Raw genomic sequence first — 144179 nt, 5'->3', positions numbered from 1 at the left:
GAGTAGTGTAGTTTGATTATAAAGAAAAAGGGGTAACAAACCAGAATATGTTTTATATTTCTTTAAAGTAACCACCTTTTGCTTTGGCGACAGCTTGGCACACTCATGACATTCTTTCAATCAGTTTCACAAGGCAGTCAATTGGAATGGCCTATCAATAGTCTCAAATGAGTTCCTGGAGGTGTTGAGCACTTGTTAGAGGCTTTGCCTTCACTCTTTGGTCCAAAACATCCCAAACCATCTCAAGTGAGTTAAGGTCAAGCGATTGTGGAAGCCAAGTTGTCTTATGCAGCACTCCATCATTCTGTTTCTTAGTCAAACATCCCCTGCACAGTCTGGAGGTGTGTTTGGGATCATTGCCCTCTTGAAATACAAATTATGGTCCCACTTAGTGCAAACCAGATGGGATGGCATGTCGCTGAAGAATGCTGTGGTAACCATGCTGGTTCAGTGTTCTTTGGATGTTGACTAATTAATCAATTGTTTCAGTAGCAAAGAACCCCCATTCTATACCACGTCTCCTCCTGCATGCTTCACCGTGGGAACCACACATATAGGAACCATCTCCTCACCTTTTCTGGATCTCACAAAAACATGGCGAGTGGAACTAAAAATCTCAAATTGGAATTCATCAGACCAGAGCACAGATTTCCACTGATATAAGGTCATTCCTGATGTTTCTTGGCCCAAATTAGTCTCTTATTCTAATTTTTCTTTCTTAGAAGTGGCTTCTTTCCAGCAATTTGACCATGGAGGCCCAATTTAGGCAGTCTCCTCTGAACAGTTGATGTTGAAATGCATCACCATCTTGAATTCTGTGACACATTTCTGTAGGCTCTTATCTGAGGTGCTGTTTATTTGCGGTTTTAGTGATTCTGATGAACTTATCCTATGCAGCTGAGGTAACTCTTGGTCTTCCTGTCCTGAGGAGGTCTACATGAGAGCCAGTTTCAACAGTGTCTGATGCTCTTTGTAACTACACTAGAGAATGCCTTCAAACTTCTTGAAATTTTCCTTCTTGGCATAATATGGATTATAACAGAGATCAAACAGAGTGAAACCACCGTATAGACCTTTGTGGCAACCATTCCTCTGCACATCACAACCAATGGTCTCAAAAACATTAAGAAGGAAAGAAATAGCAGAAATTAACTCTTGACAAGGTAGTCCTGTTAATGACAAACCATTCCAAGTGACTGCCTTATGAAATTGATTGAGAAATGTCATGAGTGTGCCAATCTGTCACCAAAGCAAAAGGTGGTTACTTTGAAAAATCTAGAATATCGAACACATTATGGTTTATTTAACACTTTTTTGTTTACAACACAATTCCTCATGTGTTCCTTCATAGTGTGGATGTATTTAGTTGTACTCTGCAATTAAGAAAATGAAAAAAAGAAAGAAAAACTACTGAGTGTATATATATATATATATATATATATATATATATATATATATATATATATATATATATATATATATAATACACCTTTATATACAGTCTATGAAGAAAACACACAAAAAGTAAACATTTAAATGCCCTATTATGCAATAGCGTAACACAGTAATCCGACAGTAATCAAATCATAGAATATAGGTAACCGACTTTTATGTTACACCTGGACGTTGTCAACTCAAGGTATTTTTTTTAATATCTCAGGTGGTAAGATTACGCCCCCTGCTGGTCAATGAAGAGTCCATTGATAAAAAAGCCACGTAATGAGATTATATGCTGTAATAATTGTTAAGATCGGTGGTATTTGACTAATTTAAAAAACGTTTTATTGCTGTATTACACAAAAGTGTAAAATAAGACCCTAAAAAAACTGAGTTTTAAAACATATGCCAGTACCACTCCGAACCACCAGGCGACGCTGTTTAACTTTACTTTCGGATACTGTACAAGAGAAATGACGTAGCGAAAAGAAAATATAGAAATCTCAGAAAGCCAACAGCGGCTTCATTAGTTTTGTTTTAGAGATGGATAACTTAAACTGTCAAGTTCTTCCACGATTTCCACAAATCTTTTTCTTAGTATTTTCTTGTGTATTTGGGCTTTCGTTCGGAACTGAGCTTAGCATTGTCACATGCGGATCAGTCATAAAACTGCTGAATATAAAGCACAACGTGAGACTACACTCTCACGATGTACGGTATGGATCTGGTAAGTCTACTGACACTCTCTAAGACTATATAAATAATGTCACAACAACATGTTTTCCAATTGTTTTGCATTAATCTTATAAATACGAAATTAGCTATTTGTAATATCAGAGGTTCACAGTGTCAATGTGGCAAGGCAGTTGACAGCAACTCACTGACGCGTGCAGTCACTGTTGTAAACGAAAAATAAGAGAGATGGTTAGGTTCACACACTTTAAATAAATATTTTGGAGATTCAAACTTAAAGATGAAAGATGATACACAATAAATGCAAGGAGAACCGAACTAAACCAAAATTTACAATGAAATTTAATTGAGTCAAGCTATATTGGACAATGTTTCAAATGATTTAATGAGAGTTAAAGCAAAGGGCTTAGATAGTATATATAATAAAAGATAGTATATGTGTGTTCTAATAAATTGTTAAAGTTTACTATACTATGTGTGTTCTAATAAATTGTTAAAGTTTACTATACCTGCACTGCCATAGTGTAAATACAGATTTAAAAACCTTGGATTGATTTTAGCTTTTCAATAGTTAACTGTCACGTACTCTAGATCTCTTGATATCTAGTCAAATGTAACTATAGCAGCTGAGTTGTTGGAACAACATACTAACATAAGGTCTTTCAAAGTCATCTAAATGTAATGAGATTTTACTCCATGCATAAAAATCTAATCATATGGTTTAATTGATAAAATACTCCAAAGAACATCAAATGATTTAAAAACTTTTAGTGTTTACTTGAGTCAGGTTGGTCGGATGCAGGCTGTCCTTTCCAGTCTTCTTATGCAGACAGAGCAGGAGCATGTTTGGGTAAATATTATTGTGAATATTATATATATATTTTTTGTATGAAAGAAATGAATTAATTTAATGTCTTTATATTATTTTAGCATTTAAAAGCAGCATCAATGAAGGTAATATTTATTCTGTATGTTGTATGTTGTTTGTGTTATCTGCACTAGTGTGTCCAATAAAGTTTTACATATTACTTTTTGCAGTCACAGGTTTAAATTATGCCACTTAAATTCAGTTTAGGCCCTGTGATGTACTGACAAACTCTGCTTAGTGTACTCTGTCTCTCACTGGGATAAGCAGGTAGGGTTAATACAGGGATGCATGCTAGTTAATCTCATTAACAAAGTTTTAATTTCCAAGTTCTCCAAGGTTTCAGCAACATCACTAAAATATTGCCGATATAGACTGCTGTCCTTTTTATTTGCAAGAGGGTTATTCTGATAAATGGTGATTCAGATTTTAATTTTAGCCATGTTTAACTATATTTTAACATGACTCAAATTCATTCAGTCATTTATTTAATCTCATCTTGTCATCCTACATCTGGTCTTTGAATAAGTGTTTGTAAAAACTTCATGCCATAAAGAAATGAGGTCCTCAGAAGAATAGAAGAATGAAGAGATCAATCAGAGAACATCAAGTTTTCTTTGCTAAAATCCTAGCTGTGTACTTTTTGTTTTGGGTGTCTTTCTCATTCTTCTGACTGTGTGTGTGAAACAGGTAGCGGACAGCAGTCTGTAACAGGGGTGTCAGCGGTGGAGGACAGTAACAGCTACTGGACGGTCCGTGGGACAAGTGGTGCTTTGTGTCACCGTGGTACGCCAGTAAAGTGTGGCCAGACAATCCGCCTAACTCATGTCAACACGGGCCGAAACCTGCACAGCCACTACTTCTCCTCCCCACTGTCCTCTAACCAGGTTAGTTGGTGTGATGACGAAAGGGGAGGTTTGGTTTAATGTGAATTAACCATAGATCTTCCTGCAGATTTCGAAAGCATGTTAATTTTTAAAATACAGGTTTGAAATGATCTAATTCAGACAACTGGTGACTTGTTCAGGGTGTACCCTGCATCTCGCCTTATGATTGCAGGGATAGACTCCAGCTTCCCTGTCACCATTAATTGGACCAAGTGACGTAGAGAAGGAACTAAATGAATAATTCAGACGAGCTGATTATGAGAAAGCATAAAAAATGTTACTTTTTCCCCATTAACCAGACATGTTTAAGCCGACGCACAGGTTTACAGCAGTAAGTGATGCATACTATCAGTTCTAGTATAAATAAGCAGCCTTCTTCATTTAATTAACCTCTGGAAAGACATCTTGCGATGTGCCTGAGCTGACAGCAGCTGTTGCACTTGAGGAAATTTGCCAGCTCTCTGGAAAAATGGCTTCAGGGCAGCAAAAACCTCTCAAGTCTTATTAGAGTGTGAGAACACAGTTTACCCAACACGTGTGAAGGTTAAACGAATATGAGATGACAGATATTTGTCATCTGCCTGACATTTACTTTTTTGTTTACACCTTGACGGCTGGCCCTGTCATGCAAGATGATTGTGGATGATGTTAGCATGCCTGACAAAAACAGCATTTATATTACTTTAGGTCTCCATGAAAGTCAAATTGCATTTTAAGGTTTTCATGTTCTGTATTGTACTTTTGTTATGCATCAGTGTCAGCTTCAACAAGTATTTCCCTTAATTTTAGGTTTCTTATTTCCCTGAAATCAGTGTAAAAATATTAATGAGCCATATTGAATTTCGGTCTGACACACAAACATATTCAGTAAGCTGGTCAAACTCATACAGACCTTTGTGGTTATTTGTCCACAAACAGTTTATCCTGCACTAGTGAATGTTGTGCTAACCCAATACTACAGAGTAAAATGCACCACAGTCAGTGAGGATTGGGGCACCAGGCCATTTACGTATTTGAAATGTGGAAAACAATGACCTGGAAGAACTTCTGGATCCTCTGCAATGATCTCTCAAGGTGCACTTTTTACTTCGGACATGCAGACTTCTTATTTACTTAATTAAGGACTTTATGCTTAAAGTGAAAAAAAAACTATAAGAGCACATAGCCTTAAAAATGATCAAAGGTCGCTTTCACAGTGGTTTCCAAACATATTAAAAACCTTTATTTGTACTTGGCAAATTTGTACAAAAGGCCAACTCCATGTTCTTTGGGGTCAGTGTCTGCTTACACACTTGTGTTAAATCTTCCGAATGAGCTACATTCATGTGGATACTTGCTGGTTTTTGCAGGTTTTCTGTTCTTATGGTTTTTTTTTTCATTTTAGGCAAGAAGCCCTACTTTAAGTATATAAAAAAAAGATGCCTTTTGTTTTTGTCTGTGAAAGTTGTACCTTTGTGCTAGCACGGAGAGCACTAGCCCTGTTTGATCAGCAGGAAACCTGTAAAAGACTTATTCATCATAGATGTTTTAATGTAACTATAAGTGGTTTTTATATTTGGAGATTTAAAGAAAAAGATGAAGCAAATGATCTGTCCTGTGATGGACTGGTGACCTGTATAGGGTGAACCCTACCTCTCGCTCAATTGCTGGGATATGCTCAAGCTTAATCGGGCTAAGCGGTTCAGAAAATGAATGAATGATCAGTCAGCGGCTGTATAAGAAAGTTAGAACCTGATTGGGGAAACGTGTTGGTATTCATCAGAAAATTCATGCTGCAAAGAATTAAAAGTGACTCCATCCTTTCTGCTACGCTTGTATTTCCACCATTTCTGTCCTGATTACAGGAGGTGAGTGCATTTGGTGAGGAGGGAGAAGGGGACAATCTTGACGAGTGGACAGTTCAGTGTGGAGGACCTGTGTGGAAACGCGAGGAGGCCGTCCGCTTCCGTCACAAGGCCACCGATGCCCTGCTGTCGGTGACCGGGGAGCAGTATGGACGACCAATCCACGGTCAGACGGAGGTTCATGCCATGTCAAGTCCCAGTCAACACAGTCTGTGGAAAGCGATGGAAGGCATCTTTATGAAGCCCAGCGAGACCCCAGCTGGCAACCGAAACTATGGTCACCCACATACAGAGTTTTGAACTTATCTTTTCTTCCATCCTTGTCTCTCTTCTCAATTTATTTTCTGCCTACCTCTGTCTCTAATTATAATCTGTACCAGCCTCCCTCCCCTCAAGATATTTTTCTGTGGACTTTCATGTGGAAACTTGAACCCTTAAAGAAGCGTAGAAATATGTGAACAGCATAATAAAATGTCCAGATAGGTACAAAAAGACATGGAGGTGTTAAAAATTCTCTGCTAGAGCTTGTAACACTTTGTTTCTCACAAATGAGGATCTTCTCAGCTGTTATTTATTATCACTCTGCAGCTCTGAATGCAGCACAAGTTTGCACAGCAATACATTCACCAAGTAGTCATTGTGCTGATCTGGACTAAAGCAGTATTGTTACACTTGTGCCTTTATTCTCCTTTAAAAGGTTTTGGGCGTTACATCGCAAACTTTAGCAAATTTTTAAACATTTTTTTTCTCAAGGTAGTATTTATCTGCTGCTCAAACAGAAAACTTAAACAGCGAAAATTAAACAGTGTTTCATAGAAAAAAACTTTTCCATTAAAGACATTTTCAGTGTTTTGTGTGAAATAAACGACATAGGAGCAGTATTATAGGCAGGTTTCTTTTAAATGTGCATTATCAAAGTGGATGCTGTTAATTCTCAGTTTACAAGTGATGAGAGAGTTGAGTATTTAATTTTTCAGGCTTTGTTCATGCAAATGTTTCCAAGAAGTTTTTATGAGTATCAAATTGACAATGAGTACCTCATGATAAAAAGTTTTTATGCATACCATTATCAGTGTGACTGCTTTATTGCCTTTCAGGCACATTGGAATGACTATGTAAATTCCTTAATATCTCCCACCAAGATAGAAACTGATTGAGGGAGTTGCAGGTAAAACAAGCTGTTAATGTCCAACTGGACCATTACTGTCAGCTTAATGGCTTGTTTGTCCACTCAAAGGGATGTTTTGGTTCATTATCTTCATGTAAATGGGGTGCGGGTGCATCTGGTAAGAGCCAATTCTCACTTCCATTTGACTTATGCTTCTTAATTATCATGATTTATACTGCCAGCTCTGCTCTACAGGAGACTGCAGTTTGACATGCACTGAGAAAGGTTAGCTCAACTCAAACCATCACAGGCTGCATTGAGTTTAAACCTGCACTTTGCAATGATGCAAACTGTTTGCAGGTATGTCACAACAGCAGAGGCTCGGTCTTGGCTTAAACTGACTGTCTGATGTTCACGTCAGAGCCGCTGGAGCCCAGAATCCACCCTGTGTTGTCATTTTATTTTTGAAGACGGTGATGACAACACAACTACTATAAAATGTGTAAATTACTGATGAAGGGTAAAAACATTCTTCTCTCCTGCTGATTTAAAGAGTCTACCATATTGTGTTTCAGAAGGCCGAACATCTTTCAGAAGTAAACACAATGGCAATGAATTTCTATCAAAACAAGTTTTTATTGCATAAACACATATGGATATATATATATATATTTTAGATTAATCAGATTAAACTTTGCATTTTAAATATCCATTCAGTTGGTAACTATTGCTGTTTTCTTTCTCCATTTCAAAGCAGCATGCCAAGGTTGTATTATTAATATATATATATATATATATATATATATATATATATATATATATATATATATATATATATATATATATATATATATATATAATTTATATGTACATATATATAATGTATATGTACATATACATTATATATATATATATATATATATATATATATATATATATATATATATATATATATATATATATATATATATATATAATGTATTATATAATGTATATATATAATAATATATATATAATGTATTATATAATGTATATATGTATATATGTATATATATATATATATATATATATATATATATATATATATATATATGTATATATATGTATATATAATGTATATGTACATATATATAATGTATATGTACATATACATTATATATATATATATATATATATATATATATGTATATATATATATATAATGTATATATACATATATATATATATGTATATATACATTATATATATATATATAATGTATTATATAATGTATATATGTATATATACATTATATATATATATATATATATATATATATATATATATATGTATATATATAATGTATATATACATATATATATATATGTACATATACATTATATATATATATATATATATGTATATATATATATATATATAATGTATATATACATTATATATATATATATATATATATATATATATATATATATATATATATATATATAAAATGTATATATACATATATATGTATAATCTGTGTTTAGTTTAATCTCTATACAATCTATAACTGGTAAAAACAAGTTTTGGTTAAAAACATATTTCAGAAAGATGAAAATCATGAACAGATCTTGTCCTGTTACAGATGTACAGTATAATCATGTAAACCTTAAAAGGATTGACAGGAGGATTTTCTCCCTTACATGCAAGGATGTCTGAATGTCACAAGTATTAGGAATTGTTGGGAGGAAGTGGTCTATGCTGGTTTCAAAAGGGCCATTATGCGAACAGAAAATGTGGAAACATGGTCTATCAGTCAAATGTTGATGTGCTTAGAATATCAAAGACAAATCGACGTATGGGGATCAGTGTAGCATACATTATACAGCAGTTTATACAGGACAGTGAGGCAGTGAGAACTTTCCATTAAAACCTAAAGTGACTAACACACAATGTATTGGATTCAATGTGTTACCATACACAGAGATTACCCTAGATGATACAAAACAGATGATGGTAACATGACCTTGTATTTGCATATTTATGAAAATGCCCTCTTCTGCTCTCTGATTTGATTAATAGCTGGTAGAAACTATAAAAATGGCTATTATAGTATAAATTGGAAAGTCAAATATGTGACACTACACTTACATTTCAACCAAGGCTTTGTCACCACAAAGAAAGAGTAATTGGATTCCCTGTCTTTTAAAGACATGGAAATCTAAACAAAAACAACATGCATACTGATTTACAGTATTGTACAGTTTTGTTGTGAGATTTGATCCTACAAAGCTATATTTTGTTTCAAAAGAAAGCCCTCTGTTCTTTTTCCAGTGTATCTTTTGGCAAAGCCCTACAACATGGGGGTACACATTAGTAATGTAGTTCTGTTTTTATCCACCCTAGCAAAAAGTAATGAAAAAAGAGGGATGATTACTCCAAAGTTTTAATGGAAACATTTCAGCCCCCCTTCCAGTAATGTCTCAGGGGAGCACCGTGTGATTTAGGATACCACACACTTTTTTTTTTTTTGTGACATATAATGTCACATCGGTGATGAACAGACACAGTGCTACATTTACAGAAGGATGGACAATTAGGTTGAAATGAGAATATTAATAAGATATCTATTAATTTCACACAATTATCACGTTAGTTAATTCAAACAGTACTTGTCACAAACATCCGCTTGTTCCTTATACATGCTACTTGAAAAGGATATTTGCCTTGAATCTGATTTCGGACGATCATTGTTCTAGCATTGGCAGATAGCCAGTCATGATCGTCCAGTCCCACACAGTCATAAAGGACATGGTAATTCTCTGATTGTATCTATGATGTCAGCTTGCTGAGCCTTGTGTGGATCCTCCATAAGAAATCACAAGCTTAAGTCAACCCCCAGAAAATTGCATTGCTTTAGTGTCTGAACAATAGGAGATGGTATCACCTATGGTCCTCACTGAGCACCGGAAACACTGCCCCAGATAGCCAAGAATGTTTGACCTAAACATGGCCCTTGCCTGCAGTTTTTCTTTGGCACACATTTGAAAGACAGTGTTGATTCATGACCCTTTGTAACTGCCTAAACTTATCTGTATTCCCTTTGGTCCACAACTGGCCCTCGCCATGTTACCGTTACCTATGTCAAAGTCAGCTCATGAAACATCTGATACACATAACACTTGTCAATGCTATAACTGAGTCATAAGTGCCAAAATGACACAAGGTTAGACCTAAAATGAGTCTGATGTCTGAAGCAGTAATCTGTTTTCCATCCAATCCTGTGCAACACTGTGTGGGGGTTTTGGAAATAAATATCCCATCTTTTTTAAATTTAAATTAAACATAGTGACTCATCACTGATACAGCATAAGCTAAGCTTGTAACACTGGCACAAGACATGTCGAGGCTCAGATTGAGAAGGTATTCAAGTGCAGTTTCCATTTTGACCATTAGAGGGAGACTTTTTCCTGGCAACATGTCGCAGCTGTATTTCATAGGCCTGATGTAACTCACTAGTTTCCTTTTCATACATTCTGCTGTTAAGATGGGTAATATATTACACAAACTAACTAGTCCCATATATACAATTAAATCTATAGGGAACTGGCGTACACGGCAGTGTATATACTGGCATGCTTTTGTGTGGTTTGTCCACAGGCAGTATCACAATGAGATGCTGAGTTGAAAACCTTTTTCTCTTGGCACATAACTTAATAAAAAGGAAAGTCTGTCTGTTTTTTTTTTTTCTTTTTAACCTTGTCAAATTTCACACATCTCAGTGAGCCTGAGTAAATTATGTATGTGGACAGCATCTTTTATTCACCACTCACATATGAAATGACCAGTCAATACTAAAGAGTGGTGACAGCAGGACAGCAGTTATACTGAAGTGATCCCTAGCTGTTTATTGAGTTGTGCTTGCTGTAGATATACAAAGTTTTGATGCGTGTCATGATAAGTAGACTGAGGTTGAATGCAAATGCTGGACACAGTGGGATGCTGATAGAGAGCTACATAAGATGTGAGGAATTTATGATGCATTTAAATGCTGTGGCCAATATTCAGTGCTCACAATCACTCATTTCACATTCATTATAATAATCTCTGGAGGGTAAATATGCATTTAGAGTTGTTAGTTTGTTTTTGAAAACTAGGAATGGCTCAAAGCACCTGATAAACATTTTCGGTAATTAGAAAATCAAGTTTAAAGGATGGATTTGCTCTCAAATACAGCAAAATAAAACCTTCTTTTTATTGTCATGACTTATATAAATCCATTATTCCCTTTGCAGTTCTAGTGTCCTTATGACCAGCAAGTCCAGCAACTCTACGTGGTGACATCTTCATTTCAAAATAAACATCCACATTTCATCCACACTGTCTATTGTATAAACCAAGTTCAAATAAAAAGAATTCAACAGAGTGTTTAGAGAAGTGCTTGGGTTGTGGCTGGTCCAGCTTTGGCTGCAAAGACAAGATGTGAGGTCATGGCTGTTCTGTCCACTCCCCATGCTCACAGTGCAATAGGTTTACTCCATGCCGTTCCGCAGCATCTGGTTGGCTGCGATAAGCATGACACTGATGATGAAAGCCATAGCGAAGGCGCAGATCAGGCTTTTCCTGACGCAGGTCTGACGATTCTTCTTCTTAGGATGGACTGAAAGGGAGAGAAAGAAGGGAAGTTATAGGCAGCACAAGTTTGCTGTTATAGGGTTCAATATTTCATTTGTTTTTAAACAATAGGGCAACAATTATGTGAGAGGATCCTTCTGAATGAACAAAATAGGTTAATTTGAATTGAACTCTAATATTCATAACTTTTAAAGATTGTATTAAAATAGAGAATATTTATGACTAATGATATCTGTAGGCTGACAAATGCAATACATTTTTTTTTTTTTTTTTTTTGCTTTTTAAAAAAATAAATACTAGTGTAGTGTGTGGAGAAACTAAAATGCTGCATACCAATATGAAAAAACCAAAACCAAAACCAAAATAAAATCTCCACCTAATTATGTCTGTGAAACATGTTGGAGTTTGGAGTCGGTGTGAACCTGAAAAGCTTGAAGTCATTGATGGAACAACAAATTCTGAATAATACAAAAAACAAACAAACAAACAAAAAAGTTTCTTAATTGTTATAGTAGTTCTCATTGTAATAAGACTGATGAAAGGTCAACAGAAAATATTGTCACTAACATTTTCACATACCCCCCCCCAAAATAAAAAAAAAAAAAGGTGTGAATCATTACATCAAGCACAATATACACTGTCATCAACACATTCTGAGGATCTGGAGACATCTGTGCACGAGAACCATAGAGGAGAATCAGCACGAGAATCCATCAGGAAGCACAGCATCAGAAACAAGCATGATTTTGTCATGGAAATCACCTCATGGGCTCAAGGGCACTTCCAAAAATCACCGGCTGTGAAGACAATTCACTGCCTCATCCACTAACACGGGTTAAAGCTCTATCATGCAATAAAAAAAGCCATCTGTGAACACGATCCAGTCTCAGGGCCAAAGCTCATTCAAAGTGGAAAGAAAATGAAAAGAGTTTCCGCTGGCCAGATATAAATGTAAAATTTCTTTTGGAAGACATGGCTTGTCAGGACTAAAGAGATGACGAGCAAGTGCCCATCTATATGACTTTTTCAGGGAAGACCTTGCACGTTTTAGCAACACAGCACTAAAACCTCATAGTTCATCTGACGTCATTGTCAGTGAGTATGAGGGCAGGACTGTGCAGTCCAGACGCTTCACTATTCGATGCATTAAATATAAAACGCACCAAGGTAAATCCAGGTCTATGGAGCAGAATCATATGTCAAACAACAATATGACAACATTCCTTTCCCAAAGGTTCTGGTCGGTACACTTCTCAGGGATACACAGAAGTAAACATGGCCCTGTCCTCTTTTCTCATCTTTCTTTCTGATGTATTAGTGCCAACAAATATAAGATTATCTCATATTTTTTTCATAAAATAGCGAAAATGTCTCACTTTCAGCAGTTTGTGCCTCTTATGTGCAGTGGTGAATTATTTTTCTTCATGAGACTCCCAAATAATTGCCTTTTTGTTTGCATGCTATATAGTACTGGATTATAACACAGGATAATTTTCCTTTCTCATCTATTTAAATATTTTCTGTTCATTTTCCTTTCGGACTGGTGTAAAAGTCTGATGTTTCAAGTGATAATTATGCAGATATTGCAACAGTTTTGAAGGGTTCACAAACCTTTGAGCTCTACAGTGAAACAATGCCGTTCACTTAAGTCAGGAACTAACACACTAACTTCAGATTGTGAGAAAATATAATTAATCCAAGTCAGATTACAATCCATTGTCTCTATATCTCGTCTGTTTCAACTTGGTGAAATGGTTGTAAACTATAGCCTGACTCCCCAGGGATGCACCTGTTATTTTACTGAAGCAAATACAATTTTGCTGCTTATTTCAGTGACCCAAATTATGAAGTGTCTTAAAAGTAAAAACTACCAAACAAACAAACAAACAAACAAACAAACAAACAAACAAAAAAAAACCAACCAAAAACAAAAAACAGATGAATTCATGAGAGACATAGAGTAATTGTAAACCTACATTGTTGCAGCAGAATCACAGACAAGTTGTAAGTTTTGCTCTGCTGTCTGTCTATTTAGGTTGAGAGGACTTATTTTCCTTAAGGACATTGTCTCATGGTTACTGAAGGAGGAAGACTAGTAGAGACAGATGTGTTCTCCAACAGGCTCTGCAGCCATAGTGACAACCAAAAGTTTCCTCAGTCAAGTCCCCTTGTCTCAGTCAGTTAAAATCACCACATGCTGCATCAATAAATCAGTCAGAGCTCTGACTCGTGGATCTAAGAGGGACTGTAAAAGGCACTAAGGTCCCATCAGACAGACAGAGTCTGGGACAGAAACAGACATGAAAGGGGGAAAACGAGGATTTGGGATGAGGGGTAAATGTGTGGAGGGAGACAGCTGCTCTGTATGAAGATGGCTCTATTCCTCTTCATCTTGACTTTATCCTTCTCGCTTCCATCACTTCTTTCTGCTTTTTAATACTCTTCGTTTTTCCTCTCCCTAACTCCACAATACACCCTTCCCTCAACACCAAAAACTTTGTGAAAGAGAGTGTCAAGCCAGCAGTTGCCTGATCCCTTCTTTAGCCTCTTATCTCCTCCTTTACTGTCCCTTCTCCTCCGTTCCCCGCCAGCATTCGCTTTATAGGTCTCACTGAGACTTTAGGCCGGTACCCAGTGGATTCATTAAGACTTTCCAAGTTTTCTAGAGCGTTTGATCTGTCTTTACCTTTCTCCTAGTCTGACATGATGTACATTTCACAGCAGGTAGCCTAATTTAACTTAGAGCCAAAGCTAACACAGGGTTTTTATCTTTATATTATTCCTAAAGCAACATGACCTTGTCGATTGACTTCAAAAATATCCTACGCATCTCACTTGCAGGGTCAGTCTTCAAACGTCTCACTTTGAAATCTTAAGAAATTGGTAAATGACCTTGAGATTAAGATATTTTCATTGTCTGTCTGTATTCATCTTGACAGTCTTGACATTTTCTTTAGTATATACACTTTAAAGGCAAAACTTGTGATGGAAGTTGTGGATATTAATGATGACACAGAAAGCATTTGGAATGATTCGACCTGAACATTTGTGAGGCAAGTGATACATGTCCTTCGAGTCACACTTAAAAACTTTGTTTTCTCTACTTCACCCAAGCTAGAGCGTTCAGGTGACATTTTGGTTTGCTATAAACAATCTGCTTGCCTCTGATTCTACGCCTCTCAGTATATTCTTGCTCCATTTTTTGACAGTTGTGTTGACATGTACTGACATCAAGAAAAACAGCCCCATTCATAGAAACTGCTGGAAGCAGCATCAATTTTACATGATGCAGCTTATCTCTCTATCTATCTATCTATCTATCTATCTATCTATCTATCTATCTATCTATCTATCTATCTATCTATCTATCTATCTATCTATCTATCTATCTATCTATCTGTCTGTCTGTCTGTCTGATTTGGTTTTAGGTTTACTTGCAAACAAATGGGAGTGATATTGATCTTCTCATTAACCCCTTTTATCTTTTATAGAGGGATTGACGAGAAGATCAATCGTCCTTTATTTATGATCAAGGCAGAACATAAATACCATGTACTGCTTACTGTCATTATAACAACAAAATGTTCATGAGAAGAGCGTCCTCACCTCCTTCATACTCAGGGCAGTTCCCTGAGGTTTCATTGAGGCTCTCCTCCTCGGTGATGATGATGTTCTCTATGTCCTTCATTGTTAGGTGGTCTCGGAAAGCGTGGAACAGCACCTGCTTGAGCTCATCCAGAGACAGCTGCTGCATGTCAAACTGCAGGGGCACACAATGATCAATGCAGAGACACGGTCATCAGCAAACTGCCTTTCATGAGATCAGTTGAATATAGAAGATGAGAACAAGGTTTTTAGTGTGCAAGATGTAAGAAGTAATGATATAACATGTCATCAATATGGACTCCTGAGGGTTGTGTAAAAAATATACGTAAATCAGAACAGAGGCAGCTGCAATGTAAAGAATCCTTGGTGCTAACTGTCGGTCCCCAAATCAATATGTAATCCTGATTGTGTGAGTAGATGTGTGCATTGATAGAGCTTGATTAATATATGTGAGCACAATCAGTTTAATGGCTCTATTAATTAATATGGAAATGCTGGAACACTAGTGTCCTTGTGGGTGGTTGCATGTACCTGTTCATGTTAAAAATGATTTATGAGGCTGTCACCAGACTCCAACTTGAAGCCTTACTCTTCACCTCTTTCTTGTTCTCTGCCTGCCCTTCCAAAAAAAAACCTCATGTCCTCCCTGCACCACTTTGCAGAGCCCCCATCAAATCTGCAGATACATAAGCAGCCAACACTCCCAAAACCACAAGCATATCTAGATTATTTACATCACTGACATCCTCAACGACAATCAGTCGCTTGGTTTAGCACAACAGATGGACTCACTGAGGCAGGCATGGCAGAGAGGGAGAAATAAGGATCTGATAGAGAGAAGAAGAGAGGGGGAAAGTATGATGAGGTTCAAGAGGAGGCCGACAAATGAAGCAGTGGGAGACAGATGACAAAAACAGAACTAGCAGACAATGCCGGTAGTGATATAGATGATAGAAGAAGCTCATTTATCAAGGAAATTATAATCTTGAAAATGACCTACAAAATGCTGATGGAGTCTATGAAATATGCTGTTTTAAAGGTTTCATCATTTCTGAAAAGACGGCAACAATTCTGTTACAAATCCGGCCACAAAATAGACAGCTTTTCTTTAAATGTTTATATTCCATCCATCCATTTCTTATATCTGCTTATGTATGGTTTTGAAAAGCTTGTGAGGATCTATCAGCATCTACCAAGTGAGAGGCAGCTTTCACCCTGGACAAGTTGGCAGTCTGCTGCAGGGACAACATGAAAAGAAAGACAACATAAATACTCACATTCACTTCTACTGAGAATACTGAGTGATCAATAAACCTAACAGGCATGTTTTCAGACCGTGAGGGGCAGCCAGAACACCAAGAAATAACCCACGCATACATGGGAAGAACATAGAAACTCCACTCCTGATGCAGAGGAATGGCTTTTCTTTAAAGTAGAGAAATTCTTCCAACAAATCAAGGAAATGTGACCTCAAAAGTCTCAATCTTTTTAATACCTTTAAACAGTAACTTAAACAGAACCAGTAATAAAATTTCAAGAACCAGATAGAATATTTTTTTGAGGTAAGTAAGGACCAAAGTAAAATGCTTTCATGTAAACATGTCTTGAGAAGAAAAAATATCTTGTCATGGAAGATAACCAACATCCAGTATCTTTCCTGAGCTAAGGCATTTCTTTTTACTTATTTGAACTTTTGCATGGATTTGATATATGTTGAAATGAGTTCCTAATTCTGGGATGCAATTTTAGTAGATTTTTTTTTTTTATTAAAGAAATGATCAAAATGATAAGATCAATATGCAGTTTAATACCTGACAATCTTATCAAAGAGACGCCTCACATTTTAACAACCATTTTGTCATAACTTCTCACAGGACAATGCTACTAAATAAAACTTGGATATATGTTATGGTAGTCAGGATACAGCTTCTATTATGTATTATGACTTATTATGTATTGCAAATTACTATGCACACAGCCATCATTGTCTATCTTGAAACTCCTCATCATTGTGCCGCGACAGACGTTGAACACCATCCAAGCCAAATAAGGAAATGTTAGTCTTGTCAGGACATGATTCCAGTAATTCCTGCTCCTTAACTGCTTGTCTTCGGTGAGCTGTTGGCAGTCATTCTTGTGAGCAAACTTCAGAAGAGGCTTCCTTCTGGAACAATGGTTGTATAGACCGACCCGATGCTTTGTGGGGCGTGTGGTCTGAGCACTGACAGGCTGACCTCTAATGTCCTCAACTTCTGCAGCAATGCTAGCAGCACTCATTCATCAGTCTTTTCAAGTCAACGTCTGAATATGACATACATCAGAAAGAGTCAACTTCTTTGTTCAAGCCTGGTGAGGCTTGTCCAGATAGGAAACTGTCTGAGAAAGCCACTGTAAGAGCGAAGCCACTGCGTCCCAGCTCAGTTTCAGGGCGTTACCAGTCTTATAACCTTGGTCGTATTCACAGAGAAGTCCGATTTTATTTCTCACATCCTCAGAGTTCTTTAACATTAGGTGTTTAACCTCCAGTGGTCAGCATGTGAAAATTGTACCAAAAGTGTCAAATTTAACAGCTCTGATCCATTGATTTAATAATTTGCATGCTTCAGACAAGCAGGTGACACATGAGCATGATGAACAGTGCAGGTTTTGAGCAAAGTTTGAACTACATATACAGTCATGTGTGAGTCATTTCCAATAGATAGTAAATCCATTCTCTTAAAAAAGCTAATGTGACTACTCCACAGTATATCTGAGTTTTATTTTGTGGTTTTGACAGGTATTAAACACAGGACTTGAATGGTAAACAGAAGCATGTACTAGTATGTGTCTCAAAGCTCGCTACTTAGTAACACAACACATTTCTATTTTATTGTCCTTTGAAAACTTTGAAATAAAATAAAAGGTGTGAAATCACTTTAGTGAGGTGTTGCAGTTGTAGATGGCATGTGTTAAGACTTGAAAAAAAAAACAGTTGCAATGACTCTCACCAGAACGGAGACTACAGATTGCATAACATGGCTGGCTGTGTATCGCTGTTCGCCATATGGCAAACTTTTAGTAGAGAAATCATCTGTTCACTGATTTACACTGTAATTTTTCTTCATTTGATGACAATATCTAAAATTGGACTTTTTTTTAAAAAAAAAACCCCCCACAAATATTTCACATAATAACACAGAACAATGAATGACCTGGAAATTTACTGGTATTTCAGATGTCTACACAAAGAAATGGGCTGTTACTAAGATATTAATACATTTACAGAAAACTACTGAAGTCATCAAACATGCATGCATTTACACAACAATGAACATACACACAGGAAAATGCAGATTGTATGTAACTGAGTCAGATCATTTTGTATTTACATGCCACCTTCGCTCTGCACATGTCCATTGATTTACCATTCATGTTGCCTTTTTGAGTGATTTACACTGTAATTATGGAAACATGCCTTTGGATACAAACTCCCACACACATGCACAAACACACACACAAACACATGCGCACACACATCACATCCACAATGGAACTGGAACAAAAACAACCAAAAGCAACACGAATAGCAAACCTGCGATTCTGCACTCAAGTGGAATGATTTTATATTAGAAGAACACCCTGGCTATCTAACAAAAGCTGTTAGATGGTTTCTATTCTCATCATTTTCCAGTTTGACAAAACCTGGTTGTTACTTTATGTCTTCATGTCTTATTCTCTCATAAGGTACAATGTAATCTCAGTGATCCTAATTTTCTACATATCTGTTGGAGTTTCCTTTGTATCAGATCCATAACAAATCCTGAGACATTCTCTCCAAGGTTTCCTCCTTAATTTTTTCTGCTGAACATTTTCTTTCTCCAAGTAATGAAGGAGAAAGTCGGTAATATGTACAGACTGTGAAACCCCTTGAGGCAAATTTGGGATAATGACTTGTATAAATATAAAGGGACTTGACTCGGCTTGTCCTCGGGTGCAAATTTGATAGTAATTCAAATTTACACCTAAAGAGACTGGAGCTAAAACAAACTGTTGGACAAAAAAGGTGAAAAAAAGGTGCTGGAGCAAAGTCAAAGCAAAAAATGTGGAATCCCCACTAATGAAGGATGTTCATTCATTTAGATACGTCAAAACTGTTTAATCAAACTGCAGAACAATGATTTTTAGCAAAACGTGCTAAAACAAAACTGCTGTAATTAATGGGATTTTTTTCAGATCAGGTAGGAAAAAAATTATATAATAGCCATTTAATTTTAATTTCAAAACAAATACAAGTATACATCTAAATATAGTAATGAGACTGCAGTTCAACGAGCTGTTGCAGATGGTTGATTGACAGGACACATGGCATCAACAAGAAAGCAGTCAGATGAACGATGGAAATTATTATAAAACTTCTGATATGGAAGTTTCAACATCTGTTTAAAAATGTGTTGGTTGTGTTCAGTCATCTGTGTCTATAATCTGGAAGAAGTACAAACTAAATAGGAAGGATGTAAAAGAGAAATGTACAGTGCAGGTCAAACAAGGAAGACAGTGAAATGTATGGATGCGAATTTCAAAGCCATATTATTAAAAATAAAACTCAACTCAACTCATCTTTATTTATAAAGCCCTTTAAAACAACCAGAGTCGAAACAAAGTGCTGTACACAATCGGCCAAAACAAAAACAGAATAAAACAGTTCAAATGCAAATAAATAACACAATAAAACAAAAAGTCATACAAGGAATACAGAATCAAAACAATAAAACAAACTGAATAAATAATAAGTAAAAACGAATAATAAAAATAAACTATAGCACACTGACCAGAAACTGTCTTACGTAAGACACAAGAGTGGACTGAAACAGGAGTCAGTAGTTATGTTTACATGAGCATTTTTTTCTTTAATTATTCAAAGGGTTTTTAACGAAAGTCTTTACATAGATGCTAAATAAAATATCTGATTAGTTTTATGTTTATTTGTCACATAATCAGAGTGAAACTCTGAAAAGTGTGACTGTTCATTTATTCATTCATTTTCAATGACTTCAAGGGTCCAATCAAGGGTCGTAGGGAAGCTGGAACCTTTCCCAGCAACCCTCAGACGCGAGGCAGGTAGACCCTAGAAATATCGCCAGTCCAATACAGAACCTGACTTATCATCTTGAAAAAAATATGAAGATGAATACCGACTTGTTTTCCCAACATCACTGATAAAATTCTTTTATACTTGGAAGATGACAATGATAGATAAAATGAATATTCAAGTTTTTCCTGCTTTTTTTTTTTAAAAGGAAACTCAGTGGCACAAAGCCTTACATCTCCTGCTGTCTACAAACAACTAGGATGAAAGTGGACCTTTAAAGCTCCATGTGCTCATTGCCTTATTGGGAAGCACACCAGATACCTGTGGATGAAAGACTCGGGTGAAGACAGGAGACAGATTTGTCGGCACCAGACCAGTTTTGTTTAGTTGACACTGTGAGAAAATAATTATCTTTTATGGTTATTGAAGATGTCTTTACTACAGAGAGTGACATTGAATTAATGCATGGACACTTTCTATTGTTTATCAGATTATCTAAAAGTTTAGTGTAGGGTTGTAAATGGTTTATTATTTACTTAAAGGTACTGAACTCGGAAAAGTCAAATATCATTAACACTGCAGCAGAACAATGGGCTAGGGAGAAGTCAGTCACTAATCTGCATTTGGCAACAAGATTATACCAGAATTTATGTGCAGGTCTCATGAAACGCGTAAAGATGATTTCCTGAAGAAACACATTTCCAGATTTTCTGAATGTAATGCAGGTGAAGGGCCAGAGGAGATGGCAGTCATTGCTTGCAAATTAAATACACAAGTGAACTCCAAAAGTTAAGAACACTTTTATAAATTCAGCAACTAGTCAAATTTTAAGATGATGAAGATCCAGTCACTGAGTGGAAAGTGTCCAGCTCAATGACATGGCAACCAAGCAGTCCAGATGTTATGATGCAGCTGATCTTTCAACTGATAAGGACAAAACTGGAACTTGATTGATGAAAAATTTTATTCTAAAATGAAGGAGGTCCATGATATATCAGTTGTACTGATTTCAGAACAAGTTTTTTTAGTGTAACGAAATCAACTAAATGAATAGATAAGTTGTAATTAAATCCACAGGAACTGAAACAGAGAGCTAACTGATTTTTTCCCCTCTACTTGAGCTGACAAAAGAGTGTTGTATTTATATCCATATGATTAAAAAAGGCAAAATGTTCAACAATACAGTTTTTTTTTTCGACAAAAATAGTGTATTTTCTTCTTGTTTTCATCCAATATAAAAAATATAACAGTGGAACAAGCACAGACTTGCAGAGGTTTTCTAACAAGTCTGCAATGTATAATCACCTGGAAATGAGCATCTTAGGGGCTCTTTAAAACCATCTGCCTGGCTTTTTGTAGCTCTCCCTTGGTCTGCCAAAACAGCTCTGACCTGTCGGGGGCGTAGATGCGGAACATCTGTCATGTAATGTCTTGCACTGGGACATTATCAGTGGGTTCCTTTGGGGTGTTTGATGGCTTGCAATGTTAAAGTTATATTGCATATTAAGAAGATGATTTTTGAACAGTTTGTGTCAAATAAAAATGGTGTCCTGAGTTATCCGACCTTATGTGAGACTGCAGGGGAGATAAGCAGGGAGTGGCAGCACCAGTTGGCGGTAGCGTCTGATTTCTGCAGCCCTTCTTTCCATAGCTATCTTGGCCTTGAATGCATGCAGGGAAATGGAGGAACAAGTCTTTGAACTACAGCCGCAGGACAGATAACATGACAGCTGAAGGCAGGCACAGAGAATGTACAATGTTCCTGTTTGTCTGTCAGGGGGGAGAGCAGCTACCTGTTCCTAACCAGCAAAGTGATTTCTCCTCCTTCCCTGTCTCTGAAGGACACTGACATCCACACACACACACACATACACATACATACAATGATGAACAGAGTAGACAAAGGTTTGATTTGATTCTTTTCTGAATGAAGTCACATTTGTGATGTGTGTGTATGTGTGTGCATGTGAGTGAGCAGTTAACAGGAACACAGCAGGAGATTGTGAACAGTGACCGGTGACATGCAGAAGGAGCCAAGACACATCAATCAGAGGAACAGGTGCTTCTGCACCGTCCTCCCTGTCTAATCCCAGCGGCCTTCATACAGCACAAGCTTGTTTCGTCAGTCATCCCCCTGCTTTGTTTTCTGACCCTTGTCTCAAAAGTCATCTAGAACGACCGCCAGCAAACGTTGTTTGTTTGACTTTTTCTTCTATTCTTTTGGCTGACTTCCTCAACTTCATATAAAAACTGTCCTTACCTTTAATGAAGAAAAACTGCACATACATGCATGGTGCATGTGTGAACCCACAGTGGACACCTGGCTGTTTGAAACTGTAGGGAAGATTTTTTTTTTTAACAGTGAATCTAGAAGCTATTAACAACCTCAAAGACATTTTATCCTCTCAAACTGAATGTGATAGGAAGACAGACAAGCGCTAAAATAAGATTTTGTCAGCCTGTCAAAGAGCTGAAAATGAAGAGTTTAACTCGCTTTTTGGACACCATGTCAAGTTACTGCTCTATGGATAAAAGCTTGAATGAAATGGCTGTTCTTATGCAACAGAGATGCAACCTTTTTTAAAAAACTTGCACTTGACATCCGTGTTCATTAGAACTAACATTACTTTCAGATTCAGCAGATAAAAAGGGCAGAGATCCAACTCACTCTGCCTCCTTCATTTCTTTTCAGCTTCTGTTTTCCCTGACATCCAGAGAAGTGGTCGAGCTCAAAACGTTTTACAGACAAGAGGTTAAAACTCTGACTTAATATCTGAAGATTTTATTTCTTTCAGCTGTTTTTAGTCAAAAACCAAAAAATGAAACGTAGTGCCTGATATTTGGTTCCACTGGTTAAACAAATTTAGCCGGGGTTCATGCAGGGGGATGATTCTACTGTTGTGTTATTAAAGTTATTGGTCCTTTCTGAATCAGATCGGACAAATTACACACCGAAAACTGCTCAAACCTGTCTGGACATGAAGACAGAACATCTAGAGATATACTATTAAATTTGCACTGGGATGTTTTATCCTGTGGGACCTGGGAACCAAGCTTCATTTGGCACATCCAGTGAATGCTGCATTGGTAATCAGGAAGGACTTTGGGAAGATGGCTTGACTTTCATTTTTCTTTTTTATTATATTTAAGCTCCCGTGTTCTTACTCCATAGTTCATCTAAAGTGTGCAGATGCAATGTCAACTGGGATTTGTGTTAAATTTGAGTTGGTAATATTGGAAGTAATGTCATGAATGCCAGGACCCATGATTTCCCAGAAGAATAAAGTAACAGGATGAATGTTCCTAAACAGCCAAACAGAGTAACTTTTTGGAGCTTGTTTGAGACTCATCTGGCACAGAGTACACCCTTATAACAGAGGCTGAAATCTTTTCTGAAGCAGGCCTGGGCTACTTCCAGTCTGCAGCTGTTTGGAGCATACCTCTTTCCTGTCTATATGTTGTCATTAAACAAACAATTGCTCAAAGACTTATCTTGAAGAAAGCAAAATAAATAGATAAAAAAAACATAACAAAAAATGTACAGACCAAAGGTGTGACATGACAAAACTAAGCACAAAGTTTACAATGGTTTTTCATGGAATCCATGAAATAGTAAGCCCTGGATGAAGCTCTGTCAGAATCCAGAGCAACAGAGTGTTTATATACAACCAATTAAAGCCAAAAAGGACAAGAAGACCCACAAGAAAACAAGGAGGCTGGATTGTACTATGAAGCTGCTTTTGGGCATCATAGTGGAGACACTGCATTCATTCAGTTGATAATAGACAAAGGATTGCCAAGGCATGTTTGATCGGAAAATGATATCTAGTTAAAACAATACTAGGACTGAGATAAAGACCTGGGTCTTTTAACAGAAAAAAGACCTCAGTCAGATATCCAGCCACACATATAGCGGTTGCCGAGAACCAAAAAGTGTACAATTTCAGCCCTGAAGTGTGATCTAAACTCAATTAGTTGAGAATTGAGATCTGCCAATGAAAAAAAAAAAAAAAAAAAAAAAATCCAGCAAACTTTAAAAAACTCACACACACACACAACAAATACACGGACTAAAACTACCAACAGGCGCAGGAAGGAAGCTTCTCACATGAAACATAAAGAGGTTATCATTGTTGAAAGTTCTTTTATCACTTCACACCAAAGCTTCTTTGGAAACAGTTGTTCAACAGTGTTGGACATTTTGTCACAGACCCAATCCCAAAGCAAGTGGGGATGCGGTGTAAAATGTAAATAAAACCAGGATGCAATCATCTGCAACTGCCATTAGCAAATATTTTATTTACAACAGAGCACAGAAAACATCAAATATTTAAAGTGAGACATTTCATTATTTCATGAAAAATTTGAGCTCATTTTGTATTTGATGGCAGCAACACATCTAAAAATGTTGAGGCAAAAGAAAGTCTAGAAAAATAATTGGTACTAAAAACAACTAACTGAAGGAAGATCCTACAGCTATGATTAATAGGTAAGAACTCAGTAACATGACTGGACATAAAGATAAAAATATACACCTCAGAAAGGCAGAGGGAAAAGGACAGAGATTTGAGGACAAATGTTTCATCTACAGATTTCTAAACATAGAAAAAGATCTCTAATTTTATACTGCTAAAACTTTGAATATTCCATCATCCACAGCTTATAATATGATTTAATCCTTTGGCATTCCAGGTGGTCACAGGTGGATTGTAGGAATGTCAGGGGATTAAAGAATTTCAAGAATATAGTGGCTGAAATTCAAAGGTTTGCAAACGCAGTTCAACGTAATTAATCAAATGATGCAGATGTACTGTTACCATCCATAAAAGAAGTCATCAGACAATCCAGAGACACTGCCATCTTCCCTTTTCCAAAGTTCATTTGAATCAGATTGAGGGAAAATCATGGATGGAAATCATGGATGCCGTTTAATCTGGACTAAAGAGGAGAGGGACCATCTGGCTTGTTACCAGCACCCAGTCCAAAAGCCTGCATGTCTGATGGTATGAGGGTGCATTAGTGCCTATGAAACTGGCAACGCACACATTTGAAAAGGTGCATGCAGGCTTTAGAGGAGCATATGGTCATAATCCACATGATGTCTCATTTTGGGAAAACATTACATATTTCAGTAAGACAATACTAAGACACAAATTATATCTAATGTGTGATAACAGCAGGACTTCTTAGTGTGGGGAGTCTGGTCACTGGACTGGCCTGCATGCAGTCTAGATCTTTCTCCAACAGAAAACATTTGGGTGCCATCATGAAATAGAAAGTATGAGAAAGAAGACCAAGGAAATGTGAGCAAATAGAATCCTATGTCAGACAGGAATGGTGCAATTTTTGCCCTAAAATCTCCAGCTGCTGATTTCTTCAATGCAGTTCCCAGGTGTTTAATTAATGTTGCTTAGACCAGGGCACATACATACACACACATATGGTGAAGAATGGGTGAAGATACCTCAAACAAGATTCGAAAGACTATTGGCTGGCTATAAAAAGTGTTTACAAGCTGTCATACTTGCCAAATGGGGTAATAGAAGGTACTAACTATGCAGGGTGCCCAAACTTTTGCAAAGGCCATTTTTTGTTCTCTGTTATTTTAAAAGTTAAAATGATGGAAGATCGAATATATATATATATATATATATATATATATATATATATATATATATATATATATATATATATATATATATATATATATATATATATATATATATATATATATATAATATATATATATATATATATATATATATATATATATATATATATATATATATATATATATATATATATATATATATATATATCTATATCTATCTATCTATATATATATATATATATATATATATTTATATATATATATATATATATATATATATATATATATATATATATATATATATATATATATATATATATATATATATATATATACATATACATATATACATATACATATATACATATACATATATACATATATACATATATACATATATACATATATACATATATATATATATATATATATATATATATATATATATATATATATATATATATATATATATATATGTATGTATATGTATATATATATATATATATGTATATGTATATAATCCATCTAAAATATATATACATATACTACAATGTCTAACTTTCTCTGTGTAATATTTTCTATGTTCTGTAGGTACAATGTTGGTTTCAAAAGCCTTTTTTTTATTAGGGGTCTAAAATGATCAAATCCTTCAAAAAAGCTTTATACGTTCTAACATTTGCAATTTCTATAGATCCAATATTTTTGACCAGTACTGAAGTTATTAACAAAACCTTCTGATTCTGCAGTGAATCAACAAACACGTCTATATGTGCATTGGTTTGAACTGAACATACTGAACTGAGTCATTATGGCTCACAACGACATATCCATCATGCTGAGCCTTTCCCATCCTTCCTTTTTTTTTTTAACACAATGACTCTCACGTCTCTCTGTAGTCTGTGAAATATAAACAGACACTCACAAACTGCTGCTCTCTCAGTCCTCAGAGACACACCTCCTCCCATCAAACATTACCCCCCCACCCATATTCTGTTGCTTTGTGCTTTCATGTCCTACTCCATCAATCCTTTCTCACTTCTCTACTTTTCTATCACTCATTTTTCCATCCCTCCTTCCTGTTTTCTGATGGTCTATCATTCTCTGGGAGGAGTATGTTTTAACTCACCCCTGAGATGCACACTGTCTGCGACCTTCATGAATCACCGTCTCTTGGACTTCTTTCATTTTCTTACTCTCTTTTTCTTCATGATTTTTCTTTATTTTTTCCAAATCTTTATGTGGGGCACCCCCTCCCTTGCACCATCCCTTCCACACTCCTCTCCCATTACTATGTATTGTCCACTTCGACTCTCCTTTGTCTATTTTAGCCTCACTGGCTGGCACACTGTAGTCCATCTTAGTCCATCTTTCTGTCATGGAAGCAGTGGGTCTCATTTATAACATTTATTGTATTTCACACTGTGATCCTGAGGTTAAATCAGCATTTTTTTCTTTTACATTAAACGAGGTTGGTTTCTGATCCGTGAATTGCATGGTTGATTGTTCTTCCATTATGTTTTCTAAAGAGAAATTAAATGAAATGCACAATGAAATGTGGGATGAAGAATGTCTATGTAAATGTGTTCTGGTACGTGTTTGTAACCTGAAACACACACACCTCTTCATTTCAGTGAGTCATCCGCTAAATCTCTTCTCTTCTCATTTGATTCAAGGAAAGCATTGAACAGCTTCTTGAGCCCTGTCGCCTTGCTCAACCAGCCGTCCTTGCACTCACACACACACACACATACAGTAAGTCTCATACACGCAACTCCTCACTTTTTCTATGTTGGTACGTCTTACCTAAGAGCCACAAAATGAGAACAGCATTTCTTTTCTGTCTCTGACAATTTTCAAAAACAAAGTTAGCATGCTAACAAGCCTGTGTGAGCACCAGCTGTAATGGCCATTGCGATCAGTGTAGACACTTAAAAGCACACAGACATTCCTGAGACAGCGTCGCATCCCTGAAATCTTTATTATGGTAATGCTTCCTGCAACACTATGAATGTTAAACACCCACAAACACAAAAGCACACCCACATAAAGAAACACTTAATTCTCAGCAGGTCTCTTTTCCTTCAAGTCCCCAAAGTCAAAAAAAAAAAAAAAAAAAAAAGAAGAAGAAGACGAAGAAAAAAAAATTCTCTGGCAGGGAACAGAAGAAGCAGGTAGGGGGGCCGGGAATGTGTGTGTGTGTGTGTGTGCGTGTATTTTTATACAAGCTTGTGCAGAGTCCCTGCAGAAACTGGGACTCTGCTTAAGGATGTAAGACTTGCTCTGAATGCTGAAATGCACAGCTAGAGGTGAGCTAGATGAGTAAAAAAAAGGGATGGAACTGATAAATAAAAGGAGTCTAAGCGATGAAAAGCAGATTGTTTTCCTGCTGGGAGGCCGAACCTTCGTCTCTCACCTGCCAGAAGATGTTGTCAATGGTGTTGCCCAGGAATCCTTCTCTGTTGTCAGACGACAGCAGCTTTGGCCCCAGTATCGTCATGAACTCTTCAAAGTCCACCTGGCCGTCCCCTGTAGGTTGACACACATGGAGGCAGAAGCAGCACCAGCTCAAAACAAAATCAGACACGGAGGCTGCAGAACTAAATCTCATAGTTTCCTGAAAAAAAGACAACAGATCAACAGATGGGTGTGATCTCAACCATGACACCTAGGGCACACATCATCAGCCGCAATTCACCTTTTAAATTAAGGTGTGTGTGCATCTCTGCACGTGCACGCTCATGTGCCTGAAACAGTCCTGGTAGAATTGTTTTGTTTTTTTTATTGAAGTTCAGGAAACATTTGACAAGTTGTGTTTGCATTGTGTACTCTGCTACAGCATGAACATCTCTCCAACAGCAGAATTGTCTAATGATGTAATGATGATTTCAGTATATGAATTAATATGCACCATACCAGTTGTCAGCAAGAACTGCAGTGCAAGTGTCTATGATTTTATTTCAACCAGCAAAACACTTATAATTTAGCTAATTTTGGCAAAAAAAAAAAAAAATTAACAAAACAATTAAAATGAATGTCTAATTTGGAATATCCTCTATTTAAGGTACAGCTGGAAAGTTGAACATTTAAAAGTGAAAAAATGTATCCCCAGGCAACTTTGCAATTTAATAACTGTAAAAAATTAAGGTTTAATTAAAGTTGCTCTTCCAAAGAAATTATATTCCCCCTTTAGCTTTTGCAAAAATAAATAGGGTTTCCTGGAAAATTCTTGGAAATGATCATGAGATGACAGAAGATTTATAAATGTTTCCGTGAGCATCGTGTATTTCTGCATGGAGTAATATTTACATCAAAGAGCATCAGTTTCATCAAAACCCAGTTAAATCCTCAATATCGTAGCCCTGAATTAAAACAGTTTAATCTTATTTAAGGCTAAAGATGAGGGAGGAAAATTTCAGGTATTAGGGATCATGAATTCTTCAGCGCATTTTAAATGCAATTAAGTATGTTTGAAAGACTGCAGGTTGTGAACTGGAGATTATGGAGGTCAGAGGTTTACATGATTTCAAGAGAAATGCCATCTCACCTCAGAACAAATGGCATCGCCGCTCTTGGGTGGTCAGTTACTAATGGCAGCAAAAGCAAAAGCCTTTTAGCTTTGACCTTTGATATTGACAGCAAACTATGGAATCAAGAGCCAAGAGCAGGCAGATAAGAACCAGCTGAAAGACTGACAGAAATGTCTCTGACGCATGGGCTGCCTAGGAGTAATTGCAATCTGCTGAGAATTTACAAGCACAGCCAGAGTTTAAATAGAAGGAGCAGATAGGCTTGATCTTTATTGTCTCCAGGGGAATTTCTTTTTGACAGCTGACCACCTGCTCCTATTAAGGCTGTTTTGAAGGTGTTTTGAGGAAACATTGTTGTGGAAAACTATGACGAAACATTACTTTTTTCCCCCCAAGGGTAATAAAAGAGTCATTCAACTATACAAAGTATTTTAATTTACATCACATCAAAACTCACTAAGCCTAAATGTTCATATGACCAGCGCCTTTAAAAAGTGAAATATGTTCCTCCTCCCGGTTGTGTATGACAAATAACCAAATAGATATAACAATAAAAACAAAAATTACAAAAATAAATATTTTTTTTTTTCAGTCACACTTTTGTTGTCCTTGCTCTGTGCATATGCACCCAAGTGTGTGTCCTTATGTAGTGTCTCACCATCCATGTCCAGTCTCTGCATGATGATGGCCAGCTCCACTTCACTGGGCATGTAACCCAGGGAACGCATGGCCATGCCCAGCTCCTGCTTGGAGATGAAACCATTCCCATCGCGATCCAAAACACGAAATGCCTCACGGATCTCTGCACAACAAAAACACAAAACACATTTCCTTATGCATGAATGTCCGTCTCTGGGCCTGTTTTCACAGTTTTGTTAAAAAAAATAAAGCATTTGATTCTAAAATTAAACTTGTCATATTTCCCGCCTCGTCTCATAAGAACTTAGTAATCGGCATGTTTGTCTGCATGGTCAAAACACAGTAATGTTCCAGTTAAAGCATGCACACATGTAACAATGTTTCTTTAGCCTGTTGAGGGAGTTTGTAGCAAACATACCAACACACAACCTGCAACTACTTATTCATAATTAAGCCAAGACATTTATTTTCTTTTACGCAACTATGATTTTATTTATTCTTTTGTCTATTCCTAATTGAGTGTGACTGACGAAGAAATTGAAAACTGAAAGGTTGTTGGACTATAATGGGTCAGAAGGGGCTCCGGCTGTCATGGTCTACGGGTTTTCTGCTCTCTTGAGTTTAGCTCTTGTTAGATTTCTGTTTCAAGTGGGCTTCGGTTTTTATTTTGAGCTCTCTTTTGTTCATGGTGAGTTTTCTGGTTTTATCTTACTTCCTGATTTATTTCATTAAGTTAGTTGATGGTTATCACATCTCCTTGTTTTGTTTTTTTGTTAACAGTCCTTCACTATTACTTCTGTCCAGTTTCCTTTGCTCTTTGAGAAATGATCTTTCCTTAAGACTGTTGTCACCTTTGTTTTGTTGCTTTGCTTTGATTTCCACTCAGTCAGTTTATTAGTCAGTCCACATACCATCATTTTATTCTTCCTTACCTTTAAACATGAGGTCTGGAAGATAATTGATTGAGTAATTGCTCCCGTTTTTTTTTTTTTTGTGTGTGCGGCATGAGCTAATAAGATGCAATGTTTTCTGCTATTTTTTTCCCTTTAATTAATTCATTTGTGAAATTCTGGGACTAATTATCCAAAGCATTTGCGGTGTTATTAGAAAAATCCCCTTTTGTCCTTCCTGTACAACTCCAATAATTAATTTATATTATATTTCACTGAAATGTTTTTGCATTCTACTAATCAAAGAATAATTTGTTTATTTTAAAAAAATTAAATAAGCTACTGTATGGTGTCCATGTTTTTTTTTTTTTTTGGCAAGAAAACTTTATCAATTATTCTTTTGTCACTCATGACAGCTCTTCCAGCTCTTATAAACGAGGAGCCAGCACTGATAAAAGGCCACCTATTGGGTTTTCTTGCATCACCGGTGTCTAAACAAACAAAATAGAACTTTAACACACTGCGAAAACAATTTCCAGTTGTTACTTAGGATGTACAGTCTCTGCCTGCACAAGACATCTCTAAGGTTGTAAGTTACAGGCTGGGAAAATGGAAGACTGAGTGGATTAAATATAAAACCAAATGAAAGCATAGCGGTGTACACATCATGTTTTTAATGACATCATACAAAACTTGTATCTCTTGAGTTTTATCAGTTAGTTTTCAGTGTCATGGCTATCACACTACATTATCCTTATGGAAAGTGTTACTTGTTTAAGCGAAATAATGATGGCAAATGAGAAGACATTGTGAACGACAGGTTACGTTTGCCAGTAGCTTTCTTCTTCACTGCCACTTCCCTTTTTATGCGCTAGTTTTCCATGCAGAACAACCAATAAGATAAGGCACACTCACCCTTAGACAGAGACATGATGCCAATTCTAAAAGCAGAAGATCGATATTTTCAGCGGTCGTTTGGATGCTTGACGTATAAGACTCCTCGGGGAGAAGGTGGTTGGAGTTTGTAATGTTTAAACTAGAGTTAAAACATGGTTTGGCTTTTCTGCAACACTTGATTAAATGAGTACGTGCTTGTTATAAGTGCTCATCTTGTCTCTCAGATAAATATCACCTGAGCTGAAAGTCACCTTTAACTTTACAGACTTTCAGCTTACTTTCATTTTCCACTAAACAACTTTACTGTTCAGGTTCAATCTCACCTCTCTAAGAGTTGCTGTGAAACGCATCATGTTTTCAGTAATAAACCTCCTATAACCACCTCCCGCTCAGAGACCAGACAGCCAAATTAGCTGAGTTGGCAAACACTGGAGAAAGATGGACTCTTATGGGAGTTAGATGTAGGCACCGAGAGCAAAGCTAAAATACAGCAGACTGCAAGCGTTTGTTGACCTTACTCAACAGATAACGTGCATAAAATGCTGCACTGTTGGTGAGTAAAATTTAACTACCAGGGGATTTCAACTCTGGACTTTTGCATCCCAGGAGAAGATAAGCTGCTGACCTAAAGACATGGGTTTTACATCCGTCTCACAGCTGTTTTTGGTCAAGTTGGACTGACTTTCGGCCCTGCGATGGATTGGCGAGCTGTCCAGGGTGTACCCTGCCTGTCGCCCAAAGCCAGCTGGGATAGGCTCCAGCTTCCCCGCAACCCTGAATTGGATTAAGCGGTTCAGAAAATGAATGAATGAATGAATGAATGGACTGACTTTCAATTCAGCATTTGCCAGAACAGTCAATGACACTGCAAATTACAAATTAAAGTTATTTAGGCTCCACTTTGTTTCAGGTTTTATGCATTTTACACACAATGTGCAACACTATTTAAACATGTGTAATGCAGGTAGATTTAAATGAAGACTTGTAGTGAAATGGGTCCTGCTATATTTCGCATACTTTGATAAAAAAAACAAAACAAAAACTCGTATGATTTACTTCTAAGCTAATCACAGGATATCATGCAACAAACAATTGCTCCAGTTAGTAGATGAGTTGGAAAGTTTTACATATTTACACAGGTTTAATTTAGGTTTGAAAGAGAAAAGTTGACATTTAGATTTGCTTTAACACGTGTAATCATGAGCATATTTTATAAAAAAAAAAAAAAAAAGCTGAGTCATGAACCAAAAGTGTAAAAGACAAGTTTTGTATGAATCCATACAAGCAGTTATAAAATATAAACATTTGCAGTTGTAGGACCCACATGCCTTACAAAGTGTACTTAGTAAAAACTGTTGTTTATCTGGGTTATCTTTTCTTTATCTTCCTCAGTTTATGTCATTTTTATTCAAACAAATATTGTGATATAATTGTTTGACTTATATAAAGTGACACATGAATTTTGTAAGATTTGGTAGGTTTGTTGTGATCCTGAGTTATAAGCATCTACAATCTGAATTGGTAGAGGGGACGTGGGGTTGGCATTGACGGAAACGTAATGTTTATGAGTTTTATATGCTTTGCTGCAAAAAAAAAAAAAAAAAACTTTCGGAAAAGAAGAAAGATAATAACAGAAAAAAAAATACTTGGCCCTTTGAAGAGAGTAAAGTGTCTAAAAAAGATCCTGCAACCAAGCAGCTTTAGTCTCCAAGTGGAACTAAATCTTAACTAAAGCAGCTGCAGGCCAAATACCGTATTATGAGTCACTCATAACAATGTTGGCTTGACTGCGAGGATCCCTTAACAGCAAATACTGGTGTGGGGGACTAGAAACTACTGACTTGTTTCCAGTTTGTTTAAAACAAATGACAAAATCCCAAGTTTCTAAAAGACCAAATGTTTCCATTATCTTCTTCCAACTTTAGAAAACTTGACCCAAAAAAAGTGTATCATCAGATGGTGTCAGTGTGACAGCTTAATCCCTCAGACAAAATGAATGATTAACAGATCATAATGGTTCTGTATGATGTTGAAAGGTGCTTCCCTGATGTTGATAGGAGGAAGAGCCACAGTCTTTTTCTCAGAAAAATATGGGTGAAGTTGAGCTCTCACTTGCCTCCTCCCTCCCCTTCCTCCCCTTCCCCCTCTTTCACTCCCTTTTCTGGTCTCTCTTACATCTTTATACACTTATTGTATTTCACAAACCACGAGGGACCTGTCCCAGTCCTCCAAACAGCACAACCACCACCATCACTGCCAAGAGCACTTCCGTCTCTCCTCCCACGTCAAAAAAAAAAAAAAAAAAAAGGCTTTCTTCTAACGTGAAGATGTAATTGAGTGAACACAACTCAAAAGACATGTCTGTTCAGGCAGCAGACTCATTCAAACCTCTGAGGAACTTTAGAAAAAATGCCCTTGTCAATCTCCTGCAAATTACCTGTCAATCATTGCTGTTGATGTTGAAGGAGGGCTGGTGCTGCATGGATTTTTAGAGATGGTCAAATCTTATTGAATTGATGAAGACATCAGAGACTGGGCAGCCTGTGTACATCTTTTTTTTTTTTATATATTTTTTTATTTATATATTTTTCTCAAGGAGCTGATGCTTAAGTTCGATTCGTTTATTAATTCTGTAAGTCTGTACATGAAGAGTGAGATGGTATAATTTCAGCTGGCCTTTAGCAACAGTGAAAATCGTTCATGAGAAATATAATTTCCACAAAACTAATCTTTTCCTGACTCAATCAATGAATTGTACATGAGGTTCATCTCACTGTGCCTCCTTCATGCCTTATGCCATTAATATTCTTGTCCTAACATGCTGCTCCTTCCTTCTACTAAGTCTGATTTGCGCCCTATGTCTGTCTTTTCTCTGCATGTTGCATGAAAGCTGAAGTTCAGTCACAGTCCTAATCTTAGCCTGTAAACATCCCCCACGGCTCAAAACTGGACTCAGGCTCCACACTGCCGCTGCATCCCTGTCTTTTTCTCTCAATAAAGTGATAATGAGAGGCAAGTTGGGTATGCGGGTGAGTGTGCAGCCTCCTAAAACAAAATGAGGCACATTTGTATGCAGCTCAAGAGTTAAAAGTACATTTTCAATAGAGTACAACTGAGCTGGTCCCTGATGTATTGCTGTGCAATAAGTGTGTGCATATAAGGCTGTATTCCCTGCCTTCGCCGGGCTTTGTGTTATGAACCCAAACCCTTAGGACCAACATGGTCTGTCTGTGATCGATTAAATGCCTCAAAACAGCGAAAAGGAAGCAACACAAGGGGTGATTAACTAGCTTTGTATCTACTCACACATATGATCCTAAAAGAACCTTCAGCTTTTCTCTGAAGTCGAATGAGAAGTTTGGCAACAAACGCTAGCATGGATAAACTGTCTACATCAAATGCTCTTGTCTTTTGCATCAGATCTGTAGCTGACAGCATCTATAGATGATTCTCGATCATAATGTCTGCAGAGTCCAAATTCAATTTATATAAGAGCACCTTGTGGGTCCAAACTACTTCCACCTTCTTGCTGCCCTTGACAAACAAAAGACAGACAGAAGCCAACCAGTCTAATGATGATTAGATGTTTCAGTCGATGCAGCAGCTCTGCTTTCAGAAAACAAAGCAACAGTTTCGGTGAACTGGATTGAGTCGACTTGTGCACAAGGGACACCGGATTAAAAGATTTATACTACAAAGTACTTCATAGCAAAGCACAATCAAGCAAACTACAATGGGCCACATGTATAAACAAAACCACAAACAGCCTGAGTCAGACACACACTCTTATGCTTAGTCCGCACTCTGTGACAGGATTATCCATTTCCTTCCCACCAAAATAACCCAAAACAGAAATCAAGCATCAAGAGGAACATCAGCATTAAAGACGAATGAATGAAAGTAAATTTATGTCAATTAAAGCTGATTTTAAAACATGCTGCAGTTTCTTGCTAGTCTTTGCTGTGCTTGAACACTGTAAGCATTTGAATTAGTTAGAACTTTATATGGTGGTAATACTGAACGTAAGAATGTCTCTGATGATGCAACTGTGCTTAATGCTGTTGCAAAGACAGACTGCATACAATCAGCTCCTGCAGGTGATGTAAAGGTACTAGGATCAGGAGGACTGTTCATCATTCTGTAGTGAATATCTGTAACAGCACTGAGCTGTAATCTTATTCTTTAACTTTGCTTTCTGTTCCCAACATCTGAAAAGCCTAAAGATTTGTTTACAGCCTGCCTGTAAGCCTGTGTGCTTATTGCACTATTTGACCTATTTTCAAATGTTGCTACATTCCCCAGCAACTCAGCAGTTTTGTCGTTCAGTGTAATGCTATCATGACAGAAAAACTAACAACCAGAGGTACAAATAAATAAATCCTCACATAAGCACTGAAACGAATTTCTTTTTTTATATATAATTTTTGGTTGTTTATGTAGCAATGAAATGGCCCACCTTCAGATTACCGATGTCTCAGAATATACACCATCTGAAAACTGTCTTTATTGAGAAATAGAAGCACAGGTTTTGATGTAAGAATCAGGATACCAATAAAAATGCATTGGTTCTCTGTCAAGCTCCACTTCATTCTGAGTCTTTTGACTGATTTCATTTCCTAAGCTCCATAATTGGAAACCAATGCATCCAGTCAAGCTCTGACAATATGGCTAAATGGAAAAACTTCACCTCAAGAGAATTAGGGCATTGTAAGAGCATTGTTCCACCAGCCGACCATTAATTGTCTGCACCTCACACTTTGTTCTGCATCCAACCCCACAACCCTTTCTCTCCTGTCTCCCTCTGTCTGTAGCTACACTCACCTCCCAGCTCCTCTGTGGAGAGGCTGGTGAGCTGGAAGGCTTCGCTGCCCTCCGTCAGGGAGCCACTCAGGTAGTTGTCTGGATAGAGAAGGCCCGCCCGCACATGGTGGAATGGCATCTTCTCCCTGCAGAGCAAACACACACTGTCTATAAAGATGGTATGTATACATTGTGTGAATGATTGTAGGAGAGGGAGAAAAGCAGGCATGAGAAGGCTTGTGTCTCATTGTGTACATGCGTATTCAAACCCTGACTGTCAGAAGACCATGAGCCCATTTTTAGATATTCAAGCTCCTCTGAAAGAAAGCATTGTTCCATCCACACTGCTAATATTCACTTCTGTCTCCTCTTTTTACAATCACGGTGACAAATTATGTAATCACATTATTATTCAATGGAATCACAAAACATATCCCACTGCTATTGTTGGGAATAATACCATCAGAGTACGATGAGGAACTCAGTTCCAGGCATCATTCTTTTGCTGTATTTCTCCTGCTTGGTCTTTGTTCAATCTTCTTGATCCAGAAATTTATGTCAGCTGTTGTTTCTTCCAACCTTCTTTGTCAGCGCTGCTGACTTCCTGTCCCCATGGACAAACCCTACTGCCACCAAACACTTCAACATGAGACCTCAAGCCCTGACAGGGTATCAATCAGCGTGGACCCCGCTGTTGATCAGAGCAATACTCCGCTTTGATTCACAAGAGCTGTCCCGCTGAGAGCTCTTGCTGTGTAAAATCTTGACATTTTGGTGATATGCTCCATGTTATGTTCCTGCATATTGTACATGTTGAGCTGAACTGAAGTGAGGAGAAGATAGGGAGTGTGGGAGGGACAGAAATCCCAAGAGTATTTTACAAGCCACCAGCTGCCAGATAGGAGTGTTATAGGGGTAGAAGCGGAGATGATTCTGTGACAGGAAACATGGCTGAAATATAAACAGTCACTCTCCTTCACCCTCCTTTTATTTGAGAACCTGAATGCATTGTGAGTCTTGGAATTAGAGTGGAGCAAATAGAGGCATGGAGAGAGTGTAAAAAGGATCTGTAGAAGGCATCAGGTGTGAAAACTGAGCGAATGAGACAGCAGCAGACAGCAGTCTATATGTATATAGGTGTGTGTCTGTGTGTGTGTGTGTGTGTGTGTGTGTGTGTGTGAGAGTGGCTGTGTGTGTGTGTTCAATGATGTTTATGTGTGCATAGTTGGTGAGCTCTGAGGAAATTTACTCCTCAGTCCATCTGCTCCTACTCTTGTCTCACCTGCACATTAAAGTCACGCACACCACCACGGCAACCTGTATCTATTCTGCATATAAGACTCTCAGCCAGCAAGATATATACACATGCAATGGATTTGGCTTCTACTTATGTTCTACTTATTCTGTATTCTATTACATCCATCATCACAGCTCAGTGTGGGAAACTGAGCCACTGTGGGAAGCAGAGGACACCAGAGGGAAATGAAGATGAAGGATTAATATATACCTAATGAAAAATAAACAATAGTTAATTGTTAGTGTTTATGCAGGCCCTATTTAATTTTAATCCAACTTTGAGCTTATCTAATGATCCTTCCTTTAATAGTTTATATTATCTAAAAAAAAAAAAGAAACACAAGACAAGGAATGAAATGTAGCTCAGCATGGTTGCTGCGATAGTTTACAATCAAGAGTCAGAATCAGGAAAAGGCTCAAATGCACAAATCAGAGCATTAAACTCCAACATGTTTGCTTTATCTAACAAAGTTGGGATCAAACATCTGTCAGTCAGCAGAACAAAATAAAAAAAAAAAACTATCCAAAATGTCAGGTAGTCCATGAGCATAACATTATCAGCATGAGTGAAGCAGGAGCAAAAATCAGAACAGGCAGAGATTTTACACTCACCGGCCACTTCATTAGGTACACTTTGGTACTACTGGGTTGCATCCTCTTTTGCCTTCAGTATTGTCTTTGTGGCATAGATTCAACAGTATGGTGGAAAGACTTCCGAGAGATGATCTGAGCTTTGTGAAATGGTGCTGGAACTAGCCATCAGAAGATGGGCGGACATGGTCGGCAATAATACTCAAGCAGGCTGTGGCATTTAAACCATGCTCACCAAGGGTGCCATGAAAACATCCCTCACACCATTATGCAACCAACAGCCTGAAATGTTAAGAGACTGGAATGGATGCATGCTTTTATGTTGATTACACCTAATTCTGACACTACCATCTAAATGTTGCAACTGAGATCCAGACCAGGCCACATTTTTACGATCTTGTATTGTCCAGTTTTGGTAATTCTTTGTGAATTGTAGCCTCAGTTTCCTGGTTTTATCTGACAGATTATTTTCTGTAAACACCTGAGATGGCTATGTGCGACAGTCCCAGTAGATCATCAGTTTTTGGTCTAGCCATGCCCTTAGTTATGCTGCCATAGGCTTAAATGATATCATGAGCACTGAGCACTTCCTTTGTTTGTTTGTTTTTTTTTTTTTAGTTTTTTGTCTCCCTGCTCTTTGTTTCCCAAGTATACATTTTTGACAGTGTTTATCTTATTTGCTTAAATTTCTCATTTTTTCTCCCTGTAGTTAAAAGTTGCGGCGTATCCCTTTTTTCCTTTCCTCTCCACCTCCCCGACCAGTCAAGGTAGATGGTCGCCCTCCCTGAGAAAGATTCAGCCAGAGGATTTTCTTTCCTGTTGAACGAGAGCTTTTTCCTTTCTATTGTTGCCTGCCACCCTATTCATGCACAGCGAGACTGAAGTTAAAATTTGATGTAGTCTTTTGGTTTCTGTAGCTAAACTATGATTTATTTATGAACTGGCTTGTATGAAGTCTGATTGGGTTATAATTAATTAACTTGAATAGATCTCGTCTTTTTTTGGGAAGTGTTGCAATACAATACAATACAAATAAAGCTGAATTGAACTTAACTGAATTTTTTTAATACTCAGACGAGGGCGTCTGGTACTAACAACCATGCCATGTTCAAGTCACCTTAATCTTAATTTCCTCCCTATTCTGATGCTCTTTTTGAACCTCAGCAAGTCATTTTGAGCAGCTCTACTCATCTAAATACATTGAGATCATGCAATGTGATTGGTTGATTGGCCTTTTGGGTTAACAAGCACTTAAACAGGTGCACCTAATAAAGTCAAGAGAGTATGGGTGCAGACCTCCACTGTGGGACCGTTTTGGTGCAGGCTCCACTCCCAGGATACCTCCACCATAGGATGGGAAGAAGCAAAGTTTCCTTCACCCACCCCTCCCTCACCCAATGTGATTAGATGAAGAAGCGGGTTTGCCGAGCTCCAAAAAAAGACAGCAGAAAACAAAAAGACTGAGACAAAGACAAAAATTTGACGTACAGAAGCATTGAGCTGTCACCAAAATAAAAAAAAAATGGAGCTTATCACGTTGTAATATGACACTTCATATATAGGCTATCCTAATTTTGTCAGTGCAGTTTACTTAAAAAAATCTTCTATGCAGTTCCATATTACAACTTGTTTTGGAAAGAGTTTGTTTCTTGCAGTCCAGTTTTCTTTCCATCTAATCACAATATGCTGTTGGTAAATGAGGGGAGAACACAAGTTTGCCTCTGATTGCCCTCCCATTGACCTACCTATTTAATAGTGACTGGCCAGAAGCAGCACTGCAGACCTGCAAACATTTATTTCTGCCATTTTCTTTGTGCAGAAGGTAAGACTGGGATTATTTAGTAAAACATTAAGTTTTGTTTGTAAGTTTGGTATTGTCATTTCAACTTTTCTACCTCTGCAGGGTGCCCAAACTTTTACAGATGCCCTTTTTTGTTTTCTGTTATTTTGAAGAGTAAATGATAGAAATAAGATCTAATTTTTTTATTTTTTTTAAATTTTTAAATTTTTTTATTTATACATATTATAAGAATGGCGCAGTGGTTAGCACTGTGGCCTCACAGCAAGAAGGTCGCTGGTTCGATCCTTGGCTGGTTTGGTCAGTGGCCTTTCTGTGTGGAGTTTGCATGTTCTCCCCGTGTATGCATGGGTTCTCTCCGGGTACTCCGACTTCCTCCCACCATCCAAAGACATGCATGTTAGGTTAATTGGTCACTCTAAATTGCCCCTAGGAGTGAGTGTGAGCATGAGTGTGGTTGTTCGTCTCTCTGTGTGTGGCCCTGCAATGGACTGGCGAGCTGTCCAGGGTGTACCCTGCCTGTCGCCCAAAGCCGGCTGGGATAGGCTCCAGCTTCCCCGCGACCCCGAATTGGAATAAGCGGTTTGGAAAATGAATGAATGAATATTATAAGAATGTCTAATCTGTAATTTGATGCCTTTTGGAGATGTTCCTTCTTTTATTGGCTTCTTTTTTTTTACATTAAAATGGATTTTTACCAGGGGTGCCCACACTTTCGATCCCACTCTGTGCAACATTGACATTAATGCAAATTTGCTGCAGCTTTTTGTCTCTATTCGGATGCATGTACTTTAGTTTTGTAAACAGAAAATTTTGAGTTATAAAATGAAAGAACACATTCAGTGGTAATTTTTAATGTTTTGTGATTTTAAAACTGTGAAACTGAAGATAAAAAAAAAGCTTGTTTTGTTGTTGACAGGCTTTTATGTTTATGAAATGTTTAGTAATGTTGTACACTGGTTAAAATGGGATTTGCCTGAACAAGTGATCTTGTCTGAGCAAGACATCAATCTGGATTCTGGTTCCTGGACAGCTGATGGGCGCGCTAAATCCTGAGCTGACTTTTCCTGCATTTTCCATCAAATAGTGAGCCGTCTTATTCTTTTTGGTTTATGTATGAGCTATGAATAAATGCAATTTCTGCAGTCAACCCAGCTGAGTCGCATGTGACTTCTTGCAGTATGGCTCATTAGAATTTCACATGGCATACACTGTCTGTTTAATTTTTCTCTTTTTTTTTTTTTTTTTTACCACAGTCTCGACAAAAAAAGTAACTCTGTGTAACTTTGTCTTTGCTCTTGACTGTCTTATTTTGCCAGAAGGTCATGATTTGTAAAGTCTGCTTTCATAGTATAGTGTCCCCATTAAATTCCTTTTATTTGAAGATATGAACGCTGATCTCTGTGATAAGTTTCCACTTTGCCTTCCAGTGAAAACATTTGCCTAACCCACCTAATATTGACATATCTAGTTCGGACACTACAAATGAATGCATCATGTGGCAATGTGACATATTTATTCATTGGGAATATTATGGGAAAATGACAAATGAATAAATTATTTATAAAATGAGAGAAATTCAAAGTGGAAGTTAAGATAATTTTTTGCTACAGGAGATTGAAATTACTCAACTGATCAAACTAAGCAGAGAATAGAAATGATCCAGTTAGTGGACACATTATTTAGACATATGACATGCAATTAATATGAAAATACATTTCAACATACCATCTGCTCTCACAATTGTTCCCTTGACAAAACCTCCCACTCACTCAGAGCAAAATCCAGCAGACACACAAAAAATGTCTTTTTTCTGTCACTTTCTATTATTCTTCTTTATATTTTTGGATTGTGTGTGTTTCAACTTGTGAAATCAGCAACTGTTGTCACAGAGATGGACATCAGAGCTGACAGGGACAGGCTTTCACAGAACACCTCCATCTGATAAGCTCCATTGCCTTCACTGCCTGAGTGCGGGAAGAGGAGTGGTATAAAAGCAGACAGTCATGTGGGTGGGTAGTGGGGTGTGGGGAAGGGGGATGAAAGGAGCAAATGAAAGTGGGCTGACTGACAGTGTTTGAACTATAGGGTCATCTGCACGCCAGGGAGCCCAGTTTCAACTCTGCAGCCAGGTGATCGGAACCCATTTAAGCCAGGAGGAGAGTTTGAGATGAAGGGAAAGGAACGCCTGAGATTTAAGCAAAAACGACTGCAGAAAAAGATTTTTTTTTCTAGACTTCCTCCCATTGTCCCTATAAAGGGAAAAAGCATTAGCAAAATGGATGAGAGGTTCACAATTGTGTGTGTTTTTTTTTTCAGCAACACATGTACAACATGGCCATCACTGGCTGACAGGCCTAAAAACAGAATCAAGCCTTCAGATCAAGAGAAACATGCTGTTTCCCTTCAGCCACCAATTAACCATGAAAACAAGCAGCATTCTGTGATTTAACTTCCTGCAGCACCTCTTTGATGTGTCTCAGATCTGCAGAGGGCCCGAGATAACAGATAAATAAACAAATAAATGTCTTTTTACTTCAAACTAACATTAGCTTGTTCTGCATGTCTTATCTGGGTTTTGAACTAAGGACCCTGCCATTTGCCAAAAACAAAAAAGAAAGTGAGACCCCAGCTAAGGGGCACTCTGGGATGTCTGGAGAAGAGAACGTGAGCTACATCAATAAGCAAACGACAATAGCACGGCTCCTTATTAGATTTACAGTCTTTTAATCGTTAATATAATTATTTATAAAAATGAGATTATTTAGTGTGCCCTTGACGTACAAACAATGCTTCTCTGTCAGCATCCTACTGAAGTCACCTTGGGCAAAGAGATGCAACCACGCCACAGCTGTGATCTCAGCTGTCTTGCTGTCACCCATCAATTCCGCTTTCTAAAAACATTTCCTCAAGAGAGGACCATCCTGTCGCCCACAGCTGCCTACCGCAAAGTGGAGCTGGGGTCATCCAGCTCCTTCCCTCTGACCCCATCAGCTGCTACGGTGCAACACCACCAGCTCCACCAAGGGGACTCGTGGACATGTGCAACCTTCAGTCAGGTTGTATCAAAGATGCTTAAAGAATCACCCCACGACAGGGAAAAGTGTTGGATTCTCAGATGCTATCTGCAGCGCTAACAACCCCTCCTTCTACCTTCCTCTCCCTTCTCCTCAGCCACTCAGTGCATCCACCCATCCCACCCACGTATACACATACAAATACACGTGAGGAAAAAAAAAAAAAAAAAACTTGCACCCACAACCCCAGTTTCCATGTTTGCATGAAGGCTGTCCATCAACCATCCACTGCAGGTGGGTCCTCTCCAAGGTAACAGATCATGAGGCTTTGCAAGGCAGGTGACAGATGTGGCCATCATGTTTTATGACTGAGGGAGTTTTTGAACATCTGGCATTGAAAATTAATACAGTTAGATTTTTCCAGACTGCAGCCAAGTCTCATTTATCAGGACCAACATGTGAGCTGCTGAAGGCTGAGTGAACAGGAAGGCGGCTGATGAAGCCACAGAGAATGATATATAGTGCATGACGGAGTGTTTTACACCCCGCCGCGTGCTCTGACAATTACACTGTAATTACACTTATGGCGTGTGATGGATCTATAATCACCTAATCACATCGATCAAACCCACACAGACGCGCGCAACGCACACCAGAATCAGCGCAGAAATTTATTGGACCAGTTAGTCAGATACTGAATGCAAACAGAAACAGGCATACATGATGTTTGTCAACCATTAAAACGGCACAGCTTATGGACATTGTTGAGTGCTGTATGCACACGTGCACATGCGCCACGCACAAGCGCGCCCTAAGGATTTGCAGAGTTACAACAGGTGCAATCGCCTGCGCGGCTCTGCGGCCAGATGGAGCAAAGTGTGGGCGCTTGCTAATCACCTATATCACCTTTAACACACACGCACACACACGCACGCACACACACACACACACACACACACACACACACACACACACACACACACACACACACACACACACACACACACACCAAGAGGTGACACGCGAAGCTTACCTGCCTGTGAAACGACTGGTCCTCCCGAATCGGTCAGACTACCGGTGGCAGAGAGGCTGGGGGTGTTTTGACTTGCCAAGATGTGTTTAGTCCGTTTGCATCCGTCCTGTGTTCTGGATGAGTCCGTCCGACAGCCAAAGATGGATTCATTCAGTCTCTGTGTAGGACCCTGCCTCAGGACTTCACCAGTGTGTCATGTGCCCCGCACTTTCTGGATAGTTATTTTAAAAAATAAAAAATCAACTGGTTAGGTGAGAGGGAGGAGGAAGAGGATGGTGGGGATGATTTTTTTTTTTTTTTTCTGTTTCAGCTGAAGCCCAGATCCACATGAATGTCTAACTATCGCTGTTCTACATCTCACTCCTCAGCGCCATATCTTGAGAATTTGGGGTGTTGTTGGTGCGAAATCCTCGTCCTATCAGCTGGCCCAGACGGACGCCACCCGCAGCCGCCCACGGGTCTGGGTCTGAGATGCTGCTGCTGCTGCTGCTGCTGCCGGTTCCCACTTATAAAATGGAAAATCACTATTTAAATTCAGTGTAACACGGCAGAGGAGGAGAAGAAGAAGAGGAGAGGAGGAGGAGGATTGCCCGTTGACATTATAGAGCGCAGATCGGTCATGCAGCCTGTAGGGGTGGGAAAGGATCTCCCACTGCTCCCAGTTACAGATTCAACCCGTTTAATGTGTTGGTGCTGTCCGGTAAGGGGAGGGGCCACGTGGGGGCCACGCCAGTACCCTGTATATAGGTAAACGTGAACATTTGCGACGCCTTGGCATTAAGTGGGAGCTCCTCTCAGGTGTGTGTGTGTGTGTGTGTGTGCGCGCGCGTGCGTGTGTCTGAGTGTGTGGGAGAGCGAAGAGACAGAGCGAAAAAGGGGAGCGCGCGCGCGCGCGAGAGCGCTTGTTTGGTCCGAGGACAGTTACTGTTCCAGTGGATAAGTGCAGCAAGCTCTCCCCTGGGGGGTAGTATATTTGTGTGCGCGCGCGCGTGAGCGTGTTTTCATTTAGCCATTCTTCACAGCTGTAAGAGTCATTGATGTCCAATTATGGTGCTTAGGAAATGACATCAGCCGCAGTATTTAAATGATGCAGTGTGTCTACACCCCCCCACCCCCCCACCCCTCCTCTTCTTTTCTCCCACCACCCAAACCTTCATCTTCTTCCTCATCTTCTGGAAGGATTTAAGATACAAGCCACCGTGTTCCTATCAAACCTCTCATTAGTCTCTCTTATTATCAGACATCTATTCCCGTTCTGGTCAGGCTGCTGTTTCTACTTTCCTTCTTCTTGGAAAAAAAAAATCTCTTCCACTATCTCATTTAAGTCCACTCACTAATTATATAATGCACTCATCAGGGGGACCAGTTAGGTTGCAGTCATGGCCTTAAGGCTGAAAACTGCCTCGCGCGCTGCTGCGCTGTTATAATTAAAAGTAGTTACAGCACTTTATTCAATCACCAAATCCATCCTCCTCACGCTGACTATAAAGGGTTAACGCGTTGTGTTTGCACCCCGAGGGTGCAATTGTTTGATGGGCCACCAGCTCCTCACAGGGAGCTGAAGCACAAGTAAGAAGTAAAGACAAGTGAGTCATGAATGTTTCACTCTGGTGCTCTCACAGCAGTGTTGGCATATCTAACGAGTCTAGCAGAGTTTTTTTTTTTTTTTCTTCTTTTACCAGATTAACTGGAGATTAATGTGTCAATGAAGCTAATCTGACAAAACAATTATTGAATTTGCAGTTTAATTGTCACAGATGTGCTGAAGAGGCGGAAACTCTGCAGACATGCTGGTCTGTGGTTGAGATTGTTGGCGCTGTCCGTGGTGCTGAACGGCTTTCGTCGTCCAGCAGGGTTGAAGGGGAAACTATATACATTTTGTCTACATTTAGAAAAAGTCTGACTGCAGTATGTGCTTGTTTTAATGACATTTGATTTTCTTCAAAGGCACAGGGAATGCCCTGAAATAGAGAAGTTTTTTTTTTTCTTGGAGCACTCTAGTTTCATTTGTAAAAATCCATTTTGATTGCAAATCACTTAGAGCTTCTTAATATTAAAACTCTCCTCCCTCTAAACAAGACTTTCTGACCTTTAATGTCTGCTTTGTTTTGCAGTGTGTGCAGTTGGATGACAAAAATAAATCAGACCAAAGAGTGATTGTTCATTGTACCAAACAACCCAAATACAACTTAAAACATTTTCTCCCATTATGGCCTTCGTATAATCTTTATTGTTCCATTGTAGGGTAGTGGGGACAGGGGTGGTCAGCATATCTTTTCTTTATTCTACAGAGTTGTGTTTACACATTTGAGTTCTAGTGTGTAGCATTTAGTGTGATCTATTGGTATAAATGTAGTGCGATTTAGACAGTTGTTTTCATTAGAAACTTTGCACCGTCATTACTGTCAGAGTAACCTCGTTTTACAGATGTTGCCTTCGTCTCCAAGTCCTACTACCAAGTCAGCAGCTCAGAACAAGGCAAAATGCTGTGGAAATATTGCTGTCATGATCACCCCCCCATGTCAGGTCTCATCTCCACTGTCTGTCCCCCTCTTTTGCTTGCATGAGCACCTGCCTGGAACTTATACGTTTCACCCATGTATCATCAGCTTTCATTCTGTGTGTAAGCTCCCTTTTTACCTCTAGTCTTTGCTGGAACCTCCTACTACCTTATTTACATGATTCCAGACCTGTTCTGATGGTGTTGTAGACCTTTTCCTGCCTTTTTGACTTGCCCTGACATTTTTGGATGAGTTTCTTGGCCTCAGATATTGAAATAAACAACCTTGTTATTGATCTGAGTCTGTGTCCAGCTCTGTTCTTTGTCACACACTGTTAGGTAAAAAAAAAAAAAAAAGAAAGGAAATAAAATGGGATTTTGAAATCTAAAATTTGTCTCTTGTGAATTCATTCAGGCAGAATACTGAGACTGGAGCATAGCATCAAGCAATGTGAGTGAGGAAAAATATCATATGATATCATATGGTTAGCTAATTATAATAAATATAAACATGACTACAGTTTCTAATGTAGTTTCAATGACTTCAGAAGGAAGAGAAGCTCAAACAAACCAAGCAAGAAGCCAGGAAAAGAATCGTAGTATAACAGACAATCAGTGCCCTTCCATTATTTTATATCAGTAAATCTCTTCTTCACCATGAGACAGCAGATGTACAGATTAGTCCAACACAGACACCGTGATAAAAAATATTTATTTTCTTATGACAAAGTAGATTATTTTCCACCATGCAATCACTGGCACAGATATGTTTTCACACAGACTTATTTGTTTGGAAGAGGAGAGGCATCCAGTATTTCTTTGGTTGCAAATTATTGCTTAACTGGGCTGATTTTAATCCTTTCTGGATCTGTTGTCTCAGTTTGCTGATACTTTTAAAAATTTTTAAATGCCTTTATTTGGTACCATGGCTGTATTTAGAAGCTTGTAGATTAATTTGTTATTCTAACAAATAAATAAAAGGTACATTATTCCAGAATGTTAGATACGAGAAGTCATAACTTTTTTAAAATCATAGATTGTAGCAACTTTTATATTTAAAGGGTTATTAGTCAGCACAGTATAATAGGCCTGATTTTTTTTCTTAAAGTACAACTTTTCAGAGATGCACTGTACAGAACTCATCGTTGCAGACTCTCACAACGTTTTACAACTTGTATCAAATCATTACATCATGAAACATAAAATAGTGAACTGCATTATATTTGCAAACTTTAAAATGCAACCAATCTTATTAGTTCAATTTGGATCCTTTCCAGTGTCTTGTCCTGTAATGGGCATCATATTTCTGGAATCCATCTGCTGTCCCAAATGTCCACTTGGCCAGGTGTGTGTGTGTGTGTGTAAGAATTTTTTCCTCTGTTTCACCCTCTCAGGAAGGACACAGATGTGCAGCAAATATATGGCCAGGTGATAATGCCAATCCCTTGGTGAGTTCAGTTAGATGTTTTCAGGTGCTGGGAAATTCAATTTACAGCAATTGGTTTTAGGTGGGAGGCTGGCTGGTGGTACGCTATTTATTATGCTGCTCTGCAAGAAAAGAACCACTTTGTCACACAATAGCTCACAAAATGTCAGAAACTCCATGTTGTGTTCTCTTCAATACAAACCTCTCCAGTCAGTCTAAGGAGTTGACTTGTTTTCAGCATCCTGATTCATGGAGCTGCAGCTCCCTGCTGACTGGAAAAAAAACACTTTACCTTGGGTATTACATGGATTTTACACTCACAATTGGATCCTGCCAAGTGACCTGAGAGAATTGACAACTGGCTAAATCTCAGGCTCCACAAATATCCAAAGAGGAGTCACAGGAAGAAGTCTCAACCACCCAATAGAGCCACAGGGGTATGCCAGCTCTGACCTCACATCAAATTAATATAAAGAGTCGTGTAGGCAATCAAGAGTGTCTGTCGCCCCTTTTTTTGGGCAACGTTTTCTCTCTCAGACTGTTTATTGCTCACTAATAGAGATACACTTTCTTCCAGTTTGAACTTTAATTAATACACAAATGAGACCATGACTAAAACATAGCCTGCGAGACAGACTTAATGCTCTCTCTGTTATTTAATTATACTGTTGACAGTAGAGAGAGCCAAGAAATTATTCAGAATGACACGCAGTTAAAGGTCTTAAGAGGGCTTCATCTGAATATGCCACCAGGAAGTTGCACAAGTTAACAAGCTGTATCAAATGCTCCTTATTTGAAAGCAAGAAAAGGAGCATTTGTAGCAGCAGATTACAGAGCAAACTCTAATATTAATGTATCGCCTGAAGAGTCTTCATCAAGGTCACAGTATGGAAGTCTGCAGATCAAGGACATTATTATTTCAAAGTTCAAGTTCAGAAACAGTCATTTATTTCCTTCACAAGTGAGAAAGGTGATGCTGAAGAGCTGTTTTAAAAGCCTCCTTTAGAGTTTTGTATCTTAAAGAAATAAAAGATCATCTTCAAATACGAAATAAGATTTCAGTTGAGTGGAGGGATGATAAATCTCAGACTGGAGAGGATGTGAAATGAACTGCAACTTTACTGCTCCACTATACATATGCCTGTGCGATATCCAATTCTTTTTATATCAATTCCGTCTACTTGATGGAGTTGGAGCAGGTGGAGCTGTGGTGCCTCGATCTTGTTTCCTGCTCACTTCTGAAGTGGAAACCTGAGAAAGCAGATTACAGTCACAGATCACAACCCTGCTGTATAATACATGCATCATCACTCCAAATCCAACGTCATTTTCATTAGTATTTAAATATTGTCCTCATCTACTCCACTGCATGGACCTGCCGTGGTGATTTCAGGTCCTGCAGCAGTAATGACCTTCCATGGGGAAAAAGCAGGATCCTGTCAGCTAGAGTTTTGTGCTGTAGGCATCAGTGAGAATTAAATCTTAAAGCCCTAAGCAGGTTAATTCACATTCACCTGTGTGTCCAGGACCGTGAGTAGGAAGATATTCTAAAACAATCAGCAATGTAGCACCTCTGCTTGCACATTGTATGTGTGCAGACAAGTGGAAACTTGCAAATGATCCAGTGACAGCGATATCTGTGATAAACAAGCGCATGCAGGAAACTAAACTGATATAAATTTATAACAAATGACATCAAAGGTCAGCCAGCCAAACTATATCCTGAGATTTTAAAAAATTATTCCTCAAACACACAAATGAACATGTTGTGCAAAACACACAACATCCTCAAGAGCGCAGGGTGAAACTTAAAGTCCTCATCCAAGAAGGTTACGTCTGCAATGCCACATGAATAAAACAACACTGGCTGAGCTTAACATGAAGACCTTTGGAAGGAGAGTATGCAGAGACAAGGAAGTGGAAAATGTCCAGCTGCTTGCAGGTGTAACAGCATTAAACATTAAAGAAGACAATGAACATCCTTGGACCTTAACATCATGAAATAAAAAAAATAGGTTTATTATTATATTGATAGCATTTTGGAGTCACACCACTGGAGGAAAGTGTTGGGTTTGACCTGACTCAACTTGTAGATGTGTGATTTTCTTCCTATTCCTGTGTGTCCGTTCTTTGGATGTCTAAGTTTCCATCCCACAATTCGACACACATCCGTTTAATTATGGATTTGAAATATGCCAAAGATGTTCATGTTTATGATTAATTTCACCCATGTCTCTCCTCCAGTGGTAGCTGTGAAAGCCCAGCTATGTGCAACATTCAGACAGAACAGGTGTAGCCAATGGACGGACATGTTAGGCCAGTAACTTGTGGTGCATGCTGTATTGGTCCGATTTAATTTTCTAGGATGTAGAAAATATACTTTGATCCAAAGTGCAATACGATGCTGTTCATCTATTGAGGCGCATCGATAATAAACTTAAACCTCACTCATTAACAACGAGTGAATGAATAAGATGATTGTAAACAAGTGTGATGAAGTTACTCCGTTTGGCTGATCAGTTACAAAAGTTGCAATCTGTCAAGATTTTATTTTAGCAGTCTTTTTGCGACAAAAATTTCATATACATAGACATAAAATGAATACACTGTGCACTTAATCTAGGAACATGGATGCCCCTAGTCTCCAGTTGCAACACTCCCGTTCCTTTACTGAATGAATTATTGAGAAATAGTGTTCATCACAACACTAAAAAAGAAGAGTTTGCATAATTTCTTGTTCCTGATCTCAACATTTTCTTCCATAAATGGGCCTTATTTGCATAATAACAACACTATTTGAACTACGATTTGTAAGTAGGACACAGTGTGCCACTGAAAAAGTTGATGAAGCTTTACCTGCTTACTTTGTAAGCTGTGAACCACACATATAAAATAAAGTGTGTTTGACAGCCTGTAATGACATTAGCCATGGCAACTTTAACATAGTTTGTTGCCCCTTCTGTCCACAGACCATAAAATTAGAAATTACTGCCCACTTCAGAGAAGTGACAGGCAAACTGAGAGCTGGTAGGACTGCTAAAAAGTGAGCTGTGGCCTGCGATTATCTCAAAAGCATACCACCACTTCTAGTTAAAGACTACTCACTGACTTATCATCTCCTTTATAGAGATTGATATACTCTCAAAATAGTAGAATAAACATGCACATGAAACAGGAGAAGCACATGGGTATAAATAAAAACATTAGATTTCAGTTTATTATTCATCTTAATGCATGTATAATCCAAAGGACCATTCCTTCTGTTCTTTGTAGATTCCATTTCCTCTGTGAATTATTTAGTAATGTTTTGGTAAATTAAAAACTCATTTTAGTCCACACTTTCCTTAAGCATTAACCAGGAGCTGCAAAACCTAGGGACTGTTGCATTTTTAATGGGTTTCACAGAAGGTTTAAGTGTGTCACATTGATCAAATTGACATTTCTGAAGATTTTTCTAACTGACAAAAGAAAAAAATTAAACAATTTAACTATGTATAGCTTGCAAAAATTGTGCTGCAGACTCACACACACCGTGCAAAAATAAATCTCACACCTTGGTAAGTTTAAGCTGTACTTTCTTCTTAGGGAGGCAGCTGCCAGTCCATCATCCCTCCAGCCACCTGAGTTTGGCAGCACAGTACTTTGGCTCTTATCGTGTCTGATACAGCCTGGATTTATATCCAGCAGGCACACACACATATTACATGGATTGAGTCAACAAACAAATAAAAAAATATTTATCTTGGGGCTCTTTTGTGTGTCTCTGTATCTGTGTGTATCTTTGTGCATAGCACTATCAAAAGATGGGTGAATACAAATGCAAAGTAAGAGATGAGCAGCAAAAGAGCCAGCTACAGCATTACAGCTGATCTCATTATGAGCACAAGTGGGTGAAGTGCTGCTTAAAAAAATTCCAGAGAAACATCACATCGGACACACCAAAGCACACACAGATACCTGTAGGGACATATGAAAGAAAAACTATAAATATATCAAACCATACGCATGCACACATACGCCCCACACTACCCCCCCACACACACATACTACCCCGTGCAGGAAACAGACCTAAATTAGGTCTGATTAAAGCAAAGTTAAGCTTCTTTTAATTCATGATATGGTAATGCTGCTGCTGCATAACAATATCTCTCTTAGAAAGTTGGATTAAACTAAAAAGGTTTTATATTAATTCAAATATTATGCTCATAAGGCACACAAGTAATTCAAAGAACACAATAGTAGTTTACCTCCAGTCACCAAAATGCAGTATCATAACAGGAGAAAAAAAGATCACCTCTAAAACTCTAAAAAATAAAAATAAAAAAGACTCTAAAATCAAAATCCACATTTTCCTTTATCTATAAAATATATACATAAAGGCATTTTTCCCTTTGTTTTTTTTTTAATTTACTTTTGTTTGCAAACTTGCATCAAACACACTGCATAAAAACAGTTTGCTGTTTTAAACAACTCATTTTAAATAACTCATGATTGTGCAGGAAAACAATTAAAATAATGTCCAGCATGTAATCTGGGATATTTTCCAGAGTTTCTGTGCTCTAAATTCTACATTTTATTGTTCGTGTCTGACATTGTGTTACAGCATTTATAGACTGTTGTATCCACACAGAGGAATGTTAATGTCTGTGAAACTGTTTCAATGTTTTGTTTTGTTTTTGTTTTTTTAAACTTTCTACAGTATTTTTACTTGGCTTATTTTACAAGTTAAATAAGTTGTTCAGCAACCATAAAAGACAGTTATGCACTTTATCTCTGACTTCAAATATGTCCTCTGCAGCTTGGCGTCGGTCATTTTGGTCAAAATGGAATCAGCAACGCTCTTTTGTCTTCATAAATATATATATATATATATATATATATATATATATATATATATATATATATATATATATATATATATATCAAAGCAGCTTAGATTATTGCAAGTAAAGACCTTTGCCTGTAGCTCATAATTTGCTTGTCAATAATGCATAAAGTCATATAAATCACAATGTGTGTGTTTATATTGCCTCCACAAGGTCACTGTGCCTCTTCCTCTACCTCGTCCTCTCATTTATTTCTCATCCAGCACCCTTCATTTCTTTTTCAGCTATGTCTCTGTGATCATTACCCCTCATCATCCTTCCATTGCTCGTCTTCCTCTTGTCTCCCAACTCTTCTTCAACCATATAAATAAATGATGACCATCTTGGCATGATTTTAAGTTAGTTTATTCTCTCTGAGACAAATCCAGACTGCAAATATCAAACATTTCTGCAGTGCCGAGAGGCACATCTGTGCACGTGTGCACAGCACAGATCCGTAAACCCATACACACCCACATCCACACACATAGTGCAGCTACAGTCCTAAATCCCTACTGAACCATCACAAGTCACGGCTCTCTAAATTAAATAACATCCAATTAGATTAAAGTAAATGAAACATCTCTGATGAGCAGGGGGACAAGAAGAGGAGGAGTTGTGCGGGGACGGAGAAGGGAAGGAGAACAGGGAGAGGTGGGAGTATGGCAGAGAGGCCATTTCTGTAGATTTAAGGTGAAAGAGAGGTTGTGAAGAAGAAGAGCTCAGGAAATGTAGAGAGAGGAGAGTGAGGTGAGAGTAAGGAGAATAAGTTAATTAAAAAAGGATTGAAGAAAGAGGCTGAGAAGATCACGGTTGGAGTAAACACTATGGTGGTTTTGTAGGGTCCAAACACCAAGAAATAAGTGTAGACATGGAGTTCGATAGATTTTCTAGACATGTAAATGCCATGTTTAAATGGTCACATGGTTCTCAAAAGTGTTCTGACTCCAAGCCAAATACAGAAGAATGTAGGGTGCAAGCAGGGACACCTTCAGTAAAACTCACATGTAAGTAAGACTGCAGGCAAAAATCCAATAATCTGGTCGACAAAAGTCCAAACTAACTAAATAAGTGAGCTGAATCAAAGGTGGAAGAAGATGTCTCAACATGAAAGTGAAGTGGGAACAAAGAAAAAGCAAAAAGGGCATTCTTGAATAACAGGCTTGTAAATACAGCGGTGGATGAGTACATGGGGGTAAACTAAACAGATGAGGTAAAACTAACTAAGAAGTACAAGGAAAACTTATCTGTAGAACCTATATTCATAGCTAACTAAGAAAAAAAAACTATCTCAAATTGAAAATTCACAAACCCAAGAACAAGAAACAAAGAAAAGCAACAAAGCAGATGAGAAAATTGTTAGTTTGCTTGCTTTTTGTTCTCTTTCACATATTGTTTGAGTATTAGTAATACACAGCACCGCAGTCAAGTCACGCAGAACTGAGGCAAGCGTAGCAGTAGGACCACTGACTGCACTGACTGGTTCTGCTAAAAAGTTAATCAAACGTTCTTTTTGTTTTTGATTCTGTAGTTACTTTGAACCTCCAACCCTCTACAATTTAACTTTGGGAAGACACATTTTTCTTTATATTTTTATGTGTATTTCTTTTGTGCCCGGTCGTATAGGGTATGAAAATATGTGTATTTATAAATGACTGTAGTCTGCAATAGTGAGTTTGGTGGCATTAGAAACGCGTTTGACACTCAAATGACGGCTGGCCTTCAGGTTCATCCAACATTTTCTAAACTTTGTGTTTTCATTTGCGTTCAGACCTTGTACATTTCACGTCCACATACTAATAAAGGTTCATGCACCTCAATCATTACCTCAGGTTTACACATGCAAAATAGATGGTTTGGGTTTGGAAAATTTCATGACATTAATTAAAACTGACCCTCTCATAACACCTACCCAAAGCTATAAATCTCCCTACCTTTCTGCAAATACAAACATTTCCTACAGGAATGAAATAAACCTCTATTAAAAATATGTTACTTCCATCAGGGGGAGAAGAAAATGTCAAAATGAATGTATGTCAGCAGCATCACTTAAAATGAGTGTCCCTTTGTTTCTATTTAATCTTTTACTGAGAGATTCAGGTGATAGGGTAGAAATTTCATCAGGTGTGTGACAGTAATAAGTTGTACAGCAGTTTGTTGTAAAATTCCAGGAATTCTCTTATGTGGGGGTTTATATAATCATATTGTGTGGGAAATTATGTTTTCTTTATTTAGTTTGAGCACTGACATCTGGAAAGATCCCAGAATAGCAATTAGAACCTTTCATGTATGAATTAATAAAAAACAATGCAAAAAAATTTTTTAAATGCATTATTTTACCTCAACAGACATATGCAATCATTTTTTTTGTTTATTATTGATATTTAGAATTTATCACAATTTATGATTATTTTAATGTATTCAATAAAATAATTATGAAATAACATATGTATCATTTTCTTTTCCTATTTATCACAAAGGCAAACTTGCGTAATTACATTATGTTGAATTATATCATATTTATTCTTTCTACAGTGAGTGAAAATGGATCGGAGGACTCACTAAAATACACTGAAGTGGTTTATTTACAAAAATACGGTCCTCGTTCATGAATTTGCAAGAAAAAAGCTTGTAAATAGGTGTCCACTATGGCCACTACCCATGAAAGTGTTAAGGTTAGGCTATTAAAAGTTATATCAAAAGAAAATCACCTAAAAAGCAGTCAAAAGAAGGGATTTGTGTTTATGCAAAAAAAAATTTAAGGCACTGTCACAGTGCAATGGAAATAAGCACTGCTTCCAGTTCCTCAGGCTCATAACAGGGATGTTTCACCGTGAGAATCACCATGGAAACATATTAGCTTTGTGAGTCACATGCTCATAGAGCCAGTCTCAGATAAAATAAATATATATATATATTTCTATGACAACATCATTAACTGTTTCACACTACCTGACAATAATTCTTGTAATGAAAGCACTATATAACAAAAGGGAGTTTTGTGCCATTCAACTTCTGTTGAATAGCCATAAAAACACCATGGAGTGTTGTTGTTGCAAAGCGGAGAATTTTTTTTCCAGCTACAGAGGCACAACACACATTTTTCAGCGTAATTCACTGCTTCTCCATCAGTGATGTGGCCCATAAAGCCCCCAATGCAGCAGGTGAAAAGAAGAACCTTGTTTCCTCAGGTATTAATATCACCCCTGGGAGAGAGCACTAAACTGGAGACGGAGGCACACGTCTGTGGGGGGGTTTCATTCAGTGGTGGGCAGTAAATCAATTCATGCTAGAGGCAGACGGATGCTGAAACCAGAGAGAGTGATGAAGCTCCTCCTCCTATTGGCTGTAACCTGTCCCACTCACCTCAATCCGTCGACCTTTCTTCCCCCTTAAATTACCCCTTTCCCCCTTCCACTATCCTACCTCCAATATTTTCTCCTCTCCCTCCTCATTTTGTACTTATATACATATATATACATGTTATTGCACCTCTCCTTCACTCTCTCCATAGCCCAATTTTCTTAGTTTGTCAACAACAGTTGCCTTTTCCCATCATCCCTATCTACCTGAAGTTCCACCCCATCCTCTCTTCTCGCCTCCTGCTAACACACTCCCCAGAGATACAGAAAAGGAGGTCAGCTTTGTCACAGCATAGGTTCACAATTCCTGGCTACAGACACTGAGCTGCTAAGGTGTGGGACTGATGATTTGGGGATTTCTTTTTGCCCAGATCATAGCTGAATGCAGATCAGATGTAATCTTTACAGAAAAGGTGCGACAAAGAAAGCCAAAAGCAGACGAGAAGATCGGCATCGGTCTGAAAACAACACTGATAAACACAATGTGACTGACGAGAAACATTAATGCTGCACATCCTAAAAACCAAAGAAATGATCTGAAAGAAGCTTAAATCTTTTATCTGACAAAGCAGCGGGATCAGGTTGTGATTTGTCAACGACTGTTAACAAAAGCAAAAAATAACAAGCTTGGCTCCAGTGGTGCTGTTAACAGAAAGTATCTCATGTTTTATTCTCTCAAGTAGCTCCACTCATCACTCAATAAGATCAAGGGTTCATTTATTGTCTTAATGTTTCTTTAATTATCAAAAGTCAAATAGTGTAGTGATAACTACTTGTTCTCTGTGAACACTGCCTGGATTCAAGAATTTTTAAAGGATTCTTTACATTGGGGAGACAGAAGAAAGGTCGCTATTAGAGCTTCTAACTAAAAAATAATGCCCTCAAACATTAGCAAAAGATAATAAATATAAAAATAAATTCCAAATGCTTGGTGAATGGCTTTGCTCTCTGAGTCCTTCTAGTTTCTTTATTACTTTACATCACAACATGTGTTTGTGAAGGGTCCTGGAAAAACAGACATATGTTATGCCTTGTTTGTGAGAACAGCCGAGTGTCACCAGGAAATTTGCCATGGTTAAATTTTATGGTATGTAAAAATGATTTAGAAAACGACAGCCAAAATAGTTATTTCTGTTACAGTACATTCTGCAGACTTATAAAGTCATGACACATCATGAACACTGAAAGATTCCTGTCATGTGCTTTGCTTCACGCTGTATGTTATTTCATGTTTGTTGATTAACAATGTCTCTTTGAACTGAACTGAAATGAGGGGGAGAGATAATTAATGGGATGCAGTTACTGCCTAATTCATAAATACAAAAGAGTAAAGTGCCGACATGCAACATGCAGGTGTGAGCTCACACACACAAACACCACACACAAAATTTTGGACTGGTTTAAATGGGAATATGGCGCCAGACCAAGGACAAAAAACAAGAGAGAAATTTAATATTTGCCGTCGTTTCAAGTAGACCACAGTCCAAAAGTCTCTATCTGCTGTCAGGTGGCCATAAAAATGACAATTTTCATTTTACAGTTAATAAAAAAAGAGAAAAGAAAAGATTAAACAATTGATATATATATGTGTGTATATGTATATATATATATATATATATATATATATATATATATATATATATATATATATATATATATATATATATATATATATATATATATATTGTGTAATCAGATGGGAATAGTCTGCTCACAGTTTGCTTAAATGAGGGAATGAGTGAATGGAATGAAAAATACTTTATGCAATTTCCGCTCAACTTACAGAATTGTTGTGTTGGTTGCCTAGTAACTGTAAAACTGAAACACAAGTGCAGGGGCCCTAGTGAATAAGGCTCCCACCATTTCTCTGTTTTCTTTGCTGCTTGTCTTTTCACTTTATCATAATACCATACAGATATATATATATATATATATATATATATATATATATATATATATATATATATATATATATATATATATATATATATATATATATATATATATATGTATATATATATATATGTATATATATATATATATATATACAGATATATATATATATATATATATATATATATATATATATATATATATATATGTACATGTATATAAATATATATATATATACACATATATATATATATATATATATATATATATATATATATATATATATATATATATATATATATATATATATATATATGTATATGTACATGTATATATATATATATATGTATATATACAAGAAAGACAGGTGACAAAGCGAAGTTCAACAAGGAAACAATGGAAGCAATCTCAACATATACTTGACATCCTGCTGCTGTCAGGTTTGGAGACTGAAACATGATCGGTGTGCTGTCGGTGTTCAGGGACAAGCTCACCTTGATGCAGACAGACGGTCAGAGGCCAGGACGTCTGTTTATTTCATGCGATTCAGCTTATAAAAAAGACCTTGAATCATCCTAGAGACCGATATAAAAACAAAATCATGGAGTAGTGAAAAGGAACAACGCTTGCATACAAACAAAGCAACAACAACAGAGGTGATGCCCATCTGGCTTGGGAAGCAATAGTCAAGTTACATTCAAGTCAAGAGAATTGATTTTTATATATTCAATCTTTACAGAAGTCATAACACTGAGAGTGATTATATTTTTATTTGACATTTTTCTTGTGTGTCGTCATTTGTCACTGTGTACACTCACACTTGTCCAAGTGTATTTATGTGTGACTGCTCACACGGTATTGATTTTGTAGTAAAAGGATCAGAGAAATGCTGGAAGAAAGATTTCTGGTGAATGTTTGACAGGGATTTTGTGTCACTCTCACCATTTGTTTAGCGTTACTTCTTTTCCTTTAATCTTCATTCATTATTTCATGTGTGGTGGATGTACGTGAACACGAAAGACAGGGACTGAAGAGGGGACAGAAAGACATCTAACGCTTGTTCTTTTCAAGACTTATTTGAAGCCTGAGAGTAAGAAGACACAGGAAGGGTTTTTCTGACCTCACGTTGCTGCAGGTGGTGGCTGTTTCTTTGTGGGTTTATCATAAATGGAGAGCTGGGCCAATGACATAAGAAGGGGAGAAGTGGGAAATGATAGTAGTGTAGACACAACAGAGTTTGACTGAATAAGATAATTGGAGTTTGGAAAATATCAATCCAAAGCTGGACAAGTGTGTAAGAGTGAGTGTGTGAGTGTGTGTATGGGTGTGTGTGCATGGCTTTGTTTGTTCCCAGTGTGCATGTGCAGGTGTGCATGTTTGAGTGTATTTCTAATTTCATTCAGGACGACACGAGCAGAAGGACAACAAGATCAAGGGTATATTTAATATGGAGTGGTGGTCCCATTAGCATGACAGCAAACTGCAAAACCAACAAAATCACCTTTAGTAGAAAGAGACAACTGAGTATCAGGCTGACTTTCTAGTTCCAGCTCAGATTCCCATTTATCCAGCTCCTTTTGGAACAATCCCTGTGCTCCTCTGGGTACTGATGAGGTCAGAGGTATTTGCAACTGCAGATGTTAAACATGCAAATATATCCACTACATGTTTCTGTGTAATTATTTTAAGTCAGTTAAATAAATGCTAAAAATGGGAAATTATACATATTTCAATTTACTGTAAAAAGAAAATGTAAATTTTTGGAAATGCGCATCATTTAAGGAATGGTTTAAATGCTTGTATTACCAGGTGACCTCTTACAATCTACATAAGAAAGTCTGTCTTTCAGGATGTGGATGCAGTGCAGAGATTAGATCAGAAATTAATATAACCTCATGTAGAAATCTTAAAACATTTTGAGCAGAGATCTTTGTACTGGAACAAATTTTGGTATGGGTAAGTTACCCTCCCTTCATTTCCACTATATTTCTAGTGACACATGCAATGGGATTAGTAAAGAAATGTTTTTAAATACAAAAAGAACATGTTTGTTAATCATATAAGTGATATTTTAATGATTTGTACCAAGGGAATTAGTCAAACCATATGTGCTTATTAAGTGAAAGGCTCTAACTGGGTGAGATTGGACTGGTAATCAGTCCAGGGTGTACCCTGCTTCTCACCTACTGGCTTTGATATGCTCCGGCCCAACAAATCCTTCGATCACTCAGTTATTAAAAGGATGATTGAGTATTAGATTTTATATTCAGAATTAAGAATCCACCTCAAATGATTGATTCCCTTAAATCTGTTTTAGAGATAATTTATGTGTTGCATTCAGGTTTCAAGGTAAGGTTTATAAAAGATATTATGTACACTACCAATCAAAAGTTTAAATGAAATCCAATGGGAAAGTGTGTCCAAACTTTTGACTGGTACTGTATTACCACCATTTAGAAAAAATATACTAAAATAACCATTTATTCTGTGAAACAGTTGCTGAGCGCAGCACCTTTTCATACAACTGAGCAGGATTACTGAGTTTAATGTTCACTTCTACAGTGCAACAGCTCAGTGATGACAGAACACAAATCCAGGACACCAAGTTCATCTACACAAGTGACAAAAGACCTCAAATCTGAAGGCTGCAAGCAAGACGATTAATACAAAAAAGAAAAAGAAAAGACACAAACAAAAAACACAAAGACCACATACTGAAGAACAGAAAATCCACACCAGGACTAAACATACTGCAGAATGTAAAGCTAAAACAATCTGAGATTTTCATTGACTAAATACTGTCCTTGTTTTATGATATTCACTATCATGTGCTCACTGGTAATGCTAAGCTCTGCGAAAGATTTCCACTGTACCCAGATCAAGTGTATTCATACAAATAGGAAATAAAATCTTAACAAACCTATTTTGTATTCATCAGAAGGTACTGGTTAACTATCCATTAGTTCCTGATTTGTTCAGTTTCCCAGATGAGCAACTGTTACTTCCATAATGAGCCTGGGCTATGTGCTCATCAGTAAATACTGGTTAGTTAATAAGTACAGGTTAGCTATCCATGTTTCCCTATTTCCTTCCTAACTCAGTCCCTGGTAACAAAGCCCAATATGGTATATCCTATGTTAAAGTGTTACCATTAAAATGAGAAAAGCACGTTTCTGCCATCTAAAATAATTTGAACACGTCATCATCTGGCAGTTTCTTTTTGTTCCTATAATTTCCATCTAAGAAATTTTATACTCCACCATAGTTTACAGCCACTGCAACATGGTCCAGATGTAGCATTATGTTGGAAAAAGGGCCAGACTGTACAAGACTGACATTCTGTGAAAATAAAACAGGAAACAATAAAAACAGACTTTATAAACATTATATTCTAACATTTAACACACCAAAAGATGCATAAATACAGCATCACTTCATCTGGTAATATGTGACTTCTGAAGTGCTGCTGCAGTTGTAGTTAAACAGTGAATAGAGTGGCAGCAGCCTCGGCTGACTTGATGTGGCTGAAGACCAGCAGAGGCTATTCTCCAAAAACCAAGTTTATCACTACAAACCAAGTACAAAAGAATTTACCTCCTCACAAGTCACAAGTCCTGTCAAAGGAAGATGTTCAGCTGTCTTTAATATGGACGAGGGTCTGCAAAATGCCAAGGAGTGAAAGCAAAAACATTTGTCACAAAACGTTCCTTGCAACAAGCTAATACACATACTGTTGTTTCCATGATGTAGAAGGGTATGTAATCAATTTTAACCCCAACCTAAAGTTGAAAACTCAACTTGCCCCAACATTATAGTGTGTCTTCACCTTAGCCTTTAATGATCTCCCTAATGGGGCTTAACTTCTTCTCTTCAAAAAGAAGACAGTCCCAAATAACATGCCAGTGTAAACAGACTTAGATCCCCACAAGAACAGTAATACCTTGGCAGCACTGACACAGACACACACATACCAGAGGCAGTGGTGACTAATTACTGACTGGGAGAGTCTCAAGGGGCCAGGAGAACAGAGAGGGGCCCCTATGCATTCTGGGATCTGCAGTCCCCTCCGGCATCGGTGGACCTGCAGCTCTACTCAATCACTGTTGTTGCAAGCTGGTCACATGATCAGAGAGGAAGTAGGCCATAACAGAGGTGCAGGGCCAGCTGTCAGCGTGTGAGGGGCAGTTTTGTGTGTGTAATTGTGTGTGAATATATAAGCCATGAGAGAGAGAGACAGAGAGAGAAAGAGAGAGAGAGAGAGAGAGAGAGAGAGCATGTTATTAAGTAAAAGGAAAGAAACTAGGACTGCATTAACATTGTAAGACTTCCAGCACACACATTTCAATATCTAAATATACATACTCAAGAGGAAAAAGATGGCAAATCTCAAATTATACAACAAACAGCCTGAGGATTCAGCAATTTGAGCCATCACACACACACAGACATGCACACACACTTGGCTCACACCTACACACACACACACATGCACTAACACATATGTGCAAAGAGAGAAAGAGAATAGTTTTTCCATCTCCAGAGGACATTACATCCACTAACATAAACTTCTTGGAGATTTATCACTAACTTAATTCTCACACAAACATAAACTTGAATATAATCTAGGTAAAGGTAATGCATACTTTTTTGCCTTTGTACAACTATGGAAATATTTTAAAGATAATCTGTAATATGGATTATTTTCTCTTCATCTCTATTTTCCTCTAATCTGGGTTTGAAAAGTTTTAGTCTATTTATAATGGCACCTTTAAAAGTTTATGAGTATGACATGAACAGACATTTTAGGGTTCTGGAAATATAAAAATGACTTCAGCCTTTTGACAACAGAGGCCAGAGCTGCAACTTGTTATTCAGTGGAAACGTCCATCATGCTGCTTTTGTCGTCTGACTCATCATCTTCAACTCATCTTTGCTCATGTCAAAACATGTTTTTAACAAGACAGAGAGACTAAGTGTAACGTGGCTCAGTTGATTTCTTTGTTACAGCTGGTTTGGTATGTATGCAACTATCTGCATCCATGTGAATGTTTATAGGCTTTAAATAAAGCACCAGTGGTATTAGTTTATAGGGGTGAGTTGCAAATCATGGGACATGATCACCCTATAAAGCTGAGTGGTGATATACACATCTAGAGCAGCATTAACATTCAGTTTAAGTCATGTTTTCGGCCACCTGAGGAATGTTGCTTCAATATTGAGTCTCTTTAATCTTCGTTTCTGATCTCCTGAAACCCTTGGGGAAAGCATCTGTCTCTTTAGCTGCTAAATGCTCCACACGTCTGCTGCTTGATGCTGAGCAGGTAGTGTGCAATGAGTTGCTGGAGGCTTTTTGCTGAAAACAGCTGCTTGCAGTAGTGCTGAGGACAGCACTGGGAGCAGAAATACAAACACATTCCACCAAAATGAGATTAGAAGAGTGAAAGATCCCTTTCACATTAGGTTAACATATAAAGTAACCATACCACAGTGGCATAACTGCATGTTTATTTGTATTTATCATGCATTTTCATACTAATTGCAGTACATTAATAAATAAAATTTAAAGCAATTTTCTGCCATTTGGTAAGCTTGTAAACATATTGGACTATAACATCTGTGAAAAAGTTGCAAGTCATTTTACAGATTGCCTATATGCAAATGTCCAACTTTAGGTCTGAAGGGCTGCTGTGGGGTTTAGAAAATGTCCTACTTCTACATCTGATTCAGGTTAAGGGGTTCTCCAACTGCTTGCCAATTTCTGATAAGCCTGTCAAAAATCAATTAATATAAATCAAGTGTGTTAGAGTACTGAAATACCCCTCGAGGACCAGAAATGGTCATCCCTGTCTTGTCTCTTATAAAAACTAGGCTATCTGCTTTAGACTAATAAGTTGTTTTGACAAACTTTTTCATTTTGCAGACTTTTTTGTGACTGTAAACTCTTTCCATCACCCTGTTCTTATTTTGAGTGCAAAAAGAAGACAAAACTCACTAATACAAAAACTAAATAAAAAATAATTAGATGTTGTATTGATATTCAAAGCTTGGGGCATTCCTATAATCTAAGTTTTTGGCCACAGGAATTGTGTTGTTAAGAAAAAAAATTAAATAATTTCAAGAAAAATCTAAGGAAACGCCTAATTTCAGTGAGATTATGCCACTGAGCTGCTTTGTGGCCCCATAACTATCATTAAAAAACAGTCTGGTGATTAACTGGGCCATCGTCAGTCCAATAAACTGAAAGCAGAACATGAGTTGATATACACAAAGAAAAGAAAAAAAATCAATTCAAGCTTTTTCTTTGTTTGCTTTATTCAGGGTTGCAGGGAGACTAAAATCTTTTCTTGCTGCCTGTGGATGAGATATGGGGCACCCTGTACAGATCCCCATGAATACAAATCCAAACCTTAAAACAAGAAAGAACAGCCATAACAAAAATGATACCTGACAACAAAGAGGAAAACAGCAAGGGTCTGGCAGTGAGAAATGAAAAGCAAGAAGTGCAAATACAGAGCAAAGTTGTGAAGAGAATCGATGCTGGTGAGTACATTAAGAACAAGAGAGCAGCAAGCAGAGCAAAAAGCAACGCAGGTAAGTGGAATAAATGGAGAAAATGGTCAAGATTAAACAGGAATTAGAAGAAAGATACAGAGAACAAAGCCAGAACCACAGATAATGCCAAAACAGTACAACAAAGAGGCTTTTGGGACATTTAAAGTCCCCTAATGTTTGTGTACAGATGTTTAAAAGAAATACAAACCTAATGGTTAATGTGCCCTTATGTCATGTTTATTAAATCTATCACATTAAATTTCAGCAATTAATAGGAAACCAAAGTAAACTTCATTCTTTTTCAACATTTCATGTGTTGTCTTCATATTCTCTTCCAGCAGAAAGTTAGGCTTACAATATTTGCAAACCATTATATTCTAGCTGTGTTTGCATTTACTGTAAGAAAAATCTCTTTAGAAAAAAGATTGCAAATATTTTCAGATCCCATCTTAACTTTGATCTTTGCATTATATTCCAGAAAACACAATACATTGCCTGAAGTGAATCCATATAATTCTCCCTTTTCTGCCCTTGTAGTCTGGCCTTACATTTATCTGTCTTTGAACACTCATTCTTAACATTGCAACCTCGCAAACCTTGCAAATAAAAACTTTTAATCTCATGCAAATGTGTGTCCTTGCTTGTCGCTTATACTTGAAGGAATTCAATATTATTATAATCTCTTACTGTATCTACACAATGTTTTTTTACACTGAAATCCTTTGTTTTAGACATTCATTATTTGTGGTGACTGCAAACAGTCAGATGCTATACTGCAGAGGAACAGAAGAGGAAACAGAAAGGTTATTTATTAATCAAAACATGACACAATAGTCTAACTACATCAAGGCTAACCTATCTTTCTACAAAACACAATGGTCTATCAATTGAACCAGTTATATTGCAGCATGAATAGCTCTGAAAGGAAGCAGAAAAACTAAATTCATGTCTATAGTCTACACCGTTCTACATAAGATCACAGAAATACAGTAAAATTCGTGTGTACGATTTAATAAAGTTTAGAAGAGAGAACAAGATGGCTGCAGGGTTTGTAGTAATCAGGCACACCAGTAGAAATGATTATTGGATGTTAATTTCATTTGTAAAAGTGATGGAGCACTATTCATGTTTAGCTATTTGAACGTTTTCAAAGGCTGTTTAACTTGACTTCAATAACCCACTTCTAGTATTTAATAATCAGCTTCCATGCACACCCAGCAAAGGCATCAAAATGGCATCAGTGAACACAAAATACTGGAAGTGTTAGAGATAGCTCGTTATTGATCCTTCATCGGATCAGAGTCACCTTCTGCTGAGGATCTGTATAACAGATAAAAGGACTCAACCTTCACATTCAGAGTTTATCACAAAAGGATACCTGATCCACTAATATTTGTTGAGTTAATGACACACATGCATATAAGAAGAGAGAAGGACACAAAGTTTCATGTTGATTAATAACAAACACACTCCAAGGAACCTGGAGTCAAATAATGACCTTACAGATGCTACAAAACCTCTAGCCAAATTAATTATAGAGAGACCAGAAAAACACAAGTGGCCACGCATAAGCTGTCTCTCACTCTCACACACACACATATGGACACACACTTAAGATCAATATCTAATCTGACACAGCCTTCACCTTCACGAGATCTGCAGAGCAAAGCAAAAGCCAGTGTGACCTCCACCTCCAAACACTGAGCTTGTCTTCTGCAACTCTTCTCGTTCATATTTTATGTATGATGACAAGTTGTAAATGACTTACTGCAGCTTAAATAGATGATTATAAATTTGATTATGAACTAGCCATTAATTTTATGCCTTGCAGATATAATTTTGTGTCGTTTGAATTTTTGAGTAGAAATCTTTATAAAAAAAAAAGAAAGACTTTGCAAATAACTTGAAAACTCAATAAGTGTGAGCATAAGATTGAACTAAAGCACAAATGGTTGTAGAGGAGAATGTCCCAAGTATAGAGTGAGACACAGGATAAAAATTTGTTACCTGGCAATTACGTTGTCTCACAAGAGTCAAGTTCCTTTACACGAGACTTTGTGTTTCTTTCCTGTTTGTTGGTTAGTAGCTGCAGGCCTCAAAGGCAGTCACACTGCAGAAAGATCCTAAACTTTTGTCTGAAATATGTGTCTTCATATCTTTGGTAGCAAAATTCCCACAATTTCTAAGCTTAGGTCATTTTTCCTCTTGGAGAAAGGAGGATCACATCATGTAACAGGCTTAAGAAGTGCAGCCTGTATGTGTGTTAATGGATGAATGTGCGTGAAGTGAAGTGCTTTGAGTGGTTGACAAGATTAGAAAAGCACTATACCTGCATATGAGCTGTCCATTTACCCGTTTTGAGTTTATTCCTTGAGCATTCATATAAGTTTAGTTTCCCTCTCTAATCATGCCTGAGGTTTTAGTTGATTATTACCACAGCTGCTGTTCATTTATGCTTACTTCCCTTGGTGCGTGTACCTTCTGGTTCCTTTTCTCTCTCTGCCAAATCTTTGCTTTCCAAATATTTGCTTCAACTTTTGTCTGTAATGTTCTGCCCTCCCTATAGCTGTTTGGATCATGTCTATGTTTCTGGATAATCCTACTCAGCGCTGGCTTGTATTACATTTTTTTCTTCAAACACACCAAAGCTCACTTAGGGCAAAAAGGTTTAAGGGTACAAAGCATTATAAAATGAAAAGTTAACGACAGAAAAAATAAAAATATATTAAAAACTGTTATATAATCTGTTTACAAAAATTACTGTTACTCTTTTAACATTTTAGAATGAGCCATTTACTGTGTATCCACTTCCTGTCAGTCCACATGAATAGCAGCTATATATTTATATACATGTGTATTTACATGTGATTGGATGTGCTCCTGTATATTCATTTAGTCACTAAATGAATATTCATATAAAACCATTGTGACTGGTCCCAGTATCATATCAAAGTAGCTGAAAATCTTTTGCACTTATTCATTATTCAAGATATTTTTTATTAATAATTTATACCCTATATGCTGGTCACTAAAGACAAAATAACCCAAAAAAGGGACCCTTTCAAATGATTCCAGGTAATTTACACAAACTCCTTCAGTGACTGTGTTAATGTCTCCTGATTGTACATATATAAGTTAAATCTTTTCTTTCAATCTGGTTCAACTGAAAACCTTTGGTTGTGTGATTAACTCTGAAGCTGAAGTGGATATACGATGTTTAGGAATACAATTTCTCTGTGATTAAATCAAGTCCCACAAGGAATATTTGTATTGCAGAATGATTGGATTTTGTGAGGATGATTGACTTGATTCAATTTGTGCAAAGGCTTGCCCAGACAGCTCTGTGTGCAGCAGCTGACACTGATGGTGCATGAACCACAAAGCGACTGATCAGGAAGAAAGACATTTTCAATGTGCAGTGTCTCCAAAAATTCATGTTTGAAGAAAGCTTTAATGTTGTTTGTGTGTGTGTGTGTGTGTGTGTGTGTGTGTGTGTGTGTGTGTGTGCGTGTGTTTGTGCATGTGTGCGTGTATTTTCTGCATGCAGTATCCCAGCTCTGTTGGCTTTTTTCCCCTCTCAGTGCTGCATGGATTTGCATCTCATTGACAAAGTTTATCAGCTGAAGAAGCCACTCTCGAAGTTGCACCTATAAATTCTCTATAATTCATATGGATCTAAATCAGGGCATCTGTTTTCCAGGTTATTCTCACTTCATCAAGTCAGATGATAACTGAAAGAGTGAATTTTCATTTCTCTGCCAGGTTAATGCCCTATGAGGCTACAAAGGAGTTGTGTAAAATATTAGCAATACCAAGAATGTATTTGTCTGAACAAAGCTTCATACAACACACACATTAATGACATTGAAACAAGTCTTGTGGATAAAGTCACTCTGTATCTGTAAAAGGAATCGTTTAGTCAACTCCTACCAGATTTTGTATGATTAGAGAATCTCATCAATCTAGATGATTGATCTAAGGTACCTTGCAAAGCGCAGACAAATGATAACACACTCAAACAAAACTACGTATTGAGTACAAGTATATGTATTTTTATATAAACCCTCTTGCTGTGTCTGCGTGTATGTTTGTGTTTTGAGAGTGCAAGCACTGCCAGCATTGCTTCATCCCAGTGGAAATGTGTGCGCTGTCTGTGAATTTCTGCCAGACACTGATAGGACTGAATGACTACACAAGACTGTAGATGGGACAGGCATCTTCAGTTTAATGATTTTCAGCAGTCAGTGACAAAACAAAGACAAAAAGATGTGATAGCATCACAGTGGGCACAGGCGCTCTGCAGGAGAAAGAGTGAACTGCTGCATGCTTTCATGTCATATTGTGTAACTGGGACAATGGACACTAAGTGCTATAATTGATAATATGGCCACACAGAGTCTAAGAAAACCAAAAAGAGATGCATATATGGCTAAAACCTGAAACCTGCCACAGATCCTATGTGATTGCTCAAATAAGACCAACCAACTGAATCTTATGTAGCAATGCAGGAGAATAACAGACTTTAATCTTAGCCTGTTTTTAACAAAAATGTATTTAAAGATACTTGAAACTTGATCAGTCATGTAACTACATACAAGATCAAAATGGGTTTTAATCACTTGTCTGTAAGTGTTTCTTGATTTCTCACCATCCTATTACAGGGTAAAAAAAAAAGAAAAAGAAAAGTTTTAAAAAGTGGAAAGATCAACAGTATCTTGAGGAGTACTTAAGTACTTCAGAAGACTATACTTTGAAGGGGATTCAAGATGCCAAGGGTAGCTTTAAATATGAATAAACCATTACATTGGAGAACATGCTAGAAGTAGTACATGCTATTATCAATTATTAAAAATAATAGTATTAATCTGGTCAGTCAACCCAAGATTTCCAAGTTAACATGTGTAAGTTTATAAAAAAAATGGACCAATTTGATAACAGGTAACCAGTCACAATTGTAGCTCTCAGGCTGAAAAAGCAACATAGTCACTGCAGCCAAAGCAGGGAGGAAAGGTGATCATTTACACATTCACAAGTGCAAACTATGAGTTTGTAAATTAATAAACTGATCAATACCACTGCAACATCAATAAAGCAAAGACTATTTTAGATTGTATATTTTAATAAATGAATGTCACTTGTGCTCGAAAAAGATTAATTAATCTTATTCTGTCAGATGGAACACCTGCTGGTTAGATTATCTCTGCACCTTATAAAGCACTACTCAAACCAGTTGTTAGAGTCAATCTGTATGTCCAAGTTCATTTTCATTTAATCTGACTCTGAAAATTAGGTTTCACTCTGTCTTTTGATTTTAACTGATTAAAAAATAGTTAACTGTGGGATTATTATGAATGTACAGACCTTACTGTTAATATTCGTCATACATAAACCAAGACATCTTTTACACTTCAGTGATCATTTGAAACAAACTGAAAAGAATTTAATGAAAAGTTCTACATCTATCTAATCTGAAAGTTAATGCCGATCAATGTCTTTTTTAGGCTACATAACGATTTCCTTAAAACCACATATGTCTCTTAAGAATTATAGAAAAGTAAACCTCTGGATTTTAATGTATGAGACAGAGAATCACTGTGCATACACTTTTTTTTCATTTATTTAGAGAACTGGTTGATCATAAGGTGTAACACACTTGTTCACCTCTTGTCTCCAAATCTCAGCTGTTCTGGAGCAGTTTATGTTTCCAGTATGAAGCTGAATCTCAAGTTACTCATGTTGTTGGTAGTGAGGGTTCCCTCGAAAGCGGGATCATATTTTCCATGTATCTGAAAGGAAAGCTGTTTATATATAAACAATATTACAAAACCTTATCATAACGAGGATAATAATGTGCAAATAGCGTGCGAGTAAATGCACTCAAGCATGACAGAAGTAATTTGAGTAATGAGAAAGTCTTGTTGTGCAACATTATCTAAATGTTTTGCTAATGCCAAAGAGTCTTGAACGTGCTTGACATCTTACAATGAAGAAAGACTGCAGTATTTATGAAGAAAGTTTGGTTTAAAGGCATAATTTAAGGTTTCATAAATGTGCTCTTTATGCGTCCAAGCAAAATGTGATGACTATATGTGTTAAAAGTAGAGATGTAAGAAGGAGGGATGTATAGAAAATCATTTTACTTTTCAGACAATCAGCACAATTTTGTAGTTTTGAATATAGCAAAACTGTGATTTGTACAGCTGTTCAAGCAGTGGCTTACAGTTTATTTAAGCCTCTAGTATTTATAATCACATGAATTAAATTCAGAGTAAATTGACTGTGACATGTAATATTGGTCAAATAACCTTAATCCAGTCAATTACCATAAAAATAACAAGAACGAATGAGGATGAGTTTGCTCATGCTCACCTGCTCTTTAAATTGTGGCCCAGTTACTGAGTAGGTCGCAGGATCCCAGAAGTTCTACCTCAGTTTCTTTCTAAAGCATTCATTCATGCTTCAACAAGTTACTAAACCAGGCAGGGAGAGAAGTCCCTTTCATTTACAGCTGAGCAGAACAGCCATGAAGAGATCAATATCTGTAATGAAACACCACACAGCGTAGATCGCCTATCTGTGAATAAACTGGCTTGTCCCCAAGTTACAATTTTGCAGAAAAAGCCATAATTGTTTGGATTGAATGAATGGTATCATGAAAAAAAACCTATATTAAAACCCCTTGGATGTGATTTCATTAGATGACAACCCTGTCACCCGGCATTACCTCCTCCACATGCCTCACATGCATGGAAAGAATGAGGTCTCCATACTTGCTTTTGCTGATACTGGGCCTCCAGCATCCAATTATTTCACTCCTTTAAATGCCTTCACAGCAAAACCCCTTCAAAGGCCTGTTCCCTTTTTCTTCCAGTGTAGGACGCGATTTCACTCTTTTATATCTTTGTGGCCCTCCCTCTCTAGTCAGCACTGAGCAGAATGCAATTCACAGTCTCTAAATGTACCCTTGTCTACTCTCCCCTGTTACTCCAATCTGAGTGCCAAATGCTGTGGGACAGTTAAAACAGATGGGAGAGACACTCCCAGGGTGCACAGACTTAAAGAGTTAGCAAACTCATCTCCTGGCAAATTGAACTCCCTAAATGATACTCATTCTCCCAATTCTGATAGTCTTATGGCTGCTGGATATCGTGCAGCGATAAGGCCCTGTGTGGGGAGCCTCATCCACTTATCTCCATCACTCTGCTTTAGTTCTTTGAAAATCCTTTTTTTTTTTAATGTTTAGCCATAATCCCATCCGAGCAGATCCATCACTGCCATTGAGACAGTCTGTGCAGCAGCAAGACCTAAGGTGATTTCCTAATAGAGAAACTTTCCTCTTTTTATTAGTGGAACATACAGACCACTTTATTTCCACATATTTTACATCAGATGACAGTGATTACAAAAAAATTGTGAAATGCAAAGGCAAGCGCCAAGTTAATCTGTCATTCAGGTGTGTATATAAAAAGGTGATCACCCCCTAAAAGTATATTTAAAAGTATGTATAGATATAACTCATAATACAAACGACACAGCATGGCCTAATTCCGCTCCAATAAATATACTTTCTTTTACAAAGGTAAAATAGTTAAAGTATGATTCCACTTGCAGGAAATAATTTTTTCATTGTTAGATTTACTTACAGAAACACTAAGTAGGTGTGTGAACCTTTAAACTTCTGTATATGCATTTGACTCTTTATGATAGCACAAAGAAATTCATGATGCACATAACTGGATCTGAAACTGGCTGGAGTACCAGAGGGCTCAGGAACTAGAGTGCTGAACTTTAATTTCCACACCAGAGGCACAGCAGATTCTTTGTTTGTTCATTTGTAAAGTGTTCGGCTTGGTCATTGTTGAAATAAATGCAATCCACTTACATCCTTAGGGAAAACTCTGTCCACAGAACAATTTCCACAGAAAGATTTTTCCTGAATTTTTCAGCAAAATAACAACTTAAAATGCATGGCTGTCCATGTGCGTGCTCAGACTGAGACTTGTTTATAGACTATTTAAAATTTGCCATCTTTAGGGAGAGTCTAACAGTTAAATATTAAATGCAAACACTCCTACAGGGGCTGCTGAAGTATTAGCAAGGAGATAGTCAGGATAAATATTTGCATCTATCCTTTTATGTATCGATACTGAGGAAAAAGTATACAAACTCCCAGCATTCGTCAGCTCCATATAGGGCCCTTGACAATACAGCTGAGGGAGAGTGGTGCAAAAATGATGCAACAAGTCATGCTAGAATAAAAACAATAAAGAAAAAAATAGATATTTAGTTTCTTTTACTATTTTTAAAAAAAACAGAGACAGAATAATAATAAAATAATCCAGTTCCATGTTGAAGACAGTTATGACATACTAATGCATTTGCTCATCCTCCATACATGACTAAAGTAGTTTATTTGAGTTTTTACATTTACTTTACAATTCAGAGGGAAAACACTGTACTCTGTAACCTTTATGAAATCAATAAAACATACACTATAAATCATTCATAAGAAATTTATGGAAAATATTAGGTATAAATGAGTGATAAGTGGGAAAAGATATTCCACTGATCACTCTTTACCAGGTAATTATATTTTCTGGAAGATTTCAGTAATCTAAAAACACAATATGGTGTGTCACAAGGCTAAAAATACAAGAAAAGGAAGCCACTGAAGGTGTCGTGGTTGTCTACACTACCTAACAGAGACAAGTCATGTGGAAGATGCAGGTGAACTGTTTCTCCTGCCAAAAGCTCCAGGACAAATGAATAAGAGAAATATTCAAAACCATGTATCTGTGATTAAAGATTAAACGTGATTCTCGTATACACATAAAAACAAGTGAGATTCTCAAGAAAATTACACACGGTAAACTGGAAATGCAAGACCCATTTTACTGGTGCTATGAAGAAAGAAAAAGTAAAACCAGTTATATTAGATTTGTGTAAATTTCCATATGTTTGAGACCTGGTTGTATTTCATAATGATATCTGTGTTGTGGGGGCCGACAGGGTCAGAGGTGTAAAATGTCTCCAATGATTCCTCTTTGCGCAAATTAACACAAAAAAAACAACACAATGACATCCAGAAACTCAAATGGGACTGCACAGATTATTTAAGTGTGTTAAATATAGAGGAACAATCATCAACAGCCTTTTGTTCCCCCAGTTGATCAATCAAGTTCCTTCTCAGTGCTGCTCAATCTGGCCTCCAAGACTGAATTTAGATAAATGACAGCAAACTAAGGCAGCAACTTGAATCATTTACAGTAATTCGCTGTGTCTTTACCCACAAGTTATTGTTTAGTAAAACAACTCCCAGAGATGCATTAGATAATACTAGGATTATCCAAGTGTAATCGTCATGTAATTCCTGTCTCTGCTATGTGACTTTGCTAGGCTGGTTATGTATTCACCTGCTTTTACAGGGATGAGAGTCAACAAAGCAGAGATTGTCCAATGGTTTATGTCCACAGAGACATGTTCACATGTGATTGAATGTGTTAATCTAAAGAATCAGATATATAATGGATATATATCACCTAAATCTGTTTCTGAACATTTTATGAAAGAGCCCCCTACTGTTATTCATTTTTTCTTTATTTTACATATTATCATGCTGTTGAATTAAAAAGGGAGAAGAACCTTTCTGCAAATGAGGAGAAGGATATCTGATGTCCTGTTTCTCAAGACCAGTGTTACCACAATGCACTGCACAGCCCTTTCAAAAAAAATGAAAAAGAAAAAAAAAAAAAAAAAGAGATGCTGAAATGACTGGTGCTGCGGACATGCACAATAGAGCATGTTCAGGACTTTAAAACTGTCCTGCTCAATCTTGCTGCCTCTTTCTCCACACACACATGGCCAGCTCGTTTCGTTTTTGTGTGTAAAGGCCAAGTCCGGAAACCATTGCTCAAATGTGTGTGACCTTCAAGCCCTCAAACAGCAGTGCATGAGTTACCATCATGCTTTTGTAATTAGAACAGTCACACGTGCTTGGCAACACCTTGGATAACCATTGCCATTTAAAACCACAGGCTCCAAGAACATTACTTGACAGTATATTACACTATGAGGAAGCAAAAAGCCAACCCATCTGATGGTATGAGGGAACACCAGTGTCCAAATAGTGACTTGCATATGTGTAAAAGTGCTGTTGATGCAAAGTGGTGTAGTCCAGGGTATACGTGGGTATACAGAGTATACCCACTTCTTTTTCAGTCAGCATAGAGTACCTACTTCTAAACTTCTAAGATCCCTGTGATGTTGCTTTTACAATGACAAATGTCCCTACACATGTAGCTACGTCGCCCAGCAGATCAGCTAAGGTCACCGATGCTACACTGGTGCAGTTGACCATCAGCTGCATTAACTTTAACTTGAAAATAGACATAATGAAGATATATGTACATAAGCCTGTCTCTCACCAGCTCTATGTGCCAGTATTGGTTTAGTCATTTCATAATTTTTCCTCCCTGAAACCGAACAGCAGAATGTATGTGATAATGAGCAAATATACGGATGGATTTTTGGGTGAACTTAACAGAATAATCTTAACTGTCATTGTTTTTTATGAAACAATGTTTTTCTGTTTTTTTTTTTTGTTTGTTTTGTTTTTTTTTAAACAATGGCGATAAATTTAGAGTATACCCACTTCTCAAGGGACCACTCCACCACTGCAGTGGTATATAAGCTGGACTGTTGGAGTGACTTACAGTGTTTTGGAGTTCCACAATCAAGCTTTTTTTCCAGCAATGCCCAAAGTTATTTCAGCAGAACGACATCAGTTTATTCCACTGAGATACTCCACTGCAGTGCTAATAACCTTTGCATGTCTTTCACCAAGTTGTTGTTGAATAAGAGCTGCCAAATGCTGTTTTCTGCTTATTAGAGCTTAATATCAAGTTTATTATCCATGCAGTTCTTGACAAAACCATACATATATTTTGTGTTTCAGGTTATAATGTATTTAGGATCAGTTTGCTAAAACATCCAGGCTGCAAAGTTCCATACAGTCTAAATCTGGTTCTGTTTTCTGCACAGGTGCAGGGGTGGTTCTAGTCCGTATTGTGCCCTGGGCAAATACCTTTCCTTGCCACCCTCTAACAACCACAAACTTCTCAACATAAACTACACACAGATCGCTCTTTGCAAACGCCACCACTAGACACGATATTTTATTTCTCCTTCTGCCACAAATTATTTCAGAGTTGAAATAATTTAAATTGAAATAAAATTTGTATGTCACTGTACATGCATCAGTTACTCATATACAAAAAGAGATGCTATTATATTAATTTTACTGAACTTTCAGAGTGCACAGACAACACTCAACACTTAATAGACCTATGCACTCCAATTATTCAAAAGCTCATCCAAAAGATAAGTGTTTATCAGATGGATGCACACCCACGTTCAGTATTGAAATGTTCTTTTTGTGAGCACAGGATGTAAAATTAACCAAATACTTGGAGTAATATGACTGAAGCCCTCTATATCACAAACTAACATGGTGAAATCAGTAAGATAACATGATGTCTCATGTTGCAACAGGATGTTAGTTAAGGAAGACTAATAACTAAATGCAACAGTCTTATGAATGTGTAGCAATGTAGAAAAAGGCAAATGCAATTTAACTGCAAGTCTGTGCTCCAGCAGCAGCTGCCAAAATGAGCACACATATTACTTTTTGCAACGGAGACTAGAAGACTCTTCAGTTTTTGTATAAATGTGAACAACATTACAAAACAGTGGGGATTTTTAGGGTCATGTAATATTCACTGATGACTCAATTCATCCATTCACTTTTACATTCATGAGGACGATTGGGCCAAATCTACATAGTAAAGAGTTCAGTGTATTTTTTTTTAAATGATAACAACTTCATTAATTAAACTAAAACACAAAGGACTCATTAATAAGTCATACATAAGTTGTATACATTGTGTGTTTATAAAAGCTGAATTGGTAAAATTAGTTATTTTGATTCATTAGACCTCCATATTTGCTATTAAATTACCTGCATTCTCTTTATCCAGGTCGCCTGCTTTGGTCCTAGTAGATGTCCGTCTTGTTTCTATATATAAATAGAAAACCAACATCGAGTCTTATTTTTCTGGTTAAACACGTGGGCTTTTTTGTGAGTTTGTGTAATGAATAGGAAAGGCAACAAGTGCTTCTGTTTGACAATGTAAAAAGGTGTCAAGTGATGGTGAGAACATTAAAGTTATTGAAGGCATTTTTTTATTTATTTAATGGAGATTTAAATGAGGACCTCTCCCTGAGCCGCCACTTTATTGTGGTGAGAGTGTGTCATGAAGATCCTCGGAGCTATTTGGTCGGAAGCTTTATGCCCTTGAAGGGTCACCGAGGTTAAACAGATCTCTAGGGGAGGGACCAGACTAACCATGGCTCAGAGACCCCTGTGATGTATAAAAACATTGGTGTAAGGCTTCCCTCACCTGGACTCAGGTCACTGGCGGTCCCTTTTGGAGCCAGGCTTGAAGGTGGGGCACATAGGCGAGCATCTGGTAGCAGGCCTTTGCCGATGGACTGGAGGGTGTGCTAAAACTACAGGGGATCACACTCCATCTATTCAGGGTCCCTGCAGAGGGTCAGATGGTTGAACCTCTGATTGAGGAGCAGTGTGGTTTTCGTCCTAGGTGTTCAGCAGTGGACCAGCTGTATAGCCACTTCAGGGTCTTGGAGGGGGCATGGGAGATTTCCCAAACAGTCCACGTGTTTCGTGGACTTGGAAAAGGTGTTCAGCTGTGTCCCGTGGACCCCTGTGGGGTGTGCTCTGGGAATATGGAGTACCTGATACCCTTGTACAGACTGTCCAGTACCTGCACCACTGGTGTCAGAGCCTGGTCCCCACTGCCGGCAGTAAGTCAAGATTTGTCTCCAGTGGACTTTTCTAAATTCTCCACTCTCATCTTGTGGCACATTAAACGAGAACTTGTTTTGACACCCTTGGCTTGCCGTTGATTAATTCTTGCAAATGTTTATTTTAATCTTCCAGGTTTTGACATTTCATACCTATGAAAGACACCTGCTGGAGCCCTTGTTTTGCAGATGTTGTCACAGTCGTTTATGCACCCTGAAGAGGTAGAGAGCATAAAGTTCATGCTTTTTTTGGTAAAGATCATCATGTTAAGGCTAATTCTGGTCCTACATGTTAAAATTCAAAAACTCCAACAAGATCATCTCCAGTTGCCAATATTGCTCAGCAGCACTGAAGTCTTTTGCAAAAATTGTTACCATCAATAAGACATCACATTGCTTGTCAGCATTTTAATGGTATTCAACTGCAGTATGCTTACAGACACAATAAGCAAGAATTATTTTTGAATCAGTTGAGAAAAAACCTAAAGAGCACAAACATCATACAAAAAGATACATTACTGCGTCAGTGTCGCAATGAAATTATATACACTTCATGGGCTGAGGAAACAAGGCATTGACAGGCAGTTGTAGCAGTTTTGTCCTTCTGAATATTTGAACTTTAATGTTGTTTGAACACCTGAAAGACAAAACCTAGCCAAACAAAATAACCAAAATGCAGACGTCATGAAATATCAAGGATTTATAGAGCAAATAAATAAGGATAAAAGCAGAAAGTGAAACATATTTGAACAAATTATTATTGTACAAAACCAAGGTTAGTGTTCCTCAATGACAGTCCCATTATAAACCCATCATTTGTCACAGCACTGTATAGAATTTAATCAATCTAATAGGCTGGTGAAAACTAAAATGTGTAATCTCAGGTTGTACATTTGGCATGGAGCTTCTCTCCCTTTTGAAGCATGAAATGAGAAATGCAACATAGCAAGTTCATTCTCTTTATGAAATGCAGCGTATCTGCATCAGAAGGGAAATGCCATAACGCTCAACTTCGCCTCGTACTAAAGCCCGACTGATACGATCAGCTGATATTCGGTTGAAAATAAACTGGCATCAGCCTGCAGATTTTTTTTTTTTCAGACTACAATGCAAAAAGACAAAGAAAAAAAAACGTTTAGGGCGATTTAGAAATGGTGTCATCTATACTTTGTATAGCTGGTTTCGCTTGGATTATGTTAAACACTGCACTATAGAAGAAAACTGATGTGGTTTTATCAGCAGTGATTGTCTGCAACACTAACCCTGAGTTGTGCATGAGCTCACTTAAAAAAAAAAAAAAAAAAGTGAAGGTTTTTAATCTGTTTTATAAAATTATAAAGCAAAACATCAAACCCCAAAGTTAATGGAAGCTTAATGCTAAGACATATGAGCACAAAGACAACAAAAATCACTTTTAAATCTTAAATGGTAGCAAAATAAAAAGAAGTTCAAGGCATGTCAGCAGTCTGGAGTAAAGAATATAAAGTCTTAAAATGGCAGAGAACAAGCTTGAAACTGTAAAACGTGTTACAATCATACTCTGAGAACAACAAAGGCACCTGTGTGATGTCACTAAGGCAGTTCAGGAAGTTTAAGAAGTAGTAAATACCAATAAAAGCCCTAACACTGAATTTATCATTGCTGCACATTATCACTCCAACACACTCATTCTAGTTAATACTGTATTACACACCACCTATAACTAGTCAAGACATCTGTAGTTTCCCCGAGATACATCTCAAATTTGGGTTTCTCAAAAAATGTAAAAAGTAGGAAAAAAAAGTCTTGTTTATTTTAAAGAAAATAACAAAAAAAAAAAAAAAATCAATTTGACTCTGAAAATGTTTTAAGGCAATAATAATAATGCGAGGTAATACTATATCTGACCATCTAAACGCTAGGCTAGGTATCCCTTACAACCACACAAAAACACATGAAATAAAAACTCGTTCATACATCCTTTTTCAGCACCGCATCCTGAGTCAGTGTTAGGCATGTCACACAATTATCTTCTTTATAGAACGGCTGCAGAACTGGCAAACATGCTGCAGCGTAGCGGGTGATGTCTGTCTGCTGTTGGCATACAAAAGGGTTTTTTTTCTTTTAATGTTTTATCACAAATCTGTGTCTGATGTTAGTGTCAGTTAGGTACAAAGAGACCAAACACGTTGACGAAGCACTGAGTTACAGCCACAGGTGCCCTCCTTCCTCACTTTGAAGAACTGGAATCACACTTCTTCGAAGAAGGCCATCTGAGACATGTAGGCAGAGTTTCGCTGCAAAACAACACAAACGTTTTATCCACTTTAACATTCAGAGTGGAGCTGTTTCATTAGCGATTAGTGATGATGAAACGTACATTGCTGTGAGGTATGTAGACCGGCTCCTGGACGTATCCCCTGGCCTCACTATGGAGGCTGTACAGACTGGCTTGTTGTTGCTGCTCCTCCAGCTTCAGAGACTCGATCTCTGACTTCAGCTCCTTCAGCTGGTCCTGCAGGTGTTTGCTCTTCTCCATGTACTCCAGCCTGTATTAGTGCATGACAAATCAGCATCAACAGGCTGATTTTTAACCTTTCTAAAACGGTGCTAGATCGGGTTTTAACCACCAGCTGACCTCTCTCTCTCAATCTCCATCGACAGCCTCTTCATGTCAGAGTCCTTAAAGTCGAGTCGTGAATTCATAGATGCCGCTTCATAGGCAATGTCTGCTGGTTCAGGAGGAGCAGGGGGGGTAGAGTAGGCCGCTATGAGCTGGAGGAGAGGTAAACACACGTCAGAGTGGAAAATCTCAGGAATGTAAAGCACATTATAATAGTGCACTTGTCACACTTCACTGAATCCACATCGTAGGCACATCAAATTAGCCAGATGCTGTCACCACAGCTCAGTCTGAGCAAAAGCAAACTATTTCTATTAAACTCACCCAAAGATAAAAGCATTGCTTTTTTTTTTAATTCATTTATTTTAATTGGTCTGTGTTAAAGTTTTCTGGTTGCTTTGGGAACCATGTTTTATATGCTAAACAAATTCTTTATGCAGCAAAAATATCAGTCATTCCTTTTTAAAAACACAAATGAAAAGAAAACATTGCTTATTTTCTGACCAGTCAATAATATTCTTTCCTGAATCTGAAGACCTCAAACAGGAGATATTCCATTTTCTCCTCATCCATTAATGACAGCCACATATCTGAACTCAATAACTTTCTGAAGGTGAAGTAAGCTAAATGAATAAACAAAGCAGAAAGAGCCCAATCTCGTCACTGTACAGGATATGTTGTCTTGGTGATTTCAAGCAGCTTTTGCTTGGCTCTTCGCTCAGCATCCTTTGCTTCTGTCAGATCCTGTTTCAGGTGATCTGCTTCCTTTAGCCTGGAAACAAGACAACAAGCTCAGTGCCGATGAGACAACAGTCACATTCATTAGCAGTAAATATAGTGATGTCCATTTCCATCCTACAGGTTTTAAAAGCTTCTCAGCTCCAACAGATATACGACTATTTCCCCAAAAGTTTGATGTCAAGTTGTGTGCAAGCTGTTAAAGACCGTTTAATGTGAGTAAGCAGGAAAACATGTGTAAGGTGCCTGGCAGCGGCTTCTTAAGGATCAGAACTGGACATTGGACACAATTTATGCTTTGCACAAGAAATATCATTTTATTTCTCTAATATAATGTAAATGTATGACTACTGGTATTTTTAAAAAGATTTTTAAGATGTGAATCTCCAGTAAAACACTGGACTGAAGAATCAAACTTTATTCATATTTGAGGTCTTTTCCATCTCTCAGTTAGCAGCTGGAAGAATATAGAATATTTTCTAAGTCTTTAGATTAAATTGCTTAAAAAAAACAAAAAAAAAACAAAACAAAAAAAAAAACAGATTTAAAATTAGACTAATTAGACCCAACATAAAAACACACACAGCTGCATATTTGCTAACTATGTCCAATCAATTCATATCTGCACAGCTGGACCTGCTGGATCATGTTCTAAATACATGAAGGATAATTACAGGGATGCACCTGACCACCTGCTACAGCACATGATCTGAATGTGTATGCATATTTAAGATTACCAATTTTTAATCTAAAATAAACTTGAAAGAATTCCTTAAAACAATTTAGACTATTGAGAATTGAGTGACATATAAAAAAAATTGAGCAATAACTACAATATTAGCCTAAACTTAATCCATAACAAAGCCCATATTTTCTTCATTGTACATGAAATTCAGATGCAGCTCGCTGTAAATCTGCGCAGATTCTTCTACAAAAACTTAAACCAGAGGTGCTATGTCTGATTTTTCAGCATCAAATTAAACCTCAGACACTATATGAAGTCCATAAGAAGTGCCCCGACATCCTGCTGCAGTTTAATGAAGACACAGCAGGGTTTAGCTGATCATGTGCCTTTGGTCCACATGAAAGATTAAATTCGTTCTTAAAATTTATGCTTATGGTTCCAACTTTTTAAACAGATATATTTTAATAATGTCCAACAATGATCTCCTCTGTTGGTGTTTGAACAGTTTTGTGATAGACCATAATAATATAAATAAGTTTCATTAAAGCCTTTCACGCCTTTTAAGTCAACATCAGGTGACTGCAGGTTGGAAAGTAAAGAAACTAGCTGTGAGGGTGAAGCACACCAGTATCCAGCTCAGATCCAGCTGCATTTATTTAAAGGTTATGTCACTTAATTTATGTTAAAAAACACACAACACAAGCTTAACATAAGTGTTACATAAAAAGTTACAGCAGAAAGACTACTTAATCTAAGGAAATGCTCCAATAATAACACTAGTAAAGGTGATTACAGACCTCCTTTCAGACTGCTCCACCAGTTTTCCAGCCAGCTGCTCCGCCTCCCTCATCTTCTGCTCCATCAGCCTTTTCTCCTCCTTGGTCTTCATGGCAGTGACCTCTAACCTCTGTCTCTCCTGCTCAGCTTCTGCAGCCTTGTGGGCCAAAAGTTTGGCTTCTTCTTCAGCAATCTGGGCTTTCTCTGCCAGTAGGTCTGCCGTCTCCTCAGACCGCAGCTGCATTAAAACAGTTAATGAGCATTTTTTTTTACAATATGGCTTTAGATAAACTGGTGTTTAGTAACGAGCAAGATGGAGGAATCTGTAACACAGATGGCATAAATATAGATTTTATTTTTTTTAATAAATTTCCATCATGATTTTGTCCTATAAGTCTGCCAGTCTAACAAAAGTCACTCTGAAGTAAAAAAAAAAAAAAAAAAAAAAGAACCAATCATCTAATCTGAAAGATGAGTTTCTCACCAGGGCTTCATTGGCCAGTCGTGCTTCGTCCTGAAGCTGGAAAAGACGTCGTTCCATCTCCTCTTTTGCCCGTTCTGCTTCCTCCCTCATCTGTTTTTCCCGTGCCAGGATCTGACGCTCCATCTAGATGGAGACCAAGAAATAGAAGTTAAACTCAAGACAATAAACAGGAATCGTTCTGAATGTCTATTGAGTTCACTACTTCTAACATAATCATTATCACTGCTCCAAAAGAGGTGCAAAAACACCAACCTTCTTGCGGGCCTTCTCCTCCTTAGCTTGAGCCTTCATCTGCTGCACTTCAATGGAGTCCACCTTCCTCCTCCTCATGAACAGATCATGATTACCAATGCACAACTGCAGGATCTTCATACAGGAGAGATTACTTACTGTTTACCTTTTAGGGACTTTGTAAAAATCAAACATGAAGGTGGAGAAAGAGGAAAACAAACCAGTTTGTTGACACGCAATTGGGATGAGTAGAACTTGAAGACATCTTTCTTCTTGTCCAGGGGTTTGATTGTGAACTGTCAGGAGGAAAAGTTAAAACACTGATGTCATTGATATTGTAACATTGGCAAAGTTAAGAGGTGAATATGTTTTTTTTTTTTTGATGGACATTTCATGACTTGAAGCAAACAGTTGCAAACATCTAAATCAAAATAGGCTTTTTTTTTCCACTCCATAATTTTTACATTGAGCCTATTTCTGTGAGGAACTGCAATTATTTTCCAAACTCCTCATTAAAAACTTAATTTTACTGCTATTTTCTATTTATTCTTTTCTTTCTTTAGTTGTAAAACTTTCATCATAAGATTTTTATACATTCTGGACATTATCCCTATTTTTGATTCTCCCATATTGACTGAAATCAGTTTAATTAACACTGAAGTTTCCTTTTCAAGAGAACATTTTTTAACAAACTAATTGTAATAATGCCTATACATTTTATGGTGAATTTGTGACAACGAGAGGCAGTGCATCTTTTCAAAACTGTATTAAGCGGGACAACATGAGCAGCCGTTGACAAAAACAAAACTAAAAGACGTTAAATACAACACATACCACAAGTACATATGAAACTGGAAACCAGCTTTGCTTTACTTCTTAAGGACAGACCACCTGGTCTCCAGATTTGACATCTGAATGGACTCGTAAGGAAGTGAGTGGATGATAAAGATTACATCATCCAAAACAAAACAAAAAAAAACTAAATTGGTCAAATAAATAACCGTAACTCAACTTAGGCAGTAGGAGAGTGATCTAAATAAATAAATAAATAAACCCTGGAAAAATAGTTTTTCCATCATATTCTAACATGAGACTAAAGAAATTCTGAAAGCATGTCTGCTTTTTCAGTGACATTATTTGGAAAACATAGTTTCCAGATTTTTGCTAGCTTATCCAAACCAAAACAAAGATGTAATAATGTCTTCCGTTTGTTTATACCTCCTTTTCACTGTAAGAGATATTCCTGATCCCGCTCCATGGGAAGGACTTGTTGGGGTTAAGTTTACTGTTGGGGCTGTAGATGTGAAGCCCCTGAGCATCCACTCCGAGTAACAGGTCCGTGTCCCTCTTATTTTGCTGTTGACGTGAACCGATATGACAGCAACGTTAAAAGCTGCATTTTTAATGGCACCATGCAAAATGAAACATTGTTTCACAGCCACTAACACTCACTGTAATGGCGAAGTAGCTGACACCGTACATCTCAAGGTCCTGAGCGATCTTTAAGTATTCCATCTCCGCTTCGTCTCTGTATGGACGAAGGTGAGAGTTATTTTCATCTCATCACACCACTGAAAGTAGGATCATACCTTTTTCAAAGGTGTTAATTTGTTTTCACATGTTGTCTTTGAGCAGTTAAACCTACCTGGCGATGCCTCTGTGCTCAGCATACCAAGCTGTGATCTTCTCCTCCCACATGTCGGCTGTCATTTGGTACTGCATCAGAACCTGGGATATTGACAAAAGATCACAAGGGTGACATTATACACGCTGAACCCACCGACACCGGCAAGCACCGAGTAACAAATAAAACAGTTTTCACACAAATGTGGAGGAAGTGCTCTATGCATACCCTTTTAGGCAACAGCTCATCTTGTGCCAAGAAGCCTGGCTTGTGAAAGTTTGGGTCGTAGTCCCCATACTGTTAAGGTTCACAATAAAGCAGATAAACAAGAAAGAGATAAAACAAACATGTTGCTCAATGAAAAACTAAAACATATAAAACATTTCAAACATAGGTAATAATCAACTTTTTCATTTAAAATCTGAATAAAGACTCAATTATAAAAATTAAAGTTCAGCTGTCAGACACAAAAAGCAGTACAGCTTAAAACATCAAATTTAACGTTGCACGGTCCTCCTACCTTTGCCTGGACAGCATAGGATGCCAGCAGAACTGAAGCCTCGGGGGAACAAAAGATCTCTTCATCTAATATCTGTTTTTTCACCTAAAAAATAGTTTTTATAAGATAAGTTAAGATACTTAACTATATTATGCCTTCTTTTTAAAAGCATTTGTATGATAAAATAACACATGTATGATTGTTTTTAAAGGAATGCAATTGGCTGCGTTACCTGTAAGAAGAAGAGGTGTTGAGTAATTTCTTGGACTAGTTCCTCCTCTACTTTTTCAGGGAAAAATTTGGCCAGGAAATGAAACGTAATAGGTGAGTCCTTAGGAACCTCCTGGTCTAAAACCTTCATCGACAAATAGGGAGCAGAAACGTTGAAGAAAGTGAGCAACAAATGTGCTAACAGCTAACTTTCACTTAAGTGTTATGCAATGACCAATGTAACTTGGAATAAACTGAGATATTTATAAACTGTTATTTTTATCCTTTAAAACAATATGACAAGTTAAAAAATAAACCAGAAAAAAATGACTATTTTTACTCACCCTTTTCTCTGGTTTTAGCCAGGCATAAGTGTCCTTAACTGTGTACCTCAGTCCAAAAAACCAGGTTTCCCTTAAACCAACAGTGCGACACACCAGATCGAACAGATCTTTTCCTTTCCATTTAACCTGAGAGAAACAGAAATAAACACATTAGTGAACTAAGATGCTGGAAACTGAAGCCCTATAGTCGGTGTTCTGGGTTTATTTTCAGTTATCAGACCTTACAAGAACATTTTTGTGCCTGCATGCTGCTGCCATCTGTTGAAAATGTTGTGTGTAAAATTTAACAGGACCACCAAAGCTGACATGTCAAACAACATGACTTTATCTTAACTGTCAGTGTGAGGCTTCACAATAGAAACAGGTTGTTTTAGATTTTATTGTTGTTTCAGCTTCTTTTTGTCGACTCATTTTCAGATGTCTGCCTTTGAATTGCTGCTGACAGCAAAGCTGCAACCACAGTTATTTATTCAGAGTTCATGCTTCGTTTTGATGTTGTTGTTTAATATTATTTTGTGTTTTAAATTTGTGATCAGGTATGCAAATCAGTTTTCCTTGCAAATGTTTGGCCACACTTTGTATGTACCAAACAAGGCATTGCTTCTTCAGACATATTTCACTCAGATAACCTGCATGAACCTCTCTTGGAAGATAGATTAGTTCTATGCCATTTTTCAACGTGAAACCAACTACAGTTTCACTGTTTGTCCTTTTTCTAAAAGTTAAATTGATTATAGCAGCACAAAGGAGGTGCGGCTTTTCTGTTTAAAAATGTCCTTTTTTTTTTTTTTTATAACTTTTTAATAGCAGGCTGACACACTAATTCTTGTACCCAAAAAGCATTTCAACCAAAAAAAAAAAAAATCAGCATTGCTTAAAAAACAGATGAAATCTGAATCAATAGTATCAGTATGAAGGTCTGATTAGTGAATGAATAACTTGTATTCTGTTAAAAACAACAACAAAAAAAATCCCCTCACTGTGGGAACCGGCACTAAATGATGAGCGAAGCTACAGTTCAAATTGTGAATTCAGTCATTTGATTGCCCAAAAAGTAGATGAGCATCCACTGAAGTCTACTTGCAATATGTTTGGGAAAACCTCCCAAACATAATGCTTGAATGTCATGCGTAAGAATATAAGTTTCTGATCACAACAAAATAGCTCTGCTACTTTTGTTTACTCCCACATAATGAGCATCTGTACTCTGACTTGAGAAAGATCATCAGGGATTCTGCACATCAGGGCCTAAAGAAATCATCAACATAATACCACATGTGCAGCTTTCTTTTAGAGAGCAAATAAAGATATCACACACAACTACAGCCATAGATTTCATGTTGGTTTGTTTCAGAGGCATACAAAACATCCACAAAGACCTACAGATTTCCATACCTCACAACTGAACTCCATTTCAGCATCCATAGTGATAACTTTGACTTTGAAAGTTTTTGGTTGTTTCTTCTTTAATCCCAGAATAGACATCTTGATTTTATATACAGATATATATATATTTTTTTTTAAAAACCTGCAAAAAAGAACAGATTTGTGTTGAGACCCAAGAAAAAACTAATCAGTTCAAGTATGATTTTAAGCTATCGAGTGATAAAATAATGCTACAGCTAATTATTTTAAAGGAAAAACGTGTTTTCCCTTTGTTTGAAACACAAACCAAACAAAATAGGAATAAGGCCCATTACCAGGGAGTAAATTTAAACTTCTGCCGTCCAGCAAGACTCAGAGGAGGTTGGGCTTTTGTGTTGAGTTGACCAATGCTAAGCTAACTTCTACCAGTGTTAATTTTACACGCTTCGCCACAAAAAACGATTAAACAAGTTAGAAACAGAGCGGAACTTTGCGGAGATCTCCATAATGTCATATAGAGAATAAATGGCTTGTGGTTATCAGCGATACAACTTTGCTAAAGCTACTGAATCAGTTTTAACGAAGTTAGCTTAAAATCAGAAGGACTTTCCAGAAGATTTTTGTTTTGACTCCCAGAAGCGCTACAGGTGGGAACATGTATAAGGCAACGGGATAGCGATACTGCGCATGTGCAAAACCATGAGACACATGTCTACTTCAGTGGCCGTAGGAAGTTTTTGACATGAAGTTTTTTTCATTTGTGTAAAAGGTTTTAATGAATGAGATCATGGGGGTCTATCCAAAATTAATTAGTGCAGATATGATATATTTAGCTACTGATGACAAAAGCAAGTCGATGGAAAGTTTTTACGCTAAAACGAAGATTTTTTTTCCCACTTATAATAAGTATCTGAAATGTCAGAGAACGTCTCTTTTCCTGATATGACTTACTGAGGGAATAGTGGACCCGAGTGTACCTGAGTCCTTACTTGTATCGTTTCCTGGTTCAGTTGGCAACTCATGAGTGTTGTCCCTCTGCATGAAACTGTGAGATCTGGAGAGAAACAGTCAGTAAAATAAAAGCCAGGTCAGTGTTTGTAGCTCCACCACTTCATTCGCCCTGCATATTATTTGTAATGGGAGGTAGCTGTAGCAACAAGCAAGGCCTTTCACAACCAGCAAGCAGCAGCATTATGCAGATACAGTAATGGTTCATATTCATTTCTCTCTCCTTTTCCCTACTTCATCGTGATAATGTAAGGGTTATGATCTACAACAGTTGGTGTATTAGTCAGAATGTTATTTTTCTTTTATTTAGTCATTATTTAAACAGATAAAATTAATTAAGATAATCCCTTTTACAGGGGTAATCTGACCAAGAGCAACACCAGTTAATATTAATACCAGCTACTATTTCTCAAAAAAAAAAAAAGATAGGTGAAGAAAATAAAACACTTCTCAAATTTGATATGTGACAAATGCACTAGTGACTGTACTGCGCAGATTAGTTCATTAAAACATCTCCATGCAATCTCGTAATGCTGCAGTGATTCTTTGAAAAATTCAGTCATTATAAATGTATGTAAATGATATCTATTACAATAATGTCGAAAACAACAACAAATTTAATCAAAAAGAGTAAGGAGATGAGGTTGTTAGAAGATGTAATTTTATACACTTGTTTAATTATGCCATTTTCTTTTCTCAGACAGGTTTTATATAATGTCAGCGATCAATGAAGCTTTTGACAATGTAAAAGCAATAATCTTATCAGCTCATGAAAGTACCACGTCATGGGAAAAGGTCAAATTTTACAACTCCTGGGCAGAGAACTACGATCAGGTGAGCAGAATGTTGAATGGTAACACCAACATATTGGCGTTGTCTTGTCTTAAATTAAATAATTCCTTTGTTCCTTCCTTCCCCCCTTCCTTCCTTCTGTCCTTACTTCTTTCATCCCTCCCAAGTAATTACAATGGTCCTTGAAAAACTATAAATCATTTGTAGTGTTTTATGTTCAACAATACCTTTACATAAACCCAAAATATATTAGACAAACACACACAATATATATATGTGTATATATTTATATTTATATCTATATCTATATCTATATATATAGAAAGTGCAGTAATAGTTGCATTTAGGGTTCCTCACATGAACTGCTTGCTATTGATTCTTACATAACATTTCTGTTACTGTCTTGCTGTATAATCCCCTTTTCCTAAAGGTTTACAGACTGATTTTTTTTTTTTTTTAACATAGAATTAATTAGTATAACTTTTAATTCATCGTTCCTTCAATGATGGGAAGGCTGTGTGGTCCGAGTGCTGGTAAATAGGCTCAAACCATCATATTACCACCACCATGTTTCAGACAAGAGTCAGTTCACTTCACATGATTTGTACTGACCTGCTCATCTGCAGCATTTCAGTTTTTAAAGATGTTGCTTTTTCCCTGCAACTTTGCAATACATGCCATTGTTGTTCAATTATCTCTGATGGAAGAATTACATTTAAACTCTTTTCAACCTAAAGGCTTTCACTAATTTTTTAGGTCCTCAAATATGTATTGTGCTTCTGCTAAGATACATTTCCATAAAGTGTTCTGTGAGACTTGAGTGTGTAATTGTTCTTTAAATAAAGGAAATATTTTTCTTTAATTAAATACAGAAACAATTGACAGTTTGTTACTTTAACAGAAGCTGATGCTGAAACTGATTTTTCACTCGTGATGCACCTCTGGGATCAACCTGAAACATTTGCCAAACAATAGATACAAGAGCAGCATTATACTGCCACCTAGTGGTCATCCAGAAGTTGACTGCAACATTTGAAACTACAACTTTTATCCACTGAAGATGGTGTATTCATCTGCATGAAAGATGTCAGGTGCAGAAAATGATATACTTTAGAACTTTCCTTCTGTAGGATTTTAATAGCTTTGAAAAAGTTATAAAATGATAAAACTCAATACTTTAACTGAACCTTTTTTAGGTCATGTTTAGCACGAGCATGGCCAAAGTCCTTAGATTGCTGGATGCAGATTTATGTATCCAGCTATGGCTGGTTAAGAATGGACTGTAGACTGCAAACAGAAGAAACAGGAGCCATTTATTCAGTAGAAAGGAGTTTTCTTTTGAAGTATACACACTGATTTGTCACTGGTTACACTGAGTGTGTGACCAGTGACAAAACTTACTCACACTGAAAGGAGGAAGCACAGGTCCTGACCTGAGCAATACATCTAACACTTTCAAGTTTAACTGACGTACACCAGCTTGGTTGAAGTTTGAAACTGAAACTTGCAACAAAGGTAGAAACTATCAACTGTTCAGTCTGTCAGATGAATATTTACTGCACACGTTTCTCTCTTCACTCTTAAAAACAATAGGATGTAGCTGTTCTGGACTACCGTGCACCAAGTCTGGCAGCAAACAGCATCTCATGCCATTTCGGCAGTGCACGAGAAGCAGCTCTTGTGTTGGATGTTGCATGTGGTACAGGATTGGTAGCCAAGCAAGTAAGTAACTCCTGCATTAATGAAAAATTGGCAGAAGACTATCAATAGCTAATACAACGTGTTTTAATAGAGGATAACTTTTCTGAAGAAATTCTGTTATGGAGTCTTGAATATTTGATTTGTTTATTGAACTTTGACCCTTTTTATTATCAAAGATGCTGTAACTTTAACAGAATATAAATAAGCAATTTATTACATGGAAAGCTATAATTTCTTGTGTTCAGTTATTGCTACATTGCTAACAAGCAACTCTGCATCTGATGCACAGATGAAAAAACATGGATTTGGACATTTTGTCGGTATAGATGGCAGTGAGGCTATGCTGGACATGGCCAGAGAGAGCGGTTTGTACCAAGACTTGAAGCAGTCCTTGCTGGGCGAGGATCCACTGCCTGCACATTGGGGTAATAAAGATGATGGTGATAATAATAATAATTATATAGATCATTATCATGGGTCACTGGTGATCGCGATCCTCGACATGATTTTTGTATCTTTAGTTGTTTGACGGTAACCGGGATGATCCTGAACCCCTCAGTCTGCACTCAAGACACTGTTGTGGTTGTTTTATTGGTCGCCTTCTGAAAAATGTTTTAATGATCTTTGTAATTACGTGTTTAAACATGTCTTTAGAGTTTGTACTACAAGGCACAACCTGCCTGTGTTGTACTGCAGTTGTGGAACTGATTTCTCTTCTCTTTACTTCCAGCTGATATGTTTGATGTGGTTGTGATTGTGGGAGCGTTAAGTATGGGTCAGGTTCCTGTTGGTGTGGTCAGAGACCTGTGCAAGGCCTCCAAATCAGGTAAGAATGTGATTTTTGGTTCATCTTAAACTAAAGTCATAAGATGTAACTTAGTGGCAACCCACATTGCTTTGTATACCACACTGCACTGTGTCATCTTTCCACCAGGTGGCTACATTTGCATGACAACCAGAAGTAATCGAGACAACCTGGAATACAAAGCGTCCCTTGAGAGCGAGCTGCGACGGATGGAAGAAGAGGGGCTTTGGACCTGTGTAGAGGTCACCGAGGTGAATGACTGGGAGAGAGCCGTGTCAGAGCAGGAGGATGGCTACATATCTGGCGTAGTGTACCTCTACAAGAAGCTATAATTCAATGTGCAACTGAGGGAGTTGAAAAACCTTTACATCAGAAATTGTGCAGAATGTTCAAGAATATACAAATTATTTGAGTATAAAGATATTCTGCTAAATTAACACATACAGTGTAAATAAAATATGTTAAATATGTATGCCTATATTTGTTGGCATCATGTCATAAGTGGTGACGTGTATCCACAAATCTGGTGTCCAACAAGGGATTGTCCTTCTCATAAAGTTTTTAACTGCGTTAGAAGCCTACAGGTGCTGCACTGGAACAATGGACTCTAAGTATAAATCCAGAGGAGGCAAAAATGTAAGCTAAAACTAGCCTGGAGCCCTTCAAAAAAACATGAGATCCCTGTTTCACTTAAAACAGGGTGGAGTTGATGCTAATCTTAGATTTTATTGGAGGCTTGTTGTTTATGTTTTAGTTTGAATTCTTTGTAGTTAAGATCTTTCAATGTAAGCACAAAGATGTTGTATGTCTTCTATAGGCTCTGCCATCTGTCAGGACAGCAGCATAAGAACCAGACATTCTTAGAAACCGACCAAACTATTCAAGTCAGGAGCTGGTAGTCCAGAGAAGACTGAAGACATCACTGGAAAAAAAAAACAAAAAAAAACAAAAAAACAACATATGTGATTATAAACACCCCCCCCCCCCCCCCCCCCCCCCCCACACACACACACACACACACACACACACACACTGCAATGAGAAAACTGTGCTTAGTCAGAGGTTTCGCTGTAACATAAAAGAGTTCAGGAGGGCTTTCCTCTGAGCTATCACCTTTAACAATAACTTAAATAAATGATATTTCCCTGACATTTAAAGATAAGAAAATAACTAAAAGAAACCAAAGAAAAGACAAAACTACAACATAATAATTTCTCCCCATTTCGTTTCGTATTAATCAACTTGAGCCCTGCAATAGACTGGCGGCCTGTCCAGTGTGTTTATATACTGTAATTCTGGCAGCTTAGCCAACTTTTCCCTTCACACTTTGATTCTGTACCTTTCTGTCCTCTCTTTTCTTGCTTTTTTTCTTTTCTTTTACATGTTTGGTTAATTGGTGACTATAAATTGTCCCTAGGTGCGAATGGTTGTTTGTCTCACTGTGTTAGCCCTGCGATGGACTGGCGACCTGTCCAGGACGTACCCTGTCTCTCGCCAAAAGATTGCTGGGATAGGCTCCTGCTTCCCCGCGACCCTTAATCAGACTAAACCGTTCGGATAATAAATGAATGAATGAATGAATGAACAACTTGATACTGTTTCTATGTCATCAATCTTATTAGGCAGAAGTGTTTTTATTTGCCACAGGCCAAACTGGTTTTGTCCACCAACAACCTTGAGATGTCAGCATGTCATCAGCATGGATGTTGGCTTAAAGGTTTTCCAGTGCATCAGTCACGTCACCAGGCACGTCAGACATGCCTCTGAGGAAAAGCAAAAGAAAAGCGAAAATGCTAAATTAATTTGGTAGAAAAGTAAATCAATGAATTTAATATGACGTACACATATTACTGTGTTATAATCTGTCTGTGGACTCAATAAAGTATTTGTCATTTTATTTAATTTCATTTTCACTGAAAATTAATATGAAGTTATGTGAGGTGTTTTCAGTTAATGTCCTCTTCTCCGGATTTACCTTTTGTGTTTATTTTGAGATTTTCTTCCTCATTAAACCAATAAAATGTTTGTGGTTGGGTGGTTGTGCATCTTACAGAGACATCACAAAGATGTTTTACTTTCTGAGGAAGAAAAAGCCGCACGTTGATGCTAAATGATGATGCTTCTGGGGATTTGAATCAGAAAACTTAAAAGATATTCCGTAAACATGATTCACTGAAACCAATGTTGAATCCTTCACAAACACTCTGCACAAACACACAGTACTTCCTCCTCCAACAATGGACTCCTTTGCTATGACACTCTCTGTTGAACCAGTTTGTCCTGTGACCTGTAATAACTGGGAACAGGGGGAAAGAAAGTCCCAATTGGTTGTTAAAAGCTCTTTTCTGTTCACGTCTCGCATTTCTGAATGTTTTAAGAAATGTGAAAGAATTCAGTAAATTCACGACTCATTGAATTAAAGTAAGTTATTGAAACATGACTGCGATGGACTGGCGAGCTGTCCAGGGTGTACCCTGCCTGTCGCCCAAAGCCGGCTGGGATAGGCTCCAGCTTCCCCGCGACCCTGAATTGGAATAAGTGGTTCGGAAAATGAATGAATGAATGAATATTGAAACATGAATGTAAAAATGTTTTAAGTGATCTTTTTATTTTATTATTTTTGTTTTAATAAAATAAACCATCAAACTTTACTTCTTTGACAAAATCTTTACAGAAACCTCTGTTAAGAACGCACAAGCAAATGGAGATTTCATGGCCTTTCTCACATACTCAGATGGAAAAAAGGAGATAATTATATTAATGTTGATAGAAATGAAAAAATCAGTATTATAGTAAATATCTGCTTAAAGCTCCTTCATAAATCATAGTATTCAAGCTGCTATTTGTCCAACATTAAGAAAATAAACTACAATGTTTGAGGTAAAAATCTAAATAAATCTTCATTCAGTGCATTTAAACAAAATAAAAGAGCTGATGCCAGTATGATATTTCACATTAACAAGTTACTGATGTAAACAGTCTGCAGTAAAGAAGTAAATTCATTCCTGTATACTTTACTTGCTCTACTTTAAGCTGGTTTTCCTACCAGTTCCAGACCATAAAGCTACTTTTTTTTTTTTGCTCTTCATTAAGGGGTTTACTCCTTTTCTCTGGTTTCCTTCAGAAAGAACTGCTGATGAAATGAGATTGTGGTCTCATGAACTACTTTTCATCAGTAAAATATCACAAAGTCAGACTTTCAAACACCAGTTTGCATAGTAAAGTGTATCATGCATATAAACTTCAGTGAGCATATGTCCATTTTTCATCTCTTCGTGCTCATATTACAGGTAAGTTTTTGCTGGATTTGCAGATGTGTCTTCATTTTCACTCAGAGCTGATGTCTCCTCCATCTCTGCTTGTTGTAGCTGAGACTTTGTGGACAGCGCCTCGCTGTGTTCGGATTTAGTCGATTCTTCCCTTTTCATCTGTGACTTTGTCGATGGCGCCCATGATCTTTCTGACTCTCTGAAATCCTGGTCAGAGCCAACCTCCCATGGAGGATTTGTGTTCAGTGGAGACTTTGGTGTTGCTCCCTTTTGGCTTTGAGGCCTGGGGGACATGACCCGGACTGGATTGGACATTGCAGTGGGTACCCTGCTGTAATGTGAACCCATCTTGCTGGACCCATTGGAGGAGCGGACCACTAGGTAGCGAACAGAGGGGCTTTTGTCTGTGTCATGTTCTTTAAGAGGGCAAGCTGAGCTGATGAACAAACCTCCTCCCAGAACAAGCAAGATGGACGCTCCCCAACCAATATAGAGACAAGCTCCAAGCTCCATCTGCTGAGCGTCTATGGAAGCACTGTAGAACTTACTCACCACTGTCCCCGCAGTCCATGATGTGGGGATCAAACAGAGCACCCCTGTGGCTATCAACACTATCCCTGCTGCCACTGCCACTTTGCTCTTTGCTCCACCTCCTTCTTCATCCAAGAAACGAGTGCACTTTCCTCCAACAAAGGCCAGAATGAGACCCAAGCTGCCTATGGTGATTGCAAGCGCCATGAGAGCCCTGGCAGCCTGCAGGTCAGAGGTCAGAGCAAGGAGAGATTCATAAGGCTTACACTGGATGTGGCCAGTGCTCTGAACCACACAGGTCATCCAGATGCCCTCCCAGACGGTCTGAGCGGTCACAATAGTACTGCCCACAAAGGCGGTGACCTTCCACATGGGCAGTATGCAGCTGATGATGACCCCTGCCCAACCCAGCAGGCACAGTCCACTGGCCAACATTTGCATCCCCAACGAGGCCATGATGAAGAGACAGAAAGATCTGAAAATGTTCAGGAAATCCTCACCGACCTTTCTGCTGAGCGTCTTTTACCTTTTCTGCAGTCCTCTTTGTCGGACTTCTCTTAGTGTGCCCTTTTTATCACGTTGTCCTTTTCATATGCCTCCATTTCTCTGTATTTATTCTACTTGCCACATTTGCTATACTGGTTGTATCCGTTTTAGCAGTGCGGAGCTCGGTCCAACTGTTTCGCTTGTTCTTTTGCCTCCGGTAGCCTTTAGAAAGCTGCAGGTGTGTCGCAGTTTGGCCGTACTTCATTTGTTTACAGACATCTGTCTCTTCCCCTCCCCTTTTGTAGTCCTAACAACCATCTTCTCCTACTCCCTCTCCTTCTGTCCCTTTTCTCTTTCTTAACTTGAGAGTGCTTTTTCTCTTTTGTTACCCGAGCAGCTACCTGCATGAAACTGGACAGGTGTAAAAGCACCACACCCACTCCCGTGGGTAAAGAAGGGGGAGGATGACATGCGTGTAGCATGAAAGAGAAAGAGGAGTGGTGGTGACATCATCTTTTCTTTTCCTTGTGTTTACATACTTGCTTTGAAAATGGCCAGATCTGAGTAAATCAACAACAGAAGAATGAATAAAGATGGAAATGAATTACAAAATGAGCTCCTGGCATGAAACATTTTATAAGATGCACTCCAGAGTTTTATTGCATCCTGAGAAAACACCACATTTCTGTTGAAATTCGATGTGTGATTTGATCTGGTTAAAATATTCTTTGTCTATCATCTAACAGCACAAGTGCATAATTGTGCTGGCAGTTTCTGTGTAACAAGAGGAGAAGGAGACATGGAAGACAATGTGCAAAGAGAAAAACCTGTTTCCTGTTTAGCAACATCACTTGTGCGGGAAAAACTGGTTTGACACATGCAGATACTGCCCTTACTCGTCAAACATGTACACACACACAGATCATGCAGAATCTAGAGGGATGGTTTTTTTATTTTTTTATTTTTCCCCAAAATAAAAAATTCTTTTTTTTACTCCTCTTTTTGTCTGTTGGTTCTTTCTATGTGTGTCTGACTTGTTCAGACGGTAGTGTTTACTGGATTCTCGGGGCCGGATTTTTAAACTATAGACAGAAACCATGACTCATCTCACACATGATTTGGCACCTGTGACTGCAGAATTATGTGGAGATAAAAATGTACACCTCACATGAACTTAAAGCCATGAGTTCACAAGCCTTTGTAGTAAATTCTACCTGCTATGATGTGTGCATGAGAAATGTAGTATGGACACTCATACAAGCATTAGAAACTTTCCACTGTTTTTTTGTTGTGGACAGTTTTAGACAAATGATAATCTGACACATTCAAGCTTATTTTAAAATTCAGGCACTAAACTAGATGCTTATTTCTTATTTTAGTTGTATATGCATATTCAGGTAAAAGAGAGAAATTAAGGATTGGACTATACGTTTGTTCAGGATGGGTGGTCAGTGTGGGGTTTTATATGTGCTGTGTGTCTGTGTGTATGTGTGTGTGTGTGTGTGTGCGTGTGTGAGAAGGAATAGGATCTATTGTTTATTTTTAAATAATTAAATACATAAATGTGTGATAAATTAAGCATTTTCAGAAACCTAAACACATCATTTTAAAGGAGAAATTTGATGTTGATTATGATTGTGTTATCATGTCAGGTATTTTTTTCCTTTTTTTTTTTTTGTAAAGTTTTGAAATTCTGCATTGTGTTTTGATGCTAATTGGACATTAGAGCTGCTGATAAATATGATGAAAAGGATCCAATATGTTTACTAAGTAAAACAAATTTCCTATTTATTCATATAAACTTGCAGGTTGTGCAAATACAGCATTTTTCTTTGACAAAAGATGTTTCATGTCACATTTGCAGTACACATGCTGAACACACTCCAAAAACACACAACAAACACTGTGTCAGACCAGTAATCTGCCAGTATAAATTCCAGACTTTCTGTTCTTTCTTTTGTTCTGCAAAAAGTAGCTTCAAATGAAAAACTTTTCTTTCTCTCCATTTAACATGGCATCCCTTCTTTGTTCTTATATCCATGTCTTATAGATTATTATAAAATAAATTCAATTACACAATAATTTTTAATGTGAAGTGAGTCATTCTTCGTGGTGAATCTGGGACCTGAAACCAGATTAATGGATTTGTTCATTTTAAGATTGACGCTTTTGAAAATCTTTCCTGGCATTCAAAGACAAAATAAGGAACCATCTCAGATTACATCAGTTTTAATTGTGTACAATAACTGAGAAAACACACACACACGTACATAGTCCACATACACACAGATATATATATATATCTAAATATATATATATATATATATATATATATATATATATATATATATATATATAGACATATATATATGTATATACATATATATATATATATATATATATATATATATTTTATATATATATATATATATATATATATATATATATATATATATATATATATATATATATATATATATATATATATATTTAGATATATATATCTGTGTGTATGTGGACTATGTACGTGTGTGTGTGTTTTCTCAGTTATTGTATATATATATATATATGTATATACATATATATATATATATATATATATATATATATATATATATATATATATATATATATATATATATATATATATATATATATATATATATATATATATATATATTTATATAAACCAATAATAAATAATGACACAATTAAATTTGAATATGGTGTTAGCAGTTATATGGTTAATTATTAATTATTACTTTTTGAAAATGTTTCAAATCTTGCATACATCATGGAAAAAAATATATAGGTGAGTCTAGGGGAAAAAAGCATATAAAAAAGTAAAACTGTAGAGGGTTAATAGATTATTATATCTATGCATACCTGTATTAAAAAAAAAACAAAAAAGAAAAGAAACATGTCCGTTTCTGTTTCTTTCATTATGCATGCTATTCTAACTGGGAAAAGTTGACCCAACAAGGGAAAAACAAAATCTGAATCTTTCCTTAGGATCACTTGAAGATTCAAACATATGCCTTGCTGGTCACCACAGAGCCAGCCTTGGAGTATTTAACATCGTGTTCATCTCTGGGGGGACAGGAGCTGCAGTAAATCCCTCCGCCCAGGAACAGCAGACCTGCAGAGGCCCATCCAATATATAGAGAAGCCCCCAACTCCCTCTTCTGAGCGTTGACCAGGGTTGGGTTGTAAAAATCCCGGATGATGGTGTTGGCAGTCCAGCACACGGGGATAAGAACCAAAAGGCCAGCAATGATGAAGATGACTCCAGCAGCAATTGCCACCTTGCTCTTCTGCCTTTCTTCTTCCACGCAGTTGGTACATTTCCCTCCAGCCACAGCAAGCAAGATCCCAAAGACCCCGACGATAATGGCGATGACGACTAAAGCTCTGGCAGCCTGCAGGTCTTGAGGTAAGGCCAGCAGAGAGTCATACACTTTGCATTGCATCTGGCCAGTACTCTGCGTCACACAGTTCATCCATAAACCCTCCCAGGTAACCTGAGAGGTGACAATGTTGGCACCGATGAAAGCTGTGACTTTCCAGTTTGGGAGACCGCAGATGATGATGCTCCCCAGAAAACCAATGAAGGCCAGGGCCAAAGCCAGAATTTGTTTTCCACCAACGGCCATACTGAAGCTCTGTTGTTGCTTTCTGAGATATAAGAGGTGTGCTCCTGAAAGCTGGAGAGTTTGTTTTCTGAGACAACAAAGATGCTACTGGTTTATATTGGTGTCTCGGAAGAAAGGTGGACACTGTCCTCCACTTGTTGGTGGTTTTATTGACTAAAGGAGAGGTCAGAGGAGGAGTTTACTAGCGCTGACTTCATACAGAAACTGGCTTGTCAAGGACTCTCACCAAACTGGATTCATGGGAGCTACAAGGACAGCTGAGTTTTTTCATGTGAAAACTCTGTGACACAAACATACTGTCTTGTTCATTTGGAAACTTAATGAGAATTGGGATATTGTCAATAAGTCCTGAAGAAACAGTAATTACAGGGGTGAAACTAAATATTGTAGCAAGGACATTCCAGGTGACCAACATGGAAAAAATGTCACTGCCCTTTGACAGTCTCAGTTTCACTGCTCATTTAATCCTATAACTTTTATTTGTAAATTATTAAATTAAGTTTAATTGATTTTAATTGATATCTGCATCCTTTAAAGTGTTTTACAGTTTTTTAAAGACTACACTGAGTATTTAACCCTTTATAGGGCACTTAATGAAATTTGTCCTTCTGGTATGTACCGAGACCTCCATTCTGCTGTTTAATGATAGGGAAAAAAATAGTTTCATGCTGAATATGAAAGACAAGGAAGTGATCAAAAATAGTTACTTGCCCCATAAAGAGTTAAAGGAAGTTCGCAAACCAGGGTCTGACATCTAATGGGTGTGCCTGTCTCCGAAGTGCAGTCTGTTCATTAAAAAAAAGATAAAGTATCCCCTAAGATATCAAACTAATTATCTACTTCAGGATTAAATTCTTTATAGTGACATATGAGATGCATTTGCTTGACTAAAGCACAGTCTTTTAGTTAATAAAAACGGAGGTGATTAATGTCAGCATGTCTCAGTTAAAAGAGCCCAAAACTGGTTGAGCAGCATCCAGAGGCTCCTTGGGCAGTCAGACAGGTTAAATCCCACCCTGGGGGTCTTCGCTGCATTACACTTTCCACTCTCTGTGAGCCCTTTTCTGTTGAGCTACTGCTAAAAACGAGAGCACAAATGAACCCAGTTTCAGTGACTTCATCCTTTGTGAAGGTTGTACCAGTTTGTTTTTGTTTTTTTGTTTTTTTGTTTGTTTTCTTTATCCTGTCCTGTCCAGCATTGTAGGATACAGAATGGCAGTCTGTGTGCCATATCTAGCCAGACGGATTTACTCTACCAAGGAAGACACATGTCTTATTCATGACTGCCCTTTATATTGTGAATATTCATTCATTTATTATCCGTACCGCTTAGTCCAATTAAGGGTCGCAGGAGAGATGGAGCCTATCCCAGCAGTCTCTAGGCGAGAGACAGGGTACATCCGACACAGGTTGCCAGTCCATCGCAGGGCTAACACAGAGAGACAAAAAATCATTCACTCCTAGGGATAATTTATAGTCACCTGTCAACCTATCATGCAAAAGAAAAGAAAACAAAAGCAAGAAAAGAGAGGACAGAAAGGTACAGAATCAAAGTGTGAAGGGAAAAGTTAAGATAAGCTGCCAAAATTACAGTATGTACACACACATAAACTGCTACAGTACTATGGTACTACAGGGATACCTATTCTAGAATGATAATGATATGTAAGAACACACGTTGTAAACATACCTGCAGGGAAGCTAACAGCACATAAATATCAGCAACATTCAGTAGAAAGTGGAGTGGAAAAAGGAGCACTTTTGTGCACAATCACGTGTAAAGGAGCATGTGTTATCATGTGGCAACTGTGAACCATGTGCCTCTTAGGGGACCAAAACCAGGCCTTGAAGCGTCAGGGAGGAGCCCGAGATCGCCAGGGCCCGGCAGGCCCACCGAGCCCAGAGAATAGGAGGCCCCTGGACTGGAGCCCCAAGGTGCGACGAGGCAGGTGCACCAAGTAGTACAAGGAGAAGGCAGGCAGGCCCGGCAGGCGCCGGGCACCGAAATACTGAGAGCTAGCACCTCACAGGCCCAATGGCCACCCAAATTTCCCCCGGCAGAGCCCTGACCAGGACCGAACAGGACCAGCCCACCCAGAAGAAAACCCCCATAGGCCAGCACCACCGCGATATCAGGGTTAGGCACCCCAAGGACCAGAACCTGGACCAAAGACCAGGTTTTACCAGTTTGATATTTTTCCAAACCAGCCAGACTGAGTTCAGTAGTTTAGCAGAGAAAAGTAGCAGAACAGCGAGTGTACAATGTTTCACAAGGGACAAACGACATAATGGTGACACTGTGTCAACCACAAAAGGGAGAAAGTTGAATTTTCATTGGTGAACTTAAGTGTCCAGATGAAGATTCCTCCCTACAAACAAACCATATAAGATGTCCACTTCACGAGGACTCCATCAAAAGGAAAAACTCTACCTGCAGAGGAGCTAACTTCTGTTTGTTGCAGTAAGGACATAACGCCAGATGCAACTGTAATACACACAGAGCTGCACACAACAAAGGACATGAGGGGTTTGACATCAAACAAGACCTATACCCCCCCACCCCATTCACATCAAAGTCCCTTCACATATTAATGTCATCCTGATACAGGTTTATATCAGGCTACTGTGATGCTCACACAAGTAATTGTTAATCTCAGGAACTTTTATAACTCAACTAGGGACGCACTGATCCACTTTTTAAGAGTTCCAATCCGATACCGACAACTAAAGTTTGAATATCTGCTGATATCGATATTTCCCGATATCAAATCTGTTTATGTGAACATTATTGTGACTATGGTTATTATTGCTGTTATAACTGTGTAAGATTTCATTAGGTCGTAATAAATATCCATCCTTTCTGAAGGAATTTCACCAATACAAATATAATAACATTACTGATCTAACGATTTCAACAAGTTTTATTTTGCTTTGGCACATTTTACCCAAATTCAACTATAAATTAGTGGTTTTGAAACAAAGATCTAGTTTTAGTGTAACAAAAAATGCCACATTTTAACATTCAAGGCATTTATTTCTTTTAAAACATGTCCAAATCATATCAAACACAGCTCCGCTAGCTTGTGGTATCAGGTATCGGTACACTTTTATCAATACCAAGTACGAATACACACGCTTAGTATTGAGCCTACATCCCTAAATTCAACCATTTTGGTTTTAAAGTGTCATTAACTAAACCAAAAATTTTTTTACACATCATCCAGTGACTTAACAAGACCGTGGAGCAGCTTCCCATGATCTGGACTTTAAAAGCTAGGAATAATAAATTTGATCATGACGTCTTCCCATGTGAATGGCTGTAATAACATTTTCATAATAATACTTTGCAGGCACAACAAGCATAATAAATGCATTATTTTTTAGATTTTAAACAATCAAAATGCTTTTTTCTAACAGCCCTACACCACTGATTCTTTTGAATGTTTGCAGGGGCTATCTGGTGGTCAGTGGCAGGAGGTACAACTGGGCCCTGTGTGATCTGCCACATGTGAGAGCTTCACCAGCCTGACAACAGTGCAGGCTTGGGCTAGGGATCACTTGGATTTTGGCCAGCTCTGCATGTTTTAGGATTAGTTTGCTTCATGTACATTTCTATACATCCACAGATTTCATCACTAATGTTGACTTTAACAAACCTTTAACAAACCCTTTAAACCCTTTAAATATATATTTAAGGGTTGTACACCTTTCATAAATTAATATTACACTTGTTGGGAATATAGGGAATTAATAATAATTTTAGTATTTGTTAAAGATCTTCATTTAGATTGAGATACTGACTAATTATAGAAAATACTGAATAAAGACAGAAATTAATGTGTGTAATGAAGTTTACCAAACCATGTCAATAACTTATCTTCCAAAGTTTTATTTAAGATTAATGATTGCCGGGTTTCTTGTCAGTCTTTTTTTAAATTTTTTATCACTGTTATTATTATTATTATTATTATTATTATTATTATTATTATTATTATTATTACTATTATTATTATTATTATTATTATTATTATTATTATTATTATTATTAATAATCATAATAATAATAATAATAATAATAATAATAATACTTTGATATTTTTGTATGCTGTCAGTAAGTACAATTAATAACTTCTAAATTCTTGTTATTAATGGTTGGTTTTTTTTAATGCTGTTGTCATTCTAAAATGAATCAATAGTTTTGCTGCCTTAGTGGCTAAAAAAATTAATTGCTGTGCTTATTGGGAGTTTTTATTTCTTAGACTTCATGAAAGTTTATTGGGTATTTTATTATTTGACAGAAAAGGTTTTAACAATCCACAAAAGGATTAGGGTTATTTGGATGACATACTTAAAGCTGTTGATGTATAGTTTAATGTTGATCATGATTGTGAACCCTTATTCTTTTATAAAGTTTTGAAACTCTGGATTGTGTTTTGATGCTAATTAGACATTAGAACTGCTGGTAAATATGATGAAAATGATCATTTGTTCACTAAGTAAAACAAATTTCTTATTTATGTATATTAACTTTCAGATTGTGCAAGTACAGCATTTTTCTTTGACAAAAGATGTTTCATGTCACATTTGCAGTCCACATGCTGAACACACTCCTAAAACACACAACAGACACCGTGTCAGACCAGTAGTCTGTCAGCTTACCCTCCGTTCTTAAAACATACTGCCCTGTAGCGCCACTCCAAAGCCAAAGAAACAAGCACCAAGCCAAAACTATCAAGGTTCAGAAAAGGAGAAGAAAGAAAGAAAAACAAGAATTTGGGCACATATTGTAATTGTAAAAAAGAAAAGAACCATTTATCTTGTTTGAACTTGGTTAAAACAAAGATTAAGCAGCTTTCCTGGGATGTAATGTTTTCTTTATTGTCACATGACACAAAGGAAAATAGAGAAATGTAACTGCGAGCCAAAGGAGAAACAACTTGTGAGCTTTGTGTAAACATGTGGAGAGTATTCAAAAACTAAAGAGCTAAAACAAAGTCCTCGGCTGCCTAAAAAAATCTCAAAAATGATTAGTGTTAAGCCATTGGTTTTCATATGCAAAAATGAGAAATGATACACATTTTGTTAAAAAAATATATATACAAAAATAGAATTACAAAGACAAAGACTTAATACAAATATGAATAGTTTTGCCCTACTGATGTCAGCATTCTCAGTATTATCAGCACTGAGAATTTGACCATCAAGTACTAAAATCCCTTAAAGAGGCAATTTCTTTTTACACTTCTTTTTAACGTGAACACTCAGTTATAAAGTAACATGAAACAGCTTAAAAATATCCATGTTTCCCTCTTCATTTTAAATCATAACAGAAACATTCGCTCTAAACACTTCAGTATGTTAGGTTTTACATAAACCTTTTGCAACATGTTATTAAGGTGCAGCTAAAGGTTGACATAAAGGATGAAAATGTAGCTTAAATCACTGTAACAAAATCAATCATACTAAAGACATTATTGTACATTTTGAAAGTTTATTTTGCATAGATGGCACTTTGTAGTCCATTTGTGTTTTCAGCATGTGTAGCTCCCACTCAGTATCCCTCCTCCGATGATGAGCAGAGCCCCAGACACCCAGCCCACATATATGGAAGCTCCGAGCTCTCCCCTCCTCTCCTCTGTGGCTTCAGGGTTGTAAAATCCTGTGATGATGGTGTGAGCTGACCAGCTTACTGGAATGATACACAGGAGCCCTGCGAGTATAAACACCACGCCTCCAGATACTCCAATATTGGTTTTGGCAAGCCTGTCATAACTGCAGAAGTTTGTGCAGTGGCCCCCAACCACAGTGAGCCCAATGGCCACCACACTGACAGCGATGGAGACACAGATCATGGCCCGAGCAGCCTGCAGATCTTGCGGTAAAGCCAGGATAGAGTCATAAGCTTTACACTGTAAGTGTCCCGTACTCTGGATCACACAGTTCATCCACAAACCTTCCCAAAAGACCTGAGCAGTGACGATGTTTGCTCCAACAAAGGCTGTCACCTTCCACATCGGCAGGGCACAAATGAGTATAGTTCCAAGGAAGCCGATGATTGCCAAACACACCCCAACCAGCTGAGTCTGCATGTTGTTAAGAAACAATCCAATGTGTTTAAGTTTGCCAAAAAGTTCTGGTTTTTAAATAAAAGGAGGGAAAAGGCAGCAAGAAAATCAACTTTTTGTTAGCAAAAGATTATTTTTAAGCCAAGCTTTCTCTTGGTGTTGCTGGTTCCTGGATGTTGCTGTTGCAGTGCAGGTAAGAGAAGAGCAGCTGGGAGGGGACTCGCTAGTTCACTGATCATGTTTCCTGCTTGTCCTGATTCCTGCTCCGCCTGAATAAGTCGAAGAAAAGTTGTTAACAAACATGACTGTGTGTGAAACACTCCTTTTTAAACCAAAAACAAAGGGCTTTGATCAACTTTTGATCAAACCAGTCTCAGTACCAGGACACACAAAAAGGCAGAGCAACTGATTTCTGTGGGTCAGCTCCATGTATCAAGTTAAGTTTGAATTCATAAGAGGCTAAATTAATAAGAAATAATTCTATATTTAAACAGCAAAGTATTTATTCATTTATTTTAATCATGTCCAGCTTACTAACCTACAAAGTAGTGGTCTTTATTTCATATTTTGCCAGACAGACTTGCTCTACTAAGGGAGAAATGTCATATATATGACTGCCCTTGATATTCTAAATATTTTTTTATTTTATTAATACTAAACCTGACTGGGGAAACAAAGAAGAAAAGAAAAAGAAAACAGGTAAGAGGAAAAGGAGAGGAGGGTATAGAAAATTTGCCTGAGCACCTGGAATCATTGTATTCATAAAAACAATATAAACTGCTACAGTACTACAGGATACATAAAGAGTGATATGCAGAAACACACGTTATCAAACATACCTGCATAGAAACTTGGCGACACACAAACAGCAACATTTAGTAGGAAACGGAGAGACGAGCGCTTTTGTGGGCATGTATGTGTGAACGCACACATGTGATCACGCTACAAGGATTAACTATGTGCTTGCAAGGGGACTAACCATTCCCTGACGCGTCAGGGAGGAGCCAGAGACCCCCCGCCCAGGGCCCAGCAGCCCCTACAAAGCAGGGATCCTTAATCCAGGTCCTCAAGGACCGACGTCCTGCAGGTTTTCCAAACGTCCCCGCTGAAACACACTTGATTCAAGTCAATGTGCATTTAGCAGACATGCAGAGCTTGTCTGAGTCTGGTGTGTTCCAGCAGGGACACTTGGAAAGCATGCAGGACACTGGGCCTTGAGGATCCCTGGCCCAGAGAACAGAATCCAGGCCAAAGCAGAGTGAGTTTCTGCCTCACCCAGCCCAGAGCAGAGCCCCAAGGCATGGGCACTGAGTAGCCCAGGCCTGGCCATCACAGGACACCAAAGTGCTGGCTGCATGGAAAGCAAACACCCACAGGGTCAAGATCCACCATTACCTCCCCAGAAGCAGAGTCAGAAGATGAGCAGGGACACACCCAGACACCTGTGTTTTCTGCTCCCATCTTCCTAGGTCTCACCACTGGAATTCTGAGCCCTCCAGGGGACACAGCAAATTCTCTTTTGCAAGGTTTTCAAATATAAAAATTCTCATTGATCTTCATTGCATTTTCTGACTTGTGTTTGACTTTCAGCTGTAAGGGTAAAGTTTACTCCTCCAGGCAAATCTTCCATAAACAGAATCACACCACAGGAGGCTTCTAAGAGTGCAGGCCAAATAGGCTAAGGCAGAATATTCTAGACTGTATTGTGATGTACTTTTGAAGTCAAAGTCAGCCTCTAAGTCTTTAGGATACATTACACACCAATACCTTCAGTGAAAAGCAAATGGATGTGACAGCTAAAAGGTCATTCAAGTCATCTTATCAGTACCAGAGCCAAGAGGCAGAAGTGACCCAAGAAACAAAGCCACCGATGAATTTCACAAGTTTATAAAAAGTAACTTTATTAAAATCATTAAAACAATGTTAAACTTTAAAAGCAGCTCATTCAGTTTCCTGAAAAAAGTATAGTCTCAGGTATTTCAAACATAGGCTCCTGCGCTGGCTGTTGAGCCTGGAGCAGAGTATCTGATGGCGTAGCGGCCATCTTTATGCCGCTTACACTGACAGCACAGAAGTGCCCCACCAATGATTAGGAGCGCTGCCGAACCCCAGCCAATGAAGAGTGCTGCCCCCAGCTCTCTCCTCTGTGCATCATTCATGATTGGATTGTAGAAGTCTCTGATGACCTCGTTAGCAGACCAGGACACAGGGATGAGGCACAGGATACCACCAACGATGAAGATTACACCAGCAGCAATGGCCACCTTACTCTTGGATGCCTCATCTTGGATGCAGTTGGTGCACTTCCCCCCTCCGATAGCTAGTAGGAGTCCCAAGAACGCAACTAGGATGGAGATCACAACCAAGGCCCGGGCAGCTTGGAGGTCTTGGGGCAGAGCCAGCATGGAGTCGTAGACCTTGCACTGCATCTGTCCTGTACTCTGCTGCACACAGTTCATCCACAGGCCTTCCCAGAAGGTCTGCGCTGTTACGATGTTGTTCCCAACAAAAGCAGAGACCCTCCACATTGGCAGGGCACAGACGAGGATGTCACCTAAAAATCCAACACAAGCCAAGACGATGGCGCAGAGCTGAAGTCCTGTAGATGCCATCTTTGCCACTGTTGCTCCAAAGGCTGTGAGGGAGAGAAAAAAAAAAAGACAGTTGCTGTGGTAATGATTTAAAAGAACAGGCTCTCACTTGCAGTTTTTATATGCACATGAAGGCAGGAGAGTCTATCCTGATTGGTTGTTTAGACTAAAAATATCTGCGATCGTTCCCAGCGCAGCAATCAAGCTGAGCGATCTCACCTGGGCTAATTATCCAGTGAGCCTCAGTTGGTCTGTTCCAGTGAGGGATTGCTGTCACACAGCTGTGCTCACAGGAGGCAAAACACTTGCATTCTACATAAGGTAACCAGTCCCTTTTGTTTGTTTAAAGAGAAAGACAATATTATTTATGTTGAAAATTTCAGAAATTTAAATTTTCCATGAAGTTTATTGTCATACTGAGTTAAAGTTTCTGGATATCTCCATTAATCAATAAATTAAAAAAAAAAAGGTGATCTATTTGACTTTTGAAATGTTTTTGGAAACAAAATATTCTATATAACAAGACTAGATGAAATATGAATAAAACTACCCCCTTTAAAAATCCAAAAAGTAGTGGGAACTGAAAGTGAATTTTTTTTTTTTGCTAAAGAATTAGAAACACTCAAATTCCCAAACAGCAAAAAACAACACTGTAGGATATATGGGTGTCAATATTTATCAAGTAGGGATTACGCAAGAAAAAGCAAATAGTAAAAGTGCTAATATTTACTTTTTCTCAATGTTTTTTTCCCTCATTGCAGCCTGTTGAAAGAAACTCTGGCCTTCTTTGCTCGATGACTTTTAAGTTTTAATAAAACTGGAAAGCCTTCAGCCAGCACTCATCCTATTAAGGATGGTCAATTATTGGTTGTTGTCTTGGTGTTTGTTTGTTTAATCAAACCAGCAGGACTTCTTTTTAGTTCTAACTGAGCTTTCTTACAATATTTCTATTCATCTTGTGACAATATAAGACTTATTATTTATTTCATAAAGTTGTACTTTTATATTTGATTTAAGACATGCAGGCTTTTAACTGACAGCTTTTGAAGTTTCTTTTCTTTCTTTCAGCTCTTGAGGCACCAGTGGGCCTCTTTATGGGGGAGAAACTGCCTTTGCACTCAAAGGCAGCATGATAGATGCTTGCATGTGAGCAGTGGCGCCAAAGCCCACCCAGAGGAGGTCATATAAAGCTTCAGGACAGTGGGAGAGCTTTCAGTTCACAACCAAGGAAAGACCAGATTCGCACAAAAAAGACAAAAAGTAATGGCATCGCTGGGTCTGCAGATTCTGGGTGTTGGGTTGGCGGTGCTTGGATGGATAGGAAACATACTCATCTGCATGCTACCCCTGTGGAAGGTGTCCGCTTTCATTGGAAACAACATTGTTGTGGCTCAGACTATTTGGGAAGGACTATGGATGACCTGTGTGGTGCAGAGCACGGGTCAGATGCAATGCAAAGTGTATGACTCCTTGCTGGCACTACCTCCTGACCTCCAGGCGGCTCGAGCTATGGTCGTTATCGCCATCCTATTTTCTCTGTTTGGCCTGTTGCTTTCTGTCGCCGGCGGAAAATGCACTACCTGCATTGGGGACAAAGGAGCAAAAGCCAGAGTGGTCATCTCTGCAGGTGTTTTCTTTATTCTGAGTGGAGCTTTGTGTCTTGTGACTGTGTCCCTACCCGCTAACACCATCATAAAGGACTTCTACAACCCTATGGTTCCCGATGCTCAGAGGAGAGAGCTGGGTGCATGCTTGTACATGGGCTGGGGAGCAGCAGGACTTCTACTGATTGGTGGGGCTCTTCTGTGCTGTCAGTGCCCATCGCGCCAAGACCGCTATAATGGTGCCAAGTATTCCCCACCCAAATCCACAACGTCTGGAAAGGAATTTGTCTGAGTGCTACATTACCTGAGAAACAAAACTCTCTTAATAGGAAATACTTTTAAAAACGAGATAAACCTGTTTATCAAGTGGTTTGCATTGTGACTAACTTCTTCTGACTAACACGGAGTAACCTTTTGTTTGTTAAACACTACAGTATGTAAATAATACGTCATATTTTAGTTTCAGAGTGTTCAGTTGTTTGCTCTGTGTAAAGTTTTTAATACCAGGTCTGACTCACTGGAGGCTTTTTTATTTGTCATTTTTATAACATTGGCACTTGTTATGCAAGATGTATTTTCCTTTTTTTTTCTTAAAAAATAAAGTTTTTTTTTAAATCAACAACTTCATATTTTTTGGGGACGTCTTGTATCAGTTTTATTGACTAGAATATAGCAAAGAGCTTTTTCTTATTATATCTGGGAAAAGATTACCTTTCATCAGGAATCCTTTTTGGTTTTATAAACATTTTTGTAGTATTGTGAATCCAGTGATTAGCGAATCGCTGAACTGAGGATATAGCAGGCATCATGTGTTGAATTGGTGACTTAACTGCAACTTTATTTAGCCCCAGCTACATTACTATGTGCCTTGTTGACACATGGTTATGAATCATCCTGTAGTATAAAGAGAGACTTCTGCATCCTGGATAGTTTGATATTTAATGGTTTATGTGCATGGAATTATACTTTTATTGTTATAAAAGTCCATTTATTGTTCAGGGCTTCTATGAGTAATGAACTTTTGTTTTTGTTTTTTTTCATCAAAGATCTGCCTGACCTCATTTCAGCTGAGGTTGTTACAGGGTTTTTTTTTTTTTTGTTTGTTTTTCTTGAGAGACTGGATTCTACTGAAAATCTAGAAACAAAAAGGAAAACTAATCACACACCTGTTCAGGAACTACAAATGGTTACATATTTCAGACACCCTCTCAAGTCAGACTTTTTGTTTAATCTGAAATGTCTCAGGTTTGAATGGGTTGAGAGGTTTAGGATATATCATGCTGACATTGCTTGGGAGATGTGCACTCGCTGGGCAATCTTTGCACATATACAACTGTTCCTTGGCAACATGAATCCAAGCATACACAGTGCACTGTTGTCTGTTCCAGCGACATCCATTTTACTGAAGGCAGAAACTCTAAATCAGTGTCTCGGCACAATGGCAGTCTGTTTCAGCACAACAAATATCTTAACCAGATACAGTAAAATTCCCAGGAGTACGCTGTCCTGAATTCCTGAAAGTCTTATCACAAGGAGAATGGTTTCAGCTTTAGTTAAGTGTAAGTTCAGAATAAAAGAAAGACGTAAGAAGGGGTTTAAAGAGGAGTTTTATTACAAACAGTTAGCAGACAATTGGAAGTCAAGCAGGGGTCTTGTTATTCTGGTGAATTTATAAAAATAAAAAAGCCTGAAATGTGCTGGATTTGGTCAAATTCTTTGTCAAAATAAGTAAAAGTTAACATAATGTTACAAATGTCATTTCAGCCAAAGTTTTCATATAAAATCTACAGATTCACAGCATGAAAATATTCATTTTCAGAAAACATTCAATAGTTCCTTATTGCTAAATGTTCATTTACAAAAAAGGCTTAAACTAAACGATTTGTTCTAAATCAGCCAAATACAAATGCATTGTATTTGAATTTTTTTTCTTAGAAATATAAAGAAAAAACAACAACTAAAGACTCACACATAGTCCACATTTGAAGATATGGTTCTTCCAGGGACAAACTTTGCAGGTATGTATGGTCGGTCTTCTTTTGGGGGGCAGTTGTTGCAGAGTAGGCACCCTCCCAGCAGCAACAGCCCAGCAGAGCCCCAACCGATATAAAGCGCAGCACCAAGCTCCCGTCTTTGAGTAGTGATCACCAGGGGGTTGTAAAAGTCCCTTATGACTGTATGAGCTGACCACGACACTGGAATCATGATCAACAAGGCAGTTATGATAAAAATCACTCCAGACATGATGCAGACTTTGGCTTTGGACATCTCATCTTCGATGCAGTTGGTGCACTTCCCTCCAACCACTGCCATGAGCTCACCGAACACCCCAACAATCACAGAGATAATCACCATTGCCCTGGCTGCCTGTAGGTCTTGAGGCAAAGCCAGGATGGAGTCGTACACTTTGCATTGCATCTGTCCTGTGCTCTGGACAACACAGTTCATCCACAAGCCCTCCCAGATCACCTGTGCTGTAACAATGTTTGCGCCGACGAAAGCAGTGACTCTCCACATGGGCAAAGCGCAGGTGATGATGGTACCCAGCCAGCCAACGAAAGCCAGCAGCAGACCAAGGATCTGAAGACCCTGAGAAGCCATGGTCAAACCACTGCAGCTAGGATGTCGGCACAGAAAACTCGAAGACAGTGGAGGGCAGACCCGACAGTAATGTTTAGTTCTTCAGGATTATTTAGTTCTGAACACATAAAGTCCACTCCAGGCGTTCCTGGACATTACTCTTGTAGTCGCACCTGGTCATTCATGCATTTGTAAAGTAGCGGCTTCCAGTTGCAGTTCAAACTTTAAGGGTGGAGTTTCTGTCCTACCTGACAAAGAGGGAAAACTGAGACCTGATATCCTCAACCCTTGTTCATTGTTTCCATACATACAAGCTTTGTTATCCCTAAGAAAAGCTTGAAGGTTGAGAACAATGGCTCCAGATCCCAACTGTATTCAAACACACACACATACACACACACACACACACACACAGGTCAGATCTATCTATCTATCTATCTATCTATCTAGATAGATAGATAGATTAAATAAATGATTATTGCTAATATATTAACTTGACTAACCGAAGTTTTTTTTTTTTTAAAAAATCAATCACTAATAATTGATAAGGTTTGCAGAATGCTCTCAGGCAAGGAATGGGAAAATTGTCTAGGGAAATTACATTTACTTTTTTTAAAAAGTTAAAAATTGGCCTTCAGTCTATACAAAGTCCAAAGTCCCTTTGCAACAACACTCACTGTTCGACAAAAGAAGGTTTGCAGTTACCTTTTTTTCCTGCAACTCCTAAACCTGATCAACAGGAAAGTCACAGCAGATTTTTCTCAAATGCTCTTAGGGTAATTTTTTAAATAGATCTTGTTTTGATCATTAATATAAACTAATTCTGTAGTAAATTTACACTACATATGTAAAAAAAAAAAAAAAAAAGAAGAAGAAGAAAGAAAAGCAAACACAATAAAGGCTTGTAAAAGATGTAGATTCCATTATTTATTAGCTATTGAACGAATAATGAATTGAATGCCTCATGTTGAGAATAGGTTTGTTTCAGAACAAAGACAAGGATCATTGATGCCATGTTTGTAAACAAAAAAACTTTATTATAGTAACAGTGCAAAACAAAATATTTTGAACATCTGGTTAAAAAAAATCCAGACGAGTCTTAATAACAGAGAGAAAATGAAAGAGTTTATAGCCCACCATAATTTCACCACCAAAAACACGATTAACTATATTCATATAACTTTCAAGTCACACATGCAGGTCATGAACAATTGTGATTGATTTCGGCTTTCGGGTGTCATTTTTTGCTTGAACCACTGAGCAGGATGAACTTGTTTTTCCTATCAAGTTACACCCTGAACCATCAGCCCTCACAGCCCAGTATCATCAGTTCATCTGCTGATGTGAATTAAACTCAGAGTGTTTCAGATGTAGTTCTTTGAAGATCTCATCGCAGAGACCTCAGATGAGCCTGCATAGTATTTTACAGTGTCGGAGTTTTTCTCTTCTGAAGGGCAGTTACTGCAGAGCATCGCTCCTCCAATCAACATCAAAGCAGATGCGCCCCACCCAATGTAAAGCGAAGCACCCAGCTCTCTTTTCTGAGCACTGACCACAAACTGGTTGTAGAAGTCCCTGATGATGGTGTGGGCCGTCCAGCAGACAGGGATGAGGCAGAGGATTCCAGCGATGATGAAAACAACACCAGATGCGATGCCCACCTTCATCTTTGATGTTGGTTCCGTCACACAGTTAGTGCATTTTCCCCCTGCTACAGAAAGCAGGATTGCCATGATGCCCACCAGAATGGAGATGACGATGAGGGCCCGAGCAGCTTGGAGGTCAGGATCAAGGGCCAACATGGAGTCATAGACTTTACACTGCATCTGGCCTGTGCTCTGGACCACACAGCTCATCCAAATACCATCCCAGCTGGTCTGTGAGGTGACAATGTTGGCGCCAATAAAAGCAGTGACCTTCCACATGGGAAGGGCACACACAACGATGGCGCCAATCCAGCCCAAAATCCCCAAGGCTGATCCAAGAATTTGAAACCCAGCAGACACCATTGTTGACGAATGGTTTGTCTGTAGCACGTAAATTCAAACTGAAACCTCTTCTCGTTTTCAGCTGTGTCTTAAAAAATGTTCTCTGTTATCCAAGTCTTGGATGGAAAGTCGGTGTGTAGGTTGTTTGTCTTCTTCCGTTCTGTAATTGTCAGATGGGTTTGCTGAAAGGGTGAGGACTCAGAGGAGAGCAGGTACATAAGCCTGAAGGAGGAGGGGCCATGAGGAAATGCAGCACGCAATCATCAGTCCCTGCTCTGAAGGTCCACCCCATACGCCTCAGCAACACAAACTGTTTTCCCTCCCCCATCCAACCTGTTTCATTGATAACAACTTGTCAACCTCCTTTGTATGTACCTCTGTATGCAGGAAGACACAAAACTCCAGCTAATTATAATCCCCACATTCAAATGATGATTTTCATCAATATTTTTCTCATTTTTCATTTCCTGTCTCTTCCCCTAGTTTCAGCTAAAAGCAGGTGGGTGGAGTGAAGCACCGAGGAAGAGATGACTCGGTGTGTTTTAAGTTATAACATCTCTGATGAAAACGTTATGACCACCATATATGGTAGTGCATTGGCACTTTGTTGAATTGCACATTCAAAAACAATGACAGCTATGTCTCTCTTACTCAACTGTATACAACTAATTAGTTTTCTCCAGGATGTTTATCAGGTCCTGCAGGTTTTACAGCTTCACACTTGTTTTTAATATACAGCAAACACACTCAGGACTTTGAACTCATAGAACAAATCTTCACTTCTGTTTGGCTCGTTTTCAGTCATAATTTTTGTTTAAGTCAGCAAAAGATTTAGCCCCGATTTACCTGATTATGTTCTTCTCTAGTAAACTGAAAAGGGTAAGAAAAGATTAATTTCCTAGTAAATTTTTATTTAGATCAGCTTCTGTTAATCTATTTGATACATAACTTAAAAACATTGTTTTATGTAGACTTATCTTGGGTCAGAGTTAACATTTATCTGTTAAAGCAGACCTAACAGTTTTACATTATATTGAGACTCTATCAAAAGATCAGAGAATTTTTCTTACTTTTTTCTAAATCTAAAGCATTTGCAGTGAATCTGTATCAAAGTAACTTCCTTGTAATGCTGTTCTTTATTATAACTTAAATAAGTCAAACTAAATGATGCAGGGAGGAACTGAGTTGTTTTTATCATGGTTTTACAATGTTATCTTTTACCAGAGAGAAGACCACATCTCTTCTGAAACACATATGCAAAGTAAAACCCATCATGTAAATCTTTTCATAAATGGAAAAAAAGATCTATATAAAAGTTTAAGCCTCATTTATTTCATACAGAAAAGGAAAGTACAGTGAAACAGTTACAAAATTAAAATTTGATCCTGGCAAGTCATCATTTCTACAAATTGTAATATTTTCAAATCAAATTCTGTCATTTACAATTTATGCATCATCTCATTTTTAGATGGATTTGGGGTTTTATATTTATCAAAGACATAACAGGATTTATTGGGGTGAAAATGTAAAAAAAAAAAAAAAGTGACATTTGAACTGTCTACTGATGTCAGAGTTGAGAGGGGCAGTGTGTGTGTTCTTTGACTGAGACTAAAGGCTGACTGTATGAAGGAAGTTAAAAAAAAACTAACAGGGCTGTTTTGTTCACAGAGGACTAGAGGGGCCGAGCTTGAAGTTCATGTGAAATTAGTTTGAGTGGGTTTCCTCACTGATGTGTAGTACACATCAGTACATTGTGCTGAACAAAGAGCTCTCCATTTGGCAGAGAGCATACGGCTCTGCATTTCTGGCAAATTTGCAGCTTTTAAATGTATTACAATAACTTGGAAGAAACTGCTAAAATTCCCAATATTATGACTCTCCTGCCTGCTTTACTCTGCTCCAACCAAAGGGAGGCAGCACTTTCAATATATTTATGTTATCTGTGTGCATGTGTATTTAGTGGCGTATGTGTTTTACAGTAATCAGTTGTGTTTCTAAATTGGAGAGCCAGTGGGATTCAAGCTTTGAATTACTGGAAACAGATATGTTTTTTAAAAAAACTGAATATGAAATATTAAAATACACACCGTTTCGTTTTTCATTTGCAGTTTGTTATGAGCTTTGACACTTTCTTTAAAATCATTTGATGTGAGAAACAACATTATAACTTTACTACTAAGAGGACGTTTGAGTGATTGTGTAAATTTAACATCAGCCTGGTATCATTTTCACTGCGAGCTTTAATGAAATCCAAGATTTCATTAAAGCTTTTAAAACTTTGTAACCCTGTGATCTAACAAGCTGCTACAAACATTAGAAGTGATAAACGCCTCCACTGGAAGTCCCTATGTTCCTCTGAAAGCAACTAAACCATAATTGTCATGGGTTCAATACTTATTGAAACAAACATTCAGTTTTCATGTTACATGCGCATGAGGTTCAGTCAGCCCAACAGTCTGTTATATTTTACTGCTACTTACTAATCTCTTCCAGATAAATTGACAAATGTATCATTAATTGACTAATAGGAAGTTGTTTGCGTTTTGAAAGTAGTTATAAAACTTTCATGTCTGTGCACTGAGGCCTTTGTGTAAACAAACACTCTACATATATAAATATTAATTGTAATACAAAACCCCCCCCCAAAAAAAAACCTATTGAAATCATATGATTAGATCGTTCATATAATCCAAAAACAATATTTTAACATAGTAGTTTGTAGTTGAAGTGTCTCCTTTAGAGTCTGACAGGGAAATCCTAATATTAGAGCCATGGCTTCATTAATTATCTATTTTCAATCCTAACACTCAGTTTTTAGTCAGAGTACATATTTCAGCTATGCTAATTGCAACCATTTGTCAACAATTTAAGCATCACAAAAAGCGAAAGTAATTAATAAGCAAGTTTCATGTTCCCTAGTCTGAAACTGCAACTTAATTTATAACGCAATTTAAAAACAAAGTTGACTAAACTGCCAGTGTTTTAGTTAAATAGTCTGTGTCTGCATTAGAACAAATAACTATTTTTAAAAAATAGCATATTAAACAATATGAAAAACTAATACTGTTGAATAAAATAAAATCAGCTAAACGCAAATCAAACCGAACTAAAATCAGATCAAAATGTCAACCAGCCAGAGTTGTATGTTCTTAATGAATGTTACTTTGATGCTAAAAGTATTGTGTCAAATCCGTGTTGGATCATATGCTGTTAACGAAAAAATATGTATTCTAACAACGATAAAATGGAAATATGCTGGTCACAATGGACTAAATAAGCTTTTGTGTTTACTATTTAATCTTTTTGGTGAAAGAAAAAAAAATACTGAAACATGGATAAGGAAATATTACACCAGTTTCTATTAAATGTTCTTTTATTTGGATTTTTCCTGTTTAGAAGTAGACATTACTCTGCAGCCTCTGACTGAGGCACAACAAGGAAGGAGGAGACAGATTGCTATTGATTTCAGATCAAATCAATACAACAGAACAAAAATTGACAAACAATTTCACTTCAAATCAGGTATTTTTTTATTTTCCCTCATTCAGCATTGAAAATAAAAACACTTCAGTGCATAAAACACTTTAACTGAACTTTCACAGAGTAGCCAAAAAAAACAAAACGTTAAATGAATGGTTGAGTTAAAATAATGGTAGGAAAAATACTTTGTCTTTTTCAAATGTTGATTCATAATTTTAAAAACACTTTAAAAAGTCCTTTAAAAGAATTTAAAACAAAACCTTCTACAACCTGGCGTCAGATGGTAAAACTAACCAACTGGAAATTGCAAGATGGCAGTGAACTCAGGCAGACACACCCAACCAAAATGTCGACGTGGTGAAAAATCAAATAAAATGTAATAGTTGACTAATGTTGTGCACATTAGTGTTGTTAGTTCAGTGTTGGGTGCAAATTTGACAAAGGTTTATAAAAGTAAAGATCTAGTATGCTAATAAACTTGGGGTCCACATATGTGGATGTTAGGACTTAGTTCTGTTTAAATGTAAACATGTTACTCAGTGTTAGTATAAACGGTATGAGTGAAAATGTAGTTCGGGGAGAGTTTGTTAGAAAAAAATCCGGACCAGTGACTTTCAAACTGGTGGTCAGGACCATAGTCATGGTCACGAGATAATTTCAGGGGGTTACAAGATAATTATGAAATTATAAAAATTAGAAATATACAATCTACATTTTTTAAATAAATTTGCGATTCTTTTTTTAAATTGTCAAAATGTAACTGTTAATGCAGCGGTAAATCTGTGAAACTACCTAAAAAACAGCAGAGTGCATGCCACGTTAAAAATCTGAATACAGCACCATTTTGGTGAGAAAAGGTGAGACAAAACTAAAAACATGTAGGTCTCTTGTCACAATGGTGGGCCAAATCCACCAAAAACCACTTTATCTTCCTTATTTATGAAGTTCTGACATTTAGAGGATGCTGTAGGATGACCCATGTGATATATTATGCAGTCCCTCATTCGTCGCATGTGGGTGGGGGTCATAGACACTAATGTATGTTATGTTATCTTGGGAATCGTGGCCCATAAAGTTTAAAAACCACTGCTCTGGACAATTCAGAAGTAGAGGAGCAGACACTGATGACCCCATGGAGGATGTTGATTACTCTCCTCCATCCCAGCTGGCAAAAAGCAATCGAGAGTACACAACACCAACAACCATAAAATAGCAAACAAAATAAAACAATAAATAAAATACAGACGGTTTAAGATTTCTAAAAGCTTGTCAGTGACACAGTCAGTTCAAGGCCAGAAAATGTAGATGCATTTTCAAAGACTTAAAGAATTGTGTGCTTTGCGCAGAAGTTATTCTATAATCCTGGCTGCCACACAAACGCTGCATTACATCTACGTTTTAACTTATCTCAGGCTATCCTGAATAAACTGGCTGGTTGGCCAGAGTATGGAGTGTGTGGATGTTGAGGTTAAAATTTCCAAACCAAATGATTTCAATCTTCTTTTTGTTGAATTTTAGAAAATGTAACCAAATTCAGGTTTTAATTTCAGCCAGACAGTTTAAAAATAGTGTCAGCACTGTCCCGCTGCCAATTGCATTTGGCCTGTAGGTCTGAAAGTTATCAGGAAAACAATTAAATGGTAACGTGTAAAACAGTGACAACAAAATGGTTAAAATGGAAATTTGTTCAGGATAGAAATAAATAGATGTAGCCTTTGTTACAAAGTGGTTCCTTGATTAGAAACACGGTGTAAATGGATATGTTCTTTTATTCAAAAAGAGCTTCATGTTCAAAGACAACAGCTCATTATTATATTTTTTGGTTCTACCACAAGTAGCTAAAAGAAATCTAAAACTCAAGTCAAAGTAAAGCTCGAGTCTTAATTGTTTTCTACGTTTATGCTGAGGAGATAATGATAAACCTGTAGATATCTTTTCCCGCTCCTGGAATCAGTATGAAAATGTGGCGAGACGGGGGAAGTGTGTGCATTAAGTTTTGACAACGCCACTCTGGGACTTTCACCCCGAGATTAATGTAAGCAACCCTAACCTCAAGGCCTTCAGGTTCGTTATACTAAAAGAAGCTTGAGACAAGTGTCCGATTATAAAAGAAATCATTTTATTTAAACAAACATTAAGATAAACAATTACCTAAAGAGTCTGCATTGAGCTTACCGGGGGGGATGAGTGGGCTAAGCCAAGGTGGAGGAATCCGACAAAACAGTAAGGGCCACCCCAGGCACACGTGAAGGACTTTTTCCGTTCTCCCAAGACACACAACACAGGCACACGTGATGAACATGCAAAACAGGGAGTGGGTAATCACACCAAACGGGATCCGACACCAAGGCAGCACCACTGCCACCACAAGCTCTCAGACCACTAGGAATAAAAAGAAACAAAAATGTTAAAACACACTTAACACAATAAAAAAAAGGAACAGCTGCAGGTCAGCTGCAGGGCAACGAGTAGTGACACATCGCCTCTAATGCACAATCTTTGTAGACTCCAACGCAGCAGCCGTGAAGGCGAAGCAGCGCAAACTCCAGCTTGGTGGAGCGAGTAATATCTCCGCCACGTCAGCACCGGCGAATTTCATAAAACCAAGCAGTTCTTTAACAGTAAGCAAAGCAGCAGCAATGTTAGGGAGATCAGCAGAGCAGTAGTCAACCAAGGCACATCCAGTGCATTACAGCAATCAGCTGACTGCAGAACCGCTGTGCTTTACAGCTCTCAGATTTTCCCCTAGAATAAAAAAAAAAAAACAAAAAAAAAAAAACAGTAAAGTAAGTGTCCCATGCAAGTAGAAAATCAGCCCCCCTGTATCAGATTTACATACCAGGATGCAGCGTTAGTCTCGCAGAGGAGTCGCGAGCAGGAGAAGACGCAGCGTGGTGCGCTACCTATGAAAACAGCCACTTAAACATGTATACTACTTAAAATATAAGAAGCCCAACTAAGAGACCTACCACAGCGATGCAAATATACGGCCAACTCCGCTTTGAAGCAGCGAGGGACCTTAGTGATGGCCGGACGTTGCGCAGTCAATCAGTCACACAGGTGAGCGCTTGCTGTCAGTACCTGGCTCCGCTGTTTAAATATGTCGCCCCCATCAGCTGATTGGCCAGCAACGCAACTACCCATCTAATACTGCCACAAAAACATAACAGAACTGCAGTAAACATTTATCTCCCAGTGCTGTTGTTTGTTGTTTCAGAGGAATCCTCCTGCAGGTCAGATGCAGATCAGTGTAATCATTTATCCTGAAGCTTGACCTGCTTGCAATTCCAGGCCAGACCTACATTATGTGCTCCGTGCCCTCATTTCAGGATTCTCACAGCTCTCTTCACACTTCTGCACATACTATCTGAATTTTTCTTGGCAGTTCACCAGATAGATAACGCTGTAGTTACCACAGTATGAATGAGAATATAACTCTCCCCATATCCTGTAGTAGAATGCACCAGCATAACTTTTTTTTTTTATACGTTACCAGCTGGAGAACAAGGAGCACTTAACTCACTAAAAGCCACTGAGGCATGTGTGTAAACAGCAAAGGAATAGAGAATCCTATTCCTAGAACATAATTATAAAACATAATTATAATTTGTTGCAAGTTATAAGGCCTTCGTGGTAAGAAATGCTTTTCAGAGCAAATCTTTGTAGGCTATCAGAGAAAATAGCAGTTGTGAAAATGTAGTGGCAAAATGCTGTTTCAGTTGCATTCACTGTTCGTGATCCATGATCGTTTTTTACAACAACAAGACACGTAACCTGTTTCCAGCCAGATTACATCTTCTGATCATGGTTCAAGTCACCGTGGCGTGGTGCTCATTTGGACTTTTAAGCTGCAGATGCAACCCGTGAGAGTGGAGTCACATGACTGATTACCATCAACATTTATTTCCTCACGAGAGAAATCTGCTGAGTTTGATAAGTAATACATAAAATATCTGATACATTAACCAATATCTGTGTCTGCTAAGCTCTCAGCCATGGACAAAACTAATGCGCCGTTTAACCTCAGCATGTTACAAATGAAAGAATGTAGAAAATCATTTGTCTTACGGGGACAAGAACTGGTCCTTTCCAAGCAAACAAACCTATCATGTAATCATTGTTTTCACACAATGATTACATTTTTTAAAAAAAACAACTTTTTCTTAATATTTAACCTTCAAGAATTAATCACTCACCTCCATTTTGCCTCTTAATTACTAAAAAGACACAAAAAAGATCCATTAATCCTACTCAGACTGCTTGCATTTATAATTACTTTTATCTAAAAAGGCTAAAGTAACAACAGTAAGATATCTTTGTTCACATTAGCTGCAAAAGGAAGTGTGCTTATGCAGAATTTGTCAGTATAAAAGAAAATGACCTCACTTATTACTTGGATTGTTACCTCAGTACGCATTTAAATCTAAATAGTTTTACAAGTTCTTTGACATACCGTGATCTTTATTTTATAAGCACTAAGAGTCATCCAGACAATGAAGCAGGGCTATCCTATAACTGTCCAGTTGCTTGTTTAGGAGACATATACAGTATTTTGGGGTTTGTGGTCCAGTCGCCATCATACCATCCTGTCCATGTCCATGCCTCCAAAACATGAAAACATTACAGACCAAATCTGAAAACCGAGGGAGAATGAGCATGAGCATGAGTCTGGAATCAAATTTGCATTAATGACTTGTGATTCTGCAGCTACATTGTTTTCACAGTGAGAAATACATCATATGTTAACAATGATGACAACACTTTACTCAAACAAAGCTTAGATGATTGATGAAGGTAAAATTTCTTTGACATTGAATGGAATACAACTGAATACAGAGCAGACTTAGGAACTGCTTGGCTTATATAGTAAGCCTTCTGAGTTTAAAGTGTGGGAGATGTCAGAGATGTTCACCTGCTGGACCCTGTCCAACACCAAGCACTGAGGGAAAGGGAGGGAACAGTTTAGAGGGGGGAAATCTTACTGTGGTCAACAAGTCTACAACTTTACGAAGAAGTCAAGTGCAGCTTTCAGAAAGTTTGAAAAACAGATGATAGAAGAGAGGGGTAATTATAGAGGTGGTTTCATCTAACATTGAATGTGAAACTAACTAGGCTGAAATAAGGCCGGTTCCTCATAATTCCATAGATGCTGTGAAACTATGAAATTATAGTTCAATGATAATAATCACAGCTGTATGATGAAGTTTGTTATTTTGCATTTTATGCTTGAACTGTAAATGTGAATGTTCTCTTCATCTGTTCAGATTCATTGAGGAAGTCATGCAAAGCCTCCAGAAGCTGCTGCAGAGGAACCTTTACACATATCTTCATAACTTATAGAAAAATCAAAGTTTAGCCAATCACTTGTGGTCTCCAATGCCAAAGCTTAGTTTTATTTAGAACTTTTAATATCCTTCACAAATTTTATTATCTTATTATTATTATTGAATTTTGCAGTTAAGCATGCTAATTACAGTAAATGTAAATTAGACTCAAAATAAAGTTTAATTGTACAATACCTGCTGCTGTGATTGTAGTGTATGAATGTGAATGTATGTGAATGCAGCAGTGTAATAATGTGGATGTTCTTTCTGGTTGAATCCAGCTACAAGTCAGCCAACAAGTAGCAGCAACAAGTAAACAACTGATCCTAATTTCCATTTAAATGTGTCACGTATTTTACCATATTTATTCTCGCCTGTTGCCTACAACAGCAAAATGGCTAAGCCTCTGGCAATGTACTGCATGGTACTTTCATGAACTTTAAGACAGCACTTAAATATTTTGCAGCCCTTCCTGATCATAAACTGCTGATAATCTTGAGGCCAGTGTTTGCATCATCTGATACTTTGCCTCAGTTAATGACCAACTTGCTTCACAAGCTGCCAGTTCAACTGCAGATGAGTGCATCCACAAACAAGTAGGTCATGTAAAAAGAGCTTGGCATGTCAGATACTACTTCCAGTTTTGCAGACATACTGATCTTTAAAGCATTATTTGCATGATTTTAATTGGAAAACATGTACATTTTCCAGACTGGTCAAAAAGATGGCCTTTGAATTAGGGATAGATTGTTTCCTTCCTAAAGACATTATCTCGTTAGATTGCCGTTTATAAGACTTATCATGGTTAGCCTCTCTTTAGCAACAATGCTGAAAAATTATTAAAGTGTGATAAAGTGTTCACGTATGCAAGATGAAAGCATTTCCAACTGTGATAGTGTCAATAAGGACTGCTTTTATAAAAGAACAAATGTGTTAGAACATACATAGAAATGACAACACACAATCATACTAAAGGAGCCAATTAGGTAACATTTACAAAAGAAACCATTAGTTTGCTTCTTTAAGCATTTTTAGGGTTGTCCATAACCTGAGGAGTCCTTGGTTTGTCTTGGTGGGATGCAACAGAAAACTTTCTCACTCTGCCTCACTGAAATATGACACTTAAAAGAGCTGTTAGTCTGGTTCTTATGGATGTCATTCAGGCTCTTTGAGCTGTCTCTCGTTGCTGTCTCAAACTGTTTCACTTCCTGGTTTTAAAGACATCCCTCCCTAAAAGCCCAGCTTATTTTAACCTAAAGTTTTATAGGAAACTTTAACTTGTGAACAATATCTTACTGTTGAGACTAAGTGGGGGTTTGGAAGCTAAACTGTACACCTCGTACATAGATTTTCATTTCAGTGTGAATGTGGTTATTTCTCAGATCCTTCGATTGAATCTGTTGGAGTGATGACAAGCTAATTATTGTCACTAGTTAGCAGAAATGTCAAGTGACCAAGTCATAAATGGTGCATAAATTTAAAGAATATAACTGCACATTTTTATATACTTATTAGTGAAATACAAATATTCAAAATATGTTGAGAATTTAAATAGTGAAGCTAAAACTTGGTTTTCCATTGGTATTTTACAATATGTCATGAGATGGCATTTATGTTTTTGTGCATGTGCCAGATTAAGAGTCAGAGCACTCTGTTCTCCGGCAAAGTTAATGGCTTGAGTCTTTGAGTTGGGCCGCTTGAGTTGGTGTCCCAGGATCTTCTTTTCCCGGATATCTCTATCTTAAGGACTGTCACATGTCAGATTGTATTCACCCCAAAACCCGCCCCATTTTGGCAAAACATTGACACAGGACCGGTCATGGTGTCAAGTTTCATAGACTACATTCTGTACCCAGTACCACCCTTCAGTCCAAAGAAGGGGCTTACATCCCCAGGTGTGGTATCAACAAGGCCCTTCTCTGTGAGGTTGGAGCCATTTGCACTGTGCTGTTTTACTCACTAAGTCCTGTTGTATGAGGAGCTGTACAACAACGAGTCCATTCTCTTCTACCTGCATCTTTGTGATTGTCCATCTTCCATCGGTGAGGTTCTCTTGGTTCATGATCAAATTACCAAGAAGGGTGGTTTTTAGAACACTCCACCAGCGTGCCCAGGACTGGTTTCTCACCTTGTTCCTTTCCTCAATTGGCTAAGAATACCAGCCCTTGGTTGTTACTACTCAATTTTCCTAAGTCCAGCAAATTTGGTTGTACTTCTTGGTGGTTCCGTGCTGGACCTTCAAGTGGTTCATGGCTCAATGCCGTAGTGGTACAGGATAGGAAGAACTGCACCTAGTTAATTGCGAAAATACAACAACATCCAATTTTCTTCTTGTCCTTAAATTGTCCATAGTCACGGTTTCCGTAGATCAGGTTTGGCTAAAGGCTGCCTTTGACGAGGGTGAGCTGAGCGTTTGTAATTTGGTGAATAATAGATTTCAAATTTTATAAGTGGATCCAGTGATTAACTGCAGTTGTTTTCAATTGCAACTGGTTGCAGTACGGGAGCAGACCTGGGCACTGGCATGCCAATGTCGAGCATGTAGCACCACTAGGGATGTGCGTCATGAAGCTGGCCACAACATACCAGACTTGCACAAAGTGCACCAAGTGGTGACGCTCAAGATGTGGACCGCAGAGCTGGTGGCTTGAAAGCCAGCCTAGTTGGCAGGAAAGGTGACTGGACCATCCTCTCCACCAGCTCTGGTTCTGGGTACAGCCCAAGTAGTATTCCTACCAGTGTGCTGGACGTAATGCTCATTGGGTGTTTCTGCTCATGGCGCTTGGACGGTCTCCTTCTTCAGGTACATGATGGGAGGGACACCTGGAGGGTACGGGTTCTGGTTGTCCTCTGGTTGGAAGCGTTCTTTGTTTCCTTCAGACAGAGAGTTATCATTTCTTCTGCTGGTCCATGGCTGGCTGGTTCATTCTGTTATGGTGCTTGAAGAGCTGGACCAATTGCAAAACAGAGAGGCAAGAGGGCAGAGGAAATGACAAGACTTGTATTTTATTGAAATACACAAACCTGGGAGAACTACAAACAAACAATTACCCAGCAAATGAAAACAAAAACCAAGTATTGTATAGTCTACACACACACAAAACACAACGGGACACAGGTAGATTGCATTAACAAACCATGTGTGCCTATTCCAGGTGAACTAATTAAGAGGACGAGGAAGATAACCCCAATACACAAGAGGAAAAAAAGAACAAAATAAGACAGGAAACTAAAACTACAGACCACACAAAAACACTAAACCATGACAATCATGTCCGTTCACTTCTTCATTTCTAAATGACTCTTGTTGATTTGAACAAGTTTCACAACAGTTCACTCTCCGGCTTTGTAATGTCAGCACTTTTAAGCATGGTGACCATCACATCCCATCTGACTCAACTCTACAGCCTAACGGTCTTACAAAGTCAGCATTATTACATGGAACAACTGGCACACATTCATTTAGTTACAAGTTACACATATTTAATTCTTATCATTAACATTTGATCTCTTAATTTCATTTAACAACCTAAGTGCACATTACCAGCATAGCTAAGTAGCATACTGATTTTTTCTTTAATGAATCAGTGTCTTCTCAGCATGCAAGATGTTTCCTCTTTTTGAACCATCTTGTCAGATATAAACAGAAAAGGTGGCTGCAGGCCACAAGAGGCCTGTGTCCTGTTGGTCTGCACATTAAGTGATCCCAGCAACCTCCAGGATACTTGCCACTGGCTATGACTGGCTTTCCAAAAGCCATAGCCACCTTAAAAGAACATAAAAGTCATTAGTTGATCACTGCGTATGAACCTCATTTACATGTCTTTTTAGTTCAATTTTGCTTTTGGATTTTTATTGCAGTATTTTATGGGATTTCATGTGTATGTGTTGGCATGGATGTGAGGGTTTATGTGAGTGTGTGGCACTTGTGCATGGGCTGGGGTAGTGATAAGTGGAGACTAGTTATTATTGCTATATTTCTATATTTCTACATTATTTATTAGAGCTGTTTACTGGTGCTTGTAAATTTCATTTTCTCATGCGATGGCAAATAAAGGAGTCCAAGTTTAAGTCTATTTAGCTAAGAATACATATGAAATATAAAGATACTCTGTTAACATGTTTAAATTGAACCCAAAGAAATTTCCAATATTTCATGATTTTTCTTAACTTTTTGTGCAGTTTAGACATTTGTCAATATTGTCTTGTTGCTGTAGATGTAATGTTGAATTCTTTTAAAAAGAAATAAATTTTCATCAATCAACTCTGCTAATGTCTGTCATTGTGTCCAGCTGGGGAAGTTAATGTGTACCTGAGACCACTTTTAAAATGTTTATGTTTTCAAATATCCACTGAATGTCTTTTTTCACACACCTTTCCCCACAAAATCTGCATACTACAGCTTGCTCTCACAAAAAAAAAAAAAAAAAAAATGTTTGTCCCATGAAAGACAAAAAGAATACAGCTGGAACACAGAAACTAGTTAAACATCAATAAAATGTATTTTTAGATGCTCCTGGTTTGTCATTGACTTTTTATGTGTGTCTGCGTGACCCAGTAGGATGATACAAATTTCTCCCATAAAAACTGTAACATCATGTTATGGGAAGGGCTGTAAAGAGATGACGCAGTGAAACAAATCTTTGAATAGAAACTAAAACAAAAGATGAAATTAAATTAGACTTTTTATATGTAATACATTCTGAATTTATTATTTATCTTCTTAGTTTTACCCCAAAGCACTCCGTATCCATGTAAACACACACACTGAATACACACATCTTTTACTAAGTTTGTTTGTGCATCTGTTACAGTCTTATATGGTTACCTATCAACCACATAACAGGGTCTGCCCTGGCCACTCATTACCTACTGACAGCAATAAAACAGACACACCCAGAGCTACCATGGGCAAAAGGTTAAATCATAAAAACAGTCATTTGAAAAAGGACTGAAAAACACCACCAACACGCCCGGGTGATAAAAGAGGTCAGTAACCAGAGCTAACCTGATTGGCTTGGTTTGAAGTTATTTCCTACAGTAGGAGGGCCAGACTAGTTTGTGATAAAAATGATTTACAGGTTCAGCAACTCCTTGAGAGCAGCAGACCACAGGGAAGCATTTTAGCCGGCACATGAGCAAAGAGTTTGTGCGCTTTTCTGGATTCTGCAGCAGCTAAAACAGCTATATTATCCACAGAAGGTGTATCTTGTGGAAACGAGAATTAACAAAGAGGAATTTTGAGGACAAATTAAAGGCAGTGGGAAGCTACTTTTTTTTTGGAAAATTAGACAATCTCAAGCTTCCCTTCAGAAGAGAGGACGGACGTATAAAAGATTACATCATGGGATCGTTGGGACTTGAGCTGACTGGCATTTCACTGTCCGTACTGGGCTGGCTGCTGAGTGTGGTCAGCTGTGCCCTGCCTATGTGGAGGGTCTCTGCCTTCATCGGTGCCAACATTGTCACTGCTCAGGTGTACTGGGAGGGTCTGTGGATGAGTTGTGTGGTCCAGAGCACGGGGCAGATGCAGTGTAAGGTCTACGATTCTATGCTGGCACTGCCTCAGGACCTCCAGGCAGCCAGGGCACTCACCATCGTCGCCATCATCCTGGGAGTGGTGGCGCTCCTCATTTCCATGGTGGGAGCGAAGTGCACCAACTGCATCGAGGAAGACGGGGTTAAAGCCAGGGTGATGATCTCATCTGGAGCCGCCTTCATCACAGCCGCTCTGGCACAGCTGGTGCCCGTTTCCTGGTCGGCACACACCATCATCATTGAGTTCTACAGTCCAGTCATTCTCTCTGGACAGAAGATGGAGATCGGGGCTTCACTATATCTGGGATGGGCTGCCACAGCCCTGCTTTTAATTGGGGGGGGCATTCTTTGCTGCAGTTGTCCTCCAAAGGAAGAGAAAACATTGAGGTACAGCATGCCCCCCAAAAGTCGCATAGCGTACTCTGCTGCTCCAAGGTCCACGGCTCAAAGCTCATACACCAGAAGAGACTATGTTTGAGAGAAGATTAGCGATTATACCTCTCTTTGCATCATATTTACACATTTTCTGATCATTTGTACGTTTTCATACATGTATAATAATAAAACTGGTTTAACTAGAAGCAGGTGCTCCCTACAAATAAATAGAAGTGCATATGTTGGGGCTTGTTGCTTGTATGTAAGGCCATGAATATGTGTAAATATATTTCAGATCTCCCTGAATCGATATGAAGGTGTTTTACTGTTGGTTGGTGATATTGTTCATTTATTACCATTGGATGCAAAATGATCCAATGGAAATAATTATCATATTTCTGAAGGTGAAACACTGAATGTGATAAAAGTTGTTTTGATAAAATGTGTTTTATTTCCGAAACTCAGTGAGGACAAATTTCCTGGAAGAAAACTGATTTCTCTCTTTTTTTTTTTTTTTTTTTTAAATATTTATTTCTGCTCATAACGTGGCTACATACATACAGTGTGCATCATCATGCTCTCAAAGTACACAGATACGCTCTTCTAACTCAAATGAGTTTCATGTCATATTTTCTTGATGTCTTTTTAGAAAGGAAGGAGATGGGCTGAGTCACAGAGATTATGCAGCTCAGCAACACAAGGAAGGTCAAAATGGAGAAGTGAGCATAACACAAATTAAGGAAGTCGTGTATTGAGCAATATGTAGACAGTTTCATAGGTATAATTTTCATTACATTTCAGATTTTAATGGCTGTGTTAGGACATTTCTCTGTAAAGAAAAAAAAACTGTTGAAGCTTTTATGTATTTGTCTTTTGTGTGACGTATCTTTTCTTTCTTTTAACTTTGACGCATATTTCCTATGAGTTATAACACATTGTATATGAAGAATGGGATTGTTTGTTTGTAGATCTGATTTAATTAATATAAAGAATAAAGTAATCAGAATTCTCACTGTAAAACATTTGGCTAATTTTATTTGACTTTTACATGGAAAGCAAATACCACAACAATGTAAGTTGTAAGTTAAGTTTAGAAATTACTGAAGTTTTAAGGTGATTTGACGTGTAATGATGACATGCAGGGTGGAGGAGACACAGGATGGGGATACTGTCTCGGGATGTCAGCAAACATGGTTTTTTAGGACTTCCATGAAAATAAGGGTGATAGTAGGTACAAATAATGACAGAAGGATGGGAGATGTTAGAAGGAATGTAAGGGAGAAGGGGACGAGATAAGATAGAAAGACAAAGAGAAAGAAAGAGGGATGTTGGTCAAACCGATGATCGACAGTAAAGTGGATGAGGAAGGGTAGATGAATAGAGGATGTATCAGAACAGGGATGTAAGAATGGGGTCAGAGGACAAGACAAACGAAACTAAGGAAGTGAACCACTTACCAGGTGATTAGAGGTGTGATGGAGGTGTGGTCTTGCTCCCAAACCTAAGTTAACAAGTTGACTTCATTTGAGTCTCAAATGATAAACAGACAGCAGAGCTCATATAAGAAAGAAAAAAATGTAAGAAAATTAAAATACGAAGAAAATGGTAAACAGAAAAGTAAATAAAGGAATAAAACAAGAAGAAATGTGTCAAGTGCTAAACAGATATTAGTGGGACTGAACCTGGTCCAACTAAAGTTGTCCAACAGCTGAGAGGAAAGAGATTTTGATTGTGCTTTTGTTTTACTAAGGGGCAAAAAAAAAAAAAAAGAGCGATCTGAGTAAAATGCTCAACTCAAATGCAAGGATGTTATCATAATCATGAATCATTAACTACCTGATCTGCTTAATTCAGTAGCCAGCAATGAAAAAGAGACAATATTGCATGATACCTTCATTCATACTAAGAGCAGCAAAGAGCTCTTAGTATGACACAAAGAACAACAAAAAATGATCAGTAATTTTATTTATGTTCTCAGTCAGACTTTTAATGAAAAATTGTGTTCTTTTAACAAAAATAGACTGTGACAAATTCTGAGCTTTCACAGATGTAAAAAAAAAAAAAAAAAAAAAAAAAAAAAGCGTAAAAAATTCATTTCTGTTTGTGGACAATAAAACATATGATGTTAAATTTACTTCTTTTTGGAGTTTCCAACTGTTTTTTTTTTTTTTTCATCTACGTTAACATGTGGTCTCAATCATTTCTTTTTGCACATTGTTTTGATTGTTTCTTTGTTTTTAAAATGTGCAGTAGTTACATTTATGCCGGATTAAACAACATATGGCTTTGAAGCAATACAAAAAAATGTGTTAAAATCTCAGTGGCATGTCTTTCAGCACATCAGGCCTTGTAAAGCTATATATGCACTGAAACAAACTCAACATGGCTTTTTAAACTTGCTCAGTAAATTAAAAGTGTAAACCTGAACAACAAAAGTTTTTTAACTTATTAAATAATTCCTCCATGATTTGGGATCAAAATCAATTTTAGAAATTTTGGATAAGCGTTATGTTTGTTTATAAGCTAAAGAAATGTACTTATATTTCTTCGCTGACAGCAGTTTTACAAAAAATTTAGACATGGGTGGGAAAACAAAAATCAACAAGCTGAAAGAGGAAATCCCATCTGGCAAGAGTCAGACTTCATGATCCACAGGCACTTTTTTCCCTGTTTTGAATAATCAAATGAGTTTCATTTGTCAGAAGAGCAGTCTGTTGTTGCTTCACCAGTACAACACCTTCCACCCTTCAACATTAAACAAATCTCTCTCAACATCCAAGCAATGCTCTTGTTATGTAACATGACGGACATACTATAAGCCGAGTGATACTCTACCAATAATATTCCGTACTGTACTAAGAATTTCTAATGGCTCAATAATCGTCACTATTGTTTCTCGTTAAATCTTTTAAATGTTTAAATTTACTGTTTTATATGCTGCTGACAACACTGTAAATTTCCCCCTTTAAAGATCAATAAAGTTTTATCTCCTTGTAGCCTGTAATAATTAGTAGTAGCTACTTTTATATTAGTTATTAAATGATAAAAGGTGTTATAATCTAAGTGCATAAATACACGTAGCCTAAGCCATCAGCTTATTTCACAGGAGTAACAAAACAGAAATATCCACATAACCTACAACATTAACTAACATTATGAAAGTACATGAACGTAGGTGTGTTATGGTTGTAATTATTCTCCTACTATGATAATAACTGTCAATAATGCAATATTTAACAATGTATCTACTACTACTGGGTTCATCCATTTAGGGTTCATGGCTGGTCATTAAAGGGCTCAATGTGTTGCTTGGTTATTTTAGCTATCATCATTGTGTTTCCTGTTGTCTTCTTTAATCAATCTGCTTCACCCCGTTAACCGCACTGTAGCAACTACCCCTCTGCCACTCACTACAGCTCCTTCTCTGCCCCGCGGTCGCTGAGTGCCGAGAAGGGTTATAACAGGTAGACTCGCCCTCTTCTATTCCCCAGCTAGCACTCTGCGGGGCGCCTGTGCGGTCTCCTATGTCATTAAGATATCTATGCCGTGTGTGTTCTGGTTCATTGGATGGCGTGGTGATCAGTGGACTTTTCTGTGTGGAGTAATGTCATAACTGCGTCTCGTACCTTAACTGATTCATTTACCACTTCCCCCGTTGGCAGCCTCGTTCCAGGACCCAATTCTCAATTAGACAATGTAATACTTGTGCGTAATGGTGAACCGGACGTAGATGTTTATTTTGCAATGATGACTGGCATATCCGCAATAGCAATAACTGGCTGTTGTTAGCAGAACAGGTAGGTGTATCTACCGGGGTTGCCTGTGTGGTCTGCCAGGGGCCAAGACCTGTACTGCGTTTGCTCTCTTCCGCGAACCCTAACCCTAACCCTCTGAAATATGCATTTCCTGGGATGTTCCTTTCCCTGTTACGTCCCGCATACAGTCCCCTCCCCTGTATGGTTCAGATGTGACAAAGCAAGTGTTCACTTGCTTCATAAGCTCCTCTCCGGGTTTTGGTTTTGTTGGGTTTTGGACCATGCCTGGTGTGACAGTGTTTATGCTAATTTTCTGTGGCCTGCGCTGACCTTTGGTGGTGATGTGGTGGTCTGGTTCTTAGGGCTGTGCTGCCATCGAAGTGGACTGGTAAATGTGCCCCTGTCACTCTTCTCTCACCTACAGCTTTCTTCCTGGGTTTCCCATCTGCCCCCTTATCCGGTCACTCAGTCCAGGCACTCTGTTCATCCTGATGACTCAGCTGCTTTCGCCTATGTCAACGCTATTGGGGTTCCATTGCAGTTTTTGCTGCCCTTCTTGTTTTGTGTTTGCTGTTGCGTTCTGTGTATCAGAGCCTTGTTGGTTAGGCTGATCGACACTGCCTTAGGATATTGCGTTCCTCGGCTTGTGTATGACCCTCTTCCTGCTTTCGATCTCCCTCTCTCTGAACCTTTTCCCTTCTTTTTTGATAGTGATGGCTTTTCTGATTCTGACACTGACACGTGAGTATTTTTCCTTTCAGGATGTTTGATGACGAATGTTCTTCAACCCTGCCGGGAGTGACCGTTCTGATGTTTTAGATATTCCTGTATCTCTCTAAGAAGTTATTTTTTTTTTCTGGATTTGTTTTGTTGTTTTATTGTATCCATGAATTGTGTTTCTCTTGTGTTGATCCTGAAATGATCAAATGGGGGGAATGTGGTGAAAATTGTGCACATAGTGTAGTTTTAATGTTACTCCTTTATTAAGCTGCTTTTATGTAGTACAAAATATATATTCTGCATAGTTTAGAGTAGTTCAGAAAGCTTGCTTTAGTAGGTTCATGCATAAAACTGAATGTTCTGTTCAAGGTCTGTTTCAGCTTTGACTGTTGTTATCTACAAGCTAGCAGTTGTTTTGACTAGTGCTGCCAGGCAAAGGTTATTTGTGTATGCCTAAAGATCGCTGTAACACCCTGAGCAGGGACAGAGCTCTCAAGACCTCTTGCTCGCAACAACTGTGCATTGTCAATAAACTGGACAGAGCATGGTTGATGTCTAGATTTATTTCCTTATAAGATAAATTCCACAACAGTATCTACACTAGAGGCTAAGTTTGTATTTGCTTTATATATCTATATCTACATACATATATATATATATATATATATATATATATATATATATATATATATATATATATATATATATATATATATATATATATACATATATATATATATATATATATATATATATATATATATATATATATATATATATATATATATATATATATATATATATATATATATATATATATATATATATATATATATATATATATATGTTCATCATGGCTACTTCGAATATTTAGAATATTTATTTCTGCCTATGTCCTCAACAGATGTGGAAAGAAACAAATTAGATTGACTCAAGTTACTTACTCCAGTACATTTTGACCCCAGTATTTTATTTTAAGTCAGAAACCTTACATTACTGAGTAAAAAAATAAATGCAGGGAAAAAACCTCAGCCTGAACAGACATTAAGCTGAATGTCAGAAATTGTACTTCTCCACTGCTGTACTGTCATGTTCGATGCCCACTAAAAGGAATATGCACAGGCTTACATGGGCATGTGCAGGTTTGTGTGGGAGGGACTTTACTGATGAACTGTTTTAAAGTTTATAAAAAACAGTGTTTGACTGGATTTATGACTTGTCTTTTTTTTTGCATCAAGTAATTAAGAGTAACTAACTTATATTGAAAGTTCATATTTACTTTAATAGGCTACTTTTTTTTATTTTGCTTGAGTAGATTTTTAGAAGGGTATTTTTACTTTTACTTGAGAAGTATTTAAGCAAAGTAAAGAAAATTTTAATTAATAGCAATTTTTCAGTACGTTTTCAATGACTGCTCCTCAGAAATAAATGCCACATGTTTGCAATATACAATGTCCAGAAAATCAATGGGGGAGGACAAGGACCAGTTTGAACATTTGCAAGATCACAGGAAAGATGGCAGCCAGTGTGCTTGGGTCAGGAGCCTTACATACATCTATGTTACCACTGCTGTACACTTGTCTGGCATGATCACAAAATTAACCCAGTGGTAACCCAGTGGCTTTATTGTCACCATTTTGCTCACAATATACAAATTCAACTCTATCCAGTCTGAATTAGCCAAGATGCCCCCCCCCCCCCCCCCCCCCCCCCCACCCACCCACCCACCCACCCACCCGTCCACCCGTCTGATGCTAAACACAGGAAAGATGCAAATCTGTTAACAATTACACTAGCAACAACGCCAGTTGTATCTGCAAACACAAGGTTTGACAGCAAGTATTCTCAGCCTAACAGAGAAAATAAAAAAATGTCTGCATTTGCTTGGGTAGTACTGGTTTAACTGGTCTATTTCTGTGTCAGTGGACATGCTTGGGTTAATGTTGATACATAAACTGGAGATGCTTAGGATAAAACAACAAACAGATTACGTCAGTCCAGCTGTTGTTTTGTTTGTGGTTTCTTGACGTGATCACCTTGGGATCTAATTTGCCCTCACACTTCTAATGTCACAACATTTTTTTCCAACATGTGCTGTAAGGTATTAATATTAAATATTGTTATTTGTGTATGTTTAAAATAAAGTTGCTAATATGGCACTGTAAAATACTCTGTATTAAGCAGAAAAAGGAATGTTAATTCATTATTTTTATTTGAGATTTAACTACATAGTCATAGGCTTGTTAAAGAACTGCTCCTTTTTTTTTGTTTATGGGTTTTAACTAATTTGATTTACAGCAAAACTAAATAGTAACATAATATATTACAATTTTTTTGGTTAAATACGTTGAGTCACAATGGCATCAGACGGAAGAACTGAGTCATAATTAAAAGTTTGTGATTATTCAACTTCACCAAGCACTACAAGAAGAGCATGTTTCCCAGATATCACGTTTGGGATGTTGTGTTAGTATGTAAAACGATACTGAGAGTCAGTGTGTGCTTAAGGTGTCTCTGAACTGGCTTATTATGTTTTCTCTCTGCTCATATTTGCTCTTGGTGCAGTTTTTCCAGTTTAATCCAGTTCCGATCATTTTCTGACCACTGAATCCCAACTTGTTTCAGGTTGAAGTTGAGGAGTTGAGGATAGTTGGAGATGCTGGGAACAGGTAAAATGGTCTACTTGTAAATTCACTGCTTAGTAAAATATAACCTGATACACACACACACACACACACACACACACACACAAAGAACTAGTAGGGAGCAAAGGTTTAGAATAATGAGGAATCTGTGTATTTTTCAACCTGCAGTTGTCTATTTTTGTTCACAGCACTACTGGAAACGCAGTTTCTGCCACCGCCTCTGTATGTATTATGTTTAAGGAACTAATCAAGTTGCTGACAGTGGAACATTTGCTTCCCTTTACACTGAGGAGAATTTGGACTTGTATACTCACCTCTTTAAAATCTTATCTACTTTATACACACTTCAGACTCACTCAGTCATCTGTTCGAATCATTCAAATCAAAGTGGATTCAATTCCTAGAAGAAAACAGGTGAGGTGCTTTTGAAAGTGTTGATTTTTCTTGGAAATCAGGAGTCACTTTAACCCCACCCTGCCACCATTACACCTTTTCTCCCCTGTTCTGCTCCCTTATTCTATAAGACATGCACAGGTGGTGTTTTGTGTGCCTATGTGTGTGTGTGCGTGTTAGTATGTATGTGTGAGTGAACACAACCTCCTACTGACATCATTTGCCATGGGACTCCTCCTTGCTCCCGTGAGATATATAAAGGATCTCTTGTTTCCGTGGCAGCATTCCATGGCCACATCACACCCTCTCATAAGCACTCCAGTTGAAAATACACCTCAACAACAAAGCACAGGACTCCTTGCTGGGATCTGAAAGGCTTTGTTCCTCTTCCAGTCGGTAGACTTCCTGTTTAAAATCTTTTTCTCTCCACAGACAAAGAGCCAAAATGTCGATGGGTATGGAGATCGTTGGCATTTCCCTTGGATTCCTTGGATTTGTCATGGCAATAGTGACTTGTGCTTTGCCGATGTGGAGGGTCACGGCCTTCATCGGAGCCAACATCGTCACTGCTCAGACCATCTGGGAGGGTTTGTGGATGAACTGTGTCATTCAGAGCACAGGCCAGATGCAGTGCAAAATCTATGACTCGATGCTGGCTTTGTCTCAAGACCTGCAGGCCTCCAGAGCAATGGTGATTATTTCCATTATACTTGGGATACTGGGGGTCATGATCTCCATTGTTGGAGCCCAGTGCACAAACTGCATTGAAGATAAGCCATCTAAAGCCAAAGTGATGATCATCTCTGGGATCTTCTTTGTCCTCGCTGGTCTTTTGGTCCTTATCCCTGTGTCTTGGAGCGCCAGCGTCACTATCATAGATTTCTACAATCCCTTAATGATTGACGCACAGAGGAGAGAGCTGGGGGCATCGCTCTACATCGGCTGGGGAGCAGCTGCCCTGCTCCTGATTGGAGGGGCAATGCTGTGTAGCCGCTGCCCACCAAAAGAGAAGAAGTACAAGCCACCAGTGATGGCATACACTGCCCCACGCACCGTTAGCGCAGGTGGAGGGTATGACAGGAAGGACTATGTTTAAACAACTCTAAATGCTTAGAAAAAAAGATGGAAAGTAGAGTTGTACATGTGTGTGTGTGTGTGTGTGTGTGTGTGTGTGTGTGTATGTGTGTTGCTGTCTGAAACCACAGGGTGTATCCCTCTAAAAGACTCCGAGATGAAAATGTTTGTACAAATACCAATCTTTCTGCTTTAGTTCTTCGTGAAGAACTGCTCCTTTTCTAAATCAGAAATATGAAAGTCTATTTTCCTGTAACTTAATTCTTTTAAAAGGTTTTAGCAAACGAAACATTCATCCTTGCTATTTCATGGAAATCCCAAAACACCTGCTACTTGCTTTTGTATGTGTTGGTCAGCTGTGTGGTGTCGCGTTTCATTGAAACCTGCTGTTAAATGCTGTGTGTCTGACAAGGAAGAACCAGCTCTCATTTTACATGGATTTGGTTGTGGGATTGTTTTGTGTGTGAGTCTGTGTGTGTGTGTGCGTGTGTGTTTTGCATGTGATATTTGCTTAGGAGAGTTTCAGCTGAAGACTGAAACTAAAGGCGGATCACTGATATGGCCTGAGGAAGCTGTTTTATCTTCCACCTCACAGTTTCACTGTTGGATGACACAGAAATGGTTGTTTTAGTGCAGCTGACAGTCATAGACTGTTTTGGGTCCATATGTGATTTCACAGTTCTGTAAAATAATGTAATTATGATGTATTTTAACATGTTTGCATGTTCACATTTTAATGTTTAGAATATATCTAATGTATATTTGCTTGTTTTTGGTATATTTTTCTACTCTTTTTTTTTTTTAACTAATTTTCAAACAAATATTAAAAGGACCTCTTTAGTGTGTCTGACATCATCCCTAAAGAAGATAGCTACAGCTGTTTTAAATCCTTAGTTTCTAAATTGTGTTTTGTCAGGAAGTTTCTCTAATTTTCTGTGCAAACACAGTTTCAGGAGCTGTATGAGTAAATACTTCATGTTTTATTGTAATAACAGAAATTTACAATGAGCAGAAAATTGCAATAAAGTTTCTTTGTTCATAAGAAAATGTTTCATCTGTTATTTAGAGCTCAGAAACATGGCAGAAGGATCTTCACAAAGTATGTGCAACTAAAGCACAGAAGGAGACCTAATCAAACTTTTTTTAAAAAGCTAAAAGTAGGGAAAGGTTTTAGGAACTAGGTTTCTTTGCTTAGCCTGCAACTGAGTTAGATTCATGTATCAGTTTATACAGGTGTGGCAGGTGCTGGCGGCTTTGTAGGGCTTGTATGGCAAAATGATCAACATTTAAGAGCCTTCTGCATGTGGCTACTTTCTGAAGTTGACAATTGAGCTCCCAGGGTGACTTTCTGACATCATAGCACATTTTATTTTTATATAACACACATATATATATATATATATATATATATGTACATTATATAAATATATATATATATATGGAGGAGGATCACTGACTGGAATTTGACCAATGTCTTCAGAAAATCTGCTAATTAGTCGCAATGAATTTCTTGAATACATAGTAAACTACATATGAGCTAATGTTTTACTTGTTTTTTTGCTACATTTTAATTTGTGCATTTAATGCCACAACATCTGATAATCATTCTGATGTTACCAAGTTAACACTAAAATATTTGTTTTTTCCATTTGATTAGTCTAATTGTAAATTGTGAACTTCAGTGTTTCTCAAAATAGAGAACACCAGTTCTTCTAACCAGGTGTTGAGGAACAGATGATAAGGACATTGTTCGGTCCTACTGTTAATAGTTTTGCCCCTTATCATTTTCTAGCTTTAAAACTAAGGCTATAAATATGACTGTATGGCATAATAGATTGTTTCCTATCAGAAACCAATGGAGAAAACTTCAAACTATGAGACCAAGTTGAACACTTCAATGTGAACGCTGGTATGATGTTGGGTTTGTTTTTACCAGTAAGCCAGGTTTGTATGCACCACTAACAAGCCAATATAAACACACCGACCATTTTGAAAAGCAAACCGTGGCTCATTCATCAAACACAAGCAAGAAGACATTATCAGAGAAAGAGAGCAAGGAAAGAGAGAAGGAGACCAATCAAAAGATAACAACAAGAGTCATGATAAGACTGTCTTTCAATAGCTTGAGAGATCTCACAGTGCAGGTTGGATGCAAGATAGATGCTGAGTCAGCAGCGTGCGTCGCTGAGAAATGGCAAAAGTTTTGTCGTGCATGTTTAAAGTCAGGAATTTAATTTAATCATTCCAAAATGTAATTTCCAGGTTATAAAAGAAAATACCAACATAAAAAGTTGTTTAGGCTTTACTTTGCCGAAGACATAGTATCACATAGTATCTTTATAGATGTGCCAGCTAATTATGACTCAACAAAATGCCTTTTTTTTAACCTTTGTCAAATGACAACATTCACGAGAGTCGGTCAAGTAATACCAAGAATCAAACCAGTAACTGTCTGGTTGACTTCATGTGCACCTAAGTGAGACATAAGCACTCAACTCTCAGGACACTCCTAAAGAGAGGTTAAACATACAAAACATGTTTTCTGGCAATAGGTCACTACATTTGTGTCCATTAGATTTAGGATTTACAGTAATCAACAGAATTATGTCTGGGTTTGCAGTTGTCTTGGATTAGTAAGAAGCTTCTATTTAGTGTTTTGTAGAATGTGAGAAACAAGCAAAATTCTCACACAAATGTTAAAATAACAAGCTGCACTTTCAGCAGTACAGGCTGTGACTGACAGTATGTGGCTGTTCTCGGTTATCTGTTTCCTCTCCATTAGTATCTTCAGAGCTCTGCAAGTCTCATGATAGAGTTTGAGCTGTATTTTATGACTTAATGAGGACATGCACATTTTACATTTCCAAGACGCAGACATAGATATATCTGGTAAATGAGAACCACTGGGAAAGACTAAAATAGCAACTAATGGGACAGACAGTGGTTTTCCAAAAGCATCTCTCTGAATGGAAATGCCCCACATATGTGTATATGAAACAAAAACACAGTTCTGGGGCCAGTAGTCTTTGTAGCACCAATGATTTTTTTTAATGTAAGGAAGGAAAACACCACTTCAAATATGTAGAGCATATTATTTGAGCCAGAAGTCAAAGCCCCAACTACCCTGTTATCTTCAACTGAATCTGCATTATAGCTGCCTGAAAGTTGCCCAGGACACACCACCTCCCCGTTTCCACTGATCAGCTTATCTATGAGATCTGCGACACAGTCAAAGACCTGAATGTTACTTTGCAAAGCAGTCAGGTGGACTATACGTTGACTGCAGTCTTCTGTAAAACCTTTACTCTGGTATCCAGCGTTCAATGAAATGCTGCAAAATGTTTATTTATTAACAGATGTCTTTATGAAGCTGTAATAATGTTGAAGGATCTATAAACGAATAAACTGAACTAAATAAAGAAGTAGATAAAAGTAGACAGACAATAAATAGTATCAGACTCTGTTCTAATACCAGAAAAAGACTGCACCTCCAATATGAAAAAGCCCTTTCTTGGAAACTGTCTGACTTTTAATCAGATGTACAAGAGTTTGTTTATTTCTTTAAGATAAAAGACAGAAAACGCAACTATGCTAGAGCACAATAACAGAAAAAATCTGCATTTGATGGTTTCTAATGAGAGTTAATATTTTTCATTATTATTCTCTGAGGACCCCTTTTGAACTTTGCTTGTTAAACACTTGTATATTTCAAAGATCTCTGAAGTAAACGCCGAGTTGTCATAGATCACTAAGGGAGGCAGATGTTACAGTGAAGCAAAGGAGAAAAGAGGTTAAATGAGGAGAAATTTGATCCAGATTTCAAACACAGAAAACCTGAACTGGTTGCTGTTACGTCTTTTTGTTTAACTGTCTGTATACATTATCTCTCTGAAAAAGTAGCCTCTGGGAGCTGAGGCTTCATGGTCTCTGATATCTCAACATGGCACAACAAAGTCACAACAGTGATGTTGCTGCTCCACGCAACATACTGAGACCAAACAATGAATGACTGCGTAGCCACAACAAGCCATAGAAACACAAACCATGCATGATGAATCAATCGTCAAGGAGCTTACAGATGTTAAAGATAAAGCAAATGTTTCTTTTAACACTTCTTGTTAAACCACTGTGTTGCAAACAGAGTGAGCAACAGAATTAAAAATAAATAAATAAAAGGCACATCCTCCACTTCCCTTTTCTCCCCTCAGTGAGATCTGTGACACGCTCTCCCCCAGGTCCCTTTCTCACGCCATCGCTATGGTGACAGCTTAAAGTGTGCTTCATCCCAGAAGACACATCTCCCATAGCAATGAATGTAGGGAGATGCAGCAAAGAAGCCCAGGCTCGCTGAGCACTGTTTAAACAGATGGATTGTGCTTATGTCCTTGTATGTGACACACATACAAAAGAGGGAATGAAAACAAATGATCTCATCACAAACCAAAACAAAGCAATGTCGGGAAACCAGGATAAAGTGAGAAGGGAGAAAGGAAAGAAAACATACTTACATGTTTGCAAGAAGATTGACACAAAAATGGCTCGCATTCATTTCCATCATGATTATTTGTGCAAACGACCATTCACATGTTAGACATGCAAAATATTCATATATATAACATGACAACATCACAGCTGGAAAACAAAACTGGAGACTAGAAAGCTGATTTAATGCTTCCTAAACAGATTATATTTTTACCTCATTTTACTTCAAATATCAAAGTAGAACATTTCTGCTAAAAAGCTACAAAGCATTTTAGCATAGCAGTACAAATAAAAAACAGGTAGATGTTGGTTATGGTTCATTTTATGAGGTGATAGAGCAGTCTGGTGAAGCTTACACACATATTAAGCTCTAAACTTGTCCAAATCAAAATTTTCTTTAAAACAATGATTAAACATTTTCTGAAGCATTATGTTTTCACAGAAGGCATTGAGCCCATTTCATGACACTGTTGCATCCCCTTGTGGCTTAGAAAATAACATTTTTTCAACCTGTCCTCACTTCTTCCTTAATAGGATTTCAAAAGTTTTATTAGAAACCATGAAAGACACTCCACAAATGGGTTTCATGATATAAGACATTTCAAATATATGTTTGTCTGTAAGTGAAATATTGCTCTAAAACCAGCAACTGCTGTAAATACTGCTGTGAAAACATTTTGATATTTGTGGATGCACATCTGTGAATCAAGTTTTGCTTTTTCGTCCATCTCTTATGTCACTTTGCTGAAAGATGTGTTGAGGACTTACCACTGCACTGCAGCTGATTTTTAAAAATCAGAACAATGTACACACAATAATCCTCAAATAGTTCCATAAATATCTCAGTTGAAAAACTTCTGTTTTTAGATTTGTGTTGTTATATCTTATCCAGAATATTTGATTTAACACATTTTGATTAATGATTTAACAATAAGTACAGCTTGCAATGTTTAAAAAAAAAAAAAAAAAAAAAAAATTCAGTCACTACTGTTACACGACAGGAGATGAGCCAAAAGAAGGTCCACTTCTGTTGGAGCCTGAAGTAGTATCAGACACTGCCCTCTTGTGCATATATATTGTCCATTGTTATTATCAGATTTATATTAAAGAATGTGCATACAGTAAACATAAAAAGAAATGTCAAGAAAGATTTCTAAAGTTGTTTAAGTCAATGAACTGTAGAAACTTGTTTATGATACTGGTTTGAAAAAACTATGAACGAATGAACGAATCCAACATAAAATAAAAACTTTCTTTGTCAACTGAGATTTGATATTAATATGAAAACATCAAATTAATTTTAGAAAATACAGTCCATGTATATCCTATATTTACGCCTGCTATTTGAGCTCAAACCACTAATTCATACTAAATCCAAGGGGTTTGTTTTTGGAAATATTTACCCAAACTAAAAGAAATCCTTACAGACTAAACTCAGGGTATACCTGATGAAGCTCTGCGTGCTACGTCATGACGTACCATCAGCTGTTGACAGAAGAGACTCTGGCATCGACCTCCGGCTCCTCTGAATGAACACTCGGTGTCTCTGCTCTGCTATCTTTGCGGCTGCTTGGAAAAGCACATGTTTTTAGTGGACTGCTTTTTAACGGGACATATGCTGCCATGAGTGCTTTTTGTCGCATGGTACAGAGAGGACTATTGAGCGGCCGGCTGTCGTGTCGTTTATTCGCCAGTCCGCTCTGCCAGTTCATCCAGGTATCCGTGCTAGCTTCCAGGCTAACTGGTGCCCTCTATCAGCCCGAGCTGTAGGGTGGTACGGTGATACTGAGTGGAAATTACAGCTAGGTGTTGTTGTTGTCAATAAACTTATTATTTTACCATTTCAATCTTTCACGTTTGTAACATTTTTGCACGTTTATTAATCTTTAATTATACAGCTATGCTTGCTTGACATTCAGACCTTTGGTTAGCAAAACGGTCAAACATTTGAGCCCCATCCGCATTTCCCAATATTCATACATGGGCCTTCTTTCGTCCCATTTGCACATATTGCTTAATAAAACCTTGACTTTTTGCAACGCATGTATTTTGTGGACGCT

General features: G+C 37.7%; 14 protein-coding genes across 14 annotated transcripts in view; 6 read left to right on the top strand and 8 right to left on the bottom strand.

Moving 5' to 3' along the window:
• The first annotated feature begins 1925 nt into the window (after positions 1-1925).
• On the top strand, positions 1926-6790 carry sdf2 (stromal cell-derived factor 2). The gene is made up of 3 exons (XM_079248271.1): positions 1926-2164; positions 3686-3882; positions 5727-6790. The coding sequence occupies exons 1-3, from the start codon at positions 1981-1983 to the stop codon at positions 6024-6026; spliced, it is 681 nt and encodes a 226-aa protein (XP_079104397.1). The 5' UTR covers positions 1926-1980; the 3' UTR covers positions 6027-6790.
• A 4555-nt stretch (positions 6791-11345) lies between these two features.
• On the bottom strand, positions 11346-36628 carry caln2 (calneuron 2; the record flags this gene model as incomplete). Its single annotated transcript, XM_079247075.1, has 5 exons — positions 36508-36628; positions 29919-30062; positions 28147-28259; positions 15055-15208; positions 11346-11473 (listed from the first exon to the last, which is right to left on the bottom strand). The coding sequence occupies exons 1-5, from the start codon at positions 36623-36625 to the stop codon at positions 11346-11348; spliced, it is 657 nt and encodes a 218-aa protein (XP_079103201.1). The 5' UTR covers positions 36626-36628.
• A 41541-nt stretch (positions 36629-78169) lies between these two features.
• nf2b (NF2, moesin-ezrin-radixin like (MERLIN) tumor suppressor b) lies at positions 78170-87881 on the bottom strand. Its single transcript, XM_079248051.1, has 17 exons — positions 87596-87881; positions 87291-87423; positions 85896-86021; positions 85574-85696; positions 85363-85446; positions 85071-85139; positions 84864-84946; positions 84671-84746; positions 84437-84574; positions 83440-83514; positions 83240-83353; positions 82988-83110; positions 82524-82741; positions 80973-81075; positions 80319-80455; positions 80061-80229; positions 78170-79977 (listed from the first exon to the last, which is right to left on the bottom strand). The coding sequence occupies exons 2-17, from the start codon at positions 87378-87380 to the stop codon at positions 79930-79932; spliced, it is 1776 nt and encodes a 591-aa protein (XP_079104177.1). The 5' UTR covers positions 87381-87423; positions 87596-87881; the 3' UTR covers positions 78170-79929.
• Positions 87882-88982: 1101 nt separating this feature from the next.
• Positions 88983-92221, top strand: mettl27 (methyltransferase like 27; the record flags this gene model as incomplete). Its single annotated transcript, XM_079248165.1, has 5 exons — positions 88983-89102; positions 90654-90782; positions 91033-91186; positions 91492-91587; positions 91696-92221. 5 exons carry the CDS (start codon positions 88983-88985, stop codon positions 91896-91898), a joined length of 702 nt encoding a protein of 233 aa, XP_079104291.1. The 3' UTR covers positions 91899-92221.
• Positions 92222-94850: 2629 nt separating this feature from the next.
• On the bottom strand, positions 94851-95822 carry LOC306761239 (claudin-4-like; the record flags this gene model as incomplete). Its single annotated transcript, XM_079247348.1, has 1 exon — positions 94851-95822. One exon carries the CDS (start codon positions 95820-95822, stop codon positions 94851-94853), a length of 972 nt encoding a protein of 323 aa, XP_079103474.1.
• Positions 95823-98878: 3056 nt separating this feature from the next.
• On the bottom strand, positions 98879-103497 carry LOC306761500 (claudin-4-like; the record flags this gene model as incomplete). Its single annotated transcript, XM_079247692.1, has 2 exons — positions 103453-103497; positions 98879-99505 (listed from the first exon to the last, which is right to left on the bottom strand). The coding sequence occupies exon 2, from the start codon at positions 99503-99505 to the stop codon at positions 98879-98881; it is 627 nt and encodes a 208-aa protein (XP_079103818.1). The 5' UTR covers positions 103453-103497.
• Positions 103498-105036: 1539 nt separating this feature from the next.
• On the bottom strand, positions 105037-105594 carry LOC306761497 (claudin-4-like; the record flags this gene model as incomplete). Its single annotated transcript, XM_079247689.1, has 1 exon — positions 105037-105594. The coding sequence occupies one exon, from the start codon at positions 105592-105594 to the stop codon at positions 105037-105039; it is 558 nt and encodes a 185-aa protein (XP_079103815.1).
• A 1955-nt stretch (positions 105595-107549) lies between these two features.
• On the bottom strand, positions 107550-108182 carry cldnd (claudin d; the record flags this gene model as incomplete). Its single annotated transcript, XM_079247687.1, has 1 exon — positions 107550-108182. The coding sequence occupies one exon, from the start codon at positions 108180-108182 to the stop codon at positions 107550-107552; it is 633 nt and encodes a 210-aa protein (XP_079103813.1).
• Positions 108183-109394: 1212 nt separating this feature from the next.
• cldn29 (claudin 29) lies at positions 109395-110315 on the top strand. Its single transcript, XM_079247688.1, has one exon. It carries the CDS (start codon positions 109425-109427, stop codon positions 110055-110057), a length of 633 nt encoding a protein of 210 aa, XP_079103814.1. The 5' UTR covers positions 109395-109424; the 3' UTR covers positions 110058-110315.
• Positions 110316-111730: 1415 nt separating this feature from the next.
• Positions 111731-112366, bottom strand: LOC306761494 (claudin-4-like; the record flags this gene model as incomplete). Its single annotated transcript, XM_079247686.1, has 1 exon — positions 111731-112366. The coding sequence occupies one exon, from the start codon at positions 112364-112366 to the stop codon at positions 111731-111733; it is 636 nt and encodes a 211-aa protein (XP_079103812.1).
• Positions 112367-113709: 1343 nt separating this feature from the next.
• Positions 113710-114354, bottom strand: LOC306761238 (claudin-4-like; the record flags this gene model as incomplete). Its single annotated transcript, XM_079247347.1, has 1 exon — positions 113710-114354. One exon carries the CDS (start codon positions 114352-114354, stop codon positions 113710-113712), a length of 645 nt encoding a protein of 214 aa, XP_079103473.1.
• A 14127-nt stretch (positions 114355-128481) lies between these two features.
• LOC306761489 (claudin-4-like) lies at positions 128482-129153 on the top strand (the record flags this gene model as incomplete). The annotated part of the gene is made up of 1 exon (XM_079247681.1): positions 128482-129153. The coding sequence occupies one exon, from the start codon at positions 128482-128484 to the stop codon at positions 129151-129153; it is 672 nt and encodes a 223-aa protein (XP_079103807.1).
• Positions 129154-136864: 7711 nt separating this feature from the next.
• Positions 136865-138634, top strand: LOC306761493 (claudin-3-like). The gene has a single exon (XM_079247685.1). The coding sequence runs from the start codon at positions 137009-137011 to the stop codon at positions 137657-137659; it is 651 nt and encodes a 216-aa protein (XP_079103811.1). The 5' UTR covers positions 136865-137008; the 3' UTR covers positions 137660-138634.
• A 5014-nt stretch (positions 138635-143648) lies between these two features.
• abhd11 (abhydrolase domain containing 11) overlaps positions 143649-144179 on the top strand; it is a 3770-nt gene continuing 3239 nt past the window's right edge. The window contains 2 exon segments of the mRNA XM_079247690.1: positions 143649-143807; positions 143809-143835. Coding sequence (XP_079103816.1) covers positions 143743-143807; positions 143809-143835 — 92 coding nt within the window. The 5' untranslated portion in view covers positions 143649-143742.

Source organism: Telmatherina bonti, assembly GCF_933228915.1.
Source record: "Telmatherina bonti genome assembly, chromosome: 10".
NCBI lineage: Eukaryota > Metazoa > Chordata > Actinopteri > Atheriniformes > Telmatherinidae > Telmatherina > Telmatherina bonti.
Note: the sequence above shows the minus strand (reverse complement) of the source record. Positions and strands in the feature narration are given on the sequence as shown.

What these genes read in the sequence shown, in the direction of transcription:
- sdf2 (XM_079248271.1), top strand. Translation starts at nt 1,981, where the DNA reads ATGGATAACTTAAACTGTCAAGTTCTTCCACGATTTCCACAAATCTTT. An exon ending in CGATGTACGGTATGGATCTG is followed by an intron (nt 2,165 to 3,685) that starts GTAAGTCTACTG and finishes TGTGTGAAACAG; the next exon opens with GTAGCGGACAGCAGTCTGTA. An exon ending in CCCCACTGTCCTCTAACCAG is followed by an intron (nt 3,883 to 5,726) that starts GTTAGTTGGTGT and finishes TCCTGATTACAG; the next exon opens with GAGGTGAGTGCATTTGGTGA.
- nf2b (XM_079248051.1), bottom strand. Translation starts at nt 87,380, where the DNA reads ATGTCTATTCTGGGATTAAAGAAGAAACAACCAAAAACTTTCAAAGTC. An exon ending in GGCTAAAACCAGAGAAAAGG is followed by an intron (nt 85,697 to 85,895) that starts GTGAGTAAAAAT and finishes TTGTCGATGAAG; the next exon opens with GTTTTAGACCAGGAGGTTCC. An exon ending in CCTATGCTGTCCAGGCAAAG is followed by an intron (nt 85,140 to 85,362) that starts GTAGGAGGACCG and finishes GAACCTTAACAG; the next exon opens with TATGGGGACTACGACCCAAA.
- cldn29 (XM_079247688.1), top strand. Translation starts at nt 109,425, where the DNA reads ATGGCATCGCTGGGTCTGCAGATTCTGGGTGTTGGGTTGGCGGTGCTT.
- LOC306761493 (XM_079247685.1), top strand. Translation starts at nt 137,009, where the DNA reads ATGTCGATGGGTATGGAGATCGTTGGCATTTCCCTTGGATTCCTTGGA.